This window comes from Pseudophryne corroboree, chromosome 6 (assembly GCF_028390025.1).
Source record: "Pseudophryne corroboree isolate aPseCor3 chromosome 6, aPseCor3.hap2, whole genome shotgun sequence".
In the NCBI taxonomy this organism is placed as follows: Eukaryota; Metazoa; Chordata; class Amphibia; order Anura; family Myobatrachidae; genus Pseudophryne; species Pseudophryne corroboree.
Window position 1 is genome coordinate 121,595,264 of NC_086449.1, and position 144,179 is coordinate 121,739,442.

General features: G+C 47.3%; 2 protein-coding genes across 13 annotated transcripts; both read right to left on the reverse strand.

Moving 5' to 3' along the window:
- Positions 1–10,585: 10,585 nt before the first annotated feature.
- PDLIM2 (PDZ and LIM domain 2) lies at positions 10,586–34,964 on the reverse strand. Of its 2 annotated transcripts, none has more exons than XM_063931785.1 (4): positions 34,788–34,964; positions 32,053–32,203; positions 23,519–23,651; positions 10,586–11,763 (listed from the first exon to the last, which is right to left on the reverse strand). In XM_063931785.1, exons 2-4 carry the CDS (start codon positions 32,177–32,179, stop codon positions 11,610–11,612), a joined length of 414 nt encoding a protein of 137 aa, XP_063787855.1. In that variant the 5' UTR covers positions 32,180–32,203; positions 34,788–34,964; the 3' UTR covers positions 10,586–11,609. The 2 variants fall into 2 exon arrangements, with proteins under 2 accessions (XP_063787855.1, XP_063787854.1); XM_063931784.1 differs by lacking the exon at positions 34,788–34,964 and adding an exon at positions 34,545–34,742.
- Positions 34,965–42,716: 7,752 nt separating this feature from the next.
- Positions 42,717–118,224, reverse strand: SORBS3 (sorbin and SH3 domain containing 3). Of its 11 annotated transcripts, none has more exons than XM_063931793.1 (17): positions 118,189–118,206; positions 111,557–111,619; positions 111,372–111,482; positions 110,773–110,931; positions 109,599–109,659; positions 108,291–108,372; positions 106,951–107,518; positions 106,359–106,457; positions 94,109–94,142; positions 93,360–93,415; positions 86,880–86,938; positions 84,784–84,898; positions 81,814–81,918; positions 46,403–46,579; positions 43,308–43,393; positions 43,016–43,122; positions 42,717–42,931 (listed from the first exon to the last, which is right to left on the reverse strand). In XM_063931793.1, exons 2-17 carry the CDS (start codon positions 111,563–111,565, stop codon positions 42,846–42,848), a joined length of 1,914 nt encoding a protein of 637 aa, XP_063787863.1. In that variant the 5' UTR covers positions 111,566–111,619; positions 118,189–118,206; the 3' UTR covers positions 42,717–42,845. The 11 variants fall into 11 exon arrangements, with proteins under 11 accessions (XP_063787863.1, XP_063787862.1, XP_063787865.1 ...); XM_063931792.1 differs by lacking the exon at positions 118,189–118,206 and adding an exon at positions 111,856–112,122; XM_063931795.1 differs by lacking the exon at positions 118,189–118,206 and adding an exon at positions 111,783–111,844 and having other exon boundaries at positions 111,372–111,470.
- Between the last annotated feature and the right edge of the window lie 25,955 nt (positions 118,225–144,179).

Here is a 144,179-nt window from a genome sequence, read left to right on the forward strand (position 1 = left end):
GCCACCGGCTGGTCACTGGTGCCATTCACGATGGCCTTCCTAATGGCCAGTTTATGATTGGCCATACGCTCCCTGAGTGTGCAGTCGGTTTTGCCGACATAGTGCAAGCCACAGGGGCAACTGATTACATAGATAATAAATTTGGTCGTACACGTGAGTCTGAAATTAATAGTATATTTTCTCCCACTGAAGGGGTGATGGAATATACTCCCCGTCAGCAGGGATCTACAGGTCGTACAATTCAGACATCTAAAACAACCCTTGCGGAGGGCCAGAAACGAATTTTGTTCACTTTGATTAGAGGCTAGATCAGTAACATCAGTTTTAACTAACCAATCCCTGAGGTTTCTTCCTCTGGTGTAAGTGGGCATAATTGAGGTCTCAGACATGTTAAGATCCCTATCAGACTGGATCATAGGCCAAAGAGATTTAGCCGCCTTGGCAATTACCCCACTCTTGGTATTAAAATGATTTACCCAAGGTAATCGTGTTTTAATTGATTTTTTAGCTTGCTGAGTCAAAAGGGATTGGCGATCCATACTCAGGGCTTTATCCTTGGCCTGCAACAATTTATCAAGAGGGTATCCCCTCTGCCTGAATTTGCAAATCATGTCATCGATCCTAATAGGATGACCTGACCTAATGTGCACAATCGGTCAGGTCATCCTATTAAATTTACTTTTGATATGAGTAGAGACAGCGTTAATTTTTTGGACGTTTCTGTACAGTGTAGGAATGGTACTCTATCTACTGATTTATACCATAAAAGTACAGATCGCAATACTCTACTTCATTTTTCCAGTTTTCACCCCCTTCCATCTAAATATGGGCTACCATACTCACAGTTCTTACGAGCTGTCAGGATTTGTAGTGAGAGAGAAAATGCTGTTGCCAGGATCGATGACATGATTTGCAAATTCAGGCAGAGGGGATACCCTCTTGATAAATTGTTGCAGGCCAAGGATAAAGCCCTGAGTATGGATCGCCAATCCCTTTTGACTCAGCAAGCTAAAAAATCAATTAAAACACGATTACCTTGGGTAAATCATTTTAATACCAAGAGTGGGGTAATTGCCAAGGCGGCTAAATCTCTTTGGCCTATGATCCAGTCTGATAGGGATCTTAACATGTCTGAGACCTCAATTATGCCCACTTACACCAGAGGAAGAAACCTCAGGGATTGGTTAGTTAAAACTGATGTTACTGATCTAGCCTCTAATCAAAGTGAACAAAATTCGTTTCTGGCCCTCCGCAAGGGTTGTTTTAGATGTCGGATTTGTCCGACCTGTAGGTCCCTGCTGACGGGGAGTATATTCCATCACCCCTTCAGTGGGAGAAAATATACTATTAATTTCAGACTCACGTATACGACCAAATTTATTATCTATTTAATCAGTTGCCCCTGTGGCTTGCACTATGTCGGCAAAACCGACTGCACACTCAGGGAGCGTATGGCCAATCATAAACTGGCCATTAGGAAGGCCATCGTGAATGGCACCAGTGACCAGCCGGTGGCACGGCATTTCGCAGTGGCACGACATAGTATAGCATGTTTAAAATATATTATTATTGATCATGTGCCATCCAAAGTGAGAGGGGGGAATAGGTCTTTACAACTCCTACAAAAAGAGTCAAAATGGATCCATGAATTACAAACTTTGGCTCCAAGGGGTCTCAATGAGACATTGGGGCTGCATTGCTTCCTTTAGCTGAATCAGTGTACATTGTTTGTGTGGATGCTGGATGGTGTATTTTAGATCCGTGATACATTTCTGATGTTGATATGGTAAGATGTTTATTGTTGCTAACACTTGCATGGTCTGTATCTGTGCCTGATCATCATTTGTTTTTAATTTGCATGCTTTAGGTGTGTATTTTTTATTGGTATTTATATCATGGTTATATTTGTCACACTGATTACAGGGTGATGCTTTTGGTGGGAGGGTCGGCAGGATGACGTCATCTGTGGGCGTCTGAACGCCGGGTCCACGCCGGAGCTCACCGCACATGGGATGGGGATATAAGGTATGTGTTCATTATGTTTGTGATAACCTGAGGACGAAGTAATTAAAACTTCGAAACGTTGTTTTCATTCAACCTGCCTCTGTATTTCTGTATTACCGGAGTGCCGCCGACTGCATGCTATTGTTGTCCCGTTGCCATACGGGTGTAGGAGGGCACCGGACAGTTGTTTGCTGAGATCAGGAGTGCTGCCGAAAGACTATTTTATATATATATATATATATATATATATATATATTGTTCCTTCCCCAACAGGACTCAAGGCACTTTACAGACATCAAAAACAATGCACATAATACCTAAGATATAAGTGATAAAGCAATAGACAAGCCACACAGACATAAAAAAGAAAACATATAGAGCCAGCGGTTCCCCATTTAAAACCTAGTCATGATACGTGGTATCCAGATGGTAGATAGATAGTACATAAATAGTCAATAGGCCATCACCAGATGTTGACACGCAATAGGTCAACACAGTCTAAAGATCGACAGTTACATTTTAGACATGGACTTCAGTTGGCAGGGTCAAAAAGTCGACAAGCAAAGGTCAATACAGAAAAGGTCACACGTTGGCTTTCATTTTTTTTTTTTTTTAAATGTTAGTGTTAAGTTTAGAGTTAGGCATTTCAGAGAGGGTTAGGGCTAAACCGCCGAAGGAGATGGGTAAGGTTAGGCACTTGGCGGAGGGATAGGGTTAGGCAAGAGGGGGAGGGTTAGGCATCGGGAGGGAAAGGGGAGGTAGACAAGAGGGGGAAGGTTAGGCATTGGGAGGGAAAGGGGAGGTAGGCAAGAGGGGGAGGGTTAGGGTTAGGCACCAGGGGGATGGCTAGGCACCAGGGGGTGGTTTAGGATTAGGCACCAGGGGGAGGGTTAGGATTATGCACCAGGGGGAGGGTTAGGATTAGGCACCAGGGGGAGGGTTAGGATTAGGCATCAGGGGGAGGGTTAAGGTTAGGCACTAGGGGGAGGGTTAGGGTTAGGCACTAGGGGGAGGGTTAGGGTTAGGCACTAGGGGGAGGGTTAGGGTTAGGCACTAGGGGGAGGGTTAGGGTTAGGCACCAGGAGGAGGGTTAGGATTAGGCACCAGGGGGAGGGTTAGGGTTAGACATCAGGGGGAGGGTTAGGGTTAGGCACTAGGGGGAGGGTTAGGGTTAGACATCAGGGGGAGGGTTAAGGTTAGGCACTAGGGGGAGGGTTAGGGTTAGACATCAGGGGGAGGGTTAAGGTTAGGCACTAGGGGGAGGGTTAGGGTTAGGCACTAGGGGGAGGGTTAGGGTTAGACATCAGGGGGAGGGTTAAGGTTAGGCACTAGGGGGAGGGTTAGGGTTAGGCACTAGCATTAGGATTAGAAAAACAAAGAAAGGGGGGAAAAACACGCAGCTATGAATCTGTTCTTTGTTGCCTCAACATTAAGTGTAGGATTATTGCACAAGCGTGTTGTTTAGTACTTGGACATATAAGGGAGTGTCCCAGGTTAAAGGGTAGTCTGGTCACCCTAAATAAGACAGCATTTATTTATTGTGCAATCATTGTACTTCTTATATACACTGTACTATGTATTAGACCTGACCATTTTCCTCCAGAGTCCAGATACACAGGAAGTAGGAGGTAAGAGGTCATACAGGAGATTACTGACTGTTCCTTTATTACTGCTGAGGGAATCTCTCCATACCCAGCATTCCTGCAGCAACATTCCAAAACTTCTCCAAACCAAATACATTTGTGAGCCAGTGTGCTCTTACACTGTGCTAGCAGTTTGAACTACAACTCCCAGCAGGCTGGACCACACAGTGTGCCTTCTGTCTTACTTGAAATGAAAAATATTTGACAGTGACGGTTTCCTGATGCCCCAGATGTACTATAGCTGGAATCTCTTCCTATTGCTGCTGTACAGTACAGCTGAAAGGAAATATGGAAAGCAGACACGCAGATCATATGTATGTCCTGATTTCTGTGTTGTAACAATGATGATACTAATTGTCATTTACAAAGCAAATCTGATGTATGTGAATATGTAGCAAATACTTATCATGTGATGGATTAATGCTTCAGGATGGTGTCTACTGCAGGTAGAAATATTACGCCCTTCTGATGGGAGTTCCTGCGTCTTGTCAGCCCATGTTTTCAATGAGACTCCTGTCTTGCGGTCCCAGTCCTCACTCACAACCCCACTCCACTACCTACCCTCCCATCTTGTTTGAGACTCTGACCTCTGTATTATACTGTAAGCTCTCAGTAGCAGAGCCCTTTTTCCTCTTGTCATATGTCCGATTCATTTATGTCAACATATGCATCCTATTGTATGTAATGGGATCCGGCCACCATAGCGGTGTTCGGGATATCAATCCTGACACTGGTCAGAAGACAGATGCCAAGATCCCAACATAAATCACAATGCTGGCATTAAAATCCCAACTGCCAACATTCCGATCGTAAGTATGCCAGGGCAGGCTGCAGGGGTGGAGGGGGAGGTAGGTTTAGGCTGTGGATGGTTAGAGATAGACTGCGGGGGAGGGGGGGCTTAGGTTGCGGGGAGGGAGGGTTAGGGTTAGTCACCATTGTGAGGGGTAGGCTGCGGGGGATGAGGGAGGGGGGGAGAAGGCTCAGGCTGCGAGAAGTGATGGTTAGGGGGTTAGGGTTAGACTACTTACCTATCAGGTGTCGGGATCCTACACGCCAGGGTGCCGCTGTCGGTATTCCGAATGCCTGCATCCGAAGCATCAGGATCCCAATACTATCCCCCACATATCATAGTGACAGAAAAACTTCTACCTTTGCTATTATTATAAATCTGTTGCTAGGGTGGCTCTGTGATGCACAGGAAGCCTCGGTTTTCTGATGGGTACAGCCAACTCTCTCTATGGGTGCAGTAGCAACTCATCGACGATTCAGAAATATTGCCGGTTCACAGCTGATTTTCATCTGCCACCAATGGTCACTCATCAATGGTGTCATGAATGTCTTCGATGTCCAACCTCACTTTAGTGAGATGCAAAGGCTGTATAGGAAAAGATATGGTGGACGAGGCTTGATGGTAAAATTTGCATTAAATGGGCGCAGTAATTACACTACAAAGCCCAGCTTGCTGCATGACTGGGTCTGGGATGTTACACCTCAATTCATGATTAAGCAACTGCTCCTAGGTGTTTGCTCAGGTAGGCGGAGCTTGAGCAGTCCACACCCACCTGCCGCAGGTTTGCACCCTTTAGGAGTCTGCGTGACATCCCAGGAGAACAGTTCATTTTGACTTAAGCTACATATGATACTGACACTATTAGAATTTCAAAGCATTTGTAGTCAGTGATTACATTCTGTCCTACTTACAGGGTGACACTACATAAGTACTATTCAATGCTGAAAGTAGGGTGGTACAGAGTACCATTAAGAAATCTGGGGCAATCACTAAGAAATCACTGCTGGGGCATAATTTATAAGAGGCATTTTTGTAAAATGGTTTCAGTGGTATAATATGTAATAGGCATTATGGTGCATGGTATAATATGTAATAGGCATTACGGTGTGTAGCATAATGTCTAATAAGCATTACGGTGTGTTGCATAATGTGTAATGGGTGTTAAGGTATCTGGCATAATGTGTAATGGGCATTACGGTGTTTGGCATAATGTGTAATAAGCATTATGGTGTTTGGCATAATGTATAAGGGGCATTATGGTATGTGCCATAATGTGTAATGGGTGTTACGTGTGTGGCATAATGTGTAATAAGCATTACGGTGTGTGGCATAATGTGTAATGGGCATTATGGTGTGTGACATAATGTGTAATAAGAATTACGGTGTGTGCATAATGTGTAATAAGCATTACGGTGTGTGGCATAATGTGTAATGGGCATTACGGTGTTTGGCTTAATGTATAAGGGGCATTATGGTATGTGCCATAATGTGTAATGGGTGTTACGTGTGTGGCATAATGTGTAATAAGCATTACGGTGTGTGGCATAATGTGTAATGGGCATAATGGTGTGTGACATAATGTGTAATAAGAATTACGGTGTGTGCATAATGTGTAATAAGCATTACGGTGTGTGGCATAATGTGTAATGGGTATTACGGTGTTTGGCATAATGTGTAATAAGAATTACGGTGTGTGCAAAATGTGGAATAAGCATTACGGTGTGTGGCATAATGTGTAATGGGTATTACGGTGTTTGGCATGTGTAAGGGGCATTACTGTGTGTGGCATAATGTGTCACCACCCCTATTGTCATGTAGCTACTCCCCTAGCTTTGTGTGACCACACCCCATTTTTACTATTAGTACCACTAAGAAATAATTTCGACTTGCACCACTGGCACTAGCTATGGCTAATCTTAATAACATCAACTTGGTATAAGTGTGTTTTCATATCATGGATACATTACATTGTGCAGGAGAAAGGTGTACATTAATCGTGACATAAAATGTAGCATAGAATTTTCTTTCACTACAGTGGTAATAGTTTAATAAAATAAAAGTAAATACTTAAACAAATAAAGCAAAGCAAAATCCCATGTGCGTCAGTTACGGGTTAGTGCAGCTGGGAACTTGTCAGTACCGAGGGAAACTGTTTGCAGTTATTAATTCAACATATTCAGTGTTAATGTGTCACCATTAACAAAGGCGCCAGAAGGGATCCCATTCCAGTATAATAAATAAAGCCTCAGGCTTCCTAGGTATACCTAATTGTCTGTTTGCCATTGTTACGTGTTCATGTACAGGATTATGCGACGGAAAAGCCTTTAAATAATTTAAACCATATTGTGTTTTCCCATGACATGCTGTCGGTAATCCCATGATTTTCCACCTCTCGTGCTTTGTCTTGTCCGGTCGCTGATTATTCTGAATGCATTCCATACTTGTTTTGTGTACAGCTGTGGTGCTTATGCTCTGGTAAGCAGATATTTAGGTCACATGCTTTAAATTTGGTGCAGTGTTTGGAATGTCATCCTGATGCTGTATATGTCTAGTGAGGATTGTATTTGGTAAGAGGCACAAAATTGTGTTTTCTTTACATGAGGTTAATATGGAAAACTGACTTAAATCAGGAGCTAATACTGAACCATAGTATAACAAATGATATATAATACTAAAAGGTTTTTCTATGTCTCACAGCTGCAGAAACTATTGTGTTTGTGACCACACACAAATCTGTATCCAAAAAGACAAAGAGCAACAATAAATATTAATTTTTGCACTAATTATTAAGAGGTCTGGCATGTGAATTAAACACTGAAATGATTTTAAAAACTCACACACACATATATACAGGGGTTAAAGTGAGCTGGAACGGGGCGGAACTGCGTTCCGTCAGTTCCACTTGGAGACGGAACGCAGTTCCGCCTCCTCCGACCCACGTAACCCGATGTGTGCCCAGCGCTTCAGGGAAATACCGGGCGCCCGCTGAGATTGTGTTATCAGTGGGCGCCCGGCTCTCCCTCTACAGCGGAAGCCAGCGCAGGAGCTCACTACTGAGCTCCGGCTTCCGGCTCTGTCAGAGTGCGGTAAAGAAGAGACATCATGACGTCTCTCTCATAGTGCTGAGGAGGGGACGCCAGGAAGACTGCAGCGGTCGGACGCAGGAGCCGGGCTCGGTGAGTATGGTGAGGGTTTTTTATGGGTTTTTTTTTTTATATGTGTGAGTGTGTCTACTGGGGGCAAACTACAAGGGGGCAAGCTACTGGGGGCAAACTACAAGGGGGCAAGCTACTGGGGGCAAACTATAAGGGGGCTAACTATTGGGGGCAAACTACAAGGGGGCTAACTACAGGGGGGCTAACTACAGGGGGGCATTACTACTGGGGGCATTACTACTGGGGGGCATTACTACCATGGCATTACTACTTGGGGACATTACAACTGGGGGCAAACTATAAGGGGGCAAACTACAAGGGGGCAAACTACAGAGGGGCATTACTACTTGGGGACATTACTACTAGGGGCAAACTACAGGGGGGCATTACTACTGAGGGCATAACTACAGGGGCATTACTACTTGGGGGCATTACTACTTGGGGGATTTATTACTGGGGGCAAACTACAATGGGGCTAAAGTACTGGGGGCATAACTACAGGGGCTAAACTACTGAGGGGCTAAACTACAGTGGGCAAACTACATGTGGACATTACTACTGGGGGCATTACTACAAGGGGGCATAACTACAGGGGCTAAACTACTGGGGGCATTACTACTTGGAGGAAAATTATTGGGGGCAAACTACAGGGGGCATTACTACTGGGCGCTAAACTACTGGGGGCTAAACTACAGGGGCTAATCTACTGGGGGCATAACTACAGGGGCTAAACTACTGGGGGCATTACTACTTGGGGGCTAACTACAAGGGGGCAAACTACAGGGGGGCATTACTACAAGGGGGCTAAACTACTGGGGGCATAACTACAGGGGCTGAACTATTGGGGGCATTACTACTTGGGGGCTAAACTACAGGGGCTCTAAACTACAAGGGGGCAAACTACAAAGGGGCTAAACTACTGGGGGCATAACTACAGGGGCTGAACTATTGGGGGCATTACTACTTGGGGGCTAAACTACAGGGGCGCTAAACTACAAGGGGGCAAACTACAAGGGGGCAAACTACTGGGGGCATAACTACAGGGGCTAAACTACTGGGGGCATTACTACTTGGCAAACTACAGGGGGGCATTACTACTGGGGGCATTACTACTGGGGGCATTACTAACGGGGGCAAACTACATGGGGGCTAAACTACAGGGGCAAAACTACTGGGGGCATTACTACTGGGGGGCTAAACTACTGGGGGCTAAACTACTGGGGGCATAACTGCAGGGGCTAAACTACAGGGGGCATTTCCACTGGGGGCTAAACTACAGGAGGGCTAAACTACATGGAGCAAACTACATGAGGGCTAAACTACAGGGGCTAAACTACTGGGGGCATTACCACTGGGAGGCTAAACTAAAGAGGAGGTAAACTACTGGGGTCATAACTGCAGGCTTGGTGACCCCCCAGCCCCGCTAAGAGGACACTTACCTGCATCCGGGAACAGTGATTGGTGAGCTACGGTCATCTGTTCTTCTGTGCTGCTGCTGTGACCCATGTGATCAGTAAAGTGAACAGAGATGCCGGCACTTTGCAGCATCTGAGTTCACTTTACTGATCTGCATGAGTACATGAACAGATGACCGAAGCTCACATGTCACTGGGTGCAGGTAAGTGGTTTCTTTCTTTCTTTTTTTATTACACAGTGATCACCCTGTGTGTCTATCAGCCATACATAACTGATCACAGGTGCTGTTTCCGAGCTCAGCTTTCACTGCCAGCAGGATAATCCTATCTCAAGATAGCGTTATTATCACAGGGCTCCCTCTGATATTTTTTTTTACAATTTTCTTTTAGTAAATTCAGCCAGATCGCATCTCCCGTTTAAGTATTGGAAATGCAGTCTGGGTACTAGAAAAATACGGATTTAAGGGCTTGGAGGAGAATTTTGTTAATTAAATTGCCCATTAGTACAAATAGGTGATACTAAAATAATGTGAAAAGGGCGTGAAAATAGTTATTATTTTAGTAAAAATAATACAGGTTGAGTATCCCATATCCAAATATTCCGAAATACGGAATATTCCGAAATACGGACTTTTTGAGTGAGAGTGAGATAGTGAAACCTTTGTTTTTTGATGGCTCAATGTACACAAACTTTGTTTAATAGACAAAGTTATTCAAAATATTGTATTAAATGACCTTCAGGCTGTGTGTATAAGTTGTATGTGAAACATAAATGAATTGTGTGAATGTAAACACACTTTGTTTAATGCACAAAGTTATAAAAAATATTGGCTAAAATTGACTTCAGGCTGTGTGTATAAGGTGTATATGAAACATAAATGCATTCTGTGCTTAGATTTAGGTCCCATCACTATGATATCTCATTATGGTATGCAATTATTCCAAAATACAGAAAAATCCGATATCCAAAATACCTCTGGTCCCAAGCATTTTGGATAAGGGATACTCAACCCGTATTGATAAATATGCCCATTTATGTTGAGTGTTCTATAGCAGATTTATTGACATAAGGGGGGCAGCTATATCTCTTCTTTTGCCCAGATCAAATTAATTATATTTCATGTACTCCAATGTAACTGTGCCGTGTTTGTCCTTAGCAAGTCAGAAAAGCATAAAAAAAGAAATCTCTTGGATGCGAAAGCTGCTGTGGAACTACACATACCTGCATGCTCTGCCACAGTTTTACCATACCCTAACAGCAAAACTGTGGCAGGGCATGCAAGTCTCTGTAGTCCCACGACATCTGGAGTGACACGGGATGCTTACCCCTGACATAGTAGTACATGAAATTAACACTTTCCTAGTATAATATACCTTTGCCATCACAAATTAATGCAAACGCAAACACATTCCTAACTAACAAATACAGGCGGATCAGCGAGTACTTAGAGCAAAAGCTGAAACATTCTAAATAACGATCTAGACATTTTAATGAAGCATGTTAAGCTTTCCTTACTACCTAACCAACTGTTTATCCCTGCTTCATGATAATCCTTAAATGAGCACACTCAGTCTAAATCAAATTGAAAGATTATTTTAATAGCATATAAAATAAGGGGACAATAAAGCATCTGTAAAAATGAGAAAAGGCAGAGAGCCGTCAGTGTACTGTAGCTGGGAACATCCCTAAATAGCGCGGGTTACATCATCGTATCACAAGGTAAAACAAGGCTTCAGTAAGAGCATGCAGTTTATTGGACAGATGTATAGATGCAGCCTATTTTATGGTGAGTGAAAATGAAATTATTGGAATCTGCTTAGGTCAATATTATCATTACATTTGGCACTGTTACTTCTAAATAATTTAATGCATGAGAATGTTTATACTGTGACACTTATGTAAATTTTCCTGTTATGTTTGCTGAGAAGTCATCAGGTATAAACAGTTAGTTGTGACATCACCGCTTCGCAATTCAGTGACACGGACCCTATAAATACTGCAGGATACAAGACGTCTTAGATATAGGCTGGGTGCCATTATACTCCCATGGAATCAATCTGTGTCTTATGATATCCTTAAAATATGCACTTGGGAAAATATTTAGTGAGCGAGTGGCCACGGATCCTACGTGGTGTATTAGGGAAGACCTGAGATAGGAAATATAGGACTCCTGCTGCCAGTCTGTCAAAGCTGCTGTCAGTCACTGCTTAAATGCAGGTGAGTTTATCAGTGGTTCTTCAGCTTAATTCACTTCACTCACCTACAGTATGTTCAAGCAAAGAGACTCCTAGTCTGTTTCACAGATTACGGATGGTCTGTTTGGTAAGAACATTGAGTTCCGTTGTTCATGACAGTGACTGCCAACAGTCCCGATTTCCGTCATACGAAAGGAACGAGGCACCGCAGGAAATGGAAATTGGTTCACAGAGTGGTTTAGGCGAAGCAGGTCTGTGGCCTGAATTGTCCCAATTTTAGAATGGGGAACATTGGCAGGGAAGGTGAGTACTGTCTGTGTTACAGTGGTTTACATGACGAGGTCAGAATTAGAGTTGTCTGTGGGATAAAAGGAGAGCACTCTGATTCTGTTCATTGGCATCCATCCTATGTCTGATGCCTGGCACGGGCATGTTTCTCGCACACCAGCTCATCGCCCGCCCAAAAGTGTCCCCTCATCCGTAGGTTGAGGCCGCAGTCTGCACACACATAGCATGCTGGGTGGCGGTGGCGTGCTTCCGAAATCCTCACTGCCACATCACTGCACGGGAGAGAGACAAGGATGTAACTGTCAGTAACATGAGGCGTGCACGTCGTATTCATCTTACAGCATTACTTATCTACATATTTATGAAATGATGCAACACAGTCAGCAATTGTGAAACAGGTTCTACTGTGCATGCTGCTACTCCTGCGCTGAAACAGGCTGTCCAACTCCTGGGCTGCATTCATTCTTCTCTCCATGTAATGAGTCAGCAGCTAGCGTGCATGCACCCAGCACAAACCTCTCAATTACTGTAGACACATACTGTATTAAAAGCTGGGAGAAAAAAAAAAATGTCACACTTGAATTTACCCATCTGTCTATGGGGGTCATTCCGAGTTGATCGCTCACTATGGAATTTCGCAGCACAGCGACTATGGCAGAATGGGGCTCATCTGAGCATGTGTATGCACCGCTATGCGCAGGTGCGTCGTACAGGTACAGAGAGCTTTGTGGTTTTGCACAGGTTCTAGCAACGCTTCCAGTCGCACTGGCGGATGCAAGGAGATTGACAGGAAGTGGGAGTTTCTGGGTGTCAACTGACCGTTTTCTGGGAGTGTTTGGAAAAACGCAGGCGTGGCCAGGCGTTTGCTGGGCGTGTATCCGACGTCAATACCAGGACCTTCATCGCAGCAATCATCGCACAGAATAAGTAACTACAGGGCTGGTCTTGTTTTGCACAAAATGTCTTAGCTGCTGCTCGGCTGCACAGGCGTTCGCACTCCTGCAAAGCGAAAATACACTCCCCCTTGGGCGGCGACTATGCGTTTGCACGGCTGCTAAAAGTAGCTAGCGAGCGATGAACTCGGAATGAGGGCCAATATAAGTTATTTGTTTTTGAGGGGATAATAGCTAAACTGAAGTTAAAGTACTTGTAACTTAAGTAGAGAAGGCAAAGCAGACCTTTATTTCAGATTCTAGTTGTTTACCCTACTGAAAATGTATCCGGGATCGGGGCACAGATGTGCATATAATCATTCACCATGTATTCTCCTTGTAAGCTGTGTGTAATGGGAGACTGTCTCAAGTGGAAGGATGCGATCACATAGTGACTGACAGGTGGTCGGGGGGGAGGGGGGGGTTGCTGCATTAGGTGCGGGAGTAGTGCAAAAAACGCAGGCATGTCATGGCCGTTTTTGTGGCGGGAAGCATGGCGGCAGTGCTCCTGTATATGCAGCCTGGCGTCGTATACAGGGGTTGTCCTCTATTTGCCGCTTTCTGTGGTGGCATTGGTGGGCGGCGCTGCACATGCTGGACGGCCCCCAGCATGCGATTTTATCAGTGTTCGTTTTTGCAATTTTAGCAAAACCTGCTACCAACTCTGAATAACCCCCTAAGCGGGTTGGGTTTAGAATGCCGGCGGTCTGAATACCGACTGCTGCATCCCGATAGTTAGAATCCCGACAGGGGGAAGATAAGTATACTTACCTTCCCCCAATGCCTCCTCTCCCTCCCTTCTCGCAGCCTAAATTTAAAGTACAATCCCAGATTTAAAGATTTGCCCATGATATTATATTTGGAGATGTGTGCAATAAAGTCAGATTATGTGGCTGGCAGTGGGCTGTGTGAAGAAGGGACTATGGGGTTGATTCCGAGTTGTTCGCTGTGCAGCGATGAGGCAAAAAAAGGCATTTCTGCGCATGCGTACGCAGCGCAATGCGCACGCGCAACATACTATTACAACGAACAATGTAGTTTCACACAGGGTCTAGCGATGCTTTGCAGTCGCACTGGCTGCCGCAGAGTGATTGACAGGAAGAGGGCGTTTCTGGGTGTCAACTGACCGTTTTCTGGGAGTGTTAGTAAAAACGCAGGCGTGCCAGGAAAAACGCAGGCGTGGCTGGGCGAACGCAGGGTGTGTTTGTGACGTCAAATCAGGAACTGAATGGTCTGAAGTGATCGCAAGCGTTGAGTAGGTTTGAAGCTACTCTGAAACTGCACAAAATAATTTTGTAGTCGCTCTGCGGTCCTTTCGTTCGCACTTCTGCTAAGCTAAAATACACTCCCAGTGGGAGGCGGCATAGCGGTTGCACGGCAGCTAAAAATAAGAATTTACTCACCGGTAATTCTATTTCTCGTAGTCCGTAGTGGATGCTGGGAACTCCGTAAGGACCATGGGGAATAGCGGGCTCCGAAGGAGGCTGGGCACTCTAGAAAGATCTTAGACTACCTGGTGTGCACTGGCCCCTCCCACCATGACCCTCCTCCAAGCCTCAGTTAGGTACTGTGCCCGGACGAGCGTACACAATAAGGAAGGATTTTGAATCCCGGGTAAGACTCATACCAGCCACACCAATCACACCGTACAACTCGTGATATGAAACACAGTTAACAGTATGAAACAATAGAGCCTCTCAACAGATGGCTCAACAATAACCCGATTTAGTTAACAATAACTATGTACAAGTATTGCAGATAAACCGCACTTGGGATGGGCGCCCAGCATCCACTACGGACTACGAGAAATAGAATTACCGGTGAGTAAATTCTTATTTTCTCTAACGTCCTAGTGGATGCTGGGAACTCCGTAAGGACCATGGGGATTATACCAAAGCTCCCAAACGGGCGGGAGAGTGCGGATGACTCTGCAGCACTGAATGAGAGAACTCCAGGTCCTCCTCAGCCAGGGTATCAAATTTGTAGAATTTTGCAAACGTGTTTGCCCCTGACCAAGTAGCTGCTCGGCAAAGTTGTAAAGCCGAGACCTCTCGGGCAGCCGCCCAAGATGAGCCCACCTTTCTTGTGGAATGGGCATTGACAGATTTTGGCTGTGGCAGGCCTGCCACAGTATGTGCAAGCTGAATTGTACTACAAATCCAACGAGCAATAGTCTGCTTAGAAGCAGGAGCACCCAGCTTGTTAGGTGCATATAGGATAAACAGCGAGTCAGATTTTCTGACTCTAGCCGTTCTGGAAACATATATTTTCAGTGCCCTGACAACGTCTAGCAACTTGGAGTCCTCCAAGTCCCTAGTAGCCTAGGCACCACAATAGGCTGGTTCAGGTGAAACGCTGACACCACCTTTGGGAGAAACTGGGGACGAGTCCTCAATTCTGCCCTATCCATATGGAAAATCAAATAAGGGCTTTTACAAGACAAAGCCGCCAACTTTGATACTCGCCTGGCAGAAGCCAAGGCCAATAACATAACCACCTTCCACGTGAGATATTTCAGATCCACGGTTTTTAGTGGTTCAAACCATTTTGTTGAGGCGGGACGCCATCATGTCCACCTGTGGCCTTTCCCAATGGTGTACAATCCTATTGGAAGACTTCTGGAGGAAGTCCCCATTCTCCCGGGTGGAGGTCGTGTCTGTTGAGAAGATCTGCTTCCCAGTTGTCCACTCCGGGAATGAACACTGCTGACAGTGCTAACACATGATTTTCCGCCTATCGGAGAATCCTTGTGGCTTCTGCCATCGCCATCCTGCTTCTTGTGCCGCCCTGTTGGTTTACATGGGCGACTGCCGTGATGTTGTCTGATTGGATCAGTACCGGCTGGTTTTGAAGCAGAGGCCTTGCCGGCCTCAGGGCATTGTAAATGGCCCTCAGGTCCAGAATATTTATGTGTAGGGAAATAACCTGACTTGACCAAAGTCCCTGGAAATTTCTTCCCTGTGTGACTGCCTCCCAGCCTCAAAGGCTGGAATCCATGGTCACTAGGACCTAGTCCTGTATGCCGAACCTGCGGCCCTCTTGAAGATGGGCACTCTGCAGCCACCACAGTAGAGATACCCTGGTCCTTGGAGACAGGGTTATCAGCCTATGCATCGGAAGATGCGATCCGGACCACTTGTCCAACAGGTCCCTCTGAAAAGTTCTTGTATGGAACCTGCCTAATGGGATTGCTTCGTAGGAAGCTACCATTTTTCCCAGGACTCGCGTGCAATGATGCACCGCTACCTATTTTGGCTTCAGGAGGTCTCTGACTAGAGATGACAACTCCTTGGCTTTCTCCTCCGGGAGAAACACTATTTCTGGTTTATGTCCAGAACCATCCCCAGGAACAGTAGACGTGTCATAGGAACCAGCTGTGACTTTGGACTGTTTAGAATCCAACCATGCTGTTGTAGCACTTTCCAAAATAGTGCTACCCCGACTACCAACTGCTCCTTGGACCTCGCCCTTATAACGAGATTGTCCAAGTACAGGATAATTACAACTCCCTTTTTTTGAAGGAGTATCAACATTTCGGCCATTACCTTGATAAAACACCCTCGGTGCCATGTACAGTCCAAAACGGCAGTGTCTGGACTTGGTAATGGTAATCCTGTACCACAAATCTGAGGTACTCCTGGCGAGGATGGTAAATGGGGACATGCAGGTAAGCATCCTTGATGTCCCAGGATACCATGTAATCTCCCTCGTCCAGGCTTGGAATAACCGCCCTGAGCGATTCCATCTTGAACTTGAATTTTTGTGTTCAAGGATTTTAAATATAAAATGGGTCACACCGAACCATGCGGTTTCGGTACCCCAACCCGTGTGGAATAGTAACCCCGTCCTTGTTGAAGTAGGGGCACCTTGAGTATTACCTGCTGGGAATACCGCTTATTAATTGCCTCTAGCACAGCCTCCCTGCCTGAGGGAGTTGTCAGCAAGGCATATTTTAGGAAACGGCTGGGGGGAGACATCTCGAATTCCAGCTTGTACCCCTGAAATACTACTTGAAAGAAACAGGGATCCACCTGTGAGCGAGCCCACTAATTGCTGAAATTTTTGAGACGGCCCCCCACCGTACCTGGCTACACCTGTGGAGCACCCGCGTCATGGTGTGGCCTCACAGGAGGCGGGGGAAGAATCTTGATTCTGGGAACAGGCTGACTGGTGCAGCTTTTTTCCCTCTACCCTTGTCTCTGTACAGAAAGGAAGCGCCATTTGACCCGCTTGCTTTTCTGAAGCCGAAAGGACTGTACCTTTGTCTGTGAGGAAACCTGAGGTAAAATTATTTCTTCCCAGCAGTTGCTGTGGATACGAGGTCCCAGAGACCATCCCCAAATAATTCCTGACCCTTATAAGGCTCTCTATGCGCTTTTTAAGTCAGCATCACCTGTCCAGTGACAGGTCTCTAATACCCTCCTGACAGAATGGACATTACATTTATTTTGGATGCCAGTCGGCAAAATATCCCTCTGTGCATCCCCCATATATAAGACGACGTCTTTAATATGTTTTTATGTTTGCCAACTAGTATCCCTGTTTGACAGGGTCACCGACCACGCTGCAGCAGCACTATCTGCAGGTCTCAGTTTAGTACCTGAGTGTGTAAATACAGACTTCAGGATAGCCTCCTGTTTTTTATCAACAGGTACCTATTAAAGTGGCCGTATCCTAAGACGGCAGTGCCACCTTTTTTGACAAACGTGTGAGCGCCTTATCCACCCTAGGGGATATCTCCCAGCGTAACTTATCCACCTGGCGTGAAAGGGTACGCCATCAGTAACTTTTTTAACGGGGGAACCCACGCTTTCACACACTTCATTTATTCATCTGATGGGGGAACAAAACACTGCCTGTTTTTTCTCCCCAAACCTAAAACCCATTTTTAGAGGTGCTTGGGTTAAAGTCAGAAATGTATAACACATTTTTTATTGCCGGGATCACGTCACGGATGTTCCTAGTGGATTGTGTATATGTCTCCACCTTGTCTACACTGGAGTCAGACTCCGTGTCGACATCTGTGTCTGCCATCTGAGAGAGCGGGCGTTTTTGAGCCCCTGATGGCCTTTGAGACGCCTGGGCAGCCGGCTGTCCCACAGCTGTTACGTCATCCACCCTTTTATGTAAGGAGTTGACACTGTCGGTTAATACCTTTCACCTATCCATCCACTCTGGTGTCGGCCCCACAGGGGGCGACATCACATATATCGGCCTCTGTTCTGTCACCATATAAGCCTCCTCATTCAACATGTCGACACAGCCGTACCGACACACCGCAGACACACAGGGAATGCTCTAAACGAGGACAGGACCCACAAAAGCCCTTTGGGGGGACAGAGTAAGAGTATGCCAGCACACACCAGAGCGCTATATATATACAGGGACTAACTGAGTTATGTCCCTAATAGCTTTTATATAATATACTGTATACAGTGCCAATTTTAATGCCCCCCCTCTCTTTTCCCTCTTACTGTACTGTAGAATTGCAGGGAAGAGCCAGGGAGCTTCCCTCCAGCCGAGCTGTGAGGGAAAAATGGCGCCAGTGTGCTGAGGAGATAGGCTCCGCCCCTTTTTCGCGGCCTATTCTCCCGTTTTTTATGGAATTCTGGCAGGGGTATTTACCTCATATATAGCCCCTGGGGCCATATATTGAGGTATTTTAGCCAGCCAAGGTGTTTTTATTGCTGCCTCAGGGCGCCCCCCCCAGCGCCCTGCACCCTCAGTGACCGGAGTGTGAAGTGTGTGAGAGGAGCAATGGCGCACAGCTGCAGTGCTGTGCGCTACCTTGGTGAAGACAGAGTCTTCATGCCGCTGATTTTCCGGACCATCTTCTTGCTTCTGGCTCTGTAAGGGGGACGGCGGCGCGGCTCCGGGACCGAACATCAAGGCTGGGCCTGCGGTCGATCCCTCTGGAGCTAATGGTGTCCAGTAGCCTAAGAAGCCCAATCCGGCTGCAAGCAGGCGAGTTCGCTTCTTCTCCCCTTAGTCCCTCGCTGCAGTGAGCCTGTTGCCAGCAGGTCTCACTGAAAATAACAAATTCTAAGACTATAACTTTCTAAGAGCTCAGGAGAGCCCCTAGTGTGCATCCAACCTCGGCCGGGCACGAAATCTAACTGAGGCTTGGAGGAGGGTCATGGTGGGAGGGGCCAGTGCACACCAGGTAGTCTAAGATCTTTCTAGAGTGCCCAGCCTCCTTCGGAGCCTGCTATTCCCCATGGTCCTTACGGAGTTCCCAGCATCCACTAGGACGTTAGAGAAAACTGCTAGCGATCAACTCGGAATGACCCCCTATGTTATAGAATGTGATTATGTGGCTGGCAGTGGGCTGTGTGCAGAAGGGACTATGATATGGGGTGTGATTATGTGGCTGGCAGAGGCGGTGTGCAGAAGGGACTATGATATGGGGTGTGATTATGTGGCTGGTAGAGGAGATGTGTGCAGAAGGGACTATGGTATGTGGTGTGATTATGTGACTGGATGTGGAGTGTGTGCAAAAGGGAATATGTTATGGTGTTATGGAGTGTGATTATGTGTCTGCAGTGGGGTATATGTAGAAGGGATGGTATGTGGTGTGATTATGTGGCTGGATGTGGAGTGTATGCAGAAGGGAATATGTTACGGTGTTATGGAGTGTGATTATGTGTCTGGCAGTGGGGTATGTGTAGAAGGGATGGTATGTGGTGTGATTATGTGGCTGGATGTGGAGTGTGTGCAGAAGGGACTATGTTATGGTGTTATGGAGTGTGATTAAGTGGCTGGCAGTGGGGTATGTACAGTAGGGTTTGTTTTTAAATAGGTCTGAATAATTGGCTCACAGTGAGGTCTATACACAGTGGCTGCAGTTGGGTCTGATTATGTGACTTGTAGTGTTTGTTTGTTTTTAAATGGGTCTGAATACGTGTCTGAAAATGGGGCCTAGTATGTATAGTGGCTGTCAGTGGGGTTTGTGCATAGGGGTCTGTTATGAAGTGTGATTACGTGGCTGGCACTGTGAATAGGTAGTTGCCAGTGGCTTCTATGCACAGTGACTGCCAGTGGGGTGTGTGCAGTGTAGTTGGGTCTGAACACGTGGCTGCCTTGGATCTTTGTATAATGCAGTAGAGTCTTTGTAATTAGGTTTGAAATGTGGCGGGCTATGGGGCTTGTGCAGCGGGGTCAGTGTAACAGGGTGTGATTCTGTGGCTGGCAGTGGGTATATGCACAGCGGCTGACTGTACAATGGGGGTCATTCCAAGTTGATCGCTAGCTGCCGTTGTTCGCAGCGCAGCGATCAGGCTAAAAATCTGCATTTCTGCGCATGCGTATGCACCGCAATGCGCACGCACGACATACAGGTACAAAGTCCTTTGTGGTTTTGCACAGGTTCTAGCGAAGCTTTCAGTCGCACGGTAGAACACAGGAAGATTGACATGAACTGGGCGTTTCTGGGTGGCAACCGACCATTATCAGGGAGTGCCTAGAAAAACGCAGGCGTGTCAGGGAAAACGCAGGCGTGGCTGGGCGAACTCTGTGCGGGTGTGTGACGTCAAAAGCCGTCCCTCTGTCATTAGAATCAATGCACACGAAGAGTAACCACAGGGCTAGTCTTGTTTTGCACAAAATAATTTTGCAGGCGCTCTGCTGCACAAGCGTTTGCACTTCTGCAAAGCGAAAATACACTCCCCCGGTGGGCGGCGACAATGTGTTTGCTCGCTGGCTACTTTTAGCAGCCGTGCAATCAACTCGGAATGATCCCCAATGATAGTTGCACATATAACAATCCTGACACTGTGATGTGTACATAGATGTGCAACAGTGACAGATGCAGCAGCACAACAAGCTAGACATGTCCACAGACACTAGAACATCATCAGATTTCTTCACTCATCCACTGAGCCCTGTCATTAGCAGTTTCACACTGGACATTACCACAATGACTATAGGCGCACAGGTATGTCTCCTCAATGACTATAGGCGGCATACCTCGCTAGACATTCATCGTCTGCAGATCCGCTCTGTCAGTCCCTCCATTGGTTACCGGTATTCTACCATATTCAATATAAAATACTGTTACTTACATACAAAGCCATTAACCAAACTGCACCAACATACATCTCTTCACTCATCTCAAAATATCTCCCAACCCAACCTCTCCGCTCTGCACAAGATCCGTGTCTCTCATCCACACGTATTACTCGCTACCACTCAAAATTACAGGACTTTTTCCGGGCTTCCCCCACTCTGTGGAATGCCCTCCCACGCACAATATGACTCACCTCTAGTCTCCAAACCTTCAGGCGTTCCCTGAAAACTCACCTCTTCAGACAAACTTATCACATTCCGAGCCCACCCATGTAACCTTCACTGTCTCCTATCTAATTACATCCTCTCTGTACAGTACACACATAACCTCACATATTGGCCCTCATTCCGAGTTGATCACTCGCTAGCTGCTTTTAGCAGCCTTGCAAACGCTAAGTCGCCGCCGTCTGGGAGTGTATCTTAGCTTAGCAGAAGTGCGAACGAAAGGATCGCAGAACGGCACCAAAATATTTTCGAGCAGTTTCTGAGTAGATCCAGACCTACTCCTAGCTTGCGATCACTTCAGACTATTTAGTTCCTGTTTTGATGTCACAAACATGCCCTGCGTTCAGCCAGCCACGCCCGCGTTTCCCCAGGCATGCCTGCGTTTGTATCTGTCACGCCTGCGTTTTTACACACACTCCCCGAAAACGGTCAGTTACCTCCCAGAAACACCCACTTCCTGTCAATCACTCTGCAGCCAGCAGCGCGACTGAAAAGCGTCGCTAGACCTTGTGTGAAACTGCATCAGCTTTTGTGAAAGTACTTTGCGCATGCGCATTGCGTCCCATGCGCAGAAATGCTGATTTTTAGCCTAATCGCTGCGCTGCAAACAACGGCAGCTAGCGATCAACTCGGAATGACCCCCATTGTGTCTTTCTTCACTTTCACATCCTTGGCCAACATTGCTGTGTGACCATATCATACAGCCCATTAAGTACTTTGCAATCTGGCAATAGGTAGTACCTATCCTTGTGTATCAGGTATATCGCCTCAGTGGCTATAGGCACACAGGTATATATCGCCTCAGTGATTATAGGCGCACAGGTATATCGCCACAATGATTATAGGCACACAGGTATATCGCAACAGTGATTATAGGTGCACAGGTATATCGCAACAGTGATTATAGGTGCCCAGGTATATCGCAACAGTGATTACAGGCACACAGGTATATCGCCACAGTGATTATAGGTGCACAGTTATACCGCCTCAGTGATTATAGGCGCACAGGTATATCACCACAATGATCATAGGCACACAGTTATATCGCCTCAGTGATTATAAACGCACAGGTATATCACCACAATGATTATAGATGCACAGGTATATCGCCACAATGATTATAGACGCACAGTTATACCACCTCAGTGATTATAGACGCACAGTTATACCACCTCAGTGATTACAGGCGCACAGTTATACCACCTCAGTGATTACAGGCGCACAGTTATACCACCTCAGTGATTATAGGCACACAGGTATATCGCCTCAGTGACTATAGATGCACAGGTATATCGCCACAATGATTATAGACGCACAGTTATACCACCTCAGTGATTATAGACGCACAGTTATACCACCTCAGTGATTACAGGCGCACAGTTATACCACCTCAGTGATTACAGGCGCACAGTTATACCACCTCAGTGATTATAGGCACACAGGTATATCGCCTCAGTGACTATAGATGCACAGGTATATCGCCACAATGATTATAGACGCACAGTTATACCACCTCAGTGATTACAGGCGCACAGTTATACCACCTCAGTGATTACAGGCGCACAGTTATACCACCTCAGTGATTATAGGCACACAGGTATATCGCCTCAGTGACTATAGGTGCACGGGTATATCGCCACAATGATTATAGGCACACAGGTATATCGCCTTAGTGACTATAGGTGCACAGGTATATCACCACAATGATTATAGGCACACAGGTATATCGCCTTAGTGACTATAGGTGCACAGGTATATCACCACAATGATTATAGGCACACAGGTATATCGCCTCAGTGACTATAGGTGCACAGGTATATCGCCACAATGATTATAGGCACACAGGTATATCGCCTTAGTGACTATAGGTGCACGCGCTGGAGAGAGCGTTCCCTCCTTACAGCAGCCAGTGAGACCTGACCGACCAGTAAGTTTGTATGAGGGAGGGACGGACCCTCCTCCCTCTTCGGCCGAGACCCCTCCTTCCCCTTCAGCCGGGCTGCCGCAGGCGCTGAGTGTGTTACACAGGCGGCGGGCGGCAGCGTGTCTGGTGCTGCCCTGATCTATTCGTGACACGGGCGGGCGGTGGGAAACAGACCCGACGGGAGCGTTGCTGGTGCCTGGTGTGCGGCGGCATGATACAATGAGTCATTGTGACTCATTGTAATGCCGGCGGCTGTGGGCCCCTGAAGTGCGGCGGGGCCCCAGTGCAATGCACTGGCTGCACTGCCAGTAGTTCCGCCCCTGAATGGCTGCCTATTACACTTAATCCCCACCTCGCCGGTGTCTCTACTCTTCTTAATCACTTTAGCATTGGGCTGAGACACGTCCAGTCCGATTCATGGCCTCAACTAGGAAGTCTAATGGTACGCCCATAGTAAAACACCTGACGTCCTTAGCTAACATGGCCGTCGGTATTTGATGGAACTACTGTGTCGGCAATATGAATGTAATATTTTTTTTTTTAAATCAAGACGGCAAAGTGTCCTGTGCTGCCCTCTGACTGAGCCTTCCCCTGCCTGTATGCTAAATATAGTTCTTATTATAAGCATGAGGGTAAAATATATGTATCATAACTACAGTCACTAGGACTGGAGATGCACATTGTACAGAGAGGATGTCATCATTAAACACTGTAAGTAGAATGGGAGTGCCGCCCACAAGGCCTGTCATCATTACTATGACATACACTAAAAGTATGTATTGGCACACACATTAAGTACTGCACACCCAACACACGTCATAGTACAGCACGTACATACTGTCATGACCTTCACTACAATCACTAGATAACAGTGACGCTCACCTGATGCCCAAGTTACATCTCTCGCACACCCGCTGTGGGGAGGGCACAGTGTGGGTGATAGGCTTCTGGAGGGGACTGCTGGCGGGCTTCTGAACATTGGGTGACAATCTGCTTGGCAGGGCTGTGGAAATGCCTGTAATACAGCAATGCAAGAGCCTTAGTCCACATCTGATTCTTTTGACGCTGGACATCATGACATGTCAGTCACCCTCAGTGCGCTCTTCCCCACCAGTCCTACAAAGAGCCAGTCACTGTCATCTTCAAGTCAAAACGTCTTTGGGAACCTGTGATAAGAGCCCGCTTGTGTCTGACCTGGAGCAGGTTCAGAGTATAGAACATGTACACAAGTCATAGTGGAGGGAGAGAACGTCACGCTATTACTGACTGGTTAAATCATCACTGTATATCTGTAAGCTGTAGTAAAAGGTCTACTAGTAATAGTATTAAGTTAGTGTTAGTGATGGCAGCGTGTGCTGTTAGTGTTATGTTAGTGTTACTGATGTCAGTGTTATATTAGTGTTAGTGGTGGCAGCATGTGCTGATAGTGTTTTGTTAGTGATGTCAATGTGTGCTGGTACTGTTATGTTAGTGATGACAATGCATGCTGGCAGTGTTATGTTGGTGTTGGTGATAGCAGTGTTATATTAGTGTTAGTGATGACAGTGTGTTATATTAGTGTTAGTGATGGCAGTGTGTGCTGGTAATGTTATGTTAGTGATAGTGATGACAGTGTGTGCTGGTAGTGTTATGTTAGTGATGACAGTGTGTGCTGGTAGTGTTATGTTAGTGATGACAGTGTGTGCTGGTAGTGTTATGTTAGTGATGACAGTGTGTGCTGGTAGTGTTATGTTAGTGATGACAGTGTGTGCTGGTAGTGTTATGTTAGTGATGGCAGTGTGTGCTGGTAGTGTTATGTTAAGGGGGGTACTCACGGGAGAGATGTGTGCTGAACGATCTTAACACAGACCGCTCAGCACACATCTCTCACCCCGCTCAGCACAGCGCGATGTGCTGAGCGAGGGGGAAAGCCGACGGGGGGCCGCTCACTTCACACAACGGTGAAGTGAGCGACCCGCTAGATTGAGCCTGCATGCAGCTCAATCTAGCATCGGCGATAGCGATGCGCGGGGCCGCGCATCGCTATCGCTGGAGGGCATACACACGGCAGATCCGTGCTTAAAATCTAAGCAATCTAGCAAGATTGCTTAGATTTTAAGCACGGATCTCTCCGTGTGTACCCCCCTTAAGTGTTAGTCATGGCAGTGTTATATTAGTGTTAGTGATGACAGTGTGTGCTGGTAGTGTTATGTTAGTGATGGTAGTGTGTGCTGGTAGTGTTATGTTAGTGTTAGTGATGGCAGTGTGTGCTGGTAGTGTTATGTTAGTGATGGCAGTGTGTGCTGATAGCGTTATGTTAGTGTTAGTGATGACAGTGTGTGCTGGCAGTGTTATGTTAGTGTTTGTGATGGTAGTATGTGCTGGTAGTGTTATGTTAGTGATGGCAATGTGTGCTGGTAGTGTTATGTTAGTGACGGCAGTGTGTGCTGCTAGTGTTATGTTAGTGATGACAGTGTGTGCTGGTAGTGTTATGTTAGGGACATTGTTTGTGGTGGTGATGTTTGGTCCTTCCACTCATAGTCAGAGACATGGGTATCAATCCAATTAGTGTGAGTTTGTTTCATGAATCTCGCATACATCACACGAATGCACGCACCCAAGAAATGTTCAGTACCAGTTAGAAATGCTAATTTGCGGTAGTCACAGCGAGGATGTGCGACTTTTCCACTTAATGTGACCTGGGAGAAGAGCATTAAAAAAGTGGGGAAACCATTCTGTCCCACAATAAAGTGGTAACTGATATAGCAGGACCATATACAGTGCCTTGCTAAAGTATTCACCCACCTTATCTTTATACCTATTTTGTTACATTACAACCTGTAATTTATTTATTTTTTCAATCTGAATTTTATGTGATGGATCTGCACAAAATAGTCTAAGTAGGTGAAGTGAAATAAGAAAAATTTCTATTAAAAAAATAATTTTTATAACTAAAAATTTGAAAATTTGCATATGTATTCACCCCCTTTTGCTATGAAGCTCCTCAAAAGTTCTGGTGCAACCAATTACCTTCAGAAGTCACATAATTAGTGAAATAAAGTCCACCTGTGTGCAATCTAAGTGTCACATGATCTTTCAGTATAAACACACCTTTTCTGAAAGGCCCCAGAGGCTGCAAAACAACTAAGCAAGAGGCATCACACCATGAAGATTATATAACGTCTACCCATACATACGGAGAGACGTATAGATATTCGTACATTATACAGGCATACAGAATCCACAGCCTAGCGGACGCCCTGTGTGCAGGAAGTCATACATTTTAAAGACTCTTTTCTATCCTTTCATCTCTTCATATTTTATCTTATATTTCGCAACGATTTTATTGATACAAATTAAAAGTTAATTTTTATTATTAGTAGTGTGCATCACAAATAGGCAACTTTGTTCTCCTTTTTTGTATACATATTATCCTATTTTGCCTGTGGTAGCACCCCCCAGTTAAGATAACTTACGTGAATAAAAATCAACATTTTTTTAAGGGGGCCGTTTAGAAGAAATAGAAACGATTTGTGCGACCTTTTCTCTTTGTGTTTGATCACACCATGAAGACCAAGGAGCTCTCCAAAGAAGTCAGGGACAAAGTTGTTGAGAAGTACAAGTCAGGGTTGGGTTATAAAACAATATCCAAATCTTTGATGATCCCCCGGAGCACCATCAAATCCATCATCTTCAAATGGAAAGAACATGGTACCACAAGAAATCTGCCAAGAGAGGGCCGGCCACCAAAACTCACAGACCGGGCAAGGAGGGCATTAATCAAAAAGGCAGCACAGAAACCAAAGGTAACCCTGAAGGAGCTGCAGAGTTCCACAGCAGAGAATGGTGTATCTGTGCATGTGACCACAATAAGCCGTACACTCCATAGAGCTGGGCTTTTTGGAAGAGTGGCCAGAAAAAAAGCCATTACATGTGTTAAAAATAAGAAGGCACGTTTTGAGTTTACCAAAAGGCATGTGGACGACTCCCCAAATGTATGGAGGAAGGTGCTCTGGTCAGATGAGACTAAAATTTAACTTTTCAGCCACCAAGGAAAACGCTATGTCTGGCACAAACCCAACACATCCCATCACCCCAAGAACACCATCCCCACAGTGAAACATGGTGGTGGCAGCATCATGCTGTGGGGATGTTTTTCAGCAGCAGGGGCTGGGAAACTATTTCGAGTCGAGGGAAAGATGGATGGTGCTAAATACAGGGATATTCTTGAGCAAAACCTGTTTCAGTCTGCTTGTGATTTGAGACCGGTCCACCTTCTAGCAGGACAATGACCCGAAGCATACTGCTAAAACAAAACTCGAGTGGTTTAATAGGAAACATTTAAATGTGTTGGACTGGCCTAGTCCAGAGGTTCCAAAACGCGTTCCTCAAGGCACCCCAACAGTCCAGGTTTTAAATGTATCCATGCTTGGCCACAGGTGACTTAATTAGCACCTCAGTCAATTTGATTTAACCATCTGTGCTGAGCTATGGATATAACTAAATCCTGAACTGTTGGGGTGCCTTAAGGACCGCATTTGGGAACCTCTGGCCTAGTCAAAGCCCAGATCTCAATCCAATTGAGAATCTGTGGTCAGACTTGAAGATTGCTGTTCACAAGCGGAAACCATCCAACATGAAGGAGGTGGAACAGTTTTGCTTTGAGGAGTGGGCAAAAATCCCAGTGGCAAGTAGTGGCAAGCTCAAAGAGACTTATCCAAAGTGATTTGCAGCTGTAATTGCTGCAAAATGTGTCTCTACAAAGTACTGACTTTAGGGGATTAATAGTTATGCATGCTGAAGTTTTCTGTTATTTTGTCATATTTGTTATTTGCTTCACAATAAAAATAAAATAAAAAAAAAACATCTTCAGAGTTGTAGGCATGTTCTGTGAATGAAATGATGCAAACCTTCAAACAATCCATTTTAATTCCAGGTTGTGAGGCAACAAAACCTGAAAAATGCAAAGGGGGGTGAATACTTTAGCAAGGCACTGCAGAAGGCTGTTAGTAGCCATAAGGAAAGTAATGGAGGTTTGTAACTGGGTCAGATGGCTGATTTCTGCACTTTTTATTAATAATTGAAATATAATAGCCAGCCAGTGTATTTCAGCAGATGACAGTCTTTCCAGCATTTTGTGGCACATAAAAAAATGTCTCTATAGTAATTTTTCAGTGTTTTTATAGTTTGTAAAAGCTGAGATTAACACTTTTTTAACTGTTATCTGCAAGTCTTACAACCTCTCTCCCATGAATACAACCTCCACATACTGTACCTGCCCCACATCATTTATACCTCCACATACCTGCCCCACATCATTTACACCTCCACATACCTGCCCCACATCATTAATACCTCCACATACCTGCCCCACATCATTTACACTACCTGCCCCACATCATTTACTCCTCCACATACTGTACCTGCCCCACATCATTAACACATCCACATACTGTACCTGCCCCACATCATTTACACCTCCACATACTGTACCTGCCCCACATCATTTACACCTTTACATACTGTACCTGCCCCACATCATTTACACCTCCACATACTGTACCTACCCACATAATTTACACCTCCACATACTGTACCTGCCCCACATCATTAACACATCCACATACTGTACCTGCCCCACATCATTAACACATCCACATACTGTACCTGCCCCACATCATTAACACATCCACATACTGTACCTACCCACATAATTTACACCTCCACATACTGTACCTGCCCCACATCATTAACACATCCACATACTGTACCTACCCACATAATTTACACCTCCACATACTGTACCTGCCCCACATCATTTACCCCTCCACATACTGTACCTGCCCCACATCATTAACACATCCACATACTGTACCTGCCCCACATCATTAACACATCCACACACTGTACCTACCCACATAATTTACACCTCCACATACTGTACCTGCCCCACATCATTAACACATCCACATACTGTACCTACCCACATAATTTACACCTCCACATACTGTACCTGCCCCACATCATTTACCCCTCCACATACTGTACCTGCCCCACATCATTTACACCTCCACATACTGTACCTGCCCCACATCATTTACACCTCCACATACTCTACCTGCCCCACATCATTTACACCTCCACATACTGTACCTGCCCCACATCATTTACACCTCCACATACTGTACCTGCCCCACATCATTTACACCTTTACATACTGTACCTGCCCCACATCATTTACACCTCCACATACTGTACCTACCCACATAATTTACACCTCCACATACTGTACCTGCTCCACATCATTTACACCTCCACATACTGTACCTGCCCCACATCATTTACACCTCCACATACTCTACCTGCCCCACATCATTTACACCTCCACATACTGTACCTGCCCCACATCATTTACACCTCCACATACTGTACCTGCCCCACATCATTTACACCTTTACATACTGTACCTGCCCCACATCATTTACACCTCCACATACTGTACCTGCTCCACATCATTTACTCCTCCACATACTGTACCTGCCCTACATCATTTACACCTCCACATACTGTACCTGCCCCACATCATTTACACCTCCACATACTGTACCTGCCCCACATCATTTACACCTCCACATACTGTACCTACCCCACATCATTTACACCTCCACATACTGTACCTGCCCCACATCATTTACACCTCCACATACTGTACCTGCCCCACATCATTTACACCTTTACATACTGTACCTGCCCCACATCATTTACACCTCCACATACTGTACCTGCCCCACATCATTTACACCTCCACGTACTGTACCTGCCCCACATCATTTACTCCTCCACATACTGTACCTGCCCCACATCATTAACACATCCACATACTGTACCTACCCACATAATTTACACCTCCACATACTGTACCTGCCCTACATCATTTACACCTCCACATACTGTACCTGCCCCACATCATTTACACCTCCACATACTGTACCTACCCACATAATTTACACCTCCACATACTGTACCTGCCCACATCATTTACACCTCCACATACTTGACCAGCTCCACATCATTTACTCCTCCACATACTGTACCTGCCTCACATCATTTACACCTCCACATACTGTACCTGCCCCACGTCATTTACACCTCCACATACTGTACCTGCCCCACATCATTTACACCTTTACATACTGTACCTGCCCCACATCATTTACACCTCCACATACTGTACCTACCCACATAATTTACACCTCCACATACTGTACCTGCCCCACATCATTTACACCTCCACATACTGTACCTGCCCCACATCATTTACTCCTCCACATACTGTACCTGCCCCACATCATTAACACATCCACATACTGTACCTACCCACATAATTTACACCTCCACATACTGTACCTGCCCTACATCATTTACACCTCCACATACTGTACCTGCCCCACATCATTTACACCTCCACATACTGTACCTACCCACATAATTTACACCTCCACATACTGTACCTGCCCCACATCATTTACACCTCCACATACTGTACCTACCCCACATCATTTACACCTCCACATACTGTACCTTCCCCACATCATTTACAGCTCCACATACTGTACCTGCCCCACATCATTTACACCTCCACATACTGTACCTGCCCTACATCATTTACACCTCCACATACTGTACCTGCCCCACATCATTTACACCTCCACATACTCTACCTGCCCCACATAATTTACACCTCCACATACTGTACCTGCCCCACATCATTTACACCTCCACATACTGTACCTGCCCCACATCATTTACACCTCCACATACTGTACCTGCCCCACATCATTTACACCTCCACATACTGTACCTGCCCCACATCATTTACACCTCCACATACTGTACCTGCCCCACATCATTTACACCTACACATACTGTACCTACCCCACATCATTTACACCTCCACATACTGTACCTGCCCCACATCATTTACACCTTCACATACTGTACCTGCCCCACATCATTTACACCTACACATACTGTACCTGCCCCACATCATTTACACCTCCACATACTCTACCTGCCCCACATCATTTACACCTCCACATACTGTACCTGCCCCACATCATTTACACCTACACATACTGTACCTGCCCCACATCATTTACACCTCCACATACTGTACCTGCCCCACATCATTTACACCTCCACATACTGTACCTGCCCCACATCATTTACACCTCCACATACTGTACCTGCCCCACATCATTTACACCTCCACATACTGTACCTGCCCCACATCATTTACACCTCCACATACTGTACCTACCCCACATCATTTACACCTCCACATACTGTACCTGCCCCACATCATTTACACCTACACATACTGTACCTGCCCCACATCATTTACACCTCCACATACTGTACCTGCCCCACATCATTTACACCTTCACATACTGTACCTGCCCCACATCATTTACACCTACACATACTGTACCTGCCCCACATCATTTAACCCATTATTGAGCTTTTTAGTGAAATTCACCTGAAAACTGATGTGTCTTTATTGGCCAAATGGTGCCAATTAAACCCCTCCAAGTGCAGGATTACTCAGTAAGAGGGTATAGCCACCATTTTTCAGGCTACGGACTTCCTAATAATCGCATGTGAAGCTGCAGCCTAGAAGAGACTATAGACGCCCACCTCAACAACTGTGTGCACATTCGCAGTGTTAACACGATAGCGAGAAACACTGAGTGGGACATGTACTAAGCAGAGCTCTGTATACTTTTATAGTATGCAAATGATAAATGTTACGTCAATGCTGATTGGTTGCCATGGGCAACCTCTCCACTGGCTCACTACTCTACTTTTATCACTGCTTAGTACATGTCCCCTCAGTCCCAGAGTGAGTCTATGGTCACGCAGACCTACACTGACATTATGTTTCTCTGCGTACATGATGGCAGCTGATGGCAGATACACGCCCTGAAAACAGCCATGACATACCTGCTTTTTTACCGCTACTCCGGTACCTCCCCCATACAGTCCCTTCCTACCACTCACTCTGCATTAAAATCTCACTGCACGCAGCATCGCCTAGGTCCCTCTGCATGTGCGCAGTGCGATTGCAGCACATGTGCAGCCTGCCGATAATCGCTCAGTTGCGTGAACCTCTGCATTGCGTACAAACATGAATCAGGCCCAGATGTTGCCTACCTTTTCCCCTGCCCAGGGGCTGCGCACACAAAAAAAACCAATTTACTCTGAAAAAGCGAAGCTAGTTTAGAATTGGATGCAAATGAAATTTGCTGGGTGATGTCAGCGAAAGAACGGCTTGCAGCACCCAACTCACACCTAATTGGATTGACCCCATACTTGTGTGGGCAATGCCTGGTAGTAGCAATAGTGTGAGCACTGTCAGAGTCAAGTCCTAGAGGTACCATCAGGGTTGCTCTCCAGTGCCTCCTGAAGTAGCCTGAAGCTGCTGGACTGCCTCGGGGATGTTCTTGTCTCCTGGTTCCCCTGCAGCATCTTATACACCTCTGAGTCTTCGTGCGCCCAGCTCATCTTGTGCTCAGTCTGCTCCCTCCTCTACAAGTGGAACAGGATGAATTTTACAACTTGGCAGATGTAAGATACGGGCACTGCTCACGCTGTAATATTTTACTGTATGAAACTGGCTTCCTCTTAACCTAGTTCTCTTCTGTGTTCATGTTCCCGCCCTGTGGCTGCCTCATGATCTTTGCTCTATCTCCAGCTACCGCATTACCTCTTTCTCAGAATATTGTGCCACCAGCGTCTGCGATGTATTACTCTTTCCTCTGCATTGTAATACACTCCCCCTCCCCACAGCGTATATTACTCTCTACCCTGTACTGTATTACACTCTCCCCCCTTGTGCTGTATTACTGTCCTCCCCCCTGCACTGTACTGCACTCTTCCCCCTGCACTGTATAACAGTCTTCCACCTTGTGCTGTAGTAGACTCTTTCCCCTTGCGCTGTATTACACTGTTTCTGCTTGCATTGTATTACACTCTTCCCTCTGCGCAATATTACGCTCTTCCCCCTACGCTGTATTGCACTCTTCCCTCTGAGCTGTATTACACTCTTTCCTCTTTGTTGTATTATGTTTTTTCCCCTGTACTGTATTGCACTCTTCCCCCGTTCCCTTCGTACACTCTTTCCCCCTGCGCAGTATTACACTGTTCCCCCTGCGCAGTATTACACTGATCCCCCTGCGCTGTATTACACTCTTGCCCCCTGCGCTGTATTACACTCTGCCTTCTGCGCTGTATTACACTCTTCCTTCTGCGCTGTATTACACTCTTCCTTCTGCGCTGTATTACACTGTTCCCCCTGCGCAGTATTACACTGTTCCTTCTGTGCTGTATTACACTGTTCCCCCTGCGCAGTATTACACTGTTCCCCCTGCGCAGTATTACACTGTTCCTTCTGTGCTGTATTACACTGTTCCCCCTGCGCAGTATTACACTGTTCCTTCTGTGCTGTATTACACTGTTCCCCCTGCGCAGTATTACACTGTTCCCCCTGCGCAGTATTACACTGATCCCCCCTGTGCTGTATTACACTGTTCCCCCTGCGCAGTATTACACTGATCCCCCCTGCGCTGTATTACACTGTTCCCCCTGCGCAGTATTACACTGTTCCTTCTGTGCTGTATTACACTGTTCCCCCTGCGCAGTATTACACTGTTCCCCCTGCGCAGTATTACACTGTTCCTTCTGTGCTGTATTACACTGTTCCCCCTGCGCAGTATTACACTGATCCCCCTGCGCTGTATTACACTCTGCCTTCTGCGCTGTATTACACTCTTCCTTCTGCGCTGTATTACACTGTTCCCCCTGCGCTGTATTACACTGTTCCCCCTGCGCTGTATTACACTCTTCCTTCTGCGCTGTATTACACTGTTCCCCCTGCGCTGTATTACACTCTTCCTTCTGCGCTGTATTACACTGTTCCCCCTGCGCTGTATTACACTGTTCCTTCTGTGCTGTATTACACTGTTCCCCCCTGCGCAGTATTACACTGTTCCCCCCTGCGCAGTATTACACTGTTCCCCCTGCGCAATATTACACTCTTTTCCCCTGCACAGTATTACACTCTCCCCACTGCGCAATATTACACTCTTTTCCCCTGCGCTGTATTACACTCTTCCCTTTGTGCTGTATTACACTGTTCCCCCTGCGCTGTATTACACTCTTACCCCTGCGCTGTATTACACTGTTCCCCCTGCGCTGTATTACACTGTTCCCCCTGCGCTGTATTACACTGTTCCTCCTGCGCTGTATTACACTGTTCCCCCTGCGCTGTATTACACTGTTCCCCCCTGCGCAATATTACACTATTCCCCCTGCGCTGTATTACACTCTTACCCCTGCGCTGTATTACACTGTTCCCCCTGCGCTGTATTACACTGTTCCCCCTGCGCTGTATTACACTGTTCCCCCTGCGCTGTATTACACTGTTCCCCCTGCGCTGTATTACACTGTTCCCCCTGCCCTGTATTACACTGTTCCCCCTGCGCTGTATTACACTGTTCCCCCTGCGCTGTATTACACTGTTCCCCCCTGCGCAATATTACACTGTTCCCCCTGCGCTGTATTACACTGTTCCCCCTTCGCTGTATTACACTGTTCCCCCTGCGCTGTATTACACTCTTTTCCCCTGCACAGTATTACACTCTTCCCTCTGTGCTGTATTACACTGTTCCCCCTGCGCTGTATTACACTCTTACCCCTGCCCTGTATTACACTGTTCCCCCTGCTCTGTTCCCCCTTCGCTGTATTACACTGTTCCCCCTTCGCTGTATTACAGTGCTCTCTCTTGTACCTCTATATCTCTCCCCCCTCTCAGTAGCTGTATCTTCCTCACTCCCTGCCCTTAGGCTGTTTATATCACAGATAGACTCACATGTCAAACAGGGTTCTCTACTGCCAGTGATGCCCCTTCTGTCTCAGCCAGTCCACCGCTCTGTGTCCCTCTCTTGGCTCTCTGCCTTCAGGTCACCAAGTGTGCCTGCACCTCTCTGTTCTCTCTTGTTTCTGTCACAGATGTCTCTTCTTCCTGTCTGTAGGACACACCTGTCCCTCTGTCCCCGCCTGTCTCTCTCCTCCTCTTACCACAGACACACCTTTGTCTCCTGACACTACTCACCCTTCCCGTCCCCTCATTTTCTGCAGTCTCTGCTGTCAGTGTGCTCCTCTGTCTCAGTAATGAGGCACTCAGGATCTGGGTTCATTTCCAAGCAGCCGGATCTCACTTTCTCAATCCCCACATAAGTGCCTCACATCTGCTTTTAGTTAAGTTACTAGGGAAGCCTGAGAGACAGCCAGAGTGAGAGACTGCCAGGGGGGAGTAAGAGAGAGCTGCTTGGGTCAGACTGACAGACACCCAGGAACATGCGACACTGGGGAATGTGCAGGGCAATGGGCCCACATGTACTCTCCTGAGGTCACACAGCTGTATTATGTTTTATCCTGTTTGTCTGCTTTTATAGGACGGGCCATGATGTGCAGCGTTACATAACTACTAAATTGTGTGCGGAGTGATGGGTGGACGTGGTTCAGCTGCAAATCTATGACTGTGCAGAAGTACAGGATGCTGCAATCAGACAGGGATGTATATTATTATCTGTGCTTTAGTTATGGTACGCCATGGTAATAAGTACTGCCAGCTTTTTGTCCTGGAAACCGTTTTTTTTTCTACAGTCATCGTGTCTGGAACTTATATGACCAGACTAGTCCGTTCCAACTACTTTATAGATACGGGAGACCCTTACCTGGCCACAGGACCTTCAGCAGCGGAGGACGGTACATTTGTGTCATTATACCAGCATCTTCTTTCACAGAAGGAAATACACAGGCAATGATGCACACTTAAAGATCTTTCCCTCTTTGTAGGGTTTCTTAGTAGAGCAGATGGACTTGAAACTAAAACACCTGGGCGGCGTAAGCAGTTTCCTGGTCACAAATAATCTGCCGCCTTCGCAAGTATGTGCAGATAAATAACCATTTTTTAAAGCAAGAACATTTGTTGCTTAGAATGGGCCTATTGGGGGATATGTATATATATATATATATATATATATATATTTAAAACATGTTAGATAATGTACAAGAATGTTGGACGTTAAACCCGCCCAAATGGGTTAATTGATCAAAATGTTTAAATGTTTTTTTTTTTCTTCTTCACTGGTGCACTACTGGTACCAGCAAGCTCTGGCAGCTGTAAACTACTTAGATATGTTCATGCTTCTAAAACAGGTGCCAGCATACCCATGGCTTCCAGAGGCTGCTGGCAATAGTAGAATTACAATGCAGCCAGACCCTGCCAGCCTGAACCTACTGAGACTTTTAAAAAGTATATAAAAATGACAGCGCAATAACTACATACACTTCAATAAAGTACTTTATTTAAAATAATAATGAATAATTGGTCACCCTAAGAAGAAATAAGTGTTAAGGGCCCTACACATTAAGCAATCATCCACCGAGTTGCCCGACGGCGGATACGGCCGACGGGCGACCCGGCGGCGGGGGGGGGCAGTAACAGGGAGAGTGAAGTTTCTTCACTCCCCCCGTCACCCGGCTCCATAGAAGTGCAGGCAAATATGGACGAGATTGGCCATATTGGCCTGCATGCCCAGGCGACGGGGCACCAGCGATGAACGAACGCGGGGCCACGCATCGTTCATCGCTGGTGCCTCCACACTGAAAGATATGAACGGTATCTCGTTGATTAATGAACGAGCTCGTTCATATCTTTGAGTATTATCGCCCAGTGTGTAGGGCCTATTAGTGTCACAGACTGACCAAACATAATGTTACTGCTGTCCTGACTTGCTAACCTAAAACTATGGGCCTTATTCAAGGTTGGTTGTAAAACAACATTTTCCTCTAATGGGCAAAACCATGTGCACTGCAGGTGGGGCAGATATAACATGTGCAGAGAGAGTTACATTTGGTTGGGTTATATTGTTTCTGTGCAGGGTAAATACTGGCTGCTTTATTTTCACACTGCAATTGAGATTTCAGTTAGAACACACCACACCCAAATCTAACTCTCTCTGCACATGTTATATCTGCCTCCGCGCAGTGTACATGGTTTTGCCCATTAGAAGAAAATGTTGTTTTGCAATCAACCTTGAATTAGGCCCAAAGTACTTTACTCAGCATCAGTTGCAAAACTGCAACTGCTAGCGATCATATGCTGGGGGGCGTGTTACGGTCGTTAATTCGACACAACTTATGTCGACACTCATTATGTCGACATGGCCGTTAGGTCGACATGTACTAGGTTGACAGGTCAAAAGTTCGACATGAGTTTTTCCATTTTTGGGATTTTTTCATACGTAACGATCCATGTGTACTACGATTGGAACGGTAATCTGTGCCGAGCGAAGCAGTAGTGGAGCGAGGCACCTTGCCCGAAGCATGGCAAGCGAAGCGAGCCATGCGAGGGGACATGGTGCACTAATTTGGGTTCCCCGTTACTTTACGGAGAAAACGACACCAAAAACAGTTAAAAAGCTCATGTCGACCTTTTGACCTGTCGACCTAACAGCCTAGTGCATGTCGACCTAAGGGCAATGTCGACATTCAGGGGTCGACCCAATGAGTGTCGACCTAAGTTGGGTCGACCCAACGACCCATACCCCTGGGGGCCACCCAGCACAGGGCAAGACCGCCCAGCATGCTAATGGTGGCCAGTGATGCAATCGCAATTCAAAGGCAAAGGCAGTCGGGCCGCTGCCACTTTCTCTGTTTCAGAAAAATCCGCCCCCGTTTCCTTCACCATGCCCCCGTAATGATGAGGTTATCGCCCCCACAATGGCGCGTCGCCGCCCATGACAACCCCGCGAATAGCTCTGCCTGTCAATCAGGCAGAGGTGTTTGCATCAATGCGATCACATTGGCCGGCCTGCGCACTCGAAGATTGGGACCTGTGTGCAGTGGGCCTGAACAGGGCATAATGCGATCGCATCACATTAGCGGCCCTTGTTGAATAGAGTCCTAAGGGTGTGTACACATTAGAATGATCGGCAATCGGGCAGATGGTCGGGGCTATTTCCCTTCACCCGCACCATGCCAGATTGCCGGTACACACTAGCCCGATGTAATGAACGATGGAACAAATCTTGCCCGCACCGGGTCCCATGCAATATCTTCTGCTTGGCTGTGCAGCAGGGCTGACCAGATGTCGCATGCGACCCGCGGGAGTACATAATAGTGCACACACTGCACAATGTAGACGATTTATTGTGCTAATGCGGCAAATTGTGCAAGTGTGTGCCCACCCTAAGGTAGCCTATGTAATATTATATTATAAACTAAATTATCATTTGAGTCGATTTTGGCATTCATAATTACCAGCTGTCAGTAAGTTTACTGACATTTAGTAAAAAAAACTTTTTAAATGCTTTCCATTGGCTTGAATATATAGGGGCTGATTCATATTGTTGCGATGTGCCGTTGTAATGGTGTGGGAACGCTCATCACTAAGGCACAACGGAACACAACATTGCATTGGTGTTATCCTCTGCGCAGTCCTATCCTGTGCACTTAAGAAGTTCATAGCGGCTAATCTGGCCTCCTGGTAAATATCCAGTGTATGGTTTATTTATTGTTATTTAAAGAAAAGAGGGGGATTAACCTATAAGGCAAATGTCAGTTCCATGTGGTAAGGAAACACAGACAGAAAGATCTACTGTGGCAGCAGTAATATGTAAGGAACATGAGAGCGGACACATGACCCTGTCATTATCATGGCGGCTGAGACACCGCACACTACACTGTCTGTCGCTGCGCTTCGTTACTGGCGTCCACCGGGCCATGAACTATTCCTTACATTAGCTGGGAAAAATGTGCAGAAACTATGCAGCGAAACTTCCTTTAAGTCTGGTCCCTCCCTAAGCACAATCTCCTGTGAGCGTCTGTACGTCTTCCCCATAAGCAAGCTTTGTGCATCTGGCAACTATTAGTGTTCCCATGATTATCCTCCCCTAGGCACATGAGGGCACATAAGAAGCCAGCAATTGCCACTTGCCAGTGTTCAAACAGCCGGGATGGCACAAATGGGAGTTTTGAGTTTGTTTCAGAGAAGGGGGCTCGCCTGTGCTTAGTGGGGGCAGTCAGAGTGTGAGCGGAACATATATTACATAATGCAGAAGAATACAGCTAATCATGTCTAATGAATGTTGTACCTCTACCAGGTGTATCTGATGGCTACACTGTACCCTGTGTACAAGCATTTGCAGGCATACAAGTCATATGAACATACTTGCCAACAGGTGAATTTTGGGGAGCTCCTGGCATAGTAGACCAATTCTGCCCACTTTCCCAGTGCAGGGATGGGAGCTCAATGACATGGTTTGCAGTGAATAACGTCATTAATCCCCACCAGCACTACCTGATGCCGCAGTATTGTTTAATGTAATAGGAGGCGATGAGATAAATCACTTCCCCACGACCCATGTACCAGGAATCTCCAAAAGGAGTAGCATAGTGCTGACAAGTTTACATAACTGTCCTTATACCGAGTGTATACAGACTGTGAGACACTTTGATAAGGTCTCCTAGGTCTGCTGCTGACCTCTCTACCTACCCAGGCTCTCCGCTGACCTTCAACTTCCCAGCATTCTCACTAAACCACCCGCTCTCTAGGAAGTGTGGAGTTTGTATGTGCTCTCCATGCTTGCATAAGTTTTTCCCAGGTTCTCAGGTTTCCTCTCATAATCAAAAACTATGCTGGTAGGCTAAGTAAGTAAGTGTGTGTGTGTGTGTGTGTGTGTGTGTGTGTGTGTGTGTGTGTGTGTGTGTTAGGGAATATGGATTGGAAACTCCACTGGGGTAGGGGCTGATATGAATGGCCAAATATTCTCTGTAAAGAACTGTGGAATATTTAGACGCTATATGAATAACTTTATAAATAAAAATAATACAGTAAAGTATAAATATTTCACATATTTTCCCCAAATAATCAGAATCCATCCTGGAAGGAATAGAGAATGTCTATATCTGTAAGAAAGAACACACACGGCAACAACTACTTAAGGAATTAGAATGGACAAAGGACGTTTTCATATTCCATATAAAGGCTCTCTTACAGAATAAGACATAAAGAGGACTTGTTTAAGAACATTTTAAGATTCCCCTTTTTTCAAAGCATATACCCAATAGCGTATACAGTATGTGACAGCGGGATTATCCGGATAGCGGTCATTAGGACGACATGAGTTAGGTCGACATACATTGGGTCGACCACGTTTGGTCGACATGCATTAGGTCAACACGATCACTAGGTTGACATGGTAATTAGGTCGACATGGAAAAAGGTCGACATGAGTTTTTCACCTTTTTCATACTTAACGATCCACGTGGACTACAATTGGGAACGGTAACCTTGCCCGAAGTGCGTGGGGTTACATTGCACTCATTGGGGTTCCCCGTCACTTTTAGAAGAAAACGACACCAAAAAAAGTAAAAAAAACCCTCATGTCGACCTTTTCCCATGTCGACCTAATGACCATATCGACCTAGTGATCATGTCAAACTAATGCATGTCGACCAAACATGGTCGACCCAATATATGTCGACCTAACTCATGTCGACCTGATGAACCACACCCGGATTATCCATAAGGCAATGTAGACTTACGCCTAGGGCCCAGTGAGGAGAAAGGGGCTCTGATTACTTGTGTTATTATATGTGTTTTTTTTGGGGGGGGACATATGGAGTAGTGAAGGACCCCCAAACCACTGTCTAAGGTCCCATAACAGTTTATTCCACATGGATATGGAAATATGTATCGCCTAGTAGGAAAAGAGCTGGGTTATAGGTGGCATTGTTTTCTGTTTCAGGTTTCTCTCTATATTTGGTAGTTTCAGCTGTGTGTGGAGATTGCTGCTGTACAGAGTCCACTTATGTTACCAGCAAACAAACACACATACCATACATACTGTACACGGCCTGTCATAAAGTACTGTACATTCATATACTTACATAGGGTTTAGACACTATATTTAAAAGCGTGCATTCCTGTCCCAGAGTCAGTCCCCATCTTCTTATATTGAGCAATTGTACTAAACCATTTCTGTCATTCTGTATTCTGAATTCAATTATCTGGGCTTAATGGGTTAATATTTATTAGAGATATATATTAAAAATAGAAAAAACCATTGTGATGACGTTTGTACGTTTGTAGTGCTTGGGCTGCATCTGCGTCAGGTACTTGCATGTTGTAGGAAGAAGTTACTGTGATCACAGTGATATTACTCGGTTATTCTATATATAATATAGGTGCAGCGGGCTGAGCGTGTCACTGCCCCATCCATACAGCCACTGATTCATATTGTGTAGATGTGGAATGTGAGCAGACATCTCCAGTACTGCCACCTCGCCCGGCAACTCTGCCTCAGGCAGTGGGCACAGTGACAAGTAGGGGCAGGGCAGTTACGTAAGGGAAATTGAGGGCGTGGCGCCCAGGGGAGGGCAGAAGGAAAGTGCAGAGAGATAATGTGAGGATGAGCAACAGGCAGATAAGTTGGAGAAGGAGAGAAGAACAAGATGGCAATGAAAACACACTGGAGACGAGATTGGGGGCAAGAGGGGGATGTATCAAACCTAGGAGAGAGATAAAGTATCAACTAATCAGCTTCTGCCGTGTTACAGGCTGTGTTTGAAAAAAATGACAATTAGAAGCTGATTGGTTGCCTCCCCCAAGGGCAAGGAGATATGGTGATGTGAGGGGCGCAGGACACACACGGGCCCACTCAGGTGCACACAAGTCGCCACAATTACATTCACACTGAATGCTTGGGGCTAAGGGGGACATGTACTAAGCAGTGATAAAAGTGGAGAAGTAACCCATGGCAACCAATCAGCTGCTCTCTATATGTTTATAGTTTGCAAATTATAAATGTTACGTCAATGCTGATTGGTTTCCATGGGCAACTTCTTCACTGGCTCACTTCTTCACTTTTATCACTGCTTAGTACATGTCCCCCTTAGAGCCTAATTCTTCAGACCTGATCTCTGTTGCGCGAAATCGCACAGTGGCCGAATATCGAATGACTGAGCATACATACGGATCGTAATGCGCAGGCGCGATACAAAACTGCTAAAAAATCCTGCGTCTTTTTTGATCGCTAGGCGAACGCAGGCTGATTGACAGGAAGTGGATGTGTGGGGGTGGTAACTGCCCGTTTTCTGGGAGTGTCAGGAAAAACGCAGGCGTTCCCAAGCGTTTTCAGGGAGGGTGTGTGACATTGGCTCTGGCCCGATCAGCCTGATTCTTTCGCTGTAGCAGTAAGTCCTGGGCTACGCACAGACTGGAAAAATCATTTGATGGTGAGAGAGTTGCGAACAGATTATCAGCTGACCAGCGTTTGCACAGCTTTTCGCACGGTGTACACAGACTTGCACGGGGCGGTTTTTCACTCTGTCTGGGCGGCGACTATCTGATTGCAAACCTCTGCAAATTCGCAGAGGTGCGATCAGGTCTGAATTACGCCCTAAATGCAGTTGTTCTCCCCCTTTGCAGGCTGTATATGTTTTACGACCACAGTGAGCTGATCTGTATTCTTGGGTAAGTATCCGTTATCGCTAAAAGCGTGCACTCATCATCCATGATGCAAGAGATCTGCTGAATCTCCGGTCAGCTCTGCTTAGCCAATGGTTCTGTGCACACGCCCTCACTAGACTTCTGACCAATCAGCTGCAAGGGGAGATGCAACCGAGATGCGTATGATTCCAAATCGCCCATAGATGTGCGTGCTCAGCTACAGCCATACTAAAACTCTCACAGTCTGTCTGGAAAGCGGGACAATCATATCCCAGTACATGGTACCAAGTGACCCCACCACCACTGATAGATCAGAGGGCAACCCCAGGGGTCGTGTGGAGAAATATAAGGAAAAATGTTTTAATGTCATTTGGTTAGGCATGGGGCCCTAATTTAACAATAAACCTGTTATCTGGAATACACTATCCCAAGAACACACACACACACACACCGATAAACACACATAAACACAGATAAACACACACACACAAACACCGATAAACATACACACCGATAAACACACAAACTATAGAATGAACTTTATTGTACTGTAATCTGTCTACAGTGATGGTCACACCATTCATTTTCATTGCACAAGTAATTATTTCTGGTGGGCATGCTCAGTCCCGTCGTGGATTAGTAAATAGTTGTTCAATTGGGAGAAATCTCCGAAGCCACACACGGGGCAACAAAATTTCCAGGGAAGGTTCCAAATTTTTGAGTCCTCCAGCAGACACCTGTGGGACAGGGAGAGGGGTGACATGAGCCACGCAGGAGTTAGGATCATGGTTAGCACCATCCCCCAGCCCTGAGTTACTCACCTACGTGCCAGCCATCATCACAACGCTGTGTCACCGTCACTATGTCCCCTTTAGCCAGCTGCAGCTCATCTGGGTTATTTGGGGAGAAATTGAACACTGCTCGGTACCTGCAAGCACACCACAAGCATTATAAGTCCATACTCCCTGCTGACAACACACTGAGGAGTTTTAGCTACTCAAACAAAAGTAACGGAAGCACTATACTGATACAGATCTGAGATAGCTGAATTATTAAAAAATCTACATTTATAGCTTGGATATTTCATGACCTCCAGTGTCATACTGTACTTACAGGGTCCCAGGCATCTGCCTCAGACCACTGGATGCAGGAGCTTTCACCATACAGGGCTGTTCTCTGAGTGATACATCAGCAGAGACCTGTTAAGGAAACCATAGTTATACAGTGAGAGTATATGGGGTTTAGACTCGGCAGTTTCCAAATACTACGGGGCCCATTTATCATTGAATATTTGCTGCTTAATCCCCGAAAACACCCGTTTTCAGGGGTTAATCATAAATATTTAGTATCCCCTAAAATGTATCACTGAGGAACTGCAGCAGATATCTCTGATACAGGACCTGCTGTGATGCCTCCATTCCCGCCAGCAGCCCCAACCTCAGACAGGTTTCTATGGGGGATACAATGCTGCCAGATTTACCAATTTTGCATTCCGGAGATTGGTCCCCGCAGCTACTGCCATCTGAAGATGGCGGCAGCCTGTTGTAGCCTATGGGCTACACTTTGAAGAGTTAGCCATGAGAACCCTCCCTGGAATGGCTGCCACGCATGTGCACTAAGAGCCCCTGTCCCTGTGGGTACCGCATCATACATACCATTGTAAGAATCACATATTGCAATGCAATTCTCGGTGCTGATATCGCGCCCAGATTGATAAATGGGCCCCTAGTAGAAATAAATTACCAAAATGTGAAGGGAAGCCAAGACACAAACAGTGGAGGGCAAGTTGTGTCAGAACAGGCAGATGGGAGGAAGGTCACAGTCCAGAGGGTGGAAGGGGCTAGGGTCCATGGGCAGAATATGAAGGGGTTAGCACCAGCAGCACAGGATACGGAAGATAAAGGTGACAGATCAGTTTGGAGGAGAACTGGGTCAAAGAGAAGGGTATGGAGCTCAACAGGGTCTGAGAATAGGGGATATGGAGCGCAATAGGGTCAGAGAGCAGAGTGTAGAGCAAAGAATATGTGAGAACAAGATCAGAGAGCAGGGTGTGGAGCACAACAGAGTTAAAGAGCAGAGTGGAACACAACAAGGTCAGGGAGTAGGGGGTGCAGAACAACAGGGTCAGAAAGTAGGGGGTGTGGAGCACAACAAGATCAGAGAGCAGGGTGTGGAGCACAACAGAGTTAAAGAGCAGAGTGGAACACAACAAAGTCAGGGAGTAGGGGGTGCAGAACAACAGGGTCAGAAAGTAGGGGGTGTGGAGCACAACAAGATCAGAGAGCAGAGGGTGGAGCACAACAAGGTCAGAGAGCAGAGTGTGGAGCACAACAAGGTCAGAGAGCAGAGTGTGGAGCACAACAAGGTCAGAGAGCAGAGTGTGGAGGCACAACAAGGTCAGAGAGCAGAGTGTGGAGCACAACAAGGTCAGAGAGCAGAGTGTGGAGCACAACAAGGTCAGAGAGCAGAGGGTGGAGCACAACAAGGTCAGAGAGCAGAGTGTGGAGGCACAACAAGCTCAGAGAGCAGAGTGTGGAGCACAACAAGGTCAGAGATCAATGTAGAAAGATCTTTATCAGAACAGGAAAAGCAGGACAGAGGAAAGTGGAGGGAACAGGGTCACTGATTAATGTATAGAGATTCAGGGTCATAGAGCACCATGTGATAGTAGGGAACAGGGTCACAGGTCAGTTTAGCATTGAAGCAGAGACTGGGAGCAGAGTGAGGAAGGGATTAGGGTCAAAGACACTGGGTTTGTGCTGGGAAGAAGAAAGTGGACAGGTGCATGGTCACAGATCAGTCTCTAGAGAAAAGTAGAGAGTGGAGGGAGCAAGGTCACAAATCAATGTGGAGAGAAACAGTGATAGTGAGAAGGGTCACAGTTCAGTGGAGAGAAGTAGGGATTGGTAGAGGTGAGGGGAGCAGGGTCACAGATCAGTGGAGATGCGTAGGGATGGTGAGCAGAGTGAAGGGAAGCAGGGTCACAGATTAGTGTGGAGAGGAGCAGCGATGGTGAAAAGGGTCACAGATCAGGAGAGAGAAGCAGGATTGGGAGTAGAGGGGAGGGGACCAGGGTCACTGGGAGAGAAGTAGGGATGGAGAACAGAGGGTAGGGAAGCAGGGAGGGAGCAGAGTCACAGATCTGTGTGGAGATAAGCAGGGATTTAGAGCAGAAAGTAGGGATAGGCTGCGGATAGGGGGGCTTAGAGTTAGGCACCATCCCAGGGTGGTTAGGTTTAGGCACTAAGGGGGGAGGATAGGGTTAGGCTGCGGGAAGGGAGGGGTAGGGGAGACGCGGGAACATACCTCCTCCCTGTCATAATTTAAAATATTGGTATGCCAGTGTCAGTATTGTGACCGCTGCCATCCCGTATGCCGGAAAATCATTGCGAGAGAAGCAGTGATTGGTAGCAGAGGGATGGGGAGCAGCAGTGATTGGTAGCAGAGGGATGGGGAGCAGGGGCACAGTGCAGTGGAGGGATGCAATGATTGGTAGCAGAGGGATGGGGAGCAGGGGCACAGTGCAGTGGAGGGATGCAGTGATTGGTAGCAGAGGGATGGGGAGCAGGGGCGCAGTGCAGTGGAGGGATGCAGTGATTGGTAGCAGAGGGATGGGGAGCAGGGGCACAGTGCAGTGGAGAGATGCAGTGATTGGTAGCAGAGGGATGGGGAGCAGCAGTGATTGGTAGCAGAGGGATGGGGAGCAGGGGCACAGTGCAGTGGAGGGATGCAATGATTGGTAGCAGAGGGATGGGGAGCAGGGGCACAGTGCAGTGGAGGGATGCAGTGATTGGTAGCAGAGGGATGGGGAGCAGGGGCGCAGTGCAGTGGAGGGATGCAGTGATTGGTAGCAGAGGGATGGGGAGCAGGGGCACAGTGCAGTGGAGAGATGCAGTGATTGGTAGCAGGGGGATGGAGAGAAGCAGTGATTGGTAGCAGAGGGATGGTAAGCAGGGGCACAGTGCAGTCGGGAGATGCAGTGATTGGTAGCAGAGGGATGGGGAGCAGGGGCACAGTTCAGTGGAGAGAAACAGTGGAGATGCGCTCGAAATGCATATGGCTTTGCATTGCCAGCACTGCAGTGTGATAATATGTAGGATATGCTCCGACCACAGGCGTACATTAAGCTCTGTGTTAGTGGATAGGAGAGCACCACCACCATGATAGGCGTGTGCGGAGTCACTGCGGTAACCAGGGTTAGTACTGACCTGCTCTACAGAATTAGTGTGTGATTCTCTTCTAAGTTTGGGGATCTTCTTCTCCTGGAGGTGCCCGTCATGGACCTGCACATAGCTTGCAGGAAACAGACCAAGACGCTCAGAGCCTTCAATTCGCCCTTCAAACCATCTGCCATCAACCCTCTTAGTTATAGCGACACGCTGGCCCTGAGACAGATAAAGGCACATGGACACACAGAACCATACACAGTGCATGCAAGGATCTGACTTATTGCATGGGAGGAAGTCAATGTATTGGCTGTTGGGATCCTGGCTGTCAGGATACTGACACCAGAATCCCAACATCCAGTGGAATCCCTTCTTGGGTGGTGACTATAACCCTGTGGCGACTGAAGGTCGCCACCGGGCCCGAAGCGTGGCGAGCGCAGCAAACCCGTGAGTGGACACACTGCGCTCGCCGCCGGTATCTCAGTGGCCGGTCTCCTGACAGCCGGGATCCCCACAGCCGGGATATCATACTCATCCCTACTGCACACTGAAGTCAATATGGGCCAGATGTACTATGCGTTAAAAAGTGATAAAGTGGAGAGAGATAAAGTACCAACCAACCAGATCATAACTGTCATTTTTCAAACACAGCCTGTAACATGGCAGTTAGGAGCTGATTCGCTGGTACTTTATCACTCTTCATTTTATAACTTCTCAATGCTTAGTACATCTGGACATTAACACACAGACACAGTGACACAAGCAGCATGATGTACAGTATGGCCCTATAGCTGCATTGTGCATCAGGGAGGCAGTATTGTAATTATCCAATATATACACTATAAGTAGACACTGAGCCCATATCACACAATGGGGGTAATTCCAAGTTGATCGCAGCAGGAATTCTGTTAGCAATTGGGCAAAACCATGGCCCTCATTCCGAGTCGTTCGCTCGGTATTTTTCATCGCATCGCAGTGAAATTCCGCTTAGTGCGCATGCGCAATATTCGCACTGCGACTGCGCCAAGTATCTTTGCTATGAAGATAGTATTTTTACTCACGGCTTTTTCATCGCTCCGGCGAACGTAATGTGATTGACAGGAAATGGGTGTTACTGGGCGGAAACAGGCCGTTTTATGGGCGTGTGGCTGAAAACGCTACCGTTTCCGGTAAAAACGCAGGAGTGGCCGGAGAAACGGGGGAGTGGTTGGGCGAACGCTGGGTGTGTTTGTGACGTCAAACCAGGAACGACAAGCACTGAACTGATCGCACAGGCAGAGTAAGTCTGGAGCTACTCTAAAACTGCTAAGTAGTTTGTGATCGCAATATTGCGAATACATCGGTCGCAATTTTAAGATGCTAAGATACACTCCCAGTAGGCGGCGGCTTAGCGTGTGTAACTCTGCTAAATTCGCCTTGCGACCGATCAACTCGGAATGAGGGCCCATGTGCACTGCAGGGGAGGCAGATATAACATGTGCAGAGAGAGTTAGATTTGGGTGTGGTGTGTTCCATCTGCAATCTAATTTGCAGTGTAAAAATAAAGCAGCCAGTATTTACCCTGCACAGAAATAAAATAACCCACCCAAATCTAACTCTCTCTGCAAATGTTAAATCTGCCTCCCCTGCAGTGCACATGGTTTTGCCCAACTGCTAAAAAAAATTCCTGCTGCGATCAACTTGGAATTACCCCCAATAAGCACACAGTCACCATGAAAGGGAAACTCGCCACGTGGGAAGAGCACACAAGGGTTTGTTGTCTGAGCATACTACGGGAGTCACATGCCGCTGTACAAAGGCACAAATGTTCTGTTTCTCTAATATGACATCGCTGGGAGTCGCTTATCAACAAAATTATTGTAAAATGTGGAACCTGTCCCCACTGTTACATTGCTCAAGGGGCCACCAGAAATGTGCAAATGGGAGGTTTAAAATGAGTCCCAGTATAGGACAATAACTGGTGTACTCCACGACAGGATCTAGTGCCTCTGTGGGGGAACACGGTGCTCTGACCCGCTCATGTAGGTGAGGGAATGTAACTCGCACATGTGGATGAAGGAATGTAAGATGCTTCTGTAGATAAATTAAAGCTTAGAGACCAAATGAACTCTAAACTTTGACCTTGACTATAGTACTAGATGTTTTGCTCTGGGTTACATTCCATATATAGGACTGAGATGTAACATGCTCCATATTTATGAGTCATGACACAGAGCTGCCCCTTGGAAATTGCTTTTAGTGCTTTCAGGACAGCCCTGTAGAAATATAGCTGGGCAGCTGGTCATCATCAGGCCTGGAGCTGTAGTCCGAGTCTCCCCCTGGCCCTGGATAGAATAGATAGATAGCAATGGCAATATGCATGCAGGATGTGATTGTTCACCTCAGTAGGCTGATCATGTGACTCACATCGTAAACAGCCTTTGTGATGTCACTAAGCTTTGGTACAGTGGTCACTTCTTTGTAGAAAACCATCAGTTATCAACTGTATCTGCTGATGCTGACATCTCACAATGTAAGTTGTGCTTATTTGAGACTAATTGTTATATGAAAATGATTAATAGATAGATACAGTAGACAGAATAGCAATGGGGAAATGAAGGTAGGATGAGAATGACAGATGGGTATCTGGATAATAGATAGTGTCTAGTTAGACAGTCAATAGATAGACATCATGGGCCAGATGCATCATCGCTTGGAAAGTGATAAAATGGGGAGTGAAAAAGTACCAACCAATCAGCTCCTAACTGCCATTTTTCAAACACAGCCTGTGACATTGCAGGTAGAACCTGATTGGCTAGCACTTTTTTTTCTCCATTTTATCACTCTCCAAGCAATGATGCATCTAGCCCCATATGTTAGACAGACATTAGATCGATAGGGTCAAAATGTCAACATGACAAAGGTAGACAGTACAAAATGTTGACAGGGTCAAAAGGTAGACAGAGTCAAAAGGTTGACATGAAAATGGTTGACATAAAAATGGTAGACACAGGTTTTTTTTCCAATTTTACATGTATTTGGACTATTTCATACCTTCTCTATCCATGTCAGCATAGAGTTTGTTATAAACCTTTTGGCGAGCGCAGCGAGCCACTGAGCCCGAGGCGTGGTGAGCAAAGCGAGCCCCGAGAGGGGATGCCATTCTACAAATGGGGGTCCCAGATGACAAAACTATCCACACAAACCACAAAATGCAAAACAATAGTTGTCTACCCTTTTTTATGTCGACCATTTTCATATCGACCTTTTGACCCTCTTGACCTTTTGTACTGTCTACGTTTTTCATGTCGACCTTTTGACTGTCTAACATGTTGTGTCTATCTATTGACTGTCTAACTAGACACTGTCTATCTGTTATACCACACCCTGACAGATGTGTCCTCATGTATCTAGCCTCAAAACACCACGCAACGCAAGATGCCTGGTGCAAGTGAGCCGCCAGGTCCCGTACAATTCTGCTAGCGTTGGACGTCTTTTTTTTTTTTTTTTTACCAAAAATGCATCTTTTAGTCTCAACAAAGAGATTGTGCTGATTAATTTGAGATGCGACATTTGCATATCTGGGTGCAACTGAATCTGTATGTAAAGCACAATGGAACTTGCCACGGAGAAAAGCTGCTGCAGCTGCATCATAGCACTTTATATATAGATTCAGACACATCTCACAATGGGGTCAGTTCTATTCAGCGACAGTTGAATAGCGCCAGGAGTTAGTTCCCGGCACTAATCAATGCAGTGCCAAGTGACACCAATTGTCGGGAATTCTTCTCTCACCCCCGGGGAATGAGAAAAGAAATCCGACAAAAGTGCTGCCGAGTGGCCGGCGCGAGGCTGATTCTGTCGGGAAACAGCATCGCGCCAGAGAGTTAAGTCGGAGAATGCCCGTTCTCCCGACAAAACAACCTGTTAAGTCGGCAAGAACGGGGCACTCGCCGACTTAACATGAGCTGAATTGAATAGCGACGGGAGCTAACTCCCGGCGGACCCCAATGTAAGGTATGCTTGTTTTAACCTAAATGTTATATGAAAATAATAGACAGCAATGATGAAATGCAGGTAGGATGTGATTTATAACCTCCGGCTGATCATGTGACTTGCTATAGAATTGTCAGTTACTGTATCAACTGTATGTACTGTAATGTTATGTTTGACTTCAGTATGCGGACCATGTGACTTTGTGATGTCATTCAGCTTTTGGTGGAATGGTCACTGCTTTGTACAGAACTGTCTGTTATTGACAGTACCTGCTGATATGACATCTCACAATGTATGTACGGTATGCCTATTTCAAGCTAAATTTTATTAGATTGATAGATAGATAGATAGATAGATAGATAGATAGATAGATAGATAGATAGATAGATAGATAGATAGATAGATAGATAGATAGATAGATAAATATATGCTGTTTTCCTATCTGGCAGAGGCTTAACAAAAGAACACTTTTACCTTCTGATATAGGCCCAGATTTATCAAGCCTTGGAGAGATAAATTGCACGGTGATAAAGTACCAACCAATCAGCTTCTAACTGTCATTTTTAAAACCCAGCCTGTAACATGGCTGTTAGGAGCTGATTGGTTGGCACTTTATCACCGTGCAATTTATCACTCTCCAAGGCTTGATAAATCTGATTTGAGTTGGCTGAGAAACACTAACAGGTCATTGTCATGTTTATGACAACAAATGACAGTAATCTGAAGCTGAAGCTAAATATTTATTATTGGCGGACTTTTTCTAGGGATGATATAGATAGACAGATGTTATCATAAGTGCAATGTTCAGGTTCGGATGATACTCAGCAAATATAAGATAGTTTCACGTGAGATAACGACGGCAGTAGAATATTAGCACTGAGTACACAATGACTATTAACCTTCACCACACACCGTAGCAACTAGGGCCGAAACTGACAAATACCCCATTACATACTAAACTGCACGTGATCCCTAAACCTCATTCACAGGTGTAGTATGTTATGCCGTCAGTCGGGCTCCCGGCGGCCAGCATACCGGCTCCGGAATCCCAACCGCCGGCATACCGAGAGCTGGGCGAGCGCAAATGAGCTACCACGCTATCTATTATCCCTCCAGGGGGGTCGTGGACCCCCAAGAGGGAGAAACGCTGTTGGTATGCCGGCAGTTGGGTTTCCGGCGCCGGTATGCTGTTAGTCGGGAGCCCGGCCGCCGGCAAACTGAAGACCACCCTCATCCGCAGATAGCATGCAGCAAATTACACCATACATTACTTTATTATGGCCAGTATGAAATCTGAAATGTATTATAATGAATTGTACATGTGGTGTTAGAATAAGGTTTGCTTGGTATATTACTGAAACGCATAGAAAGGGCCAGATTCAGAGTCGGACGCTTGCGCTCTACAAAGAAATCGCCGGCTGTGCATGTACCAGGCAAGGCTGATGCACACAGTCGGAGATCACACATGCAGACGGCTTGAACCGCCTGTCGACAGACCGCTCTTTCTGTGTAAATGGCGGTATCTAGACGGCAAGCATGCGGGAGCACACAACTGGTCCTTCTAGTGGGCGTGTGCAGCTCGTAGTGCGTTGACGGAGATGAGGCGCCTGCATCAGGTGCATCTTTTGTGCCCAACATGGAGCAGATGCACATCCAGACAGTAATGATTATGGTTGCAGTTATAGATAGATAAACAGTAGGAAATGTTTCTATGTTAAGGAGATTAAAGAAGGTCATCTACATTATGTCGGTTGTTTCCATTCGTTTAAGTACTACTATAAAACAGAATATAATTGGTTGCCACGGGAAACCATGGGGGTCATTCCGAGTTGTTCGCTCGCTAGCAGTTTTTAGCAGCCGTGCAAACGCATTTTCGCCGCCCACCGGGGAGTGTATTTTCGATTTGCAGAAGTGCGAACGCCTGTGCAGCAGAGCGCCTGTAAAATCATTTTGTGCAAAACAAGACCAGCCCTGTAGTTACTCTTCGTGTGCATTGATTCTAACGTTGGAGCGTTGGCTTTTGACGTCACACTCCCGCCCAGCGTTCGCCCAGCCACGCCTGCTTTTTCCCTGGCACGTCTGCATTTTTCTAAGCACTCCCTGAAAACGGTCAGTTGACACCCAGAAATGCCCCTTTCCTGTCAATCTTCTTGCGGCCGCCAGTGCGAATGAAAACGTCGCTAGAACCTGTGCACAAAGGCCTTTGCACCCGTACGTCGCGCGTGCGTATTACTGTGCATACGCATGCGCAGAAATGGCGATTTTTAGCCTGATCGCTGCGGACAACGGCAGCTAGCGATCAACTCAGAATGACCCCCTATGTTCTGTTGTAGTGTGACAAGACTAATATGTTTAAGTCCGGGATATATAATCAAGTTCTATAAGTACATACCTACCAGACCCAGGATCCTCTTGGGTTATACACATGCATGAATTGCTCAGCCTGTATGACTGCAGTAATGCAGCTATGTAGGAATGGTAGTAATGGAGCCAGAGCTGGGGGTACCCCCAATACTTGTGCTTCTGCAGCCACTAGCTGTCTATACATGGCATTTTTCAATCATGTTGGAATGAGAGGAGGGGGTAGTTATGTGAGCACCCACAACCATTTTAAAAAGTTGGTTCCAATGCATGTGTACTACAGTCATGGCTGATACAGGTGCCGTCACCACCCCAGCACTCAGCTCCCTTCCAATAACACTGAGAGACTAAAACCCTGTAAGCCATGTAGCTGTGTGACAGCCATGGCCGGGCTGCCCTACAGGGGTACAGATGAAATATCCGGTGTACCCCAAAGCCTGTGGTCCCACCCCCTTCTTCAGGGGTCAGGTTCCAGTCAGTGCTCTTGAATTATACATTGTTATTCAATTTGAGGGTCAGTTACCTGGTTTGGGATTGTTGGGATGCCGGCAGTCAGAACATTGACCGCAGCATCCTGATGATCAGAATCCTGACAGGGGAAGGTAAGTATACTTACCTTGCCCCACTGGCCCCCTAACCCTCCCTTGTAGCAGCTTAAACTTAACCCTCCACGGTGGTGCCTAAACCTAACCCCCCTCCCTGCAGCCTAAACCTAACCCCCTACCCCCACCCCACCGCCACCACAGCCTAACCCTGACCCTCTCTGGGGGTGCCTAAACCTAGCTCTTCCCCAGCCGCAGCCTAACCCTAACCATCCCCCCACAGCTTAACCTAACCTGTCCTGTGCTGGGCGCCCCCCAGCATGCGATTCTAGCCGGTTGCAGTTTTGCTAACTGAGGCTGAATTAGGCCCATAGAGCCTAATTCAGACCTGATCGCTAGCGAGCGATTTTTGCACTGCTGCGATCAGATAGTCGCCGCCTACAGGGGGAGGTATTTTAGCTGTGCAAGTGTGTGAACGCATGTGTGGCAGAGCTGTACAAACAGATTTTGTGCAGTCTCAACACAGCCCAGGACTTACTCAGCAGCTGCGATCACATCAGCCTGTCCGGGACCAGAATTGATGTCAGACACCCACCCTGCTGACGCATGGACACGCCTGCGTTTTTCCAGAAAACGGTCCGTTGACACCCACAAAGGCCCTCTTCCTGTCAATCGCCTTGCGATCGCCCGTGCGAACAGATCCGTCGCACAAACCCGTAGCTGAGCGGCGATCCGCTTTGTACCCATGCAACGCGCCTGCGGATTGAGGTGTATATGCTGTGGGAAAAACGCACAGCAGCGATCAGGTCTGAATTACCCCCATAGTTCCTGCCAGTGACTGGAATGGCAATATTACTATTAAGTCATCCCAATGGTAAGAGCTTTATTTTTGTATACAATAGCATGTATTTCCCCTTTACTAGACACTGGGATAGTCAGTACCATGGTCCCCTATCACATATACAGCGCATCTGTGTGGTATATATAGATAGGATAGCCATCATGTGCTTAATTATTATGTATATGTAACATTACTGCATTCTCAGGACTATGGTGTAATCCCTATAGTGCACTGCTGCTATCAATCTGGCACAGGTGCACTATCAGTATTATGTAACAGTATATATGTGTGTAAATATATATATAAATATATGTGTGTGTGTAAATATATATGTGTGTATGTATATATATATATATACACAGTATATATATATATATATATATATATATACACACACAGTATGTATATATATATATATATATATATATATATACACACACACACACACACACACACAGTATATATATATATATATATACACATACTCATGTGTATATATACAGGGCCAGCTCCAGGCCTATTAGCACCCTGAGCAAGAAAATTTGGAGGTCCCCCCCCTTTCCCCCCCCCCCCCCCCCAGGAAAAGTGGGCGTGGCCTCGCAAATTCATATTATCAAACTATAAATAAATATATTTTCACACCCCCTCTACACACACAATTAGCATAGCAGCCTTACACATAACAGCCACAGTAGTGTTCCTTACACATAATGTCTCCAGTATAGAGCCAGATACACATAATGACCCCAGTAGTGCAGGGCCAGATAGACATGATATGCCCCCCAACAGTGCCAGATAGACATGGTTTCAGTGCCACATAGACATAATATGCCCCCCAGCAGTGCCAGATAGACATAATATGCCCCCCAGCAGTGCCAGATAGACATGATATGCCCCCCCCCAGCAGTGCCAGATAGACATAATATGCCCCCCAGCAGTGCCAGATAGACATGATATGCCCCCCCAGCAGTGCCAGATAGACATGATATGCCCCCCCAGCAGTGCCAGATAGACATGATGTGCCCCCCAGCAGTGCCAGATAGACATAATATGCCCCCCAGCAGTGCCAGATAGACATGATATGCCCCCCCAGCAGTGCCAGATAGACATGATGTGCCCCCCAGCAGTGCCAAATAGACATGATATGCCCCCCCAGCAGTGCCAGATAGACATGATATGCCTCCCCAGCAGTTTTAGATAGACATGATATGCCCCCCACCTTCCACCCAGCAGTGCCAGATAGACATGATATGCCCCCCAGCAGTGGCAGGTACACATGATATGGCCCCCAGCAGTGCCAGATACACATGATATGCCCCCCAGTGCCAGATACATATATGTCCCCACAGTGCCAGTTACATATATGTCACACAGTGCCAGATGCATATATGCCCCCAGTGCCAGATACACATGTCCCCACAGTGCCAGATACATATATGCCCCCAGTGCCAGATACACATGCCCCCACAGTGCCAGTTATATATATGATCCACAGTGCCAGATACATATATGCCCCCAGTGCCAGATATGCCCCCAATGCAGTGCCAGATATGTCCCAATGCCAGATACACATGTCCCTACACAGTGCCAGATATGCCCCCCAGCAGTGCCAGATATGCCCCCAATGCCAGATACACATGTCCCCACACAGTGCCAGATATGCCCCCAATGCAGTGCCAGATATGCCCCCAATGCCAGATACATATGTCCCCACATAGTGCCAGATATTTCCCCAATGCAGTGCCAGATATGCCCCCAATGCCAGATACACATGTCCCCACACAGTGCCAGATATGCCCCCAATGCAGTGCCAGATATGCCCCCAATGCAGTGGCAGATATGCCCCAATGCCAGATACACATGTCCCTACACAGTGCCAGATATGCCCCCAATGCAGTGCCAGATATGCCCCAATGCCAGATACACATGTCCCTACACAGTGCCAGATATGCCCCCAATGCAGTGCCAGATATGCCCCCAATGCCAGATACACATGTCCCCACACAGTGCCAGATATGCCCCCAATGCAGTGCCAGATATGCCCCAATGCCAGATACACATGTTCCTACACAGTGCCAGATATGCCCCCAATGCAGTGCCAGATATGCCCCAATGCCAGATACACATGTCCCTACACAGTGCCAGATATGCCCCCAATGCAGTGCCAGATATGCCCCCAATGCCAGATACACATGTCCCCACACAGTGCCAGATATGCCCCCAATGCAGTGCCAGATATGCCCCCAATGCAGTGCCAGATATGCCCCCAATGCCAGATACACATGTCCCCACACAGTGCCAGATATGCCCCCAATGCAGTGCCAGATATGCCCCCAATGCCAGATACACATGTTCCCTATGCAGTTCCAGATATGCCCCCAATGCCAGATACACATGTCCCCAATGCAGTTCCAGGTATGCCCCCCCACCAGTGCTGCTCACCGCGCTGCTGCCTGTTCTTGAGGGTGGGGAGGCTGAGGCTGCTTCTGCTGCTCTGTACTTGAGGGCGGGGAGGAGAGCGCATCGTGCACCTCTCCTGCCCCTCAGTCTCCGGCGTCCGCAACGGTGTCTAGCTGCAATTAGGCACCCGTCTGTGAGCCAATCAAAGCTCGTGGTCCGGCAGCCAATCAGGAGCCTCAGTTGCCAGACTGTGAGCTCTGATTGGCTCACAGGCCCGAGCCGGTTAGCAGGGAGGGGGCTGTGATGCAGTGTCTGCTAGGAGGTGTTTGCGTCGCTGCTGCTGCTGCTGTATGAATGGCTCCAATATGGCGTCGAGAACTAGCCGCGCCCATTAAGTGTGGCGCCCTGTTCAGCCACTCTATTGGAACATGCCTGGAGCCGGCCCTGTATATGTGTGTGTGTGTGTGTGTGTGTGTGTGTGTGTGTGTGTTTATTTGTTGAATCCTTTATCCTCCAGTCTGACACCGGTGAAAGCCTTTCCTTCTCTTACTGGGTGAGATGTACTTTGCTTGAGGGAAAATTTGGTTAAAACACAGCTTAAACAGGTTTTTTTAAGGCATTTCCATGTTCTAAGCCCTGGACGCTAGGGCTTCAGGTGTGGAGGGTAACGCCAGCTTTTGCTTTTGTTACCCTATAGAAGCCTGTGGGCTTCTCTCCACATCCTTCCTGACAGGGATCTGACTGGATCCTTCCCAGCACCCCCCGTGGCCGCCAAAAACACTCTGCACATGCGCAGATGGACTCCCGGGTCATAAACCCATAAATTCAGTGATCGTAGCTGATCACAAAGGACAGGGCTGGGAGAGCGGTCCTCTGCAGTACTAATCGCGTATGTTAGTACATAGATACGATTAGTAACAATGCGATGTGTGGCGGGATGTACAGCGGATGCTTAGTACATCCCACCCACTGACCAGAGGACCAGAGAAATAAATGGGACTATCTTCTTTTGGATATGACTCCCTGCATATCTGCCACCACCTACTCCCACCAATTGGGGAAGGACTCCAGTATCACTTCCTCCTATTACCCGACCTCCATGCCAGGGAGCATGTGACGATGATAGCTGCCTCACAACAAGAGGAATCAGTCTATGCAGAACTGAGGACGCTCTGTGGCTTAACATAGATTGCATTATGGTAAACAAAGCAGAGCACATTATATTATAAAACCTCTAGGCACAGAATTGGACAGACTAGATACAATTAATACTTATTTTTATTCACCATAGAATTCTTAGTAAAAAGTAAGCGCTGTGATTAAATTGAGTGTAAATAGATAGTTATGACGGTAGCAGTGACGGAACTAGCGAGCGGTGGGCCCAGGTAAGACAAAATGCTTTGGGCCCCCTCATCCCATCCAAGTCCACCCCCTCACCCCTGGTGGGGGCGACCTGCTCAGGGCCAGAGAAATGGATACCTAGCAACAGTGCCGTAACTAGACATTTTAGCACTGTGTGCAAGAAACGGCATCGGAGCCCCACCCCTGCATGCAAAACAGGGGCAGTGCGCGCCATAGGCGCGCGCAGAAATACATAGGGGTGTGGCTTCATGGGGAAGGTGTGTCGCCACAAAATAATACCAATTCATAAAACGGTGCACAGTAGTCCTCCATTATTCAAATTACGCCGCACAGTAGCACCACTACACCAGGTAGAGACCCTTTTACACCTTACGGCGGACAGATTCCCCTTTTACACATTACGGCAGACAGCGTCCCCTTTTTACACATTAAGACAGACAGCGTCCCCCTTTTTACACATAACGGCAGACAGCATCCCCCTTTTTACACATAACGGCAGACAGCATCCCCCTTTTTACACATAACGGCAGACAGCGTACCCTTTTTACACATTACGGCAGACAGTGTCCCCTTTTTACACATAACGGCAGACAGCGTGCCCTTTTTACACATAACAGCAGACAGCGTGCCCTTTTTACACATTACGGCAGACAGCATGCCCTTTTTACACATTACGGCAGACAGCGTGCCGTTGTTACACATTACGGCAGACAGCGTCCCCTTTTTACACATTACGGCAGGCAGATTCTCCCTTTTTATACATTACGGCAGACAGTCCCCCTTTTTGCACAGAAAGAAAGAAAGAAAGAAAGAAAGAAAGAAAGAAAGAAAGAAAGAAAGAATTATACTTACTCTCTCCGCTGGCTCAGGCTCCTCGGTGCAGCTTCTGGCAGAGATCACGATTCCCGGGCAGGAGAGAAGGAGGAGGAGGGAGGTGGAGGAGGGAGCCGCAGCAGCGCTGTGCTGTTGGTGGAGGCGCTGCTGCTGCTGTCCCAGTCCTTCACTATAGGCTGTTCTCCGCCGCAGTGAATGCTGGGATGCGCTTCACAGCGGCGGAAGACAGCCTATAGTGAAGCAGAGGGACAGCAGCAGCAGCGCCTCAACCAATGAAACAGCGCTGCTGCGGCTCCCTCCTCCACCTCCGTCCTCTTCCTTCCCCTCGTGTCCGCTGCGCTTCTCTCCTCGCCGAGCGGCATGTAATGAGTCAGTTTGAGTCAGTTTGGGCCTCTGGACAGAGGCGGGCCCCAGTGCAACGCACTGGTTGCACTGGCGGTAGTTCCGCCTCTGGACGGTAGATATCAGTGAGTAGCAACAAACCAAATAAAATCCTTGACAAAGCGCCCGCAGTGGCATGAAACGCGTAGGGTACAAGAAGGCACCATACAGAGACTCCTTCCTCGACATCGTGCAAGCGGGTGACGTCATCATCCAGCACCGCGGCTCTCACACGCGGCCAGCCACAGCATATGGACCCGACAGCCAGAGGGAAGATCACCGCGACAGTAAATAGGGTAAGATAGGCACAGTGCAACACAGCTCACACAGTGCCCAGAGCCGGCGCTACCACTAGGCAGCTTTAGGCAGCTGCCTATGGGCGGCGACCACTGGAGGGCGGCACTGCACAGTGAATGAAACAACGCTTACTTTATCACAACCAAGCTCCTCCTATTCTTTTAGAAATGAGGAGCAGCGAAGGATGTTGTGGCGCTGGGCGCTCCCACCAAGTCTGTCTTTGTTGAACGTCAGTTACTGTGAGTCCTGTTCCTTCAATCTGCCGCCCCCCACCTCCACGATAGCAACACCCGGCTTAGCTATGTTCAGGCTGCTGCCGCGGTTCGCATGTGGTCCCAAGTCTCACAAACTACAAGCTGACACTGCAGCTCCCCCCGTGATTGGCTCCTGCATGATGGCCGCTCCGGCACTCCATCTCCCCTGCGATTGGGCTCCCGAATCAGTCACCTGCTCGGGTGGCGCATCTTGTTACCCGCTCGCTTCCCCCGCCCCCCGGCAATTATGTTCCCGCATGTTACCTGCTACCTCCCCGAGTACCCCCCCCTCCTGCATCTTGTCCCCCCCCCCCCTCCCCCCGCAATTGGGCTCCCGCATGTTAGCCGTCAGCTGCACCTGGGTGGGGGTCCTGTGCCACTGCCGTCGCTGTCAGCGTGTCACCTGCCGGCCACTGTGACCCGCTGGCCTCCAGTGAGACCTGCGCCGACTCGCAGGTGGCTATTTGATGTTTTATTTAATACATGTGACTCTTCATAAAGACTCCGAGTGCCACTGTTCCTTTCTTCAATAGTGTGTATATGTATATATATATATATATATATATATATATATAATATATATTATATATATATATATATATATATATATATATATATAAAATATATATTATATATAGTTCCAAAGGTCCTGCACTCCAATAATAGAAAGAATAGCCGCTGATGCCCGCACAATTCCATATACGTCAAAGGTTCGGCACTCGGCGTAATAAACGCAGTAGACAGATTACAACAACGTTTCAGTGCTTTACAACTATCCTTAGGTTACCTTCTAATCTGTCTACTGCGTTTATTACGCTGAGTATATATACACAGATCCGGCGCTTCCATTAGGCAGCTTTAAGCAGCGGCCCCTGAGGGGGCAGACCCACTTTCCTCTCCCCATCCGAGGAGGATGACAATGGCTGTAAAACTTGTAGGAAGCCAACTTTACATCTGGGGGACTGGACAGTTGGTATTGGGGTGTGTGTGGGGAGGGGGGGGCGGAGAAGGGGGGGGGGCAGTAAGCAGATGGCTTGCCTAGGGTGCTGACAAACCTTGCACCGGCCCTGACTGTGCCACCAACGCATCCCCAGGACTGCGCCTTTGCAGGACAGTCCTCTCCTTACCATTACAAAAAAGAGCCTTGTAAATATCTGTGTGTCATTTTATTTGCTTTGTTGCTGCTCACTGATATCTACCGCCATAACTATCTATTTACACTCAGTTTAATCACAGCGCTTACTTTTTACAAATTGTATACTTAGAAAAATTCAAGTGAGTAGCTAACACACACACAGCGCCAGATGTTAATAACCATTTACTATAGAATTCTTTGTGTCCATAGTGGCAGCTTGTGTAGGGTTGCGGTCAATTTACCTACAATCAAAATCCCGACGGTCAAAATACCGACAACCATTGACCGATGGTCAAAATCCTGACAAGGTCCAAATCCCGACATGGTCAAAATACCAACATTTAAAATACCGACAAGGTCATAATACTGACATTTAAAATGTCAGGGAGGCTCATCAACACCACAGACCGCTTGCCTGTGGAGTGATGTATATGCTTTTATTTTATTTTTTGTGAGTGCAATGTTAGTGTAATAAAATCACCTTTCTATTAAAAGGTTTGCACTATTACTTTTTCTCTGTATTCATCTCACCCGAATGCCATTGAGTAAAAAGGGTAGAGTGGGTACATTTTTGCTGAAAAAAAAACAGGAACACGAATTATTGATAACATTGTATCTACCATTTGGATGGACTTCCGTAAGTCACCTGCTGCCTCCTGTTTGGTATGCAGAAGTTACTACAGCCTCCTGATTGGACTTTAGCAGTCACCTGCTGCCTCCTGATTAGCGTATAGCAGTCACCTGCTGCCTCCTGATTAGCGTATAGCAGTCACCTGCTGCCTCCTGATTAGCGTATAGCAGTCACCTGCTGCCTCCTGATTAGCGTACAGCAGTCACCTGCTGCCTCCTGATTAGCGTATAGCAGTCATCTGCTGCCTTCTGATTAGCCTATAGCAGTCACCTGCTGCCTCCTGATTAGCGTATAGCAGTCACCTGCTGCCTCCTGATTAGCGTATAGCAGTCACCTGCTGCCTCCTGATTAGCGTATAGCAGTCACCTGCTGCCTCCTGAATAGCGTATAGCAGTCACCTGCTGCCTCCTGATTAGCGTATAGCAGTCACCTGTTGCCTCCTGATTAGCGTATAGCAGTCACCTGTTGCCTCCTGATTAGCGTATAGCAGTCACCTGCTGCCTCCTGATTAGCGTATAGCAGTCACCTGCTGCCTCCTGAATAGCGTATAGCAGTCACCTGCTGCCTTCTGATTAGCCTATAGCAGTCACCTGCTGCCTCCTGATTAGCGTATAGCAGTCACCTGCTGCCTTCTGATTGGCGTATAGCAGTCACCTGCTGCCTCCTGATTAGCGTATAGCAGTCACCTGCTGCCTCCTGATTAGCGTATAGCAGTCACCTGCTGCCTCCTGATTAGCGTATAGCAGTCATCTGCAGCCTCCTGATTGGAGTTTAGCAGTCACCTGCTGCCTACTGATTAGCGTATAGCAGTCACCTGCTGCCTCCTGATTAGCGTATAGCAGTCACCTGCTGCCTCCTGATTAGCGTATAGCAGTCACCTGCTGCCTCCTGATTAGCGTATAGCAGTCACCTGCTGCCTCCTGATTAGCGTATAGCAGTCACCTGCTGCCTCCTGATTGGCGTATAGCAGTCACCTGCTGCCTACTGATTGGCGTATAGCAGTCACCTGCTGCCTCCTGATTGTCTAATCGCAGTCACCTGCTGCCTACCCATTGGCGTATAACAGTCACCTGCTGCCTCCTGATTGGCGTATAATCGCAGTCACCTGCTGCCTACTGATTGGCGTATAACAGTCACCTGCTGTCCCCTGAATGGTGTTTAGCAGTCATCTGCTGCCTTCTTATTAGCCTATAGCAGTCACCTGCTGCCTCCTAATTAGTGCAAAAAAAAATTTTTTGTTTGTATCAATTGCTTGATACACGTTCTGGCGCTATGATTGTGCTGGTTCTCTAAGCTGCTGTTAAAGTGAGAGACAGTCAATCTCTCGTATACTGCAAAAACAACGTGTAAAACATGAAAACAGCGCTATTAAAGAATCTAAAAAACAGGTGTTTCCTTAAAATAAATTACATACGTTTTAATAATATACAACATATATATAAAAAAGAGAAACTCTCACAGATATAGACCATAAAATTATGGAGCCTCTATAGCCAGTCTCTGACCCCCGACATTTTGATGTAATTATGCACACCTCTTGGTATTAACAGTGTCCCTGTGACCGGTCACAATATCAACAGGATCCTTAAGTTATATGCAGATGAGTCCAATCTTGTAGTATAATTACCAGGATTATAGTGGATTGGCCGGGTATCCCACCTAGCGATGATCCAGAGGCTGTCTCAGATCCAACGCAGATGTTTTTGGTGGTTTTCCCCTCTGTTAATTTTCCACGTACATAGATTGGAAATGTCCAAGATGGTATTGACTGCAATGGTATCCTGAAGGTGGCTTTAGGGTGTCTGGGTCAGGGCTGGTTTGCTTACGCGTTTCGCTGACGTTTGGCAGCTTTATCAAAGCTGCCAAACGTCAGCGAAACGCGTAAGGAAACCAGCCCTGACCCAGACACCCTAAAGCCACCTTCAGGATACCATTGCAGTCAATACCATCTTGGACATTTCCAATCTATGTACGTGGAAAATTAACAGAGGGGAAAACCACCAAAAACATCTGCGTTGGATCTGAGACAGCCTCTGGATCATCGCTAGGTGGGATACCCGGCCAATCCACTATAATCCTGGTAATTATACTACAAGATTGGACTCATCTGCATATAAATTAAGGATCCTGTTGATATTGTGACCGGTCACAGGGACACTGTTAATACCAAGAGGTGTGCATAATTACATCAAAATGTCGGGGGTCAGAGACTGGCTATAGAGGCTCCATAATTTTATGGTCTATATCTGTGAGAGTTTCTCTTTTTTATATATATGTTGTATATTATTAAAACGTATGTAATTTATTTTAAGGAAACACCTGTTTTTTAGATTCTTTAATAGCGCTGTTTTCATGTTTTACGCCTCCTAATTAGTGTATAATAGTCACCTGCTGCCTCCTGATTGCTGTATAGCGGTCACCTGTAATATCCGTATAAATGCATAGTGTAACCTCCCCTCCTCTGATTGCAGGCCCTACCCACCACTTAATTTTAATAATAAGATGTTAGAAGTCACCCCAGAAGTCCATGACCTACAGAAAGGCCCACAGTCTCTGGTGCGGTACCACTTAATGACTCCTAATATCCTTATATGTCATTACTGGGGGACAGTGCCCTCTCATACAGGTGAAACTCAGAAAATTAGAATATCGTGCAAAAGTTCATTTATTTCAGTAATTCAACTTAAAAGTAGAGATGTGCACTTGAAATTTTTCGGGTTTTGTGTTTTGGTTTTGGGTTCGGTTCCGCGGCCGTGTTTTGGGTTCGACCGCGTTTTGGCAAAACCTCACCGAATTTTTTTTGTCGGATTCGGGTGTGTTTTGGATTCGGGTGTTTTTTTCAAAAAACACTAAAAAACAGCTTAAATCATAGAATTTGGGGGTCAATTTGATCCCAAAGTATTATTAACCTCAAAAACCATAATTTCCACTCATTTTCAGTCTATTCTGAATACCTCACACCTCACAATATTATTTTTAGTCCTAAAATTTGCACCGAGGTCGCTGGATGACTAAGCTAAGCGACCCTAGTGGCCGACACAAACACCTGGCCCATCTAGGAGTGGCACTGCAGTGTCACGCAGGATGGCCCTTCCAAAAAACACTCCCCAAACAGCACATGACGCAAAGAAGAAAAAAAGAGGCGCAATGAGGTAGCTGTGTGAGTAAGATAAGCGACCCTAGTGGCCGACACAAACACCTGGCCCATCTAGGAGTGGCACTGCAGTGTCACGCAGGATGGCCCTTCCAAAAAACACTCCCCAAACAGCACATGACGCAAAGAAGAAAAAAAGAGGCGCAATGAGGTAGCTGTGTGAGTAAGATAAGCGACCCTAGTGGCCGACACAAACACCTGGCCCATCTAGGAGTGGCACTGCAGTGGCACGCAGGATGGCCCTTCCAGAAAACACTCCCCAAACAGCACATGACGCAAAGAAAAAAAGAGGCGCAATGAGGTAGCTGTGTGAGTAAGATAAGCGACCCTAGTGGCCGACACAAACACCTGGCCCATCTAGGAGTGACACTGCAGTGTCACGCAGGATGGCCCTTCCAAAAAACACTCCCCAAACAGCACATGACGCAAAGAAGAAAAAAAGAGGCGCAATGAGGTAGCTGTGTGAGTAAGATAAGCGACCCTAGTGGCCGACACAAACACCTGGCCCATCTAGGAGTGGCACTGCAGTGTCACGCAGGATGGCCCTTCCAAAAAACACTCCCCAAACAGCACGACGCAAAGAAGAAAAAAAGATGCGCAATGAGGTAGCTGTGTGAGTAAGATAAGCGACCCTAGTGGCCGACACAAACACCTGGCCCATCTAGGAGTGGCACGCAGGATGGCCCTTCCAAAAAACACTCCCCAAACAGCACATGACGCAAATAAAAATGAAAGAAAAAAGAGGTGCAAGATGGAATTGTCCTTGGGCCCTCCCACCCACCCTTATGTTGTATAAACAGGACATGCACACTTTAACCAACCCATCATTTCAGTGACAGGGTCTGCCACACGACTGTGACTGAAATGACGGGTTGGTTTGGACCCCCACCGAAAAAGAAGCAATTAATCTCTCCTTGCACAAACTGGCTCTACAGAGGCAAGATGTCCACCTCATCATCATCCTCCGATATATCACCGTGTACATCCCGCTCCTCACAGATTATCAATTCGTCCCCACTGGAATCCACCATCTCAGCTCCCTGTGTACTACTTTGTGGAGGCAATTGCTGCTGGTTAATGTCTCCACGGAGGAATTGATTATAATTCATTTTAATGAACATCATCTTCTCCACATTTTCTGGAAGTAACCTCGTACGCCGATTGCTGACAAGGTGAGCGGCGGCACTAAACACTCTTTCGGAGTACACACTTGTGGGAGGGCAACTTAGGTAGAATAAAGCCAGTTTGTGCAAGGGCCTCCAAATTGCCTCTTTTTCCTGCCAGTATAAGTACGGACTGTCTGACGTGCCTACTTGGATGCGGTCACTCATATAATCCTCCACCATTCTTTCAATGGGGAGAGAATCATATGCAGTGACAGTAGACGACATGTCCGTAATCGTTGTCAGGTCCTTCAGTCCGGACCAGATGTCAGCATCAGCAGTCGCTCCAGACTGCCCTGCATCACCGCCAGCGGGTGGGCTCGGAATTCTGAGCCTTTTACTCGCACCCCCAGTTGCGGGAGAATGTGAAGGAGGAGATGTTGACAGGTCGCGTTCCGCTTGACTTGACAATTTTGTCACCAGCAGGTCTTTGAACCCCAGCAGACTTGTGTCTGCCGGAAAGAGAGATCCAAGGTAGGTTTTAAATCTAGGATCGAGCACGGTGGCCAAAATGTAGTGCTCTGATTTCAACAGATTGACCACCCGTGAATCCTTGTTAAGCGAATTAAGGGCTCCATCCACAAGTCCCACATGCCTAGCGGAATCGCTGTGTTAGCTCCTCCTTCAATGTCTCCAGCTTCTTCTGCAAAAGCCTGATGAGGGGAATGACCTGACTCAGGCTGGCAGTGTCTGAACTGACTTCACGTGTGGCAAGTTCAAAAGGTTGCAGAACCTTGCACAACGTTGAAATCATTCTTCACTGCGCTTGAGACAGGTACATTCCACCTCCTATATCGTGCTCAATTGTATAGGCTTGAATGGCCTTTTGCTGCTCCTCCAACCTCTGAAGCATATATAGGGTTGAATTCCACCTCGTTACCACTTCTTGCTTCAGATGATGGCAGGGCAGGTTCAGGCATTTTTGGTGGTGCTCCAGTCTTCTGTACGTGGTGCCTGTCCTCCGAAAGTGTCCCGCAATTCTTCTGGCCACCGACAGCATCTCTTGCACGCCCCTGTCGTTTTTTAAAAAATTCTGCACCACCAAATTCAAGGTATGTGCAAAACATGGGTCGTGCTGGAATTTGCCCATATTTAATGCACACACAATATTGCTGGCGTTGTCCGATGCCACAAATCCACAGGAGAGTCCAATTGGGGTAAGCCATTCCGCGATGATCTTCCTCAGTTGCCGTAAGAGGTTTTCAGCTGTGTGCGTATTCTGGAAACCGGTGATACAAAGCGTAGCCTGCCTAGGAAAGAGTTGGCGTTTGCGAGATGCTGCTACTGGTGCCGCCGCTGCTGTTCTTGCGGCGGGCGTCCATACATCTACCCAGTGGGCTGTCACAGTCATATAGTCCTGACCCTGCCCTGCTCCACTTGTCCACATGTCCGTGGTTAAGTGGACATTGGGTACAACTGCATTTTTTAGGACACTGGTGAGTCTTTTTCTGACGTCCGTGTACATTCTCGGTATCGCCTGCCTAGAGAAGTGGAACCTAGATGGTATTTGGTAACGGGGGCACACTACCTCAAGAAATTGTCGAGTTCCCTGTGAACTAACGGCGGATACCGGACGCACGTCTAACACCAACATAGTTGTCAAGGCCTCAGTTATCCGCTTTGCAACAGGATGACTGCTGTGATATTTCATCTTCCTCGCAAAGGACTGTTGGACAGTCAATTGCTTGGTGGAAGTAGTAAAAGTGGGCTTACAACTTCCCCTCTGGGATGACCATCGACTCCCAGCAGCAACAACAGCAGCGCCAGCAGCAGTAGGCGTTACACGCAAGGATGCATCGGAGGAATCCCAGGCAGGAGAGGACTCGTCAGAATTGCCAGTGACATGGCCTGCAGGACTATTGGCATTCCTGGGGAAGGAGGAAATTGACACTGAGGGAGTTGGTGGGGTGGTTTGCGTGAGCTTGGTTACAAGAGGAAGGGATTTACTGGTCAGTGGACTGCTTCCGCTGTCGCCCAAAGTTTTTGAACTTGTCACTGACTTATTATGAATGCGCTGCAGGTGACGTATAAGGGAGGATGTTCCGAGGTGGTTAACGTCCTTACCCCTACTTATTACAGCTTGACAAAGGCAACACACGGCTTGACAAATGTTGTCCGCATTTCTGGTGAAATACTTCCACACCGAAGAGCTGATTTTTTTGGTATTTTCACCAGGCATGTCAACGGCCCTATTCCTCCCACGGACAACAGGTGTCTCCCCGAGTGCCTGACTTAAACAAACCACCTCACCATCAGAATCCTCCTGGTCAATTTCCTCCCCAGCGCCAGCAACACCCATATCCTCCTCATCCTGGTGTACTTCAACACTGACATCTTCAATCTGACTATCAGGAACTGGACTGCGGGTGCTCCTTCCAGCACTTGCAGGGGGCGTGCAAATGGTGGAAGGCGCATGCTCTTCACGTCCAGTGTTGGGAAGGTCAGGCATCGCAAACGACACAATTGGACTCTCCTTGTGGATTTGGGATTTCGAAGAACGCACAGTTCTTTGCGGTGCTTTTGCCAGCTTGAGTCTTTTCATTTTTCTAGCGAGAGGCTGAGTGCTTCCATCCTCATGTGAAGCTGAACCACTAGCCATGAACATAGGCCAGGGCCTCAGCCGTTCCTTGCCACTCCGTGTGGTAAATGGCATATTGGCAAGTTTACGCTTCTCCTCCGACAATTTTATTTTAGATTTTGGAGTCCTTTTTTTACTGATATTTGGTGTTTTGGATTTTACATGCTCTGTACTATGACATTGGGCATCGGCCTTGGCAGACGACGTTGCTGGCATTTCATCGTCTCGGCCATGACTAGTGGCAGCAGCTTCAGCACGAGGTGGAAGTGGATCTTGATCTTTCCCTAATTTTGGAACCTCAACATTTTTGTTCTCCATATTTTAATAGGCACAGCTAAAAGGCACCTCAGGTAAACAATGGAGATGGATGGATACTAGTATACTTATGGATGGACCAGCGACTGCCGACACAGAGGTAGCTACAGCCGTGGACTACCGTACTGTGTCTGCTGCTAATATAGACTGGATGATAATGAGATGAAATTAATATATATATATATATATATATATATATATATATATATAATATCACTAGTACTGCAGCCGGACAGGTATATATATTTATTATGTAATGACTGATGACGGACCTGCTGGACACTGTCAGCTCAGCAGCACCGCAGACTGCTACAGTAAGCTACTATAGTAGTATGTATCAAGAAGAAAGAAAAAAAAAAAAAACACGGGTAGGTGGTATACAATTATGGATGGACCAGCGACTGCCGACACAGAGGTAGCTACAGCCGTGGACTACCGTACTGTGTCTGCTGCTAATATAGACTGGATGATAATGAGATGAAATTAATATATATATATATATATATATATATATATATAATATCACTAGTACTGCAGCCGGACAGGTATATATATTTATTATGTAATGACTGATGACGGACCTGCTGGACACTGTCAGCTCAGCAGCACCGCAGACTGCTACAGTAAGCTACTATAGTAGTATGTATCAAGAAGAAAGAAAAAAAAAAAACACGGGTAGGTGGTATACAATTATGGATGGACCAGCGACTGCCGACACAGAGGTAGCTACAGCCGTGGACTACCGTACTGTGTCTGCTGCTAATATAGACTGGATGATAATGAGATGAAATTAATATATATATATATATATAATATCACTAGTACTGCAGCCGGACAGGTATATATATTTATTATGTAATGACTTATGACGGACCTGCTGGACACTGTCAGCTCAGCAGCACCGCAGACTGCTACAGTAAGCTACTATAGTAGTATGTATAAAGAAGAAGAAAGAAGAAAAAAAAACGGGTAGGTGGTATACAATATTATATATATATTATATACAATTATATATATATATATATATATATATATATATATATATTAAACTGGTGGTGATTATTAAACTGGTGGTCAGGTCACTGGTCACACTATCAGCAACTTGCAAGTAGTACTCCTAAGCAGACAATCACAATATATATTATACTGGTGGTCAGTGTGGTCACAATGGCAGTGTGGCACTCTGGCAGCAAAAGTGTGCACTGTACGTTATATGTACTCCTGAGTCCTGCTCTCAGACTCTAACTGCTCCCCACTGTCAGTGTCTCCCCCACAAGTCAGATATACATTATACAGTCACACTATCTATCTATCACTTCAGCAAGTAGTAGTACTCCTCCTAATGCTCCCCAAAATTACTACTGTGTCTCTCTCTACTCTAGTCTCACTCTCTTCTCTATAAACGGAGAGGACGCCAGCCACGTCCTCTCCCTATGAATCTCAATGCACGTGTGAAAATGGCGGCGACGCGCGGCTCCTTATATAGAATCCGAGTCTCGCGATAGAATACGAGCCTCGCGAGAATCCGATAGCGGGATGATGACGTTCGGGCACGCTCGGGTTAACCGAGCAAGGCGGGAAGATCCGAGTCGCTCGGACCCGTGTAAAAAAACATGAAGTTCGGGCGGGTTTGGTTTCCGAGGAACCGAACCCGCTCATCTCTACTTAAAAGGTGAAACTAATATATTATATAGACTCATTACATGTAAAGTGAGATATTTCAAGCCTTTATTTGTTATAATTTTGATGATTGTGGCTTACAGCTTTTTTTTTTTTCTGCAATAGACTATTTTTTATTCAGAAGAAAGTGACAGATACAGATATCGCACAATACACTTATACCAGATAAGTAACACATTTGCAATACTACAGCTGAAACCTGTTATCGGGTGTTACAAACAGAAAGCACAACATAAAACATGAGAAAAAGACATCCTCCAAGACTATTCTAAATAAGTATTACACTTCAATACTCTCAATATCTGTAGAAATACATATTAGTTTCCAGATATATATAATGTAAAGGCCAGAGAAATCTGTAAGCATTATAATAGTCATAATTAAACATTTTATCTACAACTAACTAATACCTCTTTCACACTGCACAAATAACCCGGTATCGACTTGGCATATTGCCGAGTCGACACGGGTCGGCGTGTGGTGTGAAAGGCGCATAGCCGAAATCGCGGGTCACCTGACCCGGCAATTCAACCCTGGAATAAAGCAGTGTTATACTCGGGTAGAATACCGGGTCAGTGGCTGCATAAACGGGCTCCCGGGTCGATGCGTCCCGGGACCCATTTACTACAGCAGGGAGAGGCAGCGCAGAGATGATCTCATCTCCCAGTGCCGCCTCCACCTCTGCCCCCACCACCGGCTCCGCCCCCCACTGCTATGGCAACCCGCCCGGCATATTGCCGGGTCGGGGAAGCCTGCAGCAGCTGCCAATGTCGGATCCCACCCGGGAAGGATCCGTTTCCACTTCCCGGGTGGGATCTGGCATTGGCAGTGTGAAAGGGGTATAACTAAACTTAATAATACCTGAAATAGAGAGAGAGAGAGAGAGAGAAAATAAAGGGTGAAAAAGGGAAAAAATGAGAGAGAGTGAGAGAAAAACGTAAAATAATTACACATTTATATAGTGCAACAGGAGTGGGACCAATACAGAAGATAGCATATCAGTGGCGTAACTAGGAAATTTTCTCCCCCAAGCCAAAAAAATTCTCCGGCGCCCCCCCCCCCCAATCCACCATAATTGGCACTAGTAAAGGGATAAACCTGCAAAAAAAGGGTGTGGCATTGTTGAAATGGGTGTGGCTTTGCATAAAGGGGCGTGGCATTGCAGGAAAAGACTACCTTATACCCCAGTTTTGCAACCTGCACGCCCAGACATTGGCCACCACAGGAAAGAAAAATAATCCTGATTCATGCCCCTTACATTATTTGTCATTTTTCCTCCTTATAGTAATGCCCAGTATACATTATGCCACATACTGCAATGGCCCTTAGACATTATTCCACACACAATAATGCACATGACACAATATGCACACACTGTAATGCCCCCGACACATTATGCCACACACCGTAATGCCTGTGACACATTATGACAGGAATCGCAATGCCCATTATACATTATGCTACACACTGCAATGCCCCTGATACATTATAGCACATACAATGTCTGTGACACATTATGACACACACCGCAATTACCCTGAGACATTATAACACATACCACAATGCCCGTGATATAGTATACCACACACCGTAATGCCTGTGACACATACCGCAATGCCTGTTATACCCTATGCCACACCGCAATGGGCGTTATACATTATGCCACACTGCAATGCCCCTGAGACATTATACCACATACCACAATGCCCGTGATATAGTATGCCACACACCGTAATGCCTGTGACACGTTATGACACACACCGCAATGTCCGTGATACATTATGCCACACACCGTAATGCCCATTACACATTAAGTCCTACAATAAGGCTTCTAATTACTTTTAAATTACCTGCTCGTTGCCAGGGGTTTCATGCTCTTGGTTTCATGCACGTTGCCAGGGGTTTCATGCTCTTGGTTCCATGCACGGTGCCAGGGGTTTTCATGCTCAGGGTGTCATGCTCGTTGCCAGGGGTTTCATGCACTGGGTGTCATGCTCGTTGCCAGGGGTTTTATGCACCGGGTGTCATACTCGTTGCTAGGGGGTAATGCTTGTTGCTAGGGCTGTGCTCCCAGTGCCACATATGTCCCCAGTGCCAGATATTCCCCCACAGTGCCAGGTACACACATGCCCCCAATGCCAAATATGCCCCCCCCCCCCCAAGTGCCAGGTGCAAATATACCCCCCAGTGTCACATATGCTCCCCAAGGTCCAGGTACAGCTCCCCCCCCCCCCCCGATCCCCGCTGTTTTGTGAAGGAGGACACGGAGGGCACAGCGCGCGCCTCTCCTGTGTCCCTCCTGCGTCTCCGGCGTGCCTGTTTGATGAAGTGCCGGTTCCTGAGCCAATCAGAGCTCACGAACGGGCACTTCATTCAATAGACCCGCCGGAGACGCAGGAGGGACACAGGAGAAGCGCGCGCTGTGCCCTCCGTGTCCCTCCTTCACAGCAGCGGAGGGAAGGAGTGAGAGGAGACAGCAGATTGACATGCGGACGGCTCGTCTGCATGTCAATCTGCGCTAAATAAGTGTCGGCGCCCCCGCAGCCCTGCGCCTCTAAGCCACCGTGAGGGCTGCGGGGGCAGTAGTTACGCCACTGTAGCATATCATAAACCATATAGCCTATGATATTAGGAGGTCTGGAGAAGAATAGGGAGATTCCAGACAGGGGGACCAAATTTTCTCAAATTCAGAGAGAACATTATTTTTCATGTATATATAGCGGTCTTTGGAAACAGTATCACTCACCAGTGCCTTGAATGAGGACAGCGACGGACTATTAGGAGCCATCCATAGTATCGCTATACACACTTGGCTAAAGCACAAACATTGTGAGCGTACAGACTCTCCCATCGTGACATAGTGTCCAAGCCCCCCATCCCTAAAAGACAAATTTTTGAAGTAAGCGCACTCCTAGATATCCCTGTTTTTTCCAGAATCGACCCAACCCCAGACCAGAACACCTGCAGCAATTCCCACACTAGATGCCAAAAGGAACTTCCAGCAGTACTACATTCAGGGCAGATGTCTAAATGCCCGTTTCCAAATCTAGCCAATCTAACCGGGGTCATATATGTCCCATGTAAAAAAAAGTGGGATCTGTTGAAATCTAGAGGATTTGGTGACAGTGCATGGGTATTCCAGGGCGGATTCCCAATCTTCGTCTTCTAAAGGGCCTAAATCACCCTTCCACCTCTCATGAAGACGAGAGAGAGGGTCAATATGAAATTTAGTGAGAAGGTGTGAATGGGCGAAGGAGATCGCCTTAACACGACCCAATGTACTAACAAAGGACTTAATAAGAAATGGGAGGATAACAGGAGATGAATTCCCAAACTGAGCCTGCAGAGCATGCCTAAGTTGCAGATAGCGATAGAAGTATGAGTTAGATAAATCAAACTCACACCTCAATCGCTGGAATGATTTGAAAGTACCGTCAGTGTATAGTTGGTATATTGAAATTATAGATCTGGGAGCCCAAACCTCCCGTCCCGCAAGAGTCTTTAATTCAGGGACCCATCTAGAGTACCAGAGGGGAGTATTCGGATCCAAACCGGCAAATTTAAATAGAGCCCGCAAAGCCTGCCATACTTTGGTAGCCTGAAAAACAATGGGGGGAGTAAACTGTGATATATTCCCACTTAATAAAACTTGTATATCAGAAAGGCCAGGACGGTAGCATTGGATAAACGCCCAATGCAAAGAGCTGTCATGAATGTCTTGTGACCAGAGTCTAATGTGTGCCAGTTGAGCGGCGTAATAATAAATTTGGAAATTGGGTAATGCTAAACCCCCATCATTCCGTAGTCTGGTAAGAGTAGTCAACTGACTCCTAGGTCCTTTATTGGTCCATATTAAGGAAGATAAGATACTATTAAATTTTCTAAAAAATTGGGGGACAATATACACTGGTGAGTGCAAGACTACATATAAAATTTTGGGTTGCAGTAACATTTTAACGAGACTCACCTTACCGGTCACTGTTAACGGAAGTTTACACCAGGATTTCATTTTGCGTGTAATTTGTTGTATTAGCGGGTTAAGGTTCAGAGGGATAAAATCAGAGATCATTCGTGATTTGGATACCTAGGTATTAAAATTGGTCTCTACAGCAGAGCGGCAGTGACATTTTCGGAGCAATAGGGGGTGTGCCAAGTACTGGCATAATAAATGATTTGGTCCAATTTATACGGAGCCCAGAAAATCTGACAAAGTCATCAATTACCTGTAAGAGAGTAGGCATAGATATAACATAGGCCTGCAGAAATAAGAACATAAAGGGCAATCTTGTCTGTGCAAGGGCCTGTATTAACTCCTACAGTATCTGGGTGCGACCTGATCAGACAAGCCAAAGGCTCGATGACTATGGCAAACAATGTAGGGGAAAGGGGACATCCCTGCCTTGTGCCTCGGGACAGTTTGAAGGAGGAAGAAATATATCCATTTACTGAGATCCCGGCACTTGGATTTTGATAAAGCAATTTGGTCCATTGTATATAGTTAGGGCCGAAACCCATACATTTCATGACTTCCCATAGGTAGAGCCATTCAGCACTGTCAAAAGCCTTGGCCGCATCTAGAAAGACCACGACCGAGTCAAAAGAGAAGTCATGTGAGGCTTGAAGAATGGTATATAGTCTACACAGGTTGATGGAGGTAGACATTCCAGGCATAAAGCCGGACTGATCCGGGTGAATTATGGAAGTAATAACCTTGTTGAGCCGTATTGCCAAAATTTTTGCCAGGATTTTAGCATCAGTGGGAAGAAGAGATATTGGCCTATAAGAATTAGGGAGTTTGTGGTCCTTACCAGGTTTTATATATATCATTATATAATGATAGCTTCAGACATAGAGGAAGGAAACCGATTAATAGCAAATATATCTAAATACACATTGTGTAGCACTGGACCAAATAAGTCAATATGTTTTTTATAGAGTTCAATGGGGATTCCGTCACAAACGGGGGATTTACCATTGGGAGATAAACCAATTGCTGCAGTTATCTCCTCTAATGTTATAGGAGCGTCCAAAAAAGTACAAGCCTCCGATGAAAGTGTAGGCAACAAGATATTTGACAAATATTGACAGAGATCCTGATCTGAGCAGGCTAGCCGAGACTTATAGACATCACCATAATAAGAGAGGAAAAACTGCGCAATTTCTGGTGTGGTATCAATAATAGTACCACGAGGACCGGACATTTGCGTAATAGCAGTCCCAGGGCGATCATAGTGTACTAAATGGACCAACAAGCTGCCAGGCCTATCCGCTTGCATATATATATATATATATATATATATATATATATATATATATATTAGTAGCTCGGAACATAAAGGATTGTGCGTGTTTATCCAAAAGATGGGCTAACCAAGCCAACTGAGCTATCAGCCAGCGAGTTTTGGTCGCAGGCGCACCATCTTTTGAATATTGAATCTCCAGTTTCCTAAATTCAGTTTCGAGTTCTTTCTCTTTTTTCCTGCAAGTCATTTTATGGGCGGCAATTTGTCTAATAAGCGTGCCACATAAAAAAAACTTTGAATGAGTCCCAGACAACAGTTACTGGGGCCAAACCATTATTAATAGCAAAGTATCCCTCCCATTGCTTTTCTAAGTCGTGACAGCCACCCAACTGGGCCAACCAAGACGGGTGCAATTTTTAATAAGACTATCCCCTCTGGCATGCCACTTTAAGTGATATCATTAAGGGCGAATGATCAGAGATACCCTGTGCCTCATAATGAAAATCAGTGATTTTAGGTACTAGTGCAGGAGATACTAGGGTCAGGTCAATTCTGGAAAAAGAACCATGCGTACTGGAAAAACAAGAGAATTTCTGTACCGCGGGACACCGAACTCTCCAGGCGTCCAACCACCCCAGACTGCTTATAAAATCAGCAAATATGGATGGGCCGCCATTCGCCTTAGGGATGTGGGGTAACTTCCACCTATCCAGAGAAGCATCTAGTACATTATTAAAGCCTCCCAAGCAAATAACAGGGGTGTGAGGGGAAGGGGCTATAAAGGTAGCGGCCTTTTGCAAAACCTAATAAGAGAAGGGGGGAGGGACATAGACAAAATAAAGAAGGGCTGGGAACTCAATTTGCATTCAATAAACACAAATCTGCCATATGGGTCAGTTTTAATCGATAGTAACTCAAATTGCACAGTCTTTTTTATCAGGACCGACACCCCACGAGAAAAGGAGGTATGTGAGGCATGGTAAGCCCATCCCACCCAAGGTCTGTGGAGTGACAACAATCTATTTCCCGCCAAATGAGTCTCGCTGAGGCAAGCAATGTCTGGATCATACTTCTTGATCATTTTTAACACTAGGGAGCGTTTTATTTTATTATTGATACCTCGGACATTCCAAGCAAGGAACTTCAAGGCGGGCATAGCACGTGTTGAACCATGTGAGTTACTAAGGATAAAAGAAAACCCTGCAAGAATCTCTCGGAGAAAAACAAATCCAATTTGTAAAAGCAGTAAGCCATACACATAAGTGGAGCATAAGAAGGGCCATGAGGACCTACAAAAAGCATACATTCACGTTGTAAATTGCAACATAAATCTAAAAAAATAATAAACTGAAAAGAAAAAAAAACATATAGAGTACAACGACATATACCCAACAGCAACCCCCCACCCCCTGTATACCACCCTAAACAACAGCATACTTGTACCCCAAACAAAACTCTAACCCTTAAGTAGCTAAATTCCTAAGGTAAACCTATAGGTGAGTCGATTGAATCAAGTCCAGAACCACCAAAGCATGGTGACTCCCCAGACATATACTTGCTTGACCAAGGCACAGTAGTAAGGAGTTAGCAGAACAGGGGTTCAGTCTGGAGCCAGCTGACGGGCACCCGGTGCATAACGGTCCAGCCAAACAGCCGCCTCTCTAGGAGAATTAAAGAATTTAGCTTCTTCCTCCGCCACCACGCGGAGCCTGGAAGGAAACAGCATAGAATAGGAGAGATTGAGGTCCCGGAGACGATGCTTAATAGGCATGAATTGGGCCCGGTCCTTTTGGACATCCGGGGCGAAGTCCGGAAATGGCGACACCTTAATGCCATTCCTGAGCAGTGGACCTTTAGTTCGCCCCAAGCGAAGAACTGAGTCGTGGTCTTTATAATGCAGGAATTTTGCAATAAGTGTTCGTGAAGGGGGCACCAGGAGGTAGAGGTCTGGGCAGGTGCCAACTTGGCACTGCCAAGTCCTGCTGGAAAATGTCTGCATCCTCAATGTCGTATTCCTCTTGTCAGGCCGCTCCTGAACAACAAACAACGTTAGAAGTGTCTTACCTGGGCTAAAGAAAAAATGAACTGGTCTGTTGCTCAGTGGTCCAAAGTCCTCTTTTCTGATGAGAGCAAATTTTGCATCTCATTTGGAAACCAAGGTCCCAGAGTATGGAGGAAGAATGGAGAGACACACAATCCGAGATGCTTGAAGTCCAGTGTGAAGTTTCCAGTCTGTGTTGATTTGGGGAGTCATGTCATCTGCTGGTGTTGGTCCATTGTGCTTTATTTAATCCACGCAGCCGTCTGCCAGGACATTTTAGAGCACTTCATGCTTCCTTCAGCAGACAAGCTTTATGGAGATGCTGACTTCATTTTCCAGCAGGACTTGGCACCTGCCCACATTACCAAAAGTACCAAAACCTGGTTCAATGACCGTGGGATTACTGTGCTGGATTGTCCAGCAAACTCGCCTGACCTGAACCCCATAGAGAATCTGTGGGGCATTGTCAAGAGAAAGATGAGAGACATAAGACCAAACACTGCAGAAGAGCTGAACGTTGCTACTGAAGCATCCTGGTCTTCCATAACACCTCAGCAGTACCACAGGCTGATAGAATCCATGCCATGCCGCATTGAGGGAGTAATTCATGCAAAAGGGGCCCAAACCAAGTACTGAGTATATATGCATGATTATACTTTTCAGAGGGCCGACATTTCTGTATTTAAAATCCTTTTTTTTATTGATTTTATGTAATACTCAAATTTTCTGAGATTTGGGATTTGGGGTTTTCTTAAGTTGTAAGCCACAATCATCAAAATTATAACAAATAAAGGCTTGAAATATCTCACTTTGCATATAATGAGTCTATACAATATATTAGTTTCACCTTTTAAGTTGAATTACTGAAATAAATGAACTTTTGCACAATATTCTAATTTTCTGTGTTTCACCTGTAGATCAGCCAGGTACACTAGTGACAGTAGAAATATGATTGCTTCATGCTCTTATAGAACATTCTGTTATCAGTTCACAATTTTTGCCTCTGCTCCTCTCCAATACTCTCCCTGTTATTGTGCTGAGTTCCACCCCGTGCACAGGAATGTTCCGTCAGGTCTGATCAGATGTGTCATCCCCGTAGTGATAAATCCACTCTATTGTTTTATGTTTACCTCACTATGGCAACAACATTTACTCCAGTTCCATTCCGCCTTTACAAGGGGAGTGTTTACGCAGCAGTCTTCAGTGGTGCAGGCAGACTTTGCCTTGTTACACACTGTGTACCGTTCACAGCTGGAGTAAGACCTATAGAGGCCGATCACTGTCCAGTGTGAGATCACGCACTTAATTGGCAGGTGTAAATGTCACTCTCTTTGTGATCATTAAAAGACCTCCTCCCTAATGCCCATTTAGTGATACCCATAGGACACGCCCTGTTGATGATGTTTACAAGACATATATAACTGGCACGCTCACCCTTCACCCACAGTACCAGTGTCATTACAGACATCCTCTTTGGAGTGACTCCAGTGACACTATATACCCGCTGATGTACCCATCTACCAAACATATTTCATCTGCTAATACAATAAAACATCATTTCCATATATGCAGAGATAGGGAAAAGGCTTCTTATCCAACTCTGCTGTGTCTATTGTTAAGTACAGCACGCAGAGCCGGCCTTAGCTATAGGCAGGCTAGGCATTTGCCTAGGGCATCCAAGCATGTCTAGGGGCATCCAAGCATGTCCCTGCAGTATCACATGCTGGGAGGGACAGTCTGCAAACTATCTGTTACTTTCTAAATGTATTCAATCAGTACTTGTATACACTGCTGTTTACATTTGTCAAATAGAATGCACACTGTCCCTTGAACTCCCTCCAACATGCATGAATGCCAATGACTTGTGAGACCTTAGACAGCAGAAGCCCAGTAACATTCCATTCCTGGACCTGTGACATTTTTACTGACTATATAAGGTTATTACTGGATGGTTCCTTATGGTACCACATGTGTATTGTGGAAGACTGCTCCACATAAATCTGACGTCACCTATACTGCTTGTGCACGTGGGGGAGGGGGGCCCTGCTATCCTGTGTCCCTTATCCCTGTGCAAATCCTAGGTGTCTGCAGGGATATAACAACGGCAGTGTTCTCTCCACACTTTATTTCTCAGTCAGTCCATGCCATAAAATTCCCCTGCCATCCAGCACTGTAACGTTGTCAGTAAGTTGCGTTGCACTATTTCTATATGAAACGTCAGTGCAGCGTGACTTTCAGATGCGTCTGACTGGAAAGCAGAGCATATTGCTCCCGCAGTATAAAATAAAGGGCATGCAGTTGCCGGGAGTAACAGACACCGGCAAACATACTGCACAGTGAAGAGAACGGACAGTTACTACATGTTTGATACTGGTCTTTTTGTATAACCAGCAAGTATGGCAGTATCTGGACTTTGCCGCCATCTGTGTCCAACCAGCAAGCTAAAATAAAGGACGTGGCTTGCAAAGGACGGCATACCCTGTGAAGTCACATCCCTTGTACAGGTGCCCCTTTAACAAGTGCGAGCGCAAGTACTCACCCGTCCTGCCACCCCCATCTCACAAAACGCAGTCATGAATCTAGGGAGCTGCATGGGCGCACACACTGGCTGCAAGCACACCAGCAAGCAACAGTAAGTTTTATAAAAAATAAAGCTACTTGTGCTACTAATGTGGGGCATGTGTGTAAGGTGAATTGCTGTGTGGAATTATGTGTATTATGGGCATTACTAATGTGGGGCATATGTGTAAGGTGCATTACTGTGTGGAATTATGTGTATTATGGGCATTACTAATGTGGGGCATGTGTGTAAGGTGAATTGCTGTGTGGAATTATGTGTATTATGGGCATTACTAATGTGGGGCATATGTGTAAGGTGCATTACTGTGTGGAATTATGTGTATTATGGGCATTACTAATGTGGGGCATGTGTGTAAGGTGAATTGCTGTATGGAATTATGTGTATTATGGGCATTACTAATGTGGTTAATATGTGTAAGGTGAATTGCTGTGTGGAATTATGTGTATTATGGGCATTACTAATGTGGGGCATATGTGTAAGGTGCATTACTGTGTGGAATTATGTCTATTATGGGCATTACTAATGTGGGGCATGTGTGTAAGGTGAATTGCTGTGTGGAATTATGTGTATTATGGGCATTACTAATGTGGTTCATGTGTGTAAGGTGAATTGCTGTGTGGAATTATGTGTATTATGGGCATTACTAATGTGGTTCATATGTGTAAGGTGCATTACTGTGTGGAATTTTTTGTATTATGGTGAGGCATTATGCAGGGTTGAACTGGCCCACAGGGGCACAGGGTAACCCCCCCGGTGAGCCCCACTGCCTGAGTGTTGCTGGGTCAGATGCATAACTAGCGGTGGTGCTAGGGGCACCAGCCCAAATTTTGCCTAGGGCATCAAATTAGCTAGGGCCAGCTCTGACAGCACGGATCATAGCAAATTATAAGCTTCCCTATAAAATGTCAGTAACAGACAAAGCAAATGCATTCGATGTTTCTGTGCTATTTAGCCCAAATCAGGATGGCATTAATCATGGGTCTTCAACCTGCGGCCCTCCAGCTGCTGTGGAACTACACATTTCAGCGTGCCCTGCCTCATGCCTTAATAGCAAAACCATGGGAGGGCATGCTGGGATGTGTAGTTTCACAGGAGCTGGAGGGCCGCAGGTTGAAGACCCATGGAAACCCTACCCAATAACAAACCTTACCCCAAGCAAATGCTTCCCAGATGTACCCGCCCAAGCCTGCCCACTAACAAAGCCGTGTCCACTTCCCGATTCCATTTGGGGCTGCAAATACTATTGGGAACAGTACTGGCTTGGCGTTGTAAGGGTCACCTAACAGCTTTGCCACCCAGTCTTTGGGGCTACGCTCATATTTGACTTCTCAGATTTATCAATAAATCTACGCTCATATTTGACTTCTCAGATTTATCAATAAATCCATTAAAAAAACAAAGATTGAAAATTTGTTAATCTCTTTTTTAAGTAGAATAGTAACTAAAGAATAATACAGAAAAAAGGCAGTGCTATCGCAAAGAATTCTGACAGCACCACATAACTAATAATTCTGATAATAAATTCTGTATATAAAGCATCCACGCACATAATACATGTACTAAATATGATATTTACAATCATTTTACAACGGATACTGGGTTAGTAAGGCTGTTTGCACATTCAGACTGCCTGAGAAAGACGCTAGTATTCTGAGCCAGGTGTAATCACACGGACATTCCCTTACTTTACGTAGCGGTAGCTCTGCAGCAGAGTCAGCCTTGAAGTTATACAGAGCGATTGCTGAGAGCTGGGGTGTGTCGGCTGCTTCTGCCTGACCGGGGGATAGAATCTGTAGGAACAAGCAAACGGTGATTGATGGGAATGACGATGAGCTATATTCTGTCATATGGAGCAAAGAGACAGATTTTAAATGATAGGTATTAGGAAAACAGTCAAACTGACAAAATTCTGCCCATACAAACAATGAGCTCGTATGGTACTTGTCACCTATTACATCATACACTAGCAATGAATATGTGAGTGTTATCTGCAGAGCTCTCTGTGCAAAGATCAGAAGGCAGTCACTGTGTCGGCGGTCAGAATGTAGACATTCACACTGTTAACAGCAGAAGTTCGACATTGATGACACCAGACCTCCCGTAGTCAAACACTTTACTGGTGAGCTATCAGTAATAAGGTATTCAGTTTAATCCCTGTATAATTAAAGCACAATGGGCCTAATTCAAGTTTAATTGCAAAACAACATTTTCCTCTAATGGCCAAAACCATAGATTTCAGTTTGAACACACCCCACCCGAATCTAACTCTCTCAGCACATGTTATAGCTGCCCCACCTGCAGTGCACATGGTTTTGCCCATTAGAGAAAAATGTTGTTTTGCAATCAACCTGGAATTAGGCCCATTGTAAAGTATATCAATACATGCAGGGGACTCAAACTCCAGACATCGGGGATAATTCCAAATTGATCGCAGCAGGATTTTTGTTAGCAGTTGGGCAAAACCATGTGCACTGCAGGGGGGGGCAGATATAACATGTGCAGAGAGAGTTAGATTTGGGCGGGTTATTTTGTTTCTGTGCAGGGTAAATGCTGGCTGCTTTATTTTTACACTGCAAATTAGATTGCAGATTGAGGCCCTCATTCCGAGTTGATCGGTCGCAAGGCGAATTTAGCAGAGTTACACACGCTAAGCCGCCGCCTACTGGGAGTGTATCTTAGCATCTTAAAATTGCGACCGATGTATTCGCAATATTGCGATCACAAACTACTTAGCAGTTTTAGAGTAGCTCCACACTTACTCTGCCTGTGCGATCAGTTCAGTGCTTGTCGTTCCTGGTTTGACGTCACAAACACACCCAGCGTTCGCCCAACCACTCCCCCGTTTCTCCGGCCACTCCTGCGTTTTTTCCGGAAACGGTAGCGTTTTCAGCCACACGCCCATAAAACGCAGTGTTTCCGCCCAGTAACACCCATTTCCTGTCAATCACATTACGATCGCCGGAGCGATGAAAAAGCCGTGAGTAAAAATACTATCTTCATAGCAAAGATACTTGGCGCAGTCGCAGTGCGAATATTGCGCATGCGCACTAAGCGGAATTTCACTGCGATGCGATGAAAAATACCGAGCGAACGACTCGGAATGAGGGCCTGAACACACCACACCCAAATCTATCTCTCTCTGCACATGTTATATCTGCCTCCCCTGCAGTGCACATGGTTTTGCCCAACTGCTAACAAAAATCCTGCTGGGATCAACTTGGAATTACCCCCATCATGTAGCACAATCAGACACTTAAACCATGAGCTTTTTGCTACAATATAGAAAGCCTGGTAATTGTAACTCTGTATGAGCTAATTTTCATTATTATTGTAGACCATGGCAATCAGGCAGATCTATGTAGCTTGGTTAGAACAGGATGGTATCAGGATCCCGGCGCTTGGGAAGCCAGCGGTCAGAATACCGACAGAAGTATCCGGATGCGCAGGATCCTGACACCTGGAAGGTAAGTATACTAACCCTCCTCTTCTACCCCCCTTTCTACCAGCATGACAATGGGGGTCATTCCGAGTTGATCGTAGCTGTGCTAAATTTAGCACAGCTACGATCATCTTCCCTGACATGCGGGAGGACGCCCTGCATGTCAGTGCCGCCCCCCCCCCCCCGCAGATGTGCAAAGGTATCGCACAGTGGCGATGTCTTTGCGCTTTAAAACCAGCTCCCGACCAGCGCAGCTTTAGCGTGCTGGCCGGGAGCTACTCCTCGCTCCCCGCCCCGTTCGGTCCGGCCACGTCTGCGTTGGCCGGACCACGCCTGCGAAACGGCGGACAAACGCCACCGTTCCACCCCCTCCCGCCCAGCGATCGCCTCTGCCTGTCAATCAGGCAGAGGCGATCGCAGCCCTGCAATGGCCTTCGGCCGTCGCAGTAGAGACCCGTTCGCTCAGCTGCGAAAGACAGCAGTGAGCGAACGGGTCAGAATGACCCCCAATAACTACCCCTTGCACAACCTAACCATAACCCTCTTCGGTGGTGCCTAAACATAACACACCCCGCAGCCTAAACCTAACCCTCCCACCCCCACAGCCTACCCTACCCCTCCCCAGTGGTGCCTAACCCTAAATCCCCCCCCCCCCTTTGCAGCCTAACATTAACCCCCCCCCCCCCCCCCCATGCTCCTTAGGAGCCCTGGAATGCTTACATTCGAGATGCCGGCAGATGGGAATCAGGCGCCTATATTTTGATCCATGTCAGGATCCCGGCATCTGCATTCCGACCAGTTGTCGGGATTCTGTCTGCCGCCATCCCTAATGTCGTTATGCTGATCAGATCCCATGGTTAGAACTACTAGATATGCTTCATAGTAGCAAACAACTCACGTGCTTTTAAAACAAAACAAATTGACTCGTGTGTATCCAGCATAATAAATACTAGACACAAAGTACATATATGGGGTCATTTATGTGCAAGGGGCAAAGTGTATGACTGCCAGGAGCAGCCCCTCAGCTTGCCCTGATCTCACCACAGAGTTGTGGATTTTAGTACACAGCATTCTGGGGCTGCAAACAAAAGTCAGCGAGTCCTTGGCTGTTATAAATGCTGCATCTGCACACACTTACTGGCACCTACTCGCTGTGCGAGCCTAATTAAATAAACCCCATAATTGGCAATTAATGTATTTGTGGTATTGGACAGACCCTGGCATAGTTCTCAGGGAAGCGTCCTCTCCGCCCATCTTGTTCTCCAAGAAGCCAGTTTTTGTCCACTTTCTTCAGGATGTTGACAGTGGTTCCACGCTTCAGTGACAGTTCTCTGCAAGTGGGCGAATGAGAATTGCAATGAGAAGGATTAAAATGGTGACATGAACAAATGAGAACTGTCTGCCTCCGTGATCATGATACCAGTGCCTGGTAAATACTATAGAGTGATCTGATAGGCTGCGTCCTCAAAATGGCTGCCTCCATTGTGCAGGTCCCATGTAGGAACTGTCCATAACACCAGCAAGTAACATACACTATAATGCATTGTGGGCTTGTCAGCAGATCGTGTACTAATCTCTCTTATAGGAAAAGCCTCTCACTTATCGGGCTTTGAACATTAAATTATAAAGACAAATGATTTATGTTTCAAGCAAGTCATTATTATTTTTTGCTCTTTTTCATGGCTTAATCTTCTTATACAGTAAGTAATACAATTACTATTATTCTATTTATTTTCTTTATTGTGTGGCGTATAGACATAACATGGAACAGGACTGTAATATGTAGTGTAGTTGTGTTCACTAAGTGTATGTCTGATCAGGAATGTAAAGCTCTAAAAACACATTCTGTTGATATACAACTAAGTTGTTCGCTCGTTGCCGGTTTTCGCTATGCTGCGATTTGTTGCTAAATGCGCATGGTACGCAGGGCGCATGCGCTTAGTTATTTAACTAAAAACTTAGTAGATTTGCTGGTGTTCGTGCGGCGCTTTTCAGTCGCACTGCTGATCGGTGAGTGATTGACAGGAAAGGGGCGTTTCTGGGAGGTAACTGAGCGTTTTCCGGGAGTGTGCTAAAAAACGCAGGCTTGTCAGGTAAAAATGCAGGAGTGTCTGGAGAAATGGGGGAGTGGCTGGCCGAACGCAGGGTGTGTTTGTGACGTCAAACCAGGAACGAAACGGACCGAGCTGATCGCAATCTAGGAGTACTGTAGGTCTGGAGCTACTCAGAAACTGCAAGAAAATATTTAGTAGCAATTCTGCTAATCTTTCGTTCGCTATTCTGCTAAGCTAAGATACACTCCCAGAGGGCGGCGGCCTAGCATTTGCAATGCTGCTAAAATCAGCTAGCGAGCGAACAACTCGGAAAGAGGGCCTAAATACAAAAATATTTCTCCTTGACGCACTATAGGTCTCAGTGTGCCCTGCGTGCCAGGGCATGCTGGTATTTGTGTTTTTGAAAGTGCCAGCAAACTCGAATGGGATCCGGTCTCTAAGTCGACAGTAACTAGGTCGACCACTATTGGTCGACAGGGTGTCAAGGTCGACATGTTCTAGGTCAAAACGTCGACATGAGTTTTTCACAATTTTTTTCTTTTTTTGAACCTTTTCATATTTAACAATCCACGTGGACTACGATTGGAACGGTAATCTGTACCGAGCGAAGTGGTAGCAGAGCGAAGGCACCATGCCCGAAGCATGCGAGGGGACGCGGTGTACTAATTGGGGTTCCCGGTCACTCTACGAAGAAAACGACACCAAAATAACATAAAAAACCTAAAGACCCTGTCGACCTAGACACCCTGTCGACCTAGTTACTGTCAACCAGTAGTGGTTGACCTAGACATTGTCGACCTAGTTACTGTCAACCTTCAATACCACACCAACTCGAATACCTATGGCTATGCTGTAACTTGTAGTACTACAAGTATCAGCATGCCTGGCTATGCTGGTACTTTTAGTGTGCCAGGGAAAATAAACAGAATGCACCTCCCCCCTCCCCCCCCCCCCCTCCCACTGCCTAGGGTATGGGAAAAGCCCTAGTGCTATCAGCTAGAGTTGGTCAGTACTATAGTACTATAGTAGGGTGACACAGAGAAGTGACGATTCCCTGCTATAGTGCCACCAGTCCTATCTGATGCAATGGGGAGATAGTTCAGTTCTTATACAGACTGACAAATGTTGTACTACCCCAATATATGTGTTACAGTCTTACTAATGAGCATTAATTACTACCCAGGATACATCTCTCAGTATGATTATATGTTGCACATGTTCTATGTATATAATTGACACAAAATATAATGATACTCACTTTTCTGACTCTGCCACAAAGTCAAACTTTACCACAGCTTTAGAAATAGGTGAGAGAGCCTGCCACAGAGAGAGAGAGAGAGAGCCAGGGTGTGACGCTGCCAGAAGTAATAGCCAGGACATTCTACACACATTCCTCTATGAACTATCAGTATGTAACAAACCAATATTGCCAATAAGTCTAACAGGTTGTGGACACCATTTATTACCAGTTTCACGTTAGTCTCAGACAGTGACATTCTTCGGCGCCCCCCCCCCCATCCCCCATAATTGGCACTAGTAAAGGGGCAAACACGTGCCGCGCCGCAAAAGGGGTGTGGCTTCGTTAAAATGAGCGTGGCTTCGCATAAAGGGGCGTGGCATTGCAGGAAAAGGACTACCTTATACCCCAGTTTTGCAACCTTGATTCATGCCCCTTACATTATTTGTAATTTTTCCTCCTTATAGTAATGCCCAGTATACATTATGCCACATACTGCAATGGCCCTTAGACATTATGCTGCACACAATAATGCACATGACACAATATGCACACACCGTAATGCCCCCAACACATTATGCTACACACCGTAATGCCTGTGACACATTATGACAGGAATCGCAATGCCCGTTATACATTATGCTACACACTGCAATGCCCCTGATACATTATAGCACATACAATGTCTGTGACACATTATGACACACACCTGAGACATTATACCACATACCACAATGCCCGTGATATAGTATACAACACACCGTAATGCCTGACACATTATGACACACACCGCAATGTCCGTGATAAATTATGCCACACACTGCAATGACCCTGAGACATTATACCACATATCACAATGCCCGCGATATAGTATACCATACACCGTATTGCCTGTGACACATACCGCAATGCCCGTTATACCCTATGCCACACACCGCAATGCCCGTTATACATTATGCCACACTGCAATGCCCCTGAGACATTATACCACATACCACAATGCCCGTGATATAGTATGCCACACACCGTAATGCCTGTGACACATTATGACACACACCGCAATGTCCGTGATAAATTATGCCACACACCGTAATGCCCATTACACAATAAGTCCTACAGTAAGGCTTCTAATTACTTTTAATTACTATTACCTGCTCGTTGCCAGGGGTTTCATGCTCTTGGTTCCATGCACGGTGCCAGGGGTTTTGATGCTCAGGGTGTCATGCTCGTTGCCAGGGGTTTCATGCACTGGGTGTCATGTTCGTTGCCAGGCGTTTCATGCACTGGGTGTCATGCTCGTTGCTAGGGGGTAGTGCTTGTTGCTAGGGCTGTGGTCCTAGTGCCACATATGCCCCCAGTGCCAGATATTCCCCCACAGTGCCAGGTACTCACATGCCCCCAATGCCAAATATAGCCCCCCCCATGTGCCAGGTACACATATACCCCCCCCCCCCCCCCCAGTGCCACATATGCCCCCAGTGCCAGATATTCCCCCACAGTGCCAGGTACTTACATGCCCCAGTGCCAAATATAGCCCCCCCATGTGCCAGGTACACATATACCCCCCCCCCAGTGCCACATATGCCCCCTCAGTGCCACATAAGCCACCTCCCCCTGTGCTGCATATGCTCCCCCAGTGCTCCTCTCCCCCGGCTCCCCCGCTCCCCCGCTGTTTTGTGATGGAGGGACACGGAGGGCGCAGCGCGCGCCTCTCCTGTGTCCCTCCTGGGTCTCCGGCTGGTCTGTTAAAGGAAGTGCTTGTTCGTGAGCCAATCAGAGCTCATGAACGGCACTTCCTTTATTAGACCCGCCGGAGACCCAGGAGGAACACAGGAGAGGCGCGCGCTGTGCCCTCCGTGTCCCTCCTTACAGCAGCGGAGGGTGAGTGAGAGCAGATTGACATGCTCGTCCGCATGTCAATCTGCGCTAAAGCCGTGGCGGCGCCCCCAAGCCACCGCGAGGGCTGCCGGGGCAGTAGTTACGCCACTGGTCTCATAGTGGTACTGATGAATATGCCATTGGTATATAACATTACTTTCTCCTCCTGTGAGCTCAGGGATGTCCCCCTCCTCATCACCATATTTACTCTGTTGCTGCCAGCCTACAGCTGCGGGCTGCCAGTCTGCACATGCGCATGACAGTGCCACCTAGCAATGCCTGGAAGGCTGCGCTGGATCCCCATTGTTTGATGACCGCTGCTGGCTGCTCTGTAATTTGCATGGGCTATGCCAGTCTGCACATAACACTATTACCCGGCAGTGCCTGGAAGACTGCGCTGGGTCTCCATTCCCCTCCTACCGCTGCCGGCTGTGGGCTGCTCTGTAATGCGCATGGCACCAGAGGCAGATTTAGATCTCATGGAGCAGAGCCGGCCCTAACCAATATGATGCCCTAGGCAAGATTTTGGCTGGTGCCCCCTAGCACCACCACTAGTTCCGCCTCCGACAGTGCACCCCTTTCCCAGCACCATCACCCCTCACCCAAAGCAGTCCTTATTTTAAGTTTTCCTACCACCTATATTCTAAGTAGTAAAAGTGTGCACATTCGGCACACAGCCCAAAAAGGGGTGTGTTTTTGCTGGCAAGGGGCATGGCCACACAATAGTGCCCCCAATTCAAATTACGCCACACAGTAGTGCAACATTATTACTATTTTATCATGCGATAGTGTTCCTAATTCACATTACATCACAGTAGTACCACTTTACCTTATATACATTATTCCTCACAGTAGTGCCCCTTATTCACATTACACCACACCATATTGCTCTTTATTCACATTACACCACATAGTAGTGCCCTTTCTATACATTACGCCACACAGTAGAGCACCTTATACACATAATTTCACACATTAGTAATGCATTTATACACATAATACCACACAGTTATGCCCCTTGCACATATGACACACATTATGAATGTCCTTATAAACATAATGCGCCTTATACATTATGCCAACCCTTATTAATGCCCTTATACACATAATGTCCCTTACACATATGCCGCACATTATTAATGCCCTTATACACATAATGACACACACAATGTCCCTTACACATATGCAGCACATTATTAATGCCCTTATACACGTTATGACACATATAGTGCCCATTACACATTTGCTGTACATTATTAATGCATTTTTACACGACACACATAATGCCCCTCACACATATGCCGAACACTACTGCACAACCAACCCACTCACACACAGCACTCACACGGCTGCTAACACTGTGACCTCTGCTTCTGCTTAGATACAGATGTGTCCTCATAAATCTTGCCTCAGTGCTAATGTCGGGCGCCTTTTTTTGATGAAAATGCATCTCATTTGCATTGCTATGTGGCTAGGATGCGCAAGCAGCTTCTGCTGATTAAAATGATATGCAGCATGCCTATATACTGTGTGAGACTGTGGCTGTATCTGCATATGAAATGCTACACACAGAATACAGGCATGCCGCATATCATTTTAATCAGCAGAAGCTGCTGATGCCCCTAGGCATACCAAATGCCCTAGGCATTTGCCTAGTTTGCCTATACCTAGGGCCGGCTCTGTCATGGAGCCCCAAGCAAGACACCGATTTGGGGACCCCATTCCTCAAACTATTCTCAGTGTGCCCCCCCCCCCCCCCCCCCACATTGATTGTAGCAGACAGGTCCCCGCTCATTATGCTGCCCCCCCCCCCCCCCCCCAGTCATTGTTTGCTCCCCAATCTTCCCCCTGGTGATTGTAGCAGGTGGATGGTAGTTGTACTAGTGTATTGATTATTATTATTTATTACCAGTGCAGTGTTTTACAGAGAACATTTGGCCATTCACATCAGTCCCTTCCCAGTGGAGTTTACAATCTATAACCTCTACCACATGTACACATTCACACTAGGATTAATTTTGTTGGGAGCCGATTAACCTACCAGTATATTTTTGGATTGTGAGAGGAAACTGGAGCACCCGGGGGGAAACCCACGCAAGTATGGGGAGAATGTACAAACTCCACACAGTTAGGTCCATGGTGGGATTTGAATTCCTGAGTACTGTGAGGCAGTAATGCTAACCGTTAGACCATCCGTGCTGCCCTTAAAATCATACCTGGCAGCTAACCAGTCACTGACAGCCTGCCCGGAGTGTTCAGCTAGCTCACCATTTGTACATTTAGTCTGAAATCAGAAATGCGCTCCTGACTCCATGATCTGTCAGCGACAGGGCTGTTTCTTGGGGCAGGCGAGCAGTGCAACCGCACTGGGCGCCCGCCGCAGCACTAACTGTGGCTCCCTGCTTCCCCCTCCTATTTCTCCCCGACTAACCCGCTCGGGGGGTGGAGTTTCACGGAATGACGCGGTTGCGTCGTTACGTCACGACGCAACCCCGTCACTCCGCGAAACTCCCCCCTCCTGAGCGGAGTACAGAGGGGGATCCAAGTTAGGAAGAGGGAAAGGCCGGCGCGAGGAGCGACTGGTGAGGCGGGCCGAAGAGCGGTAATCGCCTTTGTAAGTATTCTCTCTCTCTCTTAATGTGTAAAATGGGGACACATTTTTTTATGTCATGGGGGGGCGCATTTTTAAATCTCGCATTGGGAGCCAAATTGGCTAGAAACAGCCCTGGTCAGCGAGCACCCTGGGACCGGCAGGGCCCTTGTGGCTGTTGTGGTTGCCTAGTGGTAAATCCCCTACTGCACGGTGGCGAGTTCGCTAACTAAATTGTCAGACCTTGTATAATGGAGTCACACTAAAGGCACTGATATATAGTCATTACAGTCAATCAGTGTGTGTTTCACTGATATATAATGCAGGCATCCATACTTTATAATACTTATTATTACACCCAATTACATTAGTGTTCACTGCATTATATATGAGTGCCTCTACTGATTGTAGCAGGCATTTCCCATACACGGTAGTACTTAAAATACAGTATAATAGCATATTGATAAATCACCAGTCAGTGTGTGCCTCCTCCCCAGCCATGATTGTAGCAGGCTGATGTTATACACTGTACTTAAAATAACACTGTCCATCCCCCATCCCTCACTCCTGCCTGATTGGAATGTGAAGTAGCTGGGTGTTTTATAAAATTAAAAAAATACTGTAATATAGTACACTGGATGACCTCATGTTTTTTTCTGTGCACATCCCTGTCCTCTTTCTAAGCATCTGACGATAAACAAACGTGTGTCATGATGACTGGTCACACGCACAGTACTGCAGGACTGTAGACACAGGCATGCGCTGGAGCCGGCATCCAACTGCTGTCTAATCACTGACAGCCTTCCCGGAGTATTCAGCCAGCCCACCTCTCTGACAGTTTCGATGAAGCTCGCAGTCCGCCACAAATGCCCTTTATACAGCCTTGTCGGCGGGCCCCCTGAGACTAAAGGGGGGTACTCACAGAGCGATCGCTGCTTAAAATCTAAGCAATCTGACTAGATTGCTTAGATTTTAAGCCTGATCGCTCCGTGTGTACCCCCTACAGCGATAGCGATGCGCAGCCCCGCGCATCGCTATTGCTAGATTGGCCTGCCGTGCAGGCCAATCTAGCAGGTCGCTCATTTCACCCGCTGGGTGAAACCCCCCGTCTCCCCCCACACGCTCAGCACACATCGCGCTGTGCTGAACGGCGGGAGAGATGTGTGCTGAGCGGTTTGCTCAGCACATATCTCTCCCGCATCGGCCAGTGAGTACTGGCCTTAACAGGGCCGGTTGCCTTGTGGTAAATCCTCCTATGCATAGCACGGGATCCGGTCTGAAGATCGACAGTGTCTAGGTCGACAATGTTTAGGTCGACCACTATAGGTCGACAGTCACTAGGTCGACATGGATGGAAGGTCAACAGGGTTTCTAGGTCGACATGTGCTAGGTCGACAGGTCTAAAGGTCGACATGAGTTTTTCACATTTTTTTTCTTTTTTTTTATTTTTTTCATACTTAACGATCCACGTGGACTACGATTGGAACGGTAAAGTGTGCCAAGCGAAGCGGTAGCGGAGCGAAGGCACCATGCTCGAAGCATGGCGAGCGTAGCGAGCCATGCGAGGGGACGCGGTGCACTAATTTGGGATCCCGGTCACTCTACGAAGAAAACGACAAAAAAAAAAAATCCTCATGTCGACCTTTAGACCTGTCGACCTAGCACATGTCGACCTAGAAACCCTGTCGACCTTCCATCCATGTCGACCTAGTGACTGTCGACCTATAGTGGTCGACCTAAACATTGTCGACCTAGACACTGTCGATTTGATGAACCACACCCGCATAGCACTGTCACCCAGCAATGCCTGGACGGCTGCTGTATTGCTCCCGTGCGTAAGCGGTACAGGAGCAAACATTACAGCTGTTTGTTAAATACTGAAAGGAGGACATAACCCCTTTGGCTCACCAGCTTTCGAGTAACCTCCCATGCTGGAACTTGTAGTTACATTATTGCTGGAGAGACACGGGTTATCTGAGCTAGCCCAACCTCCTAAACACACAGATGTCCTACATACGTATATTATCACTCACCTGAGTATTCTCACTTATTTGCTGTCTATTGGTGGTTGGCTCGGGGCTGCCACCTGCTGGAGACATTGAAGTTGTTACAGCATACTATACAGTAACTGAACCTACTGTACTTACAGTTCCTTATCACCTCCAAACCTCTCAGGGACATTTCAGAAAACTGTTGCACAGGAAAATGTGATGTAACTTACAGCAACATATAACACATTTATTTTTATATTAAAAACTCTACTATAAAAATAAATATTGTCTAATTGATTGCTGCTTATTTCAGTATATTTTGAGTGAAGGGGCTCATGCATCTGGCATCTATCGGGGCAATTCCGCATTCTGCCTATGCCCGAGTTGGGTGATCAGCAAAATCCACCATGGTGGACAATCTCAATTTGCCGATTTTTAACATGCTGGATTTTGCCAAATCCCCATTCATTGGAGTTTGCCGATCGGTATCTGTGAATCGCCCCTTGGATGTATGGCCCGTATGGTAAATGTACTGTAATAGCATGTGCGATGCAACTAGCAGCGAGTTGCCAACGAGTCCGGCCCAATGTTTTAAAGGGGCAATCATTTAAAAGACAAAACCACCTTCACACTTGAATGTTCTGAGCTTCTTACTTATAGCACCACCATGTTCTGTGACACAATCTGTTCTCTATTCCTCGTTAGCTGGTGTCATAACTTCTAACCTAATGCGAGTATAACAGTGTCACTTTGTACCATGCGTAATACCGGCCTTATACTATCCGCCTCACCTGATGGGACCGAAGACCTCTGGATTAGAATTTCCTGTGGAAAGAGGGAAAGTGAGATACAGCAGACCTCAGGCTGGCACACATACTGTATTGTACACTTTAGTCCTGATTCCCGTCGGACGTGTGTTCAGTGGTTTCCCGGGCTGCACATGAGCCACGATGGCTACTCCACAGGGGCAAAGATCCAAATTGCATTGCGATCCGGCAACTTAGATGGGTGTTTCTGGGCGGTAGCTGGGGGGTGCGGGCTGTCGTGATGGTGTCAGCAACTGCGTGCACTGCACCGGCGCCATGGTGAGTCTTACATTCTGCACCTTCCATAGGCCGAAGGTGTGTTAATAGTGTGTCTTTGTATGCAAATCAGCAGAATTGCGCTGCAGCACCACTGTCTGAATAGGATGCCCATTGGCCAAGCCATTAACATAAAGACTGAATTAGCATCCACCTCTGTATCGCCCCCTATACCATGTCATTGGGCCCCACCCCTGTAGCTTTAAAATTCTGCGATTTGCAGGTTCATAAGTATCACTAAGCTCCGTCCCCTCAAAATGAAGCAGTGATTCCCGGAATAATCTCCGCATCTTGTCTGCTTCACTAGGATGTGGGACATCTGACTACTCTTCCAGGGGTTACCGGAGACTCCAGAAAAATCAGGAGTCTCCCGCAACTTCCGTGAGAGTAGGCAAATATGCTATATGCAGATATACAAAGCTGAGATTGCACACATTCCAAAAAGGTAACATAAGAAGCAACCACAAATCAGAAAGAAGGGAATGTAAAGAGGCCAAGAAATCAATGATTACAAAATAGAAATACTCTTGTTCTAACTAATCTGGAAGGCAAATCCTAAGTGTAGACAAAAGACCATACACTTATCTCCTCTTTAATTACGTGGCCTGTAGTAGACAGTTGTTATGTCTTGGCCACACAAAAATTTTTTTTTTTGGGGGGGTTTGTTTACCAAAGAAATGTACCCCACACACTTGTGAGATATCAGGTACAATCCTTAGATTTCGACCGCATCTGTGGGATAAATCAAAGGATTGTATGCACATTTTAGGTACCACGGGACGCGATGCGCAGGCACGCTGGTCGAATCTCGCGTCTCAAGATATGTGAGTGCTGCACTTAAATATTGCGCGATGGGCACCCCCCGGGAGCGGTCAGAGGCCGCACCCACTCGGTCAGAGGCCGCTCCCACTCGGCGGTGTCATGCCCATCACGTGATCACCATGCGATCTATCGCATGATCGCATGGTAATCACTTTGGCAGTACAGGTGCGATGCCCCGCGAGTGCATAACCCGTGTGGCTGTGCGTTGTAAATAGGCCCAGTTGGAATAATCCGGGGCGAGTACCCGGTATTCCAACTCGGGTAGTTTGTAGGGTTGAACACGGGTTCAACCCGGCAAACTGTGCAGTGTAAATGGGAGCTGGGTCGCATCGACACGGCTCCCGTTTACAGTGAATGGACAGGCGGCGCTTGGAGATCATGTGATATCCAAGCGCCGTCCCTGCTGCGTCACTGGCAACGTCACCGGCAATATTCCGGGTTGGAGACGGCAGCGTGAAAGGGGCCTGAGGCGGGTCGCAGCCGGGTAACATCTGTGTCAGGCTCCCGGCTGCGAGCCGCCTCATTTGGTGTAAAAGGGGCATTACTGAGGCTAATGGTCATGTAGCCAATGATTGGGCAATATAAACATTGGACTACAGCCCTGGTGCACATTTTACATGTGGCTTATGACACATAACCAGCACCAGGTCCTGTATTATCTCTCATGTCTGATAGATAAGACCTCTCATATACAGCACTTATAGAGACCCTCATGTTACTGAAGCAGTGCAGAGTAATAACAGCCATTATATGACCCAGTTGGGGCCCATAGAGGCCAAATCTAACACGTTGCAGATAACTGGGAGTCACAGGACTGGCAATAGATTTTATCCACTGAATAAATTCACACACTTCCCAGCAAAGGTCACGTCCTGCCCCCTTCATGCCATGCTGCAGCAGATGGTAACAAGCTGCATATATGGAGATGTTTAAGAGAAATACACTTCCAGGACCTGATATAATATAAACTGGGCGAACGTTTTGCTTCTGATCCAAGAACAATAAAGTTTGTCCAAAACTCTAATGAGTCAGAAAAAAAACAGATAATTTTATCCATTCTGATATGTTTAATGGCCAAAACATACGAACTGTGAGATGAGAGCAGCCCAGCCCCCCAGAGCATGCTGGGAGGACGGGTCTGACACCTACTGCACCTTAAGGGACACATGTGAAACACAGGTTAAAGAATATTTATAATTAATAAACTATTCATAATACAATTTATGTTGCATGTGGGGTCTATTTAATAAACAAAAAAGAAAATACTTTACTCCAGCATGACAAATGGAGAAAGTCTAAAATATAATTTTTATATATATTTTTTTAAAGTATAGAGAAAAGTGCCTTTGTTTAAAAATTCCAGCAGCCCCCATAGTTTTCAGTGGTGGCTGCGCCCAAACAATATATAGCTGAGTGATGGGAAGCGTCTATCAAAATATCAAAAACCCAAACGCAATCCCTCGGACTCGCTCACATGTGCGAGGTATCAGGGGGAGTCTTCTCCACGCTGAGGCCATTTCTTTTCGCATGGACTATCTCGCTACTTAGTTCTATACAAATATGGTGAAAAACTAATGGCGAAAAACACAGATAATATCCAGCTGTATATAGCTAGTTTTAGTAAATAGACCTCTAATGCTGGTATCCAGGGGTAGGCAGCTGGGTGTGCTTCAGCCTGGTAATGGTTCAGCATGCTGGTCATTGTAGTTCAGCTAAAATAATTTTAAGTCAAACTATGGGGGACATTTACTAAGCAGTGAAAAGAGCGGAGAAGTGAGCCAGTGTAGAAGTGCCAATGGCAACCAATCAGCACTGAAGTAACATCTATAATTTGCATACTATAAAATTATACAGAGCTGCTGATTGGTTGATGAGGCAGCTTCTCCACTGGCTCACTTCTCTGCTCTTATCACTGCTTAGTAAATGTCCCCCTATGTTCTCTAGACAAATAGGACACAACTGGTGCAGGAATATTGGGGGTAATTTCAAGTTGATCGCAGCAGGATTTTTGATAGCAATTGGGCAAAACCATGTGCATTGCAGGGGAGGCAGATATAACGTGCAGAAAGAGTTAGATTTGGGTGGGTTATTTTATTTCTGTGCAGGGTAATACTGGTTGCTTTATTTTTACACTGCAAATTAGATTGCAGATTGAACACACCCCACCCAAATCTAACTCTCTCTCACATGTTCTATCTGCCTCCCCTGCAGTGCACATGGTTTTGCCCAATTGCTAACAAAAATCCTGCTGCGATCACCTTGGAATTACCCCCATTATCCATAATTGCTTCTCTAACCCATGCAGGATATACAGTAGTATCTTATATAAGCGGTTCTGCTTTCAACAGCCCTATAACCTTTATATTGCTGCCACAGCAGTTATCTCTTCTGACTATCCCTTATCCTGGCCCTGCTGGAACATTACAGAAAGCCAACTGCTTCGGGTTCAAAGGGCTTGAGAAGCCAAGGGGTGTATTCAACATCATATTTGTTATTGCAGTAAAAGGTATAATTAAATTATCACTGCCATACAATCACCTGTCACTATAACTTAACCATTATTTTATCACAAAGCCAGGTGAGCGATATTTGCCTGGCACAGCAAGTAATATCTGAGCATGTGCCTGGGCTAGGGACTCTGATAGGGTGAACGACTATTTTTGTCCATTTTGCATTTTTTGGGAGCAAATGGTCGATTGCCATTTGCTGTCATCCATTACCAAATTTTAATTTCAACCAGATTATATCATATTTGCCTACTCTCCCCGGAGCTGTGGGAGGCTCCTGTTTTTTGGGGTAGCCCCCCACACCCCCGGAAGAGTTGGCAGGTCTCCAGCATCCTGCTCGCACCATAGTGATGCGGGCAGGATGGAGAGATAATTTCCCATATTCGCGGGTCCGTGGGGTGGGGAAGGGGTTAAAATGACACACATTGCATAATTTTGGCCCCACCCCCTTCCCGCGGACCCATAAATTGCGGCATTTTCCAATGTGGGGCTTGATGATGTCAGAGCCCGCCCCCCGAAGTCTCCTGCAGCGTCTCCTCTCCGGGCTTTTCCTGGAGAGGAGAAATCGAGAGTAGGCAAGTATGGATTATATTCCTGAACAGGTGGAGAAATCAGTGATTTCTCTGCATATTGCTTGTAACTAAGGGTCTAATTCAGACCTGACTGCAGCAGCAAATTTGTTAGCAAATGCGCAAAACCATGAGGGTCATCCTGACCCGATCGCACGCTGCAGTTTATCGCAGCGGTGCGATCGGGTCAGAAGTGCGCATGCGCCGGCGCATGCCAGATGTCCGAAGGCCGTCGGGCCGCTACGATTGCCTCTGCCTGATTGACAGGCAGAGGCGGTCGCTGGGCGGGGGGAGCGGAACGGCGGCATTTGGTCGCCGTTTCGTGGGCACGGTCTGGCCACGGGGGGCGGGCCGCAGCGGCTGACATCACACACAGCCGCTGCGGGCCGGGGAGCGATGAGTAGCTCCCGGCCAGCACGCTAAAGCTGCACTGGTTGGGAGCTACTCTTGAAGTGCAAATGTGCGATGCCTTTGCACTTCTGCGGTGGGGGGGGGGGGGGGGGGGGAGAGCAGAGCCGGCCATAGGCATAGGCAAACTAGGCAATTGCCTAGGGCATTTGATATGCCTAGGGGCATCATCAGCTTCTGCTGATTAAAATGATATGCAGCATGCCTATATTCTGTGTGTAGCATTTCATATGCAGATACAGCCACAGTCTCACACAGTATATAGGCATGCTGCATATCATTTTAATCAGCGGAAGCTGCTTGTGCATCCTAGCCACATAGTAATGCAAATATGATGCATTTTCATTAAAAAAAAAGGTGCCCGACGTTAGCATTGAGGCAAGATTTATGAGGACACATCTGTATCCAAGCAGAGGCAGAGGTCACAGTGTTAGTGGCAGTGTGAGTGCTGTGTGCATGTGAGTGGGTTGGTTGTGCAGTATTGTTCAGAATATGTGTAAGAAGCATTATGTGTGTCATGTAAAAATGCATTAATAATGTGCAACATATGTGTAAGGGGCACTATGTGTGTCATTATGTGTATAAGGGCATTAATAATGTGTGGCATATGTGTAACAGGGTACTACTGTATGTGTCATTATGTGTATAGGGGCACTAATAATGTGCAGCAAATGTGTAGGGGGCACTATGTGTGTCATTATGTGTATAAGGGCATTAATAATGTGTGGCATATGTGTAAGGGACATTATGTGTAAAAGGGCATTAATAAAAGTTGTCATAATGTGTAAGGTGCATTATGTTTATAAGGACATTAATAAAGTGTCTCATATGTGTAAGGGGCATTACTGTGTGGAATTATGTGTATAAATGCCTTACTAATGTGTGGCATTATGTGTATAAGGTGGTCTGCTATGTGGTGTAACGCATAGAAAGGGCACTACTGTGTGGTCTAATGTGAATAAAGAGCAATATGGTGTGGTGGAATGTGAATAAGGAGCAATTCAGTGTGATGCAATGTGAATAAGGGGCTCTACTGTGAGGAGTAACGTTTAAGGTAAAGTGATACTACTGTGGGATGTAATATGAATTATGGACACTATCGCATGATCAAATGTGAATAAAGTTGCAGTACTGTGTAGCGTAATTGAAATTGGGGTTACTATTGTGGGGCCATGCCCCTTGCCAGCAAAAACACAACCCATTTTGGGCTGTGCGCAAAATGTGCGAACTGTTCGTATATTAAAATATAGGGGGTACAAACCCCAAAATAAGGACTGCTATGGGTGAGGGGTGATGGTGCTGGGAAAGAGGTGCAAGGTCAGAGGCGGAACCAGCGGTTGTGCTAGGGGGCACCAGCCAAAATCTTGCCTAGGGCATCATATTGGTTAGGGCCGGCTCTGGGGGGGAGGGGCGGCACTGACATGCGGGGCGGGATAGCCCTGTGCTGGGCGTCCCCCTGCATGTCAGTGTGAATGATCGTAGCTGTGCTAAATTTAGCACAGCTACGATCATCGCGGAATTACCCCCCCATGTGCACTGCAGGTGGGGCAGATGTAACATGTGCAGAGAGAGTTAGATTTGGGTGGGGTGTGTTCACACTGAAATCTTAATTGTAGTGTAAAAATAAACAGCCAGTGTTTACCCTGCACAGAAACAATATAACCCACCCAAATCTAACTCTCTCTGCACATGTTATATCTGCCCCCCTGCAGTGCACATGGTTTTGCCCATTTGCTAACAAATTTTCTGCTGCAATCAGGTCTGAATTAGTCCCTAAATGCGGTGAAAACAAAAGTATTGCTAAAATGCTGGGGGGGAAAAAGCTTTCTTTTATGAAATAGACCTTTGGGCAGGTGCGGGGACTCTGGCCATGTGCATTGGCTAGGGGATTCTGCAGGGGTACAATATATCGTTATGGGCAGAGCAGGGCTCAGGTCATGTGCAGGGGCTTAGGGAGAGGGGGCTATGGGCAGGTGTGGGGACTTGGGTCGGTTGCAGGGACTCCAGACATGTGCAAGGGTTAGAGGTATGTGTGGAGACTTGGGGCATGTGTGGGGGCATGTGCAGTGACTAAGAGTAGGTGTAGATATTTAGGGCATGTGGAGGGGTACAGGCTGGATATGGAAGTCCCGGGCATTTGCAGGGGCACATGGTATATGCCAAGACTTAGGGAAGGGGTGGGTACTTCAGACTTGCCTACTCTCCCGGAATGGCCGGGAGGCTCCCGAAAATCGGGTGACCCTCCCGGCCCCCCGGAAGAACAGGCAAGTCTCCCGATTTCAGGGGTTCCCCACTGCCCGGCCGCCCACTTAGCGAGTAAAGTGGGCGGTCCGGGCAGGCGATGACGCGATTCTTGTTGAATCGCATCATCATAGCGGGGGGGGGGGGGGCTTACGTGACGCGATCCCGCAACCACGCCCCCGTCCCGCCTCCGCCACGCCCCGTCACGCCTCTGGCCCACCCCCCCTCTGCACGCCCCATCACTGCCCGCCCCCCTCTTGAGCCGACCTGGCTGCTCTCTCCCGGAGAGAGCAGCCAGAAAGTCGGCAAGTATGGGGTACTTGAGGCAGGTGCGGGATCAGGGCTTCAGAGCATGTGTGAACTGAGAGCTTGTGGTTTTTTCCACTTCAAAAAATAATGCTTTTTTTCTGGACAGTAGTCTCTTTGAGGAGCATATTCATCACTTCATCTCTATAAAAGTAGGTGAAAATTAACATTATCACCTACTTTTGTAAAAATTAAGTTTTGGGGCCATTCATCATGAAGGTAAAAAAGGGGCAGACTAGATGGGCCAAGTGGTTCTTATCTGCCATCAAATTCTATGTTTCTATGTTTCTATGTTAAGGTAACGCAGGAGATTTCACTCTCGATCTGTCCTGAGGTCCCCATACACTAGTATGGGCACCTCATTCATCAAGCTCCGAAAATACTATATTTTTGGAGCTTGCTGTGGGATCATTCGCCAGCTACAAAAGGCGAATGCTCCCTCACCCCCGCTGCCACCCCCGCTGCTTACCTATTGAAAGCAGTCCCAGCTTGCGAAGAGGGATCCTTCTGGATCCCTCCGCCCCTGCTCGGCTTCTTCCGCCGGATGCCGGGGGCTTTGTGCACCTGCGTGAACCCTCGTTCACGCAGGCGCACTAGTAAAGGTCCTGACAATTTTTTTCAGCGCTACGAAAGTAGCAGTGAAAGAATTTGTGAAGACAGCTGATTTTCAGTGACTGGACAGTATCCGCATTCAGTGGCTGAGCAGTAGTCTCATTCAGTGGCTGAGCAGTAGAGTCATTATAGTCATATAGTGGTTGGGCAGTAGTCTTATACAGTGGCTGGGCAGTAGTCTAATTCAGTGGCTGGGCAGTATCATACAGTGGCTGGGCAGTAGTGTCATTCAGTGGCTGGGCAGTATTATACAGTGGCTGGGCAGTAGTGTCATTCAGTAGCTGGGCAGTATCATACAGTGGCTGGGCAGTAGTCTCATACAGTGGCTGGGCAGTAGTCTCATTCAGTGGCTGGACAGTAGTCTCATTCAGTGGCTGGGCAGTATTATACAGTGGCTGGGCAGTAGTCTCATTCTGTGGCTGGGCAGTAGTCTCATTCAGTGGCTTGGCAGTAGTCTCATTCAGTGGCTTGGCAGTAGTCTCATTCAGTGGCTGGGCAGTAGAGTCATTATAGTCATATAGTGGTTGGGCAGTAGTCTCATTCAGTGGCTGGGCAGTATTATACAGTGGCTGGGCAGTAGTCTCATACAGTGGCTGGGCAGTAGTCTCATTCAGTGGCTGGGCAGTAGAGTCATTATAGTCATATAGTGGCTGGGCAGTGGTCTCATTCAGTGGCTTGGCAGTAGTCTTATTCAGTGGCTTGGCAGTAGTCTCATTCAGTGGCTTGGCAGTAGTCTCATTCAGTGGCTGGGCAGTAGAGTCATTATAGTCATATAGTGGTTGGGCAGTAGTCTCATTCAGTGGCTGGGCAGTATTATACAGTGGCTGGGCAGTAGTCTCATACAGTGGCTGGGCAGTAGGCTCATTCAGTGGCTGGGCAGTATCATACAGTGGTTGGGCAGTAGTCTCATACAGTGGCTGGGCCGTATTATACAGTGGCTGGGCAGTAGTCTCATACAGTGGCTGGGCAGTAGTCTCATTCAGTGGCTGGGCAGTAGTCTCATTCAGTGGCTGGGCCGTATTATACAGTGGCTGCGCAGTAGTCTCATTCATTTCAAACAGTTTCAGGCAACACAAAATACTTTAACAATCTTATTTTTTTCTTTAGTTTATTCTTCCAGTTAATACCAGCTGAACAAGTATTTCAGCAGTACTTGATAAATAGTATAATCAGGGCTGGCGCAACGCGCTTAGTGAAGTATGCAATGTATTGAGGCACCAGGCACAAGAGGTGCTTTCCCTGCTTCACTACCCTGCCTGCATTATGCGTAAGGGTCACTACTATCACTACTGTGGGCATTATGTGTATAAGGGGCACTACTACAGTGGCAAACTGTGGCATTACAGTAATAGAGTCCCTTATAAACATAATGTCCACAGTAGTAGTGCCTCTTATACTCATAATGACACAGTAGTAATACCCTACTACTGTGTCATTATGTGTATAAGAGGCACTACTACTGTGGACATTATGTTTATAAGGGGCTCTACTACTGGGCTCTACTACTTGCTCTACTGGGCTCTACTTCTTGCATTATTTGTATAAAGGACACTACTACTGTGGGCATTATGTGTATAAGGGGCACTACTACTGTGGGCATTATGTGTATAAGGGGAACTACTACTGTGTCATTATGTATATAAGGGGCACTACTACTGTGTGGCATTGTGTGTATAAGGGGCACTACTGTGTGGCATAAAATGAATAAGGGAAACTGTTATGTGGTATACTGTGAATCATGGGTACTACCTTGAGTATATTGTGAATAAGATTGCACTACTGTGTAGCATAATTTGAATTGGGAGTACTATTGTTTGGCCATGCCCCTTCCTTGTGAGACCACCCATTTTATCGCCACGTACACTCCCTTTATAAAGTATGGGAGGGAGGGCACAAATGAATAGTTTGCAAGGAAGGGGGGCTGAACACCCTAGCACCGCCTCTGATTATAATATTTACATGGGGAAGATGACGAAACCTGTTGTGGTGGTAACCCCTATAATTGATAGGTAGATGCTAGATTCAAGTGGCCTAAGGGACCTTTTACGTCAGGGGGAGGAGCCACAACACAAGGGGTAGGAGATAGGCCAGCAGGATAGTTCCTCTACTATCCACGCCACCAACTATTACCTTTAGTAACCAGGTGGTGAACGAAGCGGAGCGGAGTGAGCCACCGAGCCCGAAGCGTGGCGAACGAAGCAAGCCCGCGAGGGTACTTTTCGGGTACCCTGTTCGGCTGTAGCTCCTCCCCCTGGTGACGTGTCTCCTCCCCTAGTGACGCCAGAAGGTCCCTCCTCAATTGATAGGGCCAAGAGAGAAAAAAGCTCTTTTGTTTTTAAGAAATATAACCTGAACTGTCACTGGATCACATTTTAATTTTGTTCAAAATTACATTCATATGAAATATACATCATACATTAGAGTCTCTGGCCACTTGGTTACACTGGGATTTGTAGTTCAGCGCCAGCTAGAGAGTCCCAGATTGCGTAAACTAAGAAACAGTCCTATTCATCAATATGAAGCAAACCAGTATCACATTTGAGCTTAAGCAACATCTTATTATAGAAGCACTGAAGCATTGCTTATGTAGGAGGTAATTATAGGTTTGGAAATTTACTATTTTGCTTTAAGGTGCATAGATTTTACTTTGTTCTGTAGGAAAGGTGCCAGGGTTGTAATAACTTACATACATCCATTCAGAGGCGGAACTACCGGCAGTGCAAGCAGTGTGTTGCACTGGGGCCCGCCTCTGTCCAGGGGCCCAAGCATGTAATGAGTCAAACTGACTCATTACATGCCGCTGTGCGCTGCGGGCAACCGCTGCCCACAGCGCACAGCCGCCCGGAGAGGAGAGGAGCAGCGGCACTGACGGGGGAAGGAGGAGGAGGGAGGTGAAGGAGGGAGCCGCAGCAGCGCTTTGTTACTGGTGGAGGCGCTGCTGCTGCTGCCCCTCTGCTTCACTATAGGCTGTCTTCCGAGAACAGCCTATAGGGAAGCAGAGGGGCAGCAGCAGCAGTGCCTCCACCAGTAACAAAGCGCTGCTGCGGCTCCCTTCTTCACCTCCGTCCCCCACCTCCTCTACTGCCCGGGAATCGTCTGACGCGGCTGCACCGAGGAGCCTGAGCCGGCGGAGAGGGTAAGTATAATTCTTCTTTCTTTCTTTTTCTCTTTTTCTTTCTTTCTTTCTTTCTCTTTCTTTCTTTCTTTCTTGGGCCTGCCTGCCGCTATGTGTAAAAATGGGGGACTGCCTGCCGCTATGTGTAAAAAGTGGAATCAGCCTGCCGCAATGTGTAAAAAGGGGGGACTGCCTGACGTAATGTGTAAAAAGAGGGAATCAGCCTGCCGCAATGTGTAAAAAGGGGGGACTGCCTGACGTAATGTGTAAAAAGGGGGAATCAGCCTGCCGCAATGTGTAAAAAGGGGGGACTGCCTGACGTAATGTGTAAAAAGGGGGAATCAGCCTGCCGCAATGTGTAAAAATGGGGGACTGCCTGCCGCTATGTGTAAAAAGGGGTAATCTGCCTGCCGCTATGTGTAAAAAGGGGTAATCTGCCTGCCGCTATGTGTAAAAATGGGGAATATGCCTGCCGTAATGTGTAAAAATGGGGACGCTGTCTGCCGTAATGTGTAACAAGGGCACGCTGTCTGCCGTAATGTGTAAAAAAGGGACGCTGTCTGCCGTTATGTGTAAAAAGTGTACGCTGTCTGCCGCTATGTGTAACAAGGGCAGGCGGTCTGCCGTTATGTGTAAAAAGGGCACGCTGTCTGCCGTTAGGTCTAAAAAGTGCACGCTGTCTGCCGTTATGTGTAAAAAGTGCACGCTGTCTGCCGTTATGTGTAAAAAGGGCACGCTGTCTGCCGTTATGTGTAAAAAGTGCACGCTGTCTGCTGTAATGTGTAAAAAGAGGAATCTGTCCGCTGTAAGGTGTAAAAGGGTCTCTACCTGGTGTAGTGGTGCTACTGTGCGGCGTAATTTGAATAATGGAGACTACTGTGCACCGTTTTATGAATTGGTATTATTTTGTGGCCACACCCCTTCCCCACGAAGCCACGCCACTATGTATTTTTGCGCGCGCCTACGGCGCGCACTGCCCCTGTTTAGCATGCAGGGGTGGGGCTCCGATGCCATTTCTTGCACACAGTGCTAAAATGTCTAGTTACGGCACTGTTGCTAGGTATCCATTTCTCTGGCCCTGAGCAGGTCCCCCTCACCAGATCCTCTCCAGGGGTGAGGGGGTGGACTTGGATGGGATGGGTGTGGGGGGGATGTGGGGGGGGAGGGGGCCCACCGCTCGCTAGTTCCGCCACTGCATCCATTACATTGCTGTAGAAGCACCTGGTGTTTATGGCTAATATATACTTTCACTGACAGTAACCTTTCATTTATTTCAAACACATATGTAAAGTGTGGGACTAGTTTTACCCTAATTATCAGATGAATAGATCACTAGCTATTAACACAGAATTAATAGGTGTGGGTCTGGCAGTCCTTACCTCACACTGATCCTGAGTAGTTTCACTGCGCTGCTCACAGGCCTGCAGATCTTTGTCCAGTTCATCTGTGAACTGACGCAGGTCGGTCTCCAGCTGCTCCTGCCAGACAATGGGGGTTCAGGTTGCACAATACAGGTGTTTGTGTTCTTATGCTTTTACAGAGAGTAGAGCATCCGATCAAACAAACATATGATCAAATGAGGATCTTTCATCCAAGAAGCCCTGTCGTATCTGTGGCGTTGTGGCTCCCAGCATGCTTAGGAATATGGTTAAAAGTGCTGGATTGAGCCCAAGGTGATATGTGCCTATATACATACTCCACATATATAAGGTGTATTTTACCAATGCACCAGTCACCTATACAGAATAAGGGCAGCTGTTTTGTGTGCTGAGGGAATAGCCATGTGAACACAGCTTCTCAAGAACTAGTGACATAACTGAGGTAGAATGTAAATTAGTTGTCCACATACTCATGAACATTGATTTAAGCAACAAAATGGCTGCCTCTATAGGCGATTGGTACACTGGAAGTATGTGTTTGTCGTACAAAACACTGCTAATCTATCTTCCTTTATATTCCGTCATGACTAACCAAGATCTTGGAAGTGGATCTTCTTGTCGGCTCCCTGGAGATATTGTATGAAGGACTCTTTGTAGACGTTGTGGATCTCAGGGAAGAGTATTTATCCTGGTTACTGGTGAATTGTGTCGATGATGTATCCTTACTGGCAACAGGAGTTGAGTCTGACACTTGGGAACTGCGAAAGGAGCGATCGGGGAGCAAATTAAGTGGAGTTGGTTTTTGTTTCTCATGATACGTCTGACTGTGGTGGCTTAGTGCTCGGGGAGGCTGCACAGTGGAAGATTTCGGTGCGTGTGTATTGTCTGAGCTTATTGTAAACTGTGACCCTCCAGAAGAGAAGCGTGGAGATAGCTGGGCCTCTGCTGGCTGGCGAGGTGACTGACGTGGCAGAGTAGTTGCTCGTGTCTTGATGGAAGATGAATCTGGAGATGATTGAGTATTGGACGTGGTGATAGATTTGCTTGGTGACTCTCTGATGGTGGACTTTACCGTAATCCGCAGACTGCTTGATTCCTGACTGCTTGTTCTGGATTGCTCCCCCAACTTTGGTTGATCATTTCTCAGATCCTTTATAAACCTGCAGTCAAAAGGGGAAAGCGGACAATCAATCTATGCAAATATGCGTTATCTACTGAAATGACATTCAGTATAATACTGTATACTGTAAAGCATCTTGAGTCCTATTGGAGAAAGCAATATATATAAATGAAATGATTAATATTATTGTTATTATTGTGGAATAGTACAATGGCCCTCATTCCTAGTTGATCGCTCGCTAGCTGCTTTTAGCAGCCGTGCAAACGCTAAGCCGCCGCCCTCTGGGAGTGTATTTTAGCTTAGCAGAAGTGCGAACGAAAGGATCGCAGAGCGGCTACAAAATAATTTTGTGCAGTGTCAGAGTAGCTCCAGACCTACTCCTAGCTTGCGATCACTTCAGACTTTTCAGTTCCTGTTTTGACGTCACGAACACGCCCTGCGTTCGGCCAGCCACACCTGCGTTTCCCCAACCACGCCTGCGTTTTTATCTGGCACGCCTGCATTTTTCCACAAACTCCCTGAAAACGGTCAGTTGACACCCAGAAACGCCCACTTCCTGTCAATCGCTCTGCGGCCAGCAGTGCGACTGAAATGCTTCGCTAGACCTTGTGTGAAACTACATCATTCGTTGTAATAGTACGACGCTCGTGCGCATTGCGGTGCATACGCATGCGCAGACGTGCCATTTCTTTTGCCTGATCGCTGCGCTGCCACCGAAATCTGCTAGCGAACAACTCGGAATGACCCCCCATGTCCTCCCAATGGTGCCAGTGGCGCAGAGACAGGAGATGCTAGGCCCTGCAGATATTTACCTGGACTTGTATGTTCCATCGAGAGATTGTGTATGCTGATCAGCCAGTTTGGAACCCTCTTCACTGTCACTGCCCTCAGAATCTGGAAGAACATTACAAGTTCAGCTCCGCACATCACGGGGCATCTATGGAAACAGTTCTATAGGTACTATGGGCCAGATGTACTAAGCCTGAAAAGTGATAAATATCACAGTGATAAAGTACCAGCCAATCGGCTCCTAACTGTCATTTTTCAAACACAGCCTGTAATATGGCAGTTAGGAGCCGATTGGCTGGTACTTTATCACTGTGATATTTATCACTTTTCAGGCTTAGTACATCTCCCCCTGTATCTGTGCAAAACAGTGGATGTTGCCCATAGAAACCAGACTAGGAAATGACATGTACAAATCTGGTTGGCTGCTATGGACATCATCTTATTGGGCGAGATGCATGAAGTAGACGGAATACATTCCGCCAGACTTAGCAGTGACATTGCAGTGGTACTAATTGCATATGCACTAACATTTGCGATTATTACTGCAAAGGACAGCTCTTGCAATAAGAGCTGTCATTTGCGATGCGCTTCCGTCACTGGATTTCCGGGTATCAGCCCCCGGAGTCCACCTGCACATGCGCAGAGTGACGTGGCAGCCGCAGGGGATGCTGGGAGGGATCCGATCCCTCTCACAGCACAATGCGGAAAGAAGCCAATAGGTTTCTATAGGGTAACGGTAGCAAAAGCTGGCATTACTCTCTGCACAGAAGCCCTAGGATGCGTGGCTTAGTGCATAAGGAAATGTGATTAAAAATAACCAGTGTTTTTACCGCATTTTTCTTTTAGTGCATCCCACCCTATGTGTTGTATCTCCCATGCAGTGCTGAATGTAGGGTGGTACGGAGTACCAGAAATAAATATGGTGCCGCCCACCACTGGGGCATCATTTATAAGGGGCATTTTTGGAAAATGGTGTCAGTGGCATAATTGCGTGTGGCATAATATGTAATAGGCATTACGGTGTGTGGCATAATGTGTAATGGGCATTACGATGTGTGGCATAATTTATAATAAGCATTATGGTGTGTGGCATAATGTGTAATAAGCATTACGGTGTGTGACATAATGTGTAATGGGCATTACGGTATGTGGCATAATGTGGCCATGCCCCTATTGTCATGTAGCCACTCCCCTAGTTTCGTGTGACCACGCCCCCTCATGACATGTGACCACACCCGTTTTTACTATCAGTACCACTAAGAAAAAATTTCTACTTGCACTACTGCTTCCATGACAGTCCCACGCTGTGGTGAGAACTAGTGACCACTGACCTGACATCTGGTGCAGAACCCTGAACATGTTCTTGTACCATTGCCTTGGTTTGTCCACACTCTGGAAGAACATAGAGGAAATCAGGCAACAGAGACTTCACACCTCAAAAGCCCTTTCTCTCTCCCAAACAACCCTGAAAGACAGTGAGCAGGCTTCTGGCGGCTACTTAGTGGGCTCTTTTTTTTATGTGGAGGGTTTTGGGGTAAGATCAAAGTTGGCTCAGTGTCCCCACCAGAGGGAATTATTGGGAGGTCCACTCTTCAGTTACAAAAAAGTGTTGCAAATAATTGTGTATCACAATTTTATACACACCTTTAAAGTTTAAACTTCCCCTTTTTTTCATTGCAAATGCAGCTCAAGTCCCCATATACAATATGATGCCCAGTAGTGACCACAAACATTATGAGGGACATTTATCAAAGCTTGGAGAAATAAAAGTACCAACCAATCAGCACCTGTAATTTGTCAAACACAGCCTGTAAAATGACAGAAGCTGATTGGTTGGTACTTTACCTCTCTCCAATTTTTTTTATTACATCTGCCCCAGTATGCTAAAGCTGGAGAATACAGGCTGCCAACCGCTGCAGCAATGCTTATATTGTCAATGCAATGGAAACTATATCATATAATAATAATAATAATAATTTTATTTATATAGCGCTCTTTCTCCAATAGGACTCAAGGCGCTTAACAGATACACAGCATAATATAGTACAGAAAAATAATGAAGTACATTTTTCATAAAATACAGAAGCATGAAGATACTAAAAGAGACACTATGGAAATGCTTGAGTAAACAGGAAAGTCTTGAGTCTACTTTTGAAGGATTCTATAGTTGGGGCCTCTCGCACTGTGCTGGGATATACAGTATACAGAGTTTGGATCTGTATTATATACTAAACATATCGCTATTCTCATTTGTGGCCATACTATATTCTGCATATTGGGTTATATAATATACTGGATATGTGGTGCAGTATAATATACTTGTGGACATCAAAAGAGATATTAAGGTTGCAAAAGGGATGTCAGGGGGGGATGTAGTTATGTGACTGGCGGTCAGGAGACCTTCAACGTGGCCCCAACCCAGGAGCTCCAGGACCCTTGACCAGTGCCACTGCTATAAGATATAATTATGCCCATAAAATATAAGCGAGCCTGTATTAGACTCACAGATCTGGAAGCAAAGGGCATCCCGTCGTCATCTGTGGGCCCAATGCCGTCATAGCGGATCCAGCGTCTCTCTACGCGTGGGCTTGTGCTCTCCAATGTATCTTCAGAAGTAAATACCATTGTGGCCTTGAAGACCGCACCATTATCAGCAGGAATCGCCTGGTGAATGACAGAACAACGTAGAACATCAATAGTTTCCTGTTTATGGGACAGAAGTGATAACACTGGTTCTCAGGGGGCATCAGTGACAGCGCAATTTAATCCTTGCCATACTGTATCTACTGGTGTCACTTTTTGCAGAACTGGAAACCCGGTATCTGGTAGAAAGGAATATTGGCTGCATAATAGGGATATACAGAATCTATTGCTCAGTCCGGGATTCTGTTGATGACTACAGGTTCGAGTCCTTATTTCTGAGCCATGTTAGCGTGCAGGACACACAGAGCTAATATTAAATGTTCTTTCTGCCATCTGACTTAATTTAAATATTCCAATTCGGTTTGGCATTTGGGGAAATCATTTGTAAAAGTGTTAGGTGTTCAGTGAAACCAAAAATCTGCTATAGTAGCTGCCATAGGCTGGCAACGGCGGAATCTTACCGTGTGACCATTATGGTCCTTTGAAGATCCCTGAATCTGCTTCTTCTGTAGGTGAGGGGGGATGAAGTCATCCAGTGATAGGAGGTCTGGGTCTATCTCCTGTAGCGCCATCTGCTGGAAGTGACTTGTCATTACACATCAATAGCCTGCAATGCCACACACCTGGACTGTTATAAAGATTTCACCTGTTCCATCAAGTCACTTCTTACACGGATCTCACCCTGGGTGCACGCATGATGAGGAATCTCCTACACAAATGAACACAATCATTACCTGACAGAAACCACACAGCCACCTCAAACTGTCACCATCAAGCTCCTGTCACACACGTATGTATGCGTATACTGCAGTAATGGCTATTCTTCAAAGGGAAAGTAAGCATACACCCTGCTCTATACGGCTAATACACACCCCTGCTGCTTTCCATGACACACACCCTCTTGCAGCTCTGCTAGTCCCATTTGTGTCACACACACACACCCACCCTCTGAACTCTGCCCTAAGAGCCCAGATAAATGTTTAACAGCAGGGAACTCCTACAGAAGAGATATCACTGGACACAGATGCCTGGAAGTGTACAGGAAGGTTAGATAGAGGCAGATGTCAGGTAGAGGGGGTGGATGTACAGCGAGGTGTACAAGGGGAGGTTAGATAGAGGATGTGGATGCACAGGGGAGTGTATAAGGGAATAGAGGATGTGGATGCACATGGGGTTGTATAAGGGGATAGAGGCAGATAAAGGCTGTGGATGCAGAGGTGTGTGTGTGTGGGGGGGGGGGGTATAAGGGGAGGTTAGAGGCAGATATCAGATAGAGGCTGTGGATGCAGATGTGTGTGTGGGGGGGGGGTATAAGGGGAGGTTAGAGGCAGATATCAGATAGAGGCTGTGGATGCAGAGGTGTGTGGGGGGGATGGGGAGGAGATGTAGAAGGGGAGGTTAGAGGCAGAAATGTGTTAGACTGTGAATGCAGGGGGAGATGTATAAGGGGAGGTTAGAGGCAGATATCAGATAGAGGCTGTGGATGCACAGGGACATGTATAAGGGGAGGTTAGAGGCAGATATCAGATAGAGGTTGTGGATGCACAGGGAGATGTATAAGGGGAGGTTAGAGGCAGATATCAGATTAGGGGAGGTTAGAGGCAGATATCAGATAGTGGCTGTGGATGCACAGGGAGATGTATGAGGGGAGGTTAGAGGCAGATATCAGATAGAGGCTGTGGATGCACAGGGAGATGTATGAGGGGAGGTTAGAGGCAGATATCAAATAGAGGCTGTGGGTGCACAGGGAGATATATAAGGGGAGGTTAGAGGCAGATATCAGATAGAGGCTGTGGGTGCACAGGGAGATATATAAGGGGAGGTTAGAGGCAGATATCAGATAGTGGCTGTGGATGCACAGGGAGATGTATGAGGGGAGGTTAGAGGCAGATATCAGATAGAGGCTGTGGATGCACAGGGACATGTATAAGGGGAGGTTAGAGGCAGATATCAGATAGAGGTTGTGGATGCACAGGGAGATGTATAAGGGGAGGTTAGAGGCAGATATCAGATTAGGGGAGGTTAGAGGCAGATATCAGATAGTGGCTGTGGATGTACAGGGAGATGTATGAGGGGAGGTTAGAGGCAGATATCAGATAGAGGCTGTGGATGCACAGGGAGATGTATGAGGGGAGGTTAGAGGCAGATATCAGATAGAGGCTGTGGGTGCACAGGGAGATGTATGAGGGGAGGATAGATGCAGATATCAGATAGAGGCTGTGGATGCACAGGGAGATGTATGAGGGGAGGTTAGAGGCAGATATCAGATAGAGGCTGTGGATGCACAGGGAGATGTATGAGGGGAGGTTAGAGGCAGATATCAGATAGTGGCTGTGGATGCACAGGGAGATGTATGAGGGGAGGTTAGAGGCAGATATCAGATAGAGGCTGTGGATGCACAGGGAGATGTATGAGGGGAGGTTAGAGGCAGATATCAAATAGAGGCTGTGGGTGCACAGGGAGATATATAAGGGGAGGTTAGAGGCAGATATCAGATAGAGGCTGTGGGTGCACAGGGAGATATATAAGGGGAGGTTAGAGGCAGATATCAGATAGTGGCTGTGGATGCACAGGGAGATGTATGAGGGGAGGTTAGAGGCAGATATCAGATAGAGGCTGTGGATGCACAGGGAGATGTATGAGGGGAGGTTAGAGGCAGATATCAAATAGAGGCTGTGGGTGCACAGGGAGATATATAAGGGGAGGTTAGAGGCAGATATCAGATAGAGGCTGTGGATGCACAGGGAGATGTATGAGGGGAGGTTAGAGGCAGATATCAAATAGAGGCTGTGGGTGCACAGGGAGATATATAAGGGGAGGTTAGAGGCAGATATCAGATAGAGGCTGTGGATGCACAGGTAGATGTATGAGGGGAGGTTAGAGGCAGATATCAGATTAGGGGAAGTTAGAGGCAGATATCAGATAGAGGCTGTGGGTGCATAGGGAGATATATAAGGGGAGGTTAGAGGCAGATATCAGATAGAGGCTGTGGGTGCACAGGGAGATATATAAGGGGAGGCTAGAGGCAGATATCAGATAGTGGCTGTGGATGCACAGGGAGATGTATGAGGGGAGGTTAGAGGCAGATATCAGATAGAGGCTGTGGATGCACAGGGAGGTGTATGAGGGGTGGTTAGAGGCAGATATCAGATAGAGGCTGTGGGTGCACAGGGAGATATATAAGGGGTGGTTAGAGGCAGATATCAGATAGATGCTGTGGATGCACAGGGAGATGTATGAGGGGAGGTTAGAGGCAGATATCAGATAGAGGCTGTGGATGCACAGGGAGGTGTATGAGGGGTGGTTAGAGGCAGATATCAGATAGAGGCTGTGGATGCACAGGGAGATGTATGAGGGGAGGTTAGAGGCAGATATCAGATAGTGGCTGTGGATGCACAGGGAGATGTATGAGGGGAGGTTAGAGGCAGATATCAAATAGAGGCTGTGGGTGCACAGGGAGATATATAAGGGGAGGTTAGAGGCAGATATCAGATAGAGGCTGTGGATGCACAGGGAGATGTATAAGGGGAGGTTAGAGGCAAATATCAGATTAGGGGAAGTTAGAGGCAGATATCAGATAGAGGCTGTGGGTGCACAGGGAGATATATAAGGGGAGGTTAGAGGCAGATATCAGATAGAGGCTGTGGATGCACAGGGAGCTGTATGAGGGGAGGTTAGAGGCAGATATCAGATAGAGGCTGTGGATGCACAGTGAGATGTATGAGGGGAGGTTAGAGGCAGATATCAGATAGAGGCTGTGGATGCACAGGGAGATGTATGAAGGGAGGTTAGAGGCAGATATCAGATAGTGGCTGTGGATGCACAGGGAGATGTATGAAGGGAGGTTAGAGGCAGATATCAAATAGAGGCTGTGGGTGCACAGGGAGATATATAAGGGGAGGTTAGAGGCAGATATCAGATAGAGGCTGTGGATGCACAGGGAGATGTATGAGGGGAGGTTAGAGGCAAATATCAGATTAGGGGAAGTTAGAGGCAGATATCAGATAGAGGCTGTGGGTGCACAGGGAGATATATAAGGGGAGGTTAGAGGCAGATATCAGATAGAGCCTGTGGATGCACAGGGAGATGTATGAGGGGAGGTTAGAGGCAGATATCAGATAGAGGCTGTGGATGCACAGGGAGATGTATGAGGGGAGGTTAGAGGCAGATATCAGATAGAGGCTGTGGATGCACAGGGAGATGTATGAGGGGAGGTTAGAGGCAGATATCAGATAGAGGCTGTGGATGCACAGGGAGATGTATGATGGGAGGTTAGAGGCAGATATCAGATAGAGGCTGTGGGTGCACAGGGAGATGTATGAGGGGAGGATAGATGCAGATATCAGATAGAGGCTGTGGATGCACAGGGAGATGTATGAGGGGAGGTTAGAGGCAGATATCAGATAGAGGCTGTGGATGCACAGGGAGATGTATGAGGGGAGGTTAGAGGCAGATATCAGATAGTGGCTGTGGATGCACAGGGAGATGTATGAGGGGAGGTTAGAGGCAGATATCAGATAGAGACTGTGGATGCACAGGGAGATGTATGAGGGGAGGTTAGAGGCAGATATCAAATAGAGGCTGTTGGTGCACAGGGAGATATATAAGGGGAGGTTAGAGGCAGATATCAGATAGAGGCTGTGGGTGCACAGGGAGATATATAAGGGGAGGTTAGAGGCAGATATCAGATAGTGGCTGTGGATGCACAGGGAGATGTATGAGGGGAGGTTAGAGGCAGATATCAGATAGAGGCTGTGGATGCACAGGGAGATGTATGAGGGGAGGTTAGAGGCAGATATCAAATAGAGGCTGTGGGTGCACAGGGAGATATATAAGGGGAGGTTAGAGGCAGATATCAGATAGAGGCTGTGGATGCACAGGTAGATGTATGAGGGGAGGTTAGAGACAGATATCAGATTAGGGGAAGTTAGAGGCAGATATCAGATAGAGGCTGTGGGTGCATAGGGAGATATATAAGGGGAGGTTAGAGGCAGATATCAGATAGAGGCTGTGGGTGCACAGGGAGATATATAAGGGGAGGCTAGAGGCAGATATCAGATAGTGGCTGTGGATGCACAGGGAGATGTATGAGGGGAGGTTAGAGGCAGATATCAGATAGAGGCTGTGGATGCACAGGGAGGTGTATGAGGGGTGGTTAGAGGCAGATATCAGATAGAGGCTGTGGGTGCACAGGGAGATATATAAGGGGTGGTTAGAGGCAGATATCAGATAGATGCTGTGGATGCACAGGGAGATGTATGAGGGGAGGTTAGAGGCAGATATCAGATAGAGGCTGTGGATGCACAGGGAGGTGTATGAGGGGTGGTTAGAGGCAGATATCAGATAGAGGCTGTGGATGCACAGGGAGATGTATGAGGGGAGGTTAGAGGCAGATATCAGATAGTGGCTGTGGATGCACAGGGAGATGTATGAGGGGAGGTTAGAGGCAGATATCAAATAGAGGCTGTGGGTGCACAGGGAGATATATAAGGGGAGGTTAGAGGCAGATATCAGATAGAGGCTGTGGATGCACAGGGAGATGTATGAGGGGAGGTTAGAGGCAAATATCAGATTAGGGGAAGTTAGAGGCAGATATCAGATAGAGGCTGTGGGTGCACAGGGAGATATATAAGGGGAGGTTAGAGGCAGATATCAGATAGAGGCTGTGGATGCACAGGGAGATGTATGAGGGGAGGTTAGAGGCAGATATCAGATAGAGGCTGTGGATGCACAGTGAGATGTATGAGGGGAGGTTAGAGGCAGATATCAGATAGAGGCTGTGGATGCACAGGGAGATGTATGAAGGGAGGTTAGAGGCAGATATCAGATAGTGGCTGTGGATGCACAGGGAGATGTATGAAGGGAGGTTAGAGGCAGATATCAAATAGAGGCTGTGGGTGCACAGGGAGATATATAAGGGGAGGTTAGAGGCAGATATCAGATAGAGGCTGTGGATGCACAGGGAGATGTATGAGGGGAGGTTAGAGGCAAATATCAGATTAGGGGAAGTTAGAGGCAGATATCAGATAGAGGCTGTGGGTGCACAGGGAGATATATAAGGGGAGGTTAGAGGCAGATATCAGATAGAGCCTGTGGATGCACAGGGAGATGTATGAGGGGAGGTTAGAGGCAGATATCAGATAGAGGCTGTGGATGCACAGGGAGATGTATGAGGGGAGGATAGAGGCAGATATCAGATAGAGGCTGTGGGTGCACAGGGAGATATATAAGGGGAGGTTAGAGGCAGATGTCAGAGGCTGTGGATGCACAGGGAGATGTATGAGGGGAGGTTAGAGGCAGATATCAGATTAGGGGAAGTTAGAGGCAGATATCAGATAGAGGCTGTGGGTGCATAGGGAGATATATAAGGGGAGGTTAGAGGCAGATATCAGATAGATGCTGTGGGTGCACAGGGAGATATATAAGGGGAGGTTAGAGGCAGATATCAGATAGTGGCTGTGGATGCACAGGGAGATGTATGAGGGGAGGTTAGAGGCAGATATCAGATAGAGGCTGTGGATGCACAGGGAGATGTATGAGGGGAGGATAGAGGCAGAGATCAGATAGAGGCTGTGGGTGCACAGGGAGATATATAAGTGGTGGTTAGAGGCAGATATCAGATAGATGCTGTGGATGCACAGGGAGATGTATGAGGGGAGGTTAGAGGCAGATATCAGATGAGGCTGTGGATGCACAGGGAGGTGTATGAGGGTGGTTAGAGGCAGATATCAGATAGAGGCTGTGGGTGCACAGGGAGATGTATGAGGGGAGGTTAGAGGCAGATATCAGATTAGGGGAAGTTAGAGGCAGATATCAGATAGAGGCTGTGGGTGCACAGGGAGATGTATGAGGGGAGGTTAGAGGCAGATATCAGATAGAGGCTGTGGGGGCACTGGGAGATATATAAGGGGAGGTTAGAGGCAGATATCAGATAGAGGCTGTGGATGCACAGGGAGATGTATAGCAGCACAGTAGATAGGGATAGAGAATCATATTGTATGGAGAGCGATAGTGACAGAGGGAGAACATGTGAAAGTATTAGGAAGAAGGGAAATGATGGAGAGTGGGAGAAGGAGAGAATGTGTGGAAGAATGTGACAGGGAGGAGGAGAACAGAGTGACTCAGGGAGTTACGGAAAGAAATACAAATGGAAGTAAAAGTTCAGGATACTTGGGGTAAAGTGTCTCCAGAGAGATGAAACCAATGAAGGGAGAGACCTGAGAAAGGGAAAACTGTAAGAAAGTAATATAATAGAAAGCAGCCAAGAGCTGTACATACAGTGTCCCGATGTCATTACCCTCTGCATTGTCTCTGGGATTAGTGTAAGCAGATGCATTTGTGCCCACATTAGCTCACATCTATGCGGAGAGCTGCCAAGTGGCCCTGATTTAAAGGGGCAGCGCCAAGTTTTGAAATTTGTTCCTGGAATTATTCTCCCTGAACTTTTCTTGTGATTGGTCTGTTGTTGTCCCTTACATACTTTTCTGATTGACCAACTGCTTATCTGTATTGATGCACGTCCATCATCTTTCTCTGGGATTTACACATTAATGTGCATTGAAGGAGAGTGTTAATAATAATAATGCTAATTATAACCGCAGTCAGTAATCTCATCATTATAATGTAGCCAGCACCGCCTGTGATTAGTGTGCCTGGCAACATAGTGGAAGTGATATCAGAAGGTTGGCACCCATTTATGTGCATAATAAGTAGGCTTACCTTGGCAGTCCTATATAAAACAGTGTTATTATACACTAAGGAGAGAATAATTCACAGGGGGTATGTCAGTCTCTTGGGAGGCGCCGGTGGAACCATATGTAATATTTCCTGTCATCTTACCTCATATATCTTTCTACAGTTTGGTATATCTCACTGAATGCTCTGCTGGCATCTACCTCGGTGGGCATAGTATAGGAAAATGTAGCAGCTGGAAGTAATATAATTTGAGGCTGCAGCAGGGTTACTCCCAATAAATTGTAGTAATGAAATCCATTCCAAAGCAATAGAATGGTAGGAAAAAAAGATTGTGTGGAAAGTGCATTAGGGAAGCCAGAGCAGCTATTGGATTCGGCCCATATGAAGCTTGTGTGCTGTGCATTCTGTATAGTACAGCCTGGACAGTCCCTCTGCAGTGTTAGCTCTCAGTCTTCCTTTAATATGTTGCTCCGGCTGATGGCAAATGCTTTGTTACTCCCTAAAATGTAAAGTGATTATTATACTCAGCACTCCGGGTGCATTTAGCGATCTCAACAACACATATATTCTGCGTACTTGTGTACGTTTTATTATTTTATTATTTGCTAATAAATGTTATATTTTAGCATTATATTCACAGAGGCTTGGCTAACCAGTAGAGAGTGCACGGCCTGGGCCACATATATATATATATATATATATATATATATATATATATATAGTAAATACCGCTAGTGCATGCATGATAATGTACCAGATTGCTAACAGGAATGTACTGTAGAACATACACCATAGTCCCGTGCAGTATATATTGTAGTATTATTTGTGCAATGTATAATTCAAATGCACAGTCTGGAACCTGATCCCTAGACGAGGGGGTGGGCGCTCAGGCAGTAGGGTCAACCAGAGGTTCCCCTGTAAACCTGTTGGCCAGTCTTACCCCGCGGGCAGTAGCATGTACAGTGGCAGCAGCGACAGGCAGTAGTATGTACATCGGTAGCAGTGATGGCCAGTAACATGTACAGTGATAGCAGTGACGGTCAATAGCATACCTCCCAACTGTCCCAATTTTCACGGGACCGTCCCTTTTTTTTTGGTCTGTCCCGCTGTCCCTCCCGCGGGCCGTAGTGTCCCCTGGTGGTGGTGGTGGTGGGGGGCAGTTGGGAATCTCCCTATCACTCGCTGCTCAGTTCAGAGCAGAGCAGCGGTGATTAGATGCTATGCGCATGCGCACAGCGTCTATTCCAGTGAGCCAGAGGGACTGGTGGCATGGCCAGCAGCTCACAGAGCACTGGCCGTGCCCCCACTGTGATGAAAATGGGAGGCGTGGCTCACGATCTAGTCAATCTCATGAAGCCACGCCCCCTTTTCAATAGGCTAGGCTCCCTCTTCGGCGACGCGCGGCTAAGCCGCACCTGGAGTCCCGACTTGAAGCCTCCAGATGTTGGAATTTATGGAGTAGTATGTACATGGGTAGCTGTGACGGACAGTAACAAGTACAGTGATAGCAGTGACGGCCAGTAGTATGTACAGCGGTAGCAGTGACTCATTACATGCCGCTGTGTGCTGCGGGCCACCGCCGCCGAGGAGAGGAGCGCAGGGGCCACGGGGAGAAGGAGGAGGGAGGTGGAGGAGGGAGCGGGGGAGCGGAGCCGCAGTAGCGCTGTGTAATTGGTGGAGGCGCTGCTGCAGCTGTCCCTCTCCTTCACCATAGGCTGTCCTCCGCCGCTGTGAATGCTGGGAAGTGCATCCCAGCATTCACAGCAGTGGAGGACAGCCTGTGGTGAAGGAGAGGGACAGCTGCAGCAGCACCTCCACCAATTGCACAGCGCTGCTGCGGCTCCCTCCTCCACCTCCCTCCTCCTCCTTCTCCCCTGCCCGGGGATCTGCCAGAAGCTGCACCGAGGAGCCTGACTGCCAGCGGAGACAGTAAGTATAATCTATTTTTTCTTTCTTTCTATTCTGTCTATCTACCGTAATGTCTAAAAAGGGGACGCTGTCTGCCATAATGTGTAAAAAAAGGACGCTGTCTGCCGTAATGTGTAAAAAGGGGGACGCTGTCTGCTGTAATGTGTAAAAAGGGGACGCTGTCTGCCGTAATGTGTAAAAAAGGGGACACTGTCGTAATGTGTAAAAAAGGGGACGCTGTCTGCCGTAATGTGTAAAAAGGGGACACTGTCTGCCGTAATGTGTAAAAGGTGGACGCTGTCTGCCGTAATGTGTAAAAGGTGGACGCTGTCTGCCGTAATGCGTAAAGAGGGGAATCTGTCCACCGTAAGGTGTAAAAGGGGCTCTACCTGGTGTAGTGGCGCTACTGTGCGGCGTAATTTGAATAACAGATACTACTGTGCACCATTATATGAAATGGTATTATTTTGTGGCCACATCCCTTCCCCTATATTTTTTGCGCGTGCCTATGGTGCGCACTGCCCCTGTTTTGCATGGGGGGGGGGGGGGCGCCAATGCCGTTTCTTGCACACAGCGCTAAAATGTCTAGTTACAGCACTGTTGCTAGGTATCCATTTCCCTGGCCCTGAGCAGGTCCCCCTCACCAGATCCTCTCCAGGGCTGAGGGGGTGGACTTGGATAGGATGGAAGGGGGAGAAAAGCATTTTGTCGCACCTGGGCCCACCGCTTGCTAGTTCCGCCACTGCAGCTAGTAGTATGTACAGTGGTAGCAGTGACGGCTAGCAGTATGTACAGCGGTAGAAGTGACGGCCAGTAGTATGCACAGCGGTAGCAGTGACGGCCAGTAGTATGTACAGGGGTAGCAGTGACGGCCAGTAATATGTACAGGGGTAGCAGTGACGGCCAGTAGCATGTACAGGGGTAGCATTGACGGCCAGCAGTATGTACAACGGTAGCAGTGATGGCCAGTAATATGTACAGCGGTAGCAGTGACAGGTATGCACAGCGGTAGCAGTGACGGCCAGTAGTATGTACAGTGGTAGCAATGACGGGCAGCAGTATGTACAGCGGTAGCAGTGGCGGTTGGTAGTACGTACAGCGGTAGCAGTGACGGTCAGTAGTACGAACAGCGGTAGCAGTGACAGCGGTAGCAGTGACGGTCAGTAGTACGTACAGCGGTAGCAGTGACAGCGGTAGCAGTGACGGTCAGTAGTACGTACAGCGGTAGCAGTGACAGCGGTAGCAGTGACGGTCAGTAGTGCGTACAGCGGTAGCAGTGACAGCGGTAGCAGTGACGGCCAGTAGTAGGTACAGCGGTAGTAGTGACTGCCAGTAGTACGTACAGGGGTAGCAGTGACGGCCAGTAGTATGTACAGGGATAGCAGTGACTGCCAGTAGTACATACAGCGGTAGCAGTGACGGGCAGTAGTATGTACAGTGGTAACAGTGACGGCCAGCAGAATGTACATCGGTAGCAGTATCGGCCAGTAGTATGTACAGGGGTAGCAGTGTCGCCAGTAGTATGTACAGGGGTAGCAGTGACGGCCAGTAGTATGTACAGGGATAGCAGTGACTGCCAGTAGTACATACAGCGGTAGCAGTGACGAGCAGTAGTATGTACAGTGGTAACAGTGACGGCCAGTAGTACGTACAGCGGTAGCAGTGTCGGCCAGTAGTACGTACAGCGGTAGCAGTGATGGCCAATAGTATGTACAGGGGTAGCAGTGACGGCCAGTAGTATGTACAGGGGTAGCAGTGACGGCCAGCAGTATGTACAGGGGTAGCAGTGACGGCCAGCAGTATGTACAGCGGTAGCAGTGTCGGCCAGTAGTATGTACAGGGGTAGCAGTGACGGCCAGCAGTATGTACAGCGGTAGCAGTGATGGCCAGTAGTATGTACAGCGGTAGCAGTGACAGGTATGTACAGCGGTAGCAGTGACGGGCAGCAGTATGTACAGCGGTAGCAGTGACGGCTAGCAGTATGCACAGCGGTAGCAGTGACAGACAGTAGTATGTACAGGGGTAGCAGTGACGGCCAGTAGTATGTACAGGGGTAGCAGTGACGGCCAGTAGTATGTACAACGGTAGCAGTGACGGCCAGTAATATGTACAGCGGTAGCAGTGACAGGTATGCACAGCGGTAGCAGTGACGGCCAGTAATATGTACAGCGGTAGCAGTGACGGTCAGTAGTACGTACAGCGGTAGCAGTGACAGCGGTAGCAGTGACGGTCAGTAGTACGTACAGCGGTAGCAGTGACAGCGGTAGCAGTGACGGCCAGTAGTAGGTACAGCGGTAGTAGTGACTGCCAGTAGTATGTACATCGGTAGCAGTATCGGCCAGTAGTATGTACAGGGGTAGCAGTGTCGCCAGTAGTATGTACAGGGGTAGCAGTGACGGCCAGTAGTACGTACAGCGGTAGCAGTGTCGGCCAGTAGTACGTACAGCGGTAGCAGTGATGGCCAGTAGTATGTACAGGGGTAGCAGTGACGGCCAGCAGTATGGACAGCGGTAGCAGTGATGGCCAGTAGTATGTACAGCGGTAGCAGTGACAGGTATGTACAGGGGTAGCAGTGACGGGCAGCAGTATGTACAGCGGTAGCAGTGACGGCTAGCAGTATGTACAGCGGTAGCAGTGACGGTCAGTAGTATGCACAGCGGTAGCAGTGACAGACAGTAGTATGTACAGGGGTAGCAGTGACGGCCAGTAGTATGTACAGGGGTAGCAGTGACGGCCAGTAGCATGTACAGGGGTAGCAGTGACGGCCAGCAGTATGTACAACGGTAGCAGTGACGGCCAGTAATATGTACAGCGGTAGCAGTGACGGCCAGTAGCATGTACAGGGGTAGCAGTGACGGCCAGCAGTATGTACAGCGGTAGCAGTGACGGCCAGTAGTATGTACAGTGGTAGCAATGACGGGCAGCAGTATATACAGCGGTAGCAGTGGCGGTTGGTAGTACGTACAGCGGTAGCAGTGACGGCCAGTAATATGTACAGCGGTAGCAGTGACGGTCAGTAGTACGTACAGCGGTAGCAGTGACAGCGGTAGCAGTGACGGTCAGTAGTACGTACAGCGGTAGCAGTGACAGCGGTAGCAGTGACGGTCAGTAGTACGTACAGCGGTAGCAGTGACAGCGGTAGCAGTGACGGCCAGTAGTAGGTACAGCGGTAGTAGTGACTGCCAGTAGTATGTACATCGGTAGCAGTATCGGCCAGTAGTATGTACAGGGGTAGCAGTGTCGCCAGTAGTATGTACAGGGGTAGCAGTGACGGCCAGTAGTACGTACAGCGGTAGCAGGGTCGGCCAGTAGTACGTACAGCGGTAGCAGTGATGGCCAATAGTATGTACAGGGGTAGCAGTGACGGCCAGTAGTATGTACAGGGGTTACAGTGACGGCCAGCAGTATGTACAGCGGTAGCAGTGACGGCCAGTAGTATGTACAGCGGTAGCAGTGACAGGTATTTACAGGGGTAGCAGTGACGGGCAGCAGTATGTACAGCGGTAGCAGTGACGGCTAGCAGTATGTACAGCGGTAGCAGTGACGGCCAGTAGTATGCACAGCGGTAGCAGTGACGGCCAGTAGTATGTACAGCGGTAGCAGTGACGGCCAGTAATATGTACAGCGGTAGCAGTGACAGGTATGTACAGCGGTAGCAGTGACGGCCAGTAGTATGCACAGTGGTAGCAATGACGGGCAGAAGTATGTACAGCGGTAGCAGTGACGGCCAGTAGTACGTACAGCGGTAGCAGTGACGGCCAGTAGTACGTACAGCGGTAGCAGTGACGGCCAGTAGTAGGTAGAGCGGTAGTAGTGACGGCCAGTAGTATGTACAGTGGTAGCAGTGTCGGCCAGTAGTATGTACAGGGGTAGTAGTGACGGCCAGTAGTATGTACAGGGGTAGCAGTGACGGCCAGTAGTACGTACAGCGGTAGCAGTGACGGCCAGTAGTATGTACAGCGGTAGTAGTGACGGCCAGTAGTATGTACAGTGGTAGCAGTGTCGGCCAGCAGTATGTACAGGGGTAGTAGTGACGGCCAGTAGTATGTACAGGGGTAGTAGTAACGGCCAGTAGTATGTACAACGGTAGCAGTGACGGCCAGTAGTATGTACAGGGGTAGCAGTGACGGCCAGTAGTACGTACAGCGGTAGCAGTATTGGCCATCAGTACGTACAGCGGTAGCAGTGTCGGCCAGTAGGATGTACAGGGGTAGTAGTGACGGGCAGTAGTACGTACAGCGGTAGCAGTGACGGTCAGTATTATGTACAGGGGTAGCAGTGACGGCCAGCAGTACGTACAGCGGTAGCAGTGTCGGCCAGTAGTACATACAGCGGTAGCAGTGACGGCCAGTAGTATGTACAGAGGTAGCAGTGACGGCCAGTAGTATGTACAGGGGTAGCAGTGACGGCCAGCAGTACGTACTGCGGTAGCAGTGTCGGCCAGTAGTATGTGCAGAGGTAGCAGTGACGGCCAGTAGTATGTACAGGGGTAGAAGTGACGGCCAGCAGTATGTACAGCGGTAGCAGTGACGGCCAGTAATATGTACAGCGGTAGCAGTGACAGGTATGTACAGCGGTAGCAGTGACAGGTATGCACAGCGGTAGCAGTGACGGCCAGTAGTATGTACAGAGGTAGCAGTGACGGCCAGTAGTATGTACAGGGGTAGAAGTGACGGCCAGCAGTATGTACAGCAGTAGCAGTGACGGCCAGTAATATGTACAGCGGTAGCAGTGACAGGTATGCACAGCGGTAGCAGTGACGGCCAGTAGTATGTACAGTGGTAGCAATGGCGGTTAGTAGTATGTACAGCGGTAGCAGTGACGGTCAGTAGTACGTACAGCGGTAGCAGTGACGGCCAGTAATATGTACAGGGGTACCAGTGACGGCCAGTAGTATGTACAGGGGTAGCAGTGACGGCCAGTAGTATGTACAGGGGTACCAGTGACGGCCAGTAGTATGTACAGGGGTAGCAGTGACGGCCAGCAGTATGTACAGCATTAGCAGTGACGGGCAGTAATATGTACAGCGGTAGCAGTGACGGACAGTAGTATGTACAGGGGTAGCAGTGACGGCCAGTAGTATGTACAGGGGTAGCAGTGACGGCCAGTAGCATGTACAGGGGTAGCAGTGACGGGCAGCAGTATATACAGCGGTAGCAGTGGCGGTTGGTAGTACGTACAGCGGTAGCAGTGACGGTCAGTAGTACGTACAGCGGTAGCAGTGACGGCCAGCAGTACGTACAGCGGTAGCAGTGACGGGCAGTAGTATGTACAGTGGTAACAGTGACGGCCAGCAGAATGTACATCGGTAGCAGTATCGGCCAGTAGTATGTACAGGGGTAGCAGTGTCGCCAGTAGTATGTACAGCGGTAGCAGTGATGGCCAATAGTATGTACAGGGGTAGCAGTGACGGCCAGTAGTATGTACAGGGGAAACAGTGACGGCCAGCAGTATGTACAGCGGTAGCAGTGACGGTCAGTAGTATGTACAGCGGTAGCAGTGACAGGTATGTACAGGGGTAGCAGTGACGGGCAGCAGTATGTACAGCGGTAGCAGTGACGGCCAGCAGTATGTACAGCGGTAGCAGTGACGGCCAGTAGTATGCACAGCGGTAGCAGTGACGGCCAGTAGTATGTACAGCGGTAGCAGTGACGGCCAGTAATATGTACAGCGGTAGCAGTGACAGGTATGTACAGCGGTAGCAGTGACGGCCAGTAGTATGCACAGTGGTAGCAATGACGGGCAGCAGTATGTACAGCGGTAGTAGTGACGGCCAGTAGTATGTACAGTGGTAGCAGTGTCGGCCAGTAGTATGTACAGGGGTAGTAGTGACGGCCAGTAGTATGTACAGGGGTAGTAGTGACGGCCAGTAGTACGTACAGCGGTAGCAGTGACGGCCAGTAGTATGTACAGCGGTAGTAGTGACGGCCAGTAGTATGTACAGTGGTAGCAGTGTCGGCCAGTAGTATGTACAGGGGTAGTAGTGACGGCCAGTAGTATGTACAGGGGTAGTAGTGACGGCCAGTAGTACGTACAGCGGTAGCAGTGACGGCCAGTAGTATGTACAGCGGTAGTAGTGACGGCCAGTAGTATGTACAGTGGTAGCAGTGACGGCCAGTAGTATGTACAGCGGTAGCAGTGACGGCTAGCAGTATGTACAGCGGTAGCAGTGACGGCCAGTAGTATGCACAGCGGTAGCAGTGACGGCCAGTAGTATGTGCAGCGGTAGCAGTGACGGCCAGTAATATGTACAGCGGTAGCAGTGACAGGTATGTACAGCGGTAGCAGTGACGGCCAGTAGTATGCACAGTGGTAGCAATGACGGGCAGCAGTATGTACAGCGGTAGTAGTGACGGCCAGTAGTATGTACAGTGGTAGCAGTGTCGGCCAGTAGTATGTACAGGGGTAGTAGTGACGGCCAGTAGTATGTACAGGGGTAGTAGTGACGGCCAGTAGTACGTACAGCGGTAGCAGTGACGGCCAGTAGTATGTACAGCGGTAGTAGTGACGGCCAGTAGTATGTACAGTGGTAGCAGTGTCGGCCAGTAGTATGTACAGGGGTAGTAGTGACGGCCAGTAGTATGTACAGGGGTAGTAGTAACGGCCAGTAGTATGTACAACGGTAGCAGTGACGGCCAGTAGTATGTACAGGGGTAGCAGTGACGGCCAGCAGTACGTACAGCGGTAGCAGTGACGGCCATCAGTACGTACAGCAGTAGCAGTGTCGGCCAGTAGGATGTACAGGGGTAGTAGTGACGGGCAGTAGTACGTACAGCGGTAGCAGTGACGGTCAGTAGTATGTACAGGGGTAGCAGTGACGGCCAGCAGTACGTACAGCGGTAGCAGTGTCGGCCAGTAGTACATACAGCGGTAGCAGTGACGGCCAGTAGTATATACAGAGGTAGCAGTGACGGCCAGTAGTATGTACAGGGGTAGCAGTGACGGCCAGCAGTACGTACAGCGGTAGCAGTGTCGGCCAGTAGTATGTGCAGAGGTAGCAGTGACAGCCAGTAGTATGTACAGAGGTAGCAGTGACGGCCAGTAGTATGTACAGGGGTAGAAGTGACGGCCAGCAGTATGTACAGCGGTAGCAGTGACGGCCAGTAATATGTACAGCGGTAGCAGTGACAGGTATGTACAGCGGTAGCAGTGACGCCCAGTAGTATGTACAGGGGTAGAAGTGACGGCCAGCAGTATGTACAGCGGTAGCAGTGACGGCCAGTAATATGTACAGCGGTAGCAGTGACAGGTATGCACAGCGGTAGCAGTGACGGCCAGTAGTATGTACAGTGGTAGCAATGACGGGCAGCAGTATATACAGCGGTAGCAGTGGCGGTTGGTAGTACGTACAGCGGTAGCAGTGACGGCCAGTAATATGTACAGCGGTAGCAGTGACGGTCAGTAGTACGTACAGCGGTAGCAGTGACAGCGGTAGCAGTGACGGTCAGTAGTACGTACAGCGGTAGCAGTGACAGCGGTAGCAGTGACGGTCAGTAGTACGTACAGCGGTAGCAGTGTCGGCCAGTAGTATGTACAGGGGTAGTAGTGACGGCCAGTAGTATGTACAGGGGTAGTAGTAACGGCCAGTAGTATGTACAACGGTAGCAGTGACGGCCAGTAGTATGTACAGGGGTAGCAGTGACGGCCAGCAGTACGTACAGCGGTAGCAGTGACGGCCATCAGTACGTACAGCAGTAGCAGTGTCGGCCAGTAGGATGTACAGGGGTAGTAGTGACGGGCAGTAGTACGTACAGCGGTAGCAGTGACGGTCAGTAGTATGTACAGGGGTAGCAGTGACGGCCAGCAGTACGTACAGCGGTAGCAGTGTCGGCCAGTAGTACATACAGCGGTAGCAGTGACGGCCAGTAGTATATACAGAGGTAGCAGTGACGGCCAGTAGTATGTACAGGGGTAGCAGTGACGGCCAGCAGTACGTACAGCGGTAGCAGTGTCGGCCAGTAGTATGTGCAGAGGTAGCAGTGACGGCCAGAAGTATGTACAGAGGTAGCAGTAACGGCCAGTAGTATGTACAGGGGTAGAAGTGACGGCCAGCAGTATGTACAGCGGTAGCAGTGACGGCCAGTAATATGTACAGCGGTAGCAGTGACAGGTATGTACAGCGGTAGCAGTGACGCCCAGTAGTATGTACAGGGGTAGAAGTGACGGCCAGCAGTATGTACAGCGGTAGCAGTGACGGCCAGTAATATGTACAGCGGTAGCAGTGACAGGTATGCACAGCGGTAGCAGAGACGGCCAGTAGTATGTACAGTGGTAGCAATGACGGGCAGCAGTATATACAGCGGTAGCAGTGGTGGTTGGTAGTACGTACAGCGGTAGCAGTGACGGCCAGTAATATGTACAGCGGTAGCAGTGACGGTCAGTAGTACGTACAGCGGTAGCAGTGACAGCGGTAGCAGTGACGGTCAGTAGTACGTACAGCGGTAGCAGTGACAGCGGTAGCAGTGACGGTCAGTAGTACGTACAGCGGTAGCAGTGACAGCGGTAGCAGTGACGGCCAGTAGTAGGTACAGCGGTAGTAGTGACTGCCAGTAGTATGTACATCGGTAGCAGTATCGGCCAGTAGTATGTACAGGGGTAGCAGTGTCGCCAGTAGTATGTACAGGGGTAGCAGTGACGGCCAGTAGTACGTACAGCGGTAGCAGTGTCGGCCAGTAGTACGTACAGCGGTAGCAGTGATGGCCAATAGTATGTACAGGGGTAGCAGTGACGGCCAGTAGTATGTACAGGGGTTACAGTGACGGCCAGCAGTATGTACAGCGGTAGCAGTGACGGCCAGTAGTATGTACAGCGGTAGCAGTGACAGGTATTTACAGGGGTAGCAGTGACGGGCAGCAGTATGTACAGCGGTAGCAGTGACGGCTAGCAGTATGTACAGCGGTAGCAGTGACGGCCAGTAGTATGCACAGCGGTAGCAGTGACGGCCAGTAGTATGTACAGCGGTAGCAGTGACGGCCAGTAATATGTACAGCGGTAGCAGTGACAGGTATGTACAGCGGTAGCAGTGACGGCCAGTAGTATGCACAGTGGTAGCAATGACGGGCAGAAGTATGTACAGCGGTAGCAGTGACGGCCAGTAGTACGTACAGCGGTAGCAGTGACGGCCAGTAGTACGTACAGCGGTAGCAGTGACAGCGGTAGCAGTACAGCGGTAGCAGTGACGGCCAGTAGTATGTACAGTGGTAGCAGTGTCGGCCAGTAGTATGTACAGGGGTAGTAGTGACGGCCAGTAGTATGTACAGGGGTAGTAGTGACGGCCAGTAGTACGTACAGCGGTAGCAGTGACGGCCAGTAGTATGTACAGCGGTAGTAGTGACGGCCAGTAGTATGTACAGTGGTAGCAGTGTCGGCCAGTAGTATGTACAGGGGTAGTAGTGACGGCCAGTAGTATGTACAGGGGTAGTAGTGACGGCCAGTAGTATGTACAGCGGTAGCAATGACGGCCAGTAGTATGTACAGGGGTAGCAGTGACGGCCAGCAGTACGTACAGCGGTAGCAGTGACGGCCATCAGTACGTACAGCAGTAGCAGTGTCGGCCAGTAGGATGTACAGGGGTAGTAGTGACGGGCAGTAGTACGTACAGCGGTAGCAGTGACGGTCAGTAGTATGTACAGGGGTAGCAGTGACGGCCAGCAGTACGTACAGCGGTAGCAGTGTCAGCCAGTAGTACGTACAGCGGTAGCAGTGACGGCCAGTAGTATATACAGAGGTAGCAGTGACGGCCAGTAGTATGTACAGGGGTAGCAGTGACGGCCAGCAGTACGTACAGCGGTAGCAGTGTCGGCCAGTAGTATGTGCAGAGGTAGCAGTGACGGCCAGTAGTATGTACAGAGGTAGCAGTGACGGCCAGTAGTATGTACAGGGGTAGAAGTGACGGCCAGCAGTATGTACAGCGGTAGCAGTGACGGCCAGTAATATGTACAGCGGTAGCAGTGACAGGTATGTACAGCGGTAGCAGTGACGCCCAGTAGTATGTACAGGGATAGAAGTGACGGCCAGCAGTATGTACAGCGGTAGCAGTGACGGCCAGTAATATGTACAGCGGTAGCAGTGACAGGTATGCACAGCGGTAGCAGTGACGGCCAGTAGTATGTACAGTGGTAGCAATGACGGGCAGCAGTATATACAGCGGTAGCAGTGGCGGTTGGTAGTACGTACAGCGGTAGCAGTGACGGCCAGTAATATGTACAGCGGTAGCAGTGACGGTCAGTAGTACGTACAGCGGTAGCAGTGACAGCGGTAGCAGTGACGGTCAGTAGTACGTACAGCGGTAGCAGTGACAGCGGTAGCAGTGACGGCCAGTAGTAGGTACAGCGGTAGTAGTGACTGCCAGTAGTATGTACATCGGTAGCAGTATCGGCCAGTAGTATGTACAGGGGTAGCAGTGTCGCCAGTAGTATGTACAGGGGTAGCAGTGACGGCCAGTAGTACGTACAGCGGTAGCAGTGTCGGCCAATAGTATGTACAGGGGTAGCAGTGACGGCCAGTAGTATGTACAGGGGTTACAGTGACGGCCAGCAGTATGTACAGCGGTAGCAGTGACGGCCAGTAGTATGTACAGCGGTAGCAGTGACAGGTATTTACAGGGGTAGCAGTGACGGGCAGCAGTATGTACAGCGGTAGCAGTGACGGCTAGCAGTATGTACAGCGGTAGCAGTGACGGCCAGTAGTATGCACAGCGGTAGCAGTGACGGCCAGTAGTATGTACAGCGGTAGCAGTGACGGCCAGTAATATGTACAGCGGTAGCAGTGACAGGTATGTACAGCGGTAGCAGTGACGGCCAGTAGTATGCACAGTGGTAGCAATGACGGGCAGAAGTATGTACAGCGGTAGCAGTGACGGCCAGTAGTACGTACAGCGGTAGCAGTGACAGCGGTAGCAGTACAGCGGTAGCAGTGACGGCCAGTAGTAGGTAGAGCGGTAGTAGTGACGGCCAGTAGTATGTACAGTGGTAGCAGTGTCGGCCAGTAGTATGTACAGGGGTAGTAGTGACGGCCAGTAGTATGTACAGGGGTAGTAGTGACGGCCAGTAGTACGTACAGCGGTAGCAGTGACGGCCAGTAGTATGTACAGCGGTAGTAGTGACGGCCAGTAGTATGTACAGTGGTAGCAGTGTCGGCCAGTAGTATGTACAGGGGTAGTAATGACGGCCAGTAGTATGTACAGGGGTAGTAGTAACGGCCAGTAGTATGTGCAACGGTAGCAGTGACGGCCAGTAGTATGTACAGGGGTAGCAGTGACGGCCAGTAGTACGTACAGCGGTAGCAGTATCGGCCATCAGTACGTACAGCGGTAGCAGTGTCGGCCAGTAGGATGTACAGGGGTAGTAGTGACGGGCAGTAGTACGTACAGCGGTAGCAGTGACGGTCAGTAGTATGTACAGGGGTAGCAGTGACGGCCAGCAGTACGTACAGCGGTAGCAGTGTCGGCCAGTAGTACATACAGCGGTAGCAGTGACGGCCAGTAGTATGTACAGAGGTAGCAGTGACGGCCAGTAGTATGTACAGGGGTAGCAGTGACGGCCAGCAGTATGTACAGCGGTAGCAGTGACGGCCAGTAATATGTGCAGAGGTAGCAGTGACGGCCAGTAGTATGTACAGGGGTAGAAGTGACGGCCAGCAGTATGTACAGCGGTAGCAGTGACGGCCAGTAATATGTACAGCGGTAGCAGTGACAGGTATGTACAGCGGTAGCAGTGACAGGTATGCACAGCGGTAGCAGTGACGGCCAGTAGTATGTACAGAGGTAGCAGTGACGGCCAGTAGTATGTACAGGGGTAGAAGTGACGGCCAGCAGTATGTACAGCAGTAGCAGTGACGGCCAGTAATATGTACAGCGGTAGCAGTGACAGGTATGTACAGTGGTAGCAGTGACAGGTATGCACAGCGGTAGCAGTGACGGCCAGTAGTATGTACAGTGGTAGCAATGACGGCCAGCAGTATGTACAGTGGTAGCAGTGTCGGCCAGTAGTATGTACAGGGGTAGTAGTGACGGCCAGTAGTATGTACAGGGGTAGTAATGACGGCCAGTAGTATGTACAGGGGTAGTAGTAACGGCCAGTAGTATGTGCAACGGTAGCAGTGACGGCCAGTAGTATGTACAGGGGTAGCAGTGACGGCCAGTAGTACGTACAGCGGTAGCAGTATCGGCCATCAGTACGTACAGCGGTAGCAGTGTCGGCCAGTAGGATGTACAGGGGTAGTAGTGACGGGCAGTAGTACGTACAGCGGTAGCAGTGACGGTCAGTAGTATGTACAGGGGTAGCAGTGACGGCCAGCAGTACGTACAGCGGTAGCAGTGTCGGCCAGTAGTACATACAGCGGTAGCAGTGACGGCCAGTAGTATGTACAGAGGTAGCAGTGACGGCCAGTAGTATGTACAGGGGTAGCAGTGACGGCCAGCAGTACGTACTGCGGTAGCAGTGTCGGCCAGTAGTATGTGCAGAGGTAGCAGTGACGGCCAGTAGTATGTACAGGGGTAGAAGTGACGGCCAGCAGTATGTACAGCGGTAGCAGTGACGGCCAGTAATATGTACAGCGGTAGCAGTGACAGGTATGTACAGCGGTAGCAGTGACAGGTATGCACAGCGGTAGCAGTGACGGCCAGTAGTATGTACAGAGGTAGCAGTGACGGCCAGTAGTATGTACAGGGGTAGAAGTGACGGCCAGCAGTATGTACAGCAGTAGCAGTGACGGCCAGTAATATGTACAGCGGTAGCAGTGACAGGTATGTACAGCGGTAGCAGTGACAGGTATGCACAGCGGTAGCAGTGACGGCCAGTAGTATGTACAGTGGTAGCAATGACGGCCAGCAGTATGTACAGTGGTAGCAGTGGCGGTTAGTAGTATGTACAGCGGTAGCAGTGACGGTCAGTAGTACGTACAGCGGTAGCAGTGACGGCCAGTAATATGTACAGGGGTACCAGTGATGGCCAGTAGTATGTACAGGGGTAGCAGTGACGGCCAGTAGTATGTACAGGGGTAGCAGTGACGGCCAGCAGTATGTACAGCATTAGCAGTGACGGACAGTAATATGTACAGGGGTACCAGTGACGGCCAGTAGTATGTACAGGGGTAGCAGTGACGGCCAGTAGTATGTACAGGGGTAGCAGTGACGGCCAGCAGTATGTACAGCATTAGCAGTGACGGCCAGTAATATGTACAGCGGTAGCAGTGACAGGTATGCACAGCGGTAGCAGTGACGGCCAGTAGTATGTACAGTGGTAGCAGTGACGTCTAGCAGTATGTACAGCGGTAGCAGTGACGGCCAGTAGTATGCACAGCGGTAGCAGTGACGGACAGTAGTATGTACAGGGGTAGCAGTGACGGCCAGTAGCATGTACAGGGGTAGCAGTGACGGCCAGTAGTATGCACAGCGGTAGCAGTGACGGACAGTAGTATGTACAGGGGTAGCAGTGACGGGCAGCAGTATATACAGCGGTAGCAGTGGCGGTTGGTAGTACGTACAGCGGTAGCAGTGACGGTCAGTAGTACGTACAGCGGTAGCAGTGACAGCGGTAGCAGTGACGGTCAGTAGTACGTACAGCGGTAGCAGTGACAGCGGTAGCAGTGACGGTCAGTAGTACGTACAGCGGTAGCAGTGACAGCGGTAGCAGTGACGGCCAGTAGTAGGTACAGCGGTAGTAGTGACGGCTAGTAGTATGTACAGGGGTAGCAGTGACGGCCAGTAGTATGTACAGGGATAGCAGTGACTGCCAGTAGTACGTACAGCGGTAGCAGTGACGGGCAGTAGTATGTACAGTGGTAACAGTGACGGCCAGCAGAATGTACATCGGTAGCAGTGTCGCCAGTAGTATGTACAGGGGTAGCAGTGACGGCCACTGTAGTACGTACAGCGGTAGCAGTGTCAGCCAGTAGTACGTACAGCGGTAGCAGTGATGGCCAATAGTATGTACAGGGGTAGCAGTGACGGCCAGTAGTATGTACAGGGGAAACAGTGACGGCCAGCAGTATGTACAGCGGTAGCAGTGACGGCCAGTAGTATGTACAGCGGTAGCAGTGACCGGTATGTACAGGGGTAGCAGTGACGGGCAGCAGTATGTACAGCGGTAGCAGTGACGGCTAGCAGTATGTACAGCGGTAGCAGTGACGGCCAGTAGTATGCACAGCGGTAGCAGTGACGGCCAGTAGTATGTACAGCGGTAGCAGTGACGGCCAGTAATATGTACAGCGGTAGCAGTGACAGGTATGTACAGCGGTAGCAGTGACGGCCAGTAGTATGCACAGTGGTAGCAATGACGGGCAGCAGTATGTACAGCGGTAGTAGTGACGGCCAGTAGTATGTACAGGGGTAGTAGTGACGGCCAGTAGTATGTACAGGGGTAGTAGTGACGGCCAGTAGTACGTACAGCGGTAGCAGTGACGGCCAGTAGTATGTACAGCGGTAGTAATGACGGCCAGTAGTATGTACAGTGGTAGCAGTGTCGGCCAGTAGTATGTACAGGGGTAGTAGTGACGGCCAGTAGTATGTACAGGGGTAGTAGTGACGGCCAGTAGTACGTACAGCGGTAGCAGTGACGGCCAGTAGTATGTACAGGGGTAGTAGTGACGGCCAGTAGTATGTACAACGGTAGCAGTGACGGCCAGTAGTATGTACAGGGGTAGCAGTGACGGCCAGCAGTACGTACAGCGGTAGCAGTGACGGCCATCAGTATGTACAGCAGTAGCAGTGTCGGCCAGTAGGATGTACAGGGGTAGTAGTGACGGGCAGTAGTACGTACAGCGGTAGCAGTGACGGTCAGTAGTATGTACAGGGGTAGCAGTGACGGCCAGCAGTACGTACAGCGGTAGCAGTGTCGGCCAGTAGTACAAACAGCGGTAGCAGTGACGGCCAGTAGTATATACAGAGGTAGCAGTGACGGCCAGTAGTATGTACAGGGGTAGCAGTGACGGCCAGCAGTACGTACAGCGGTAGCAGTGTCGGCCAGTAGTATGTACAGAGGTAGCAGTGACGGCCAGTAGTATGTACAGAGGTAGCAGTGACGGCCAGCAGTACGTACAGCGGTAGCAGTGTCGGCCAGTAGTACGTACAGCGGTAGCAGTGACGGCCAGTAGTATGTACAGAGGTAGCAGTGACGGCCAGTAGTATGTACAGGGGTAGAAGTGACGGCCAGCAGTATGTACAGCGGTAGCAGTGACGGCCAGTAATATGTACAGCGGTAGCAGTGACAGGTATGCACAGCGGTAGCAGTGACGGCCAGTAGTATGTACAGTGGTAGCAATGACGGCCAGCAGTATGTACAGAGCCGGCCTTAGCTATAGGCAGGCTAGGCATTTGCCTATGGCATTCAAGCATGTCTAGGGGCATCCAAGCATGTCCCTGCAGCATCTCATGCTGAGAGGGACAGTCCGCAAACTAACTGTTACTTTCCAAATGTATTCAATCAGTACTTGTATACACTGCTGTTTACATTTGTCAAAAAAAAAATGCACACTGTGCCTTAAACTTCCCCACACATGCTTGAATGCCCCTGACTTGTGAGACCTCAGACAGACAGCAGAAGCCCAGTAAATGCAATTCCTGGACCTGTGACATTGTTACTGACTATATAAGGTTATTACTGGATGGCTTCTTATGATAACACATGTGTATTTTGGAAGACTGCTTCACAGAAACCTGACATCACCTATACTGCTTGTGCACATGGGGGAGGGGGACCCTGCCATCCTGTGTGTGTCCCTTATCCCTGTGCAAACTCCAGGTGTCTGCAGGGACATAACATGGGCAGTGTTCTCCCCACACTTTATTTCCTAGTCAGTCCATACCGTAAAATTCCCCTGCCATCTAGCACTGTAATGTGGTCAGTAAGTTGCGTTGTGCTTTTCTATATGAAACATCAGTGCAGCGTGACTTTTGGACACATCAGACTGGAGGGCAGAGCATTTAGCTCCCACAGTATAAAGTAAAGTGCATGCAGTTAACGGGAGTAACAGACACCAGCAAACACACTGAATAGTGAAGAGAATGGACAGTTTCTACATGTTTGATACTGATCTTTTTGTATAACCAGCAAGTGTGGCAGTATCTGTGGCAGTATATGTGTATTATGGGCATTACTAATGTGGGGCATATGTGTAAGGTGCATTACTGTGTGGCATTATGTATATTATGGGCATTACTAATGTGGGGCATATGTGTAAGGTTCCTTTACTGTGTGGAATTATATGTATTATGGTCATTACTGTGTGGCATTGTGCAGAGTTGAACTGGCCCACAGGGTAACCCCCCCGATGGGCCCCACTACCTGAGCGTTGCAGGTACAGATGCAGAACTAGCGGCGGAGCTAGGGGGCACCAGACAAAATTTTGCCTAGGGCATCAAATTGGCTAGGGCCGGCTCTGAGTATGTACAGCGGTAGCAGTGGCGGTTAGTAGTATGTACAGCGGTAGCAGTGACGGTCAGTAGTACGTACAGCGGTAGCAGTGACAGCGGTAGCAGTGATGGCCAACAGTACGTACAGGGGTAGTAGTGACGGCCAGTAGTATGTACAGGGGTAGCAGTGACGGCCAGTAGTATGTACAGGGGTTGCAGTGACGGCCAGTAGTATGTACAGGGGTAGCAGTGACGGCCAGTAGTATGTACAGGGGTTGCAGTGACGGCCAGTAGTATGTACAGGGGTTGCAGTGACGGCCAGTAGTATGTACAGGGGTAGCAGTGACGGCCAGTAGTATGTACAGGGGTTGCAGTGATGGCCAACAGTACGTACAGCGGTAGCAGTGTCCGCCAGTAGTATGTACAGCGGTAGCAGTGACGGCCAGTAATATGTACAGGGGTACCAGTGATGGCCAGTAGTATGTACAGGGGTAGCAGTGACGGCCAGTAATATGTACAGCGGTAGCAGTGTCAGGTATGTACAGCGGTAGCAGTGACAGGTATGCACAGCGGTAGCAGTGACGGCCAGTAGTATGTACAGAGGTAGCAGTGACGGCCAGTAGTATGTACAGGGGTAGAAGTGACGGCCAGCAGTATGTACAGCGGTAGCAGTGACGGTCAGTAGTACGTACAGCGGTAGCAGTGACAGCGGTAGCAGTGATGGCCAACAGTACGTACAGGGGTAGTAGTGACGGCCAGTAGTATGTACAGGGGTAGCAGTGACGGCCAGTAGTATGTACAGGGGTTGCAGTGACGGCCAGTAGTATGTACAGGGGTAGCAGTGACGGCCAGTAGTATGTACAGGGGTTGCAGTGACGGCCAGTAGTATGTACAGGGGTTGCAGTGACGGCCAGTAGTATGTACAGGGGTAGCAGTGACGGCCAGTAGTATGTACAGGGGTTGCAGTGATGGCCAACAGTACGTACAGCGGTAGCAGTGTCCGCCAGTAGTATGTACAGCGGTAGCAGTGATGGCCAGTAGTACGTACAGCGGTAGCAGTGACGGCCAGTAATATGTACAGGGGTACCAGTGATGGCCAGTAGTATGTACAGGGGTAGCAGTGACGGCCAGTAGTATGTACAGCATTAGCAGTGACGGCCAGTAATATGTACAGCGGTAGCAGTGTCAGGTATGTACAGCGGTAGCAGTGACGGCCAGTAGTATGTACAGCGGTAGCAGTGACGGCCAGTAGTATGTGCAGAGGTAGCAGTGACGGCCAGTAGTATGTACAGAGGTAGCAGTGACGGCCAGTAGTATGTACAGGGGTAGAAGTGACGGCCAGCAGTATGTACAGCAGTAGCAGTGACGGCCAGTAGTATGTACAGCGGTAGCAGTGACAGGTATGTACAGCGGTAGCAGTGACGGCCAGTAGTATGTACAGTGGTAGCAATGACGGCCAGCAGTATGTACATATATGTGTATATATATATATGTATATATATATATATATATATATATATATATTTATTTTATTAATTTTATTATTTTTATTATTTTTATGTTCCATTTCCATTTTCTCTTTGCTCGTATCCCTCTCTTTTGTTCCTCTGTTGCCCAATACATTACTATTGGAGGGCTATTGGGGTGTTTCTTCGCTTTAGGTATTGATATCTGTGCTGTTGCTAGCACAGACTTTAAGTGTAAGTGAAAGTAAGGATTATATAAAAGAAAATTCTTTCCCCTACTATAGTCATGTAAATTAATATCATGATAACTTGAGAAAGTTTACTGACCTAAATGTACACACGGAAGGATATGCAAATTAGCACGACAATTATAGATTGCTATAACATTTTTCAAAATAAGGATAAGTATTCCCAGTCTCATATTTTATTTGGGTTCTTTTTTTATATATTGTATGTGATAAATGTTATGTTACTGTCCACTATATTAGGGTATTAAAATGATATCATTATAGTGATGCCTTTTATAAATGTGCATGTTTGCTCCAAAACAATAGGAGCTCAAAATACTACATATAAATTGATGATATAGAAATGGCTGAATCTAATTGTTAAAAATCAGTTTCACCTGTGGAACAGGTATAAGAACTGACCACTCCTATTCCCAGGTATACCTGCCTTTCGAAAAAGACGCCCTGCTGGCGTTGAAACGCGTTAAGGACACAGGCTTTCTTCTTTCAAGGATTAACACTGCTAGTGGCTGTTTATTCATTTCCAAACCGTGCATAGGAGCCCGGTTCTAACTATCGCAAATAGGAACACCTTATTGCAGCTCATACCCCTACAGCCACAGCCGTCCATCCTAACTTGGGGAGGTAGAAGCCACAGGTGCCGTTCCCTCCCAGCCCGGCGCAGACCGGTGTACTCCGGAACATCAGCTTACAGCCTCCGTTGTGAAAGTGCGGAGGTACCGGAGGTGGCGTGGACCATCGGGGACGGCTTGTCGGGACTCCCTGCACGGTGCGGCATCAGTTGTACCCGCTGAGGCTCTGGTGTGTGTCTCTGGTGGGACGGCGGGACGACACCAGGGAGCAAGGACTGAATAGGCTCCTGCCCAGCGGAGGTTGTATTCTTCAAATTATCTTCTCTGCACCAGCTGCTTATTGTTATGGATTTGTGCTACACGCAATCCCTTCAAAACATACAGCCGTGAGTGACTCTTGTTTAGATCAAGCATATAACAGCTATACATTTTATATATCGCCGTTTGTGTGCACATAGTGAACCCAGCACGGTCCAAAACCTTCTAGGTGTTACTAATGAATAGTCACGTGCAAGTAAGATTATTTATCATTCATGTTTTTTATTAATTGATAATGAAGCTATAATATAGTGCACATTCATATTATTGTGACATTCTCAATATTGTTTCTTACTCCCGGGAGGTTGTTGTTACTTACATACATTTTATATAAATAAATGTTTTTTTAATTGTCTGATTGTCAAGCGCCACTTGTTATTTATTTGTTAGTTTCGTTTTAAGGGACTGGCAATTCCCTTTTTCAGGAGGCTGCTGACAATCAAAGTGCAGTGCTACTCACCTGAGCGCTTAGCTTTCTTTCTTCCAATTTTTCACGCATTGCGTGTATCTTGCCCTGCTATAGCAGCTAGGGTGAACAGCACTGCAAAATGAATTTCTATACAGATAGAATTCAACGGAGACAAGAAGTTCTTAAGCAATATGAGACTGGGAATTATAGTACTGAGGAAACACCCCATGATGAGTTCTTGAAAAATTCAAACAGACTAGAGGAGTTGCTTAAATCTGAATCTAGACATTGGTGGGACAAAACGTCTCTATCAAAGTACTTGGAACATAACAAAATACCCCGTGGCCTGCGTATTTTCAAGAGCTCATCTTTTAATAATGACCCCGATTTATTGGAGCAATGGGAAAAAATTTTGGACAAATGTTCATTTGCGCTGATGCAATTAATAATTGATTATAGGGGAAATAAATTGATTGAAATTGAGGATGAGATCAAACAAACGCAAGATGCACTTCAGAAATATAAAGATGAGGATTACTATAAAGAGAGGGAAGTAGTAATGAACAAAAGGTTAGAACATTATGAGAAAGAAATAATAGAAAGAAAGGAGAAAAAATTCTCACGAGATTTAAGAGACTATAATACAAATACTATTAAAAACTACCACATTAGGAATAGGGTGAGAGAGGAATCTAGACCAGAGATGCGACAAAAATCTAGTTACAGGGATAATGTCAGTCACCAATCTAAATCCCAAAGAAGTAGATCTCAACTTAGACCCACTCAATATAATACCCGTGATATATCAGAGAACAACAAGTACTCCTCTAATACACGGATGTCACCTGGGTGGTCAACCATACCTCATAAAAAAACCTCACAGCAGCAAGAATCCTCTTTAGGAGCTGCGAATGGAGAGTCTCCCCGAGAGCGTCGTCATTTTTTAGACAGGGGAAGGAGAGACAGGATGGAATTAAATACCAGAGGGAGCAGATATTTCACACAAAATCGGTACGACCCCTTGACACGCACACCAAAAAGAGGAAGAGATTTCGACCAAGAGGTCGAAGAGGAGGTAAGGGGCAACAAAAATCAAAGGTTCCGTTAAAACCAGTTGGTATTTTTAATCTTTCTTCTGTTACTTTAACAAATACTGAGGAAAAAATTCTCTCGAAAGGGATGAATTTTGCACCTACTACACGCCCCAACTTTTTTGAGCTCTTTATTGAGCTCAATCGTTTTGTCAGAGGATTATGTAGGAAAAGATTTTTTGTGATGGCAGATAAACAAAACAAAAATACACGCCCAAATAATTCAGAAATTCTATTGGACCAAGATGATATCTCTGGACTTAATATGCTTAATGAACTTTTACTTGAAAATATATCCCATAATGATTTAGAACAGCAGACTAAAATATCATTGTTTGATGTTAATAGAGGCACTTTTAAGAAAAAATCACAATTTTTCCCTACTCAACATAAAACTAGTGCTATAGACACCTTTTATCATACCACCTTGGAAGAATTTCGCAACTTATGCGATCACAAAATACATCCCTGTCTATATAATTTGAAGCCTGATGAAAGAAAAGCTCTTAAAAGACTTTCTGACAATCAGGCACTCACTATTAAACCTGCAGATAAGGGAGGAGGAGTGGTGGTGCAGAATACTGAAGACTACGTTAGAGAGGCTAAAAGACAACTTACTAACACTACTTTCTATAGAATTTTAGGACAGGATCCTACCCTTGAATATCAAAAGCAATTAAATAGCATGCTTACATTGGCTTGTGCTAATGATATCATTACACGTGATGAGTTTGAGTTCCTCTACCCCCTCCACCCAATCACTCCTATTTATTATCACCTTCCCAAAGTACACAAGACACTGCACGAACCGCCTGGTCGCCCAATTATCTCAGGGATTGATGGTCTTACATCTAATTTGTCTTATTATGTTGATCACTTTCTACAACCACGCGCTACCTCTCTGAGATCCCATATTAGAGATACCACTGAGTTTATTAAACTGGTAGAAGGTCTGGAATGGAGCTCTGATTTTATGTTCGTCACATGCGACGTCCAAGCTCTTTATACCAACATCCCACATATAAAAGGGATAGACTGTGTGGCAAAAAGCCTATGTGAGGATATGGGTATCTCAGAGGGGAAACGTCAATTTATTCTTTCTGCAATTGCTTTTATTTTGTCTCACAATTATTTTTTATTTGATCACTGTTATTACCTACAGGTCCTCGGTACAGCGATGGGGACCAGGTTCGCACCCAGTTTTGCCAACATTTATATGGGCGACTTCGAAAACACCTACATATGGGGAGGCGCCCATAGTGCGAACCTGGTCCTCTATGGTCGCTATATCGACGACCTGTTTTTTGTTTGGAAAGGGGATTCTGCTTCAGTCACTGAGTTTGTTAGGTATATTAACAATAACACTTATGGTTTAACCTTCACGTGCACTCACCATCCCTCACAGATTAATTTTTTAGATGTAACGGTGGAGGTGGTAGAGGACATTGTCACAGTATCACCTTTCAAAAAATCAGTGGATGTATGTAATTATATTCCTTATTCTAGTAACCATAATAAAAATTGGCTCAAGAATGTACCAAAAAGTCAGGTACACAGGATTAGGAGAAATTGTACTTTTGATAAAAAATACCATGAACAGGTTAAGGAATTGGTGGATACATTTAAGGGTTGTGACTATCCACAAGTGGTATTAGATGAGGCCTTGGTTTATGCTTCTAAACTTGTGAGAAAAGATATGCTTGCTACTAATGATGAGAACTATGCTAATATACAGGAATCCGGTCATTTAAGTGATGGAAACTTGGAGGTTAAAAATAAAAACAAAAACAAAAATAAAAATAAAAGTAAAAACGAAACAATAAAGAAGAACAAAGACAAATACAGTTTAGTATTTAAATCAAAATTTAATGTAGCAGCCAGTAAGATCAAGGGCATAATTAATAAAAATTATAGATTATTATTCACCGATTCTGTTCTTAGGGAACATCTAGATGAAACACCTGTGATTGTTTTCAAGAAAGCTAAAAATTTGCGTAATATCTTAGCTCCAAGTTTCTTTAAAGGACAGTTAGATCGATCTCTAAAAAATACACAAAGAACCCTCATTGGACCGGAGGTCACAGGTTTTTTTCGATGTAACCATAGGAGGTGTACTACGTGCTTGTTTGCTTCGAATAAAACCAAAAGTGTGGTGTCAAGTGTCTCTAAAAAAGAGTACACAATTGATACATTTATTAATTGTAGTACTCAATATGTTATTTATTTATTGATATGTCCCTGTCAATTATACTATGTTGGTCGAACTATACGCTCCTTGAAACTCAGATTTATGGAACACAGAAGGAACATTCTTAACAACATCGTGAACCATAGTGTACCCCGACATTTTTCTGAGTCTCATGGAGGCGATCCAACAGGGCTTCTGCTGGTTGGGCTGGAACATATTCCAGCAACCAGCAGAGGTGGTGATCGTTTTAGAACTTTATGTAGACAGGAGGCAGCATGGATTCTTAAGTTACAGACATTAAATCCTCAGGGTCTTAATGAAACCATCGATCTGGAGTTTATTTAAAAGCTAAAATTACTAGGTATATGTAGTATCCCTTATTGTCTCCTCCCTCTCCACGACACTATATATAATGTGTATTGTATAATATGCATTGCATATTGTATATGATTATTTGGTTCTTATGGAACTATTTTGTAGATAATTAAGCTATTTCTAGAGAAAAGATATTGCAGATGTGTGTGCATACATATATGTGTATATATATGCATTTATGTATATATATATGTGTATATATATATATATGTATATATATATATATATATATATATATATATATATTATTTATTTTATTAATTTTATTATTTTTATGTTCCATTTCCATTTTCTCTTTGCTCGTATCCCTCTCTTTTGTTCCTCTGTTGCCCAATACATTACTATTGGAGGGCTATTGGGGTGTTTCTTCGCTTTAGGTATTGATATCTGTGCTGTTGCTAGCACAGACTTTAAGTGTAAGTGAAAGTAAGGATTATATAAAAGAAAATTCTTTCCCCTACTATAGTCATGTAAATTAATATCATGATAACTTGAGAAAGTAGTGACGGCCAGCAGTATGTACAGCGGTAGCAGTGATGGCCAGTAGTATGTACAGCGGTAGCAGTGACAGGTATGTACAGCGGTAGCAGTGATGGCCAGCAGTATGTACAGCGGTAGCAGTGACAGGTATGTACAGCGGTAGCAGTG

What these genes read in the sequence shown, in the direction of transcription:
- PDLIM2 (XM_063931785.1), bottom strand. Translation starts at nt 32,179, where the DNA reads ATGAGCTGGGCGCACGAAGACTCAGAGGTGTATAAGATGCTGCAGGGG. An exon ending in ACTGGAGAGCAACCCTGATG is followed by an intron (nt 23,652 to 32,052) that starts GTACCTCTAGGA and finishes GCTGTATTACAG; the next exon opens with GCATTTCCACAGCCCTGCCA. An exon ending in AGATGTAACTTGGGCATCAG is followed by an intron (nt 11,764 to 23,518) that starts GTGAGCGTCACT and finishes TCTCCCGTGCAG; the next exon opens with TGATGTGGCAGTGAGGATTT.
- SORBS3 (XM_063931786.1), bottom strand. Translation starts at nt 111,503, where the DNA reads ATGACAAGTCACTTCCAGCAGATGGCGCTACAGGAGATAGACCCAGAC. An exon ending in TGCCCTTTGCTTCCAGATCT is followed by an intron (nt 109,660 to 110,772) that starts GTGAGTCTAATA and finishes ATGTTCTTCCAG; the next exon opens with AGTGTGGACAAACCAAGGCA. An exon ending in TCCCTGAGAACTATGCCAGG is followed by an intron (nt 81,919 to 84,783) that starts GTCTGTCCAATA and finishes TTGTTCCTACAG; the next exon opens with ATTCTATCCCCCGGTCAGGC.